Genomic DNA, 144179 nt, shown 5'->3' with positions numbered 1-144179 from the left:
ATTTTGAGAATAGACTACATCTAGTTTGGTTTATCTGAAACTCTACTAAGGTAACTATATTTTGTTCAATTTGATTAATGTACTTGGATCAATATAGTTAACATATTTCAGAGAAAGATTAAAATTTGCTTTCAATGGCTCCCTAACCATTACAACCTCTGCTGGCTTGTAAAGATTCTCCATAAACCTGATATGCTCTGGCTATTATCAACCCATTCTCTACTCCTCCACTAGGCTCTCTCCACATTGCCCTCCAAACCAGCAAGGTTTATTGCTGAACCCTTCATTTTCTCCTTCTTTCAGACCCAGCTCAAATCTTGCCTTCTCAGAAAGTCTTCTCTGTTTATTACAGATTCTGATTATGATTGTTTTTCTCTGAATGGACACTACAAACTTAGTTTGATTTTCAACAGGATGCTCAAAAATTCACAGCTCCTCTTGTGTGTCCTGCGTTGCCCCAAGGACAATGTCTCATTCACAGCACTCACAGCAGACCTCCACAGATACCTTATAACCCTGGAATGGGTTAGTCAACACAGAGTGTCCTTACAAGAGGGTGGACTCCTGGCAGCCCTTAGAGTAAAATTCTCCACAGAGTAAATAACTTTTTCCTAGCTCTGTAACCACTAACACCAAACACTGAATGATTGCCACTCAAAATAAATTATATTTCTGCATATACAGTCCTCTCTTATCCTATCTGTATCAGCCTTCCAAGCTGATATCTCTATTTATCTCTGCCCCCAAACTCCATCCTTTATCTCAGCCATTCAGCTGTACTCAGAGGGTGCCTATTATTCCCTTTAAAATGAGTTAGCTACTCAAATAAAGCCATTAGAAAGAGTTCAACAAAAGAAACAAACCTAATAAAATCTGAAGGAAGGAAATAATAAAAATAAAAGCAAATATAAGCAAATTAGTAAATAAAATCATATTAAAATTATAAATGACATCCAAGAGCTGGTTCTTTGAAAATAAATCATAACAAATATCTAAAAATATTTAATACATATGTAAGTAGATATAAGGAGAGAGACACTATATTAACAGATAAGGAAATTTTTATAATTATTTTAAAGTATTATGTATAATTTGATTCTAGGCTTTTCAACCAGTTGCAGGAGAGAATTAGGCTGAAGTCATTCATTGCATATAACAAATAAATTCTCCTATGCATCTGGAATGGTAGTAATATGCATCATCTTAGGAGAATTGAAAATACAGTCACCTAAACCATTCTTTGGAAGACCAGTTCATTGAGATCTCAGTGAGAGGACACTTTTGTGGAAAAATATAATTTACCAAAAATGACTTCAGTAGAAAAACCCTGATTAGAAGAAATCATAAAATAAATTGAATAACATAAAAATAATGACCTCCAAGTATAAGAACAAAAGAAAACTGGAGGAACAAAACAGCAGCAGAAGCACAGAACCCAAGAATGGACTAACAGTTACCAAAGGGAAAGGGACTGGGGAGGACGGGTGGGAAGGGAGGGATAAGGGCAGGAAAAAAGAAAGGGGGCATTACGATTAACATGTATAGTGTTGGGGGGCACGGGGAGGGCTGTGCAACACAGAGAAGACAAGTAGCGATTTTACAGCATCTTACTATGTTGAGGGACAGTGACTGTGAACGGGTATGTGGGGGGGACTTGGTGAAGGGGGAAGCCTAGTAAACATGATGTCCATGTAACTGTATATTAATGATACCAAAATAAAATTAATTTTAAATACATAAATAAGTAAAATAATGACCTCCAAAATGGTCCAAAGCGGCTAACATTATGGGTAAGTTCTTTCAAATCCCCAAGGAAAATATACTTCAGGAAGTAGAAAAAAATGTAAGGTATCAAAAATATTTTAGGAAACTATGTACTGCCCAAATGCCAAAATCTGATAGGGAAAGGAAATATTAAAACTACTACCTTGTCTCAAGTGTAAACATAGATTCAATAATACTAATAAACATTCTGGCCAATTACATTCTATAGCATATTGCAAAGAATGTCCCATAAGCAAAACAGAATGTTCCCTAGAAACATAATTTGAGTTTATTATTCAGAAAACAATTCATCTAATGTATTAGTCTCATAGATCCAGTTATAATAATGAAAACTCAAATAACTTTAACCCAAGTTTAAATCTAGGAAGAGAATACATCCTTAACATGAAAAATAAGGCTATTCTTAAACTAATAACTAAAGCCACACAAAATGTAAATTACTTAAGACATTAATGTCTAAAGTATGAATAAAATGAAGACACAATTTGAATGTTACTGTTAATATTCAACATGGTTCTGGAAGGTCTGGTCAATACTTCAAATTTTGAAATGAAAAAAAGGAAACTTTTAGAATATAGGAGATAAAATCACATTTGCATATAATGTAATTATATGCTTAAAAAAACAGAGTCAGCTGAAAAACTCATCAGTAGTTAAGTTCAGTAAAACAGAAGACATATATACAAAAACAGAGAGATCTCCAATACATCAGCTAAAATTAGTAAATACCATGGAAAAACATTCCAATTCCCCTAGTGATTAAACATACAAAATGTCTAAAATGAATGTTGTTGAAAAACATCTGAGATTACATTGATAAATCTACAATACTTTGTAGAAATATTCTTTTAATGTTTGTAAATAGAAAAAACATACCATGTTCTTCTCTGATAAGAGCAGATATTAAAAAGATGCCATTCTTTCCAAATTCATTTACAGATTTATTGCAAATTGCAAATTCAAATACCCATGAAATTTTTTAACTTGTCTAAATGATTCTAAGATTCATCTGGAAAAATAAAATGTTGAGACTGGCTTTAAAAAACAGTGTTAACAAAAAGAGTAATGAATGAGGATTTGGCCTACTAGATATAAAAACTTTTATGGGACTACAATAATTTAGATGGTGTAGTAATAGCACAAGACTTGACAGGTTAATGGGACAGACAAGATAGCCCTGAAATCGGACTAAAAATATATAAAAACTTAATGAAGAATGATAAACGAAAAATCACATACCATAAAAATGCTGGAAGTAACATTGGTGCATATAAAACTGATTTAAAAGCAATAGAATATATCACCAAGGAAAAGATACATACATTTGACTGCATAATTTTTTTAACTTGTATACCACTGAAATAAAGCTTATCTAATGTAGTACCAATAGTATTTTTAAAGTTAAGAACAAATCTCTGTATCAGAAAACACTGAAACCTGGGGGAAATATATGTAGCATATACAAGTTAATAACTTTATTGTATAAAAGATAATTTGCATATCAATAACAAAACTAGGAGCACACTATGTGTTCGTTTCCTGCTGTTGTACCAGATTACCACAAATTTATGACTTAAAATGATCTCAATTAATTTTTTTTACATTTTTGGACGTCAGAAGTCCAAAGTCAGTTTCACTGTGCCTAAGTCAAGATGTTGTAAGGGCTGGTTCTATCTAGAGACTCTAGAATATTTCCCTGCCTTTTCCATCTTCTAGAGGCCACCTGCATTCTTCACCCAGTGGCCCCTTCCTCTGTCTACAAGGCCTGCAGTGTCATATCTTCAGGACTGCCTCTACTCTGACCTCTGCTTCCATCATCACATCTGCTTTGACTCCAACCCTGTCTCCCCCATGTAAGGACCCCAATTGAATAAGCTGAAATAGTCTCCTCATCTAAAGGTCCTTAATTTAATAAGATCTGCAAAATCCCTGGCATGTAAGGTAACATATTCACATGTTTTTAAGGGTAATTTATAAACATCTTTGGGAAGCCCATTATGCAGTATTCAATAGAAAAGTAGATAAAGAAGCAGAGACAATACACAGAATTTAAAAAATGGCCAACAAATAAATAAATATGAAACATATATTCAATCTTAGAAGCAACTGGAAAATGAAACAATAATGAGATATTTCTTTTGCCTAACAAATTGGCATAGATTTTGCCAAAATCTGAATATATGATTGTACTAAGAGCATAGTTTCTGAGCCATTCTAGGCAAGAATTAGGTGATATGTGTCAAGAGCCTTAGAACATTCACATCATTAAATTGAATGATTTTTTTATTTTTTGAAGATTTTCTTAAGGAACTACGTAGGTAGGTATTTGAAATATACAACAAGGCTATTACACACAGTATTTTAAAAGAGTAATATATTAGAAACTGTGTCCAACATTAAGGCATTGGTTAAATAAATTGTGATAAAGCTATATGATTGAATATTATGCATCCATTAAGATTAGATGTTTAAAGATTTTTAATAGCATCAGAGAGTCTCACAATATACTGCTGTGGATAAAAATTAACAGAATACAAAACTGCATTTATTGTAATAGACATACAAACAGGATGCTACTAATTTTTTACTCAGCATCATGGGATTATGGATTATTTTTATTTTCGTTATTATACTTCAATTTCTAAATTTTGAATCATAAATATTATTACTGTTAGAATCATGAAAAAGGGTGATTTTAAAGTTTCAGAGTGAAGGACAACAGATGTTGGACATTGAGCCTTAGAATTGTAAGCAGGATAGAAAATAGAGCATTATATAATCCCAAATGGCAGCTTCTCGACATCAATCGGATTCCAGCCAGGCACATTATTCCTTTCAGAAGCAAAGCCAGCCAGCACTGTGTGCAAATCAGTACCTCACAGCTGCAAGCATTGCCAGCAGAAGAGCGACACAGAACAAGTTCAAGCACAGAACCCCAGACTCCAAGTAGAAACAGGTTTTCATCCCTCATTTGGGCCTAGAAAGGATTATGGGCATATTGCCGAGCAGAGTCAGAATGGAAGAATTAAGCAATATGAGTTTTAATTAAATTTTAACATAGGAAGAAGAAACTAATTTGAATGGTGAAAGAATATGCCAGATAAACACATGAGACATAGCGCAGTTCACAGGACAACTTTTTCTCACTTGGCTAAAAAATAAAAATAAAAAATTTTGATACAGATTCCCAGAAGGAATACTCATTTCAAAGTGTGAGTTAGGCCCACCTGATACCAACTGTGTCAATAAGCTAATAGAAATTTAGCTTTATGACAGCAAGGACGCTCCATTCATTGATATGGGTCCAGTGCCTAAAACAGTACTGGCGCCCAGGAGGCATTCAGTAGATAGTTGTTAAATTAAGGTTGAATCAGTAGAATGATATTCTATGTTTAGGTTAACTGGCTTATCCTTTTTACAGGATTTGAACACACAACCAACCAGAGCTGGTATTGGGGAATTAATGAACACATCTTGTACACTGGAGGGGATGTTATTTGGAAATTATATCTTAGAAACTGGAAAAAAACTTAAACCCCCTCACATTCATGCCCATCCATTTAACGAATATCTCAGTCTAAATAAACACACTCCAAGTCTAAAGTGACCCACTTTAGACTCTAGAGTCTAGAGGACATACCTGTAATCGATCACAGAACCACTTTCCCATCTCTTGCCCACACTGAACACAAACATCAGCTACTGCCATGTGGATGACTTGGCAGGTTGGAGGCATGTTCCATGGGGCCAGCTGTATGACTCCTACCTCTCTCTTCCCACAGTGACCACCCACCATATTACCCCACACCATTTACACACAGCATCTGCCATCTTCATATTACTAATGTTAAAACTTAATCTGGGTGGCTTTACTTCTCTCAAGACTAATGACAGAGATCCATTTTCAAATCAGTTGCCAAGTGATTTTGAAACCAGCTCCAGGAACATCATTTCTGAAGACACTGAATATTGCAAGCCCAATAGACTTCCTGCTCCTTGTAATTGTGTCGTTCATCCTTGAAGTCTCTGTATTTGACATTTTTGCCATTGTCGGCTCATTAAATAAATTACTTATTAAAATAAAAGAGCATCCCTGCAGTAAGTGCCTGGCCTGCTGACATCCAGCTGAGAAATGACATAAACGGGTTTGCAGCTTTGTCTAATTCTACCAAGTCAGCTTGGCTGGAGCTGCAAGCCCCCAAAGAGCTCCTACAGAGGCTGGGGGTGCAAGGAACAAAGGTTTGGGGTGCATGGCAACCCATCGATGCTCACAGCGAAGGGAGACTTTCACAGATTGGAGGCCAGAAACATACTATAACGCCATTGCAGGCCACTTACTGTTCTTAGTGAAAAATCTGTGATTTACAGATTACCTTTTTCACATTCAAGCAGAGCTCGGCAGACAGATCACTACTGTTGACAGTAGCCCACCAGAGGCAGCCACCGGGACACCCTGATAAGGAACAAATCTCAAGGCAAAAGAAAGTCTTGAATCCCCTCACCTCTCATCTCAAATATTTTTTCCAAAACTAAAATTTGAAGAGTAAACATAATATATGAAAGATGAGATGGCCCCACCTCTCTCCAGCCTTGCACCTGCCCCCTGGAATGTAAGGGAGCAAATACAGATTTCTGTGATTCTGTGTAAGGAAAATTGGAGGAGATAAGGTCTTAGCCGAGCTGGGAAAAGGAGAAATATTTTCATGGACAGCTGAGTCTCACCAATTGGATACTTTAATGAAACTTGAGCTCTCCCTTCCTAACTCCTGACACCCCTTTCACCCTTAATCTGTGTATGGGCAATTTTTTAAACAAAGGAATGTGTGGTCCTAGAGAATCTTTTCTTTTTTCTTTTCAAACAGGTGACTCGGTAGTAAATCCATAATTGCTCCTAACAGAGAAAGGACCATGGTTTTTCCTGCTGCCTTCATAACTATTAATAAAAAGAATGTCTTGGCAGTATTCACTCAAACTGAAATTAACATTAACTGGACATTAAGTATGAAGGAAACGCCCACTAGAACTTTCTTACTTCTCTCCCCACACCTTCATCCTACCAATTCCTCTGCTAACATACTAGGTGGAAAGCTGTCTCTTCCTATTGTCCCTAAACAATTCAGTATACAGGGAAGTGATTTATCATTCACGAAAAGCAATCAGATTGCTTGGGGCTGACAGCTGTTCCCAAATGCAGCTGAGAAGCAGACCTTTGGCAAAGTGTAAAATTTGGAACAAAATCATATTACTGTACTTCAGCTGGCAACAAGAGAAGCTGAGAGCGAGCTTAACAAGCAAAATACCACGCAACCCGAAATGTGTTAGCTGGTCTACATTTATTAACAAAAGTGGTCATTTTCCCCATTTTTCCTAAGTTACTTTGAATCAAACAAGACACCCAGTAAAAGCAAAATACCCTCTTCAGGATTCTTTTTTAAGATTTAGACAAATTTTTGGTAAAGAATTTTTTTTCACACAATTCATTATGGGAAATGGACCAGAAAAAAAGTGCTGAAACATGTGCAGAGGTTAGAGAGGGACACAGCTTTTACTAGAAAAGGAAGCATTCCAGTATATTCTGGCCTCTGAGCCATAATTCATTTCATTTCCAGTGTCGAGAATGCTTTCCCATATCTCTCCACCTGTCTAAGATCTAACTGTCCTTTAAAACAAAATATAGATCCTCATCTCACCTCCAAAATGGCACAGTTCTGAGACAACTTTCCTGACTGTTCTGACCCCACGGTGACCTCACCTTCCTTTGAACCCTTGGAACACTTCTTCCAGCAGCCCTCACTCTGTTCTCCTCCCCGTGTGCCCGCTCATCATCTCAAACCTCCGTCTTTCTCCACTTATTCCCCCCCATTCAGTCACACTGAACCTCTTGCCCTATCCAAGGCAAAATATCTTTTTTTCATACTTTCATGTTTCTTTAAGGACTGATTTCTTGAAAATGTCCTTCACTCCTTCTTCCCGGTCTATTAGATTCAATTTTTGAATGTACATTTTTTTCCTTCATTTAATAAACATTTAATGAGCTTGTATGATGACTTTTGCCCTAAATTAGTAGCTAGGGGTAAAGATATGAGGAAGACACAACCTCCATCCTAAATACACACACATGTTCTTAGTATTAAAGACCTAAGTCCTTAACCTTTTACAAGTCACTGTACTGTGCGGCCCCTGACCCTCACGAGCCTCACCATCTGTCACTCTGACCTTATATGCTTGGGCTCCAGCCATATCTGGTCTCTCTTCGGTTCTCAAACTCTCCATGCTTCCTCCAACCTCAGGATTTTACATATCCTATTTCCTCCTGACATGCCCTCATCTTTGACTGGCTAATTCCTGCTCTGCTTTGCTTCTCAGCCCCCACAACCCCTTCTCAGGGATAGCTTCTTCAAGTCTTTCAAAAGTTCCAATTCTCTTATTAAATACTCTTACAGCACCATATAAGTGTTCTTCAAAACCATCCTGACAATTTTAAGTTTACAATTGTTTATTTGCTTCTTTGTTTAATGTCTGCTTCATCCGTAAGGCTATGGCAGTGTCTATACATGTTAACTTTTAGTAGGTATATGTGGAATAAATGACCAGAAAAGGCTGTATGTAAGACAAAAAGTCCAGTGGGTCAGACAACAACTAAGCCCTTTATCATGCAACAGAATACATGATGGAGGGAGTCATGTATGATACAGGACACCTGAGGAGGGTTTGATCTAATAGGAGGTCACTGATTGTTTTCATGGAAACAGCTTCTTCTGACATCAGCCAGTGATGGCAGATTGAAATTAAGGGGTGAACAGGAAATGAAGCAGTAGGTACAGTAAGTGAAAACTCTCCATTCAATAAGTTTATTTTTAGGATGGTTAGAGGGAAGATCTAGAATGGTGACGATGGTTATTTTGTGTGTGTGTGAGCTGAAAAATATATATGTGCTGGTGGAGGAGTTAGGCAGCTGAAGAGACTGGATAATTAGTGATTCTAGATTCCTGACAATCTGAAGGAGATAGGAAGTAGAACACAGTTAAGAAGAACTAACCATAGCAGGAAGAGGGACCACTCTTCCATTAGGCAGGAGAGAGGGATGTTAAAATGTGTTGGAGTGCAACACACATTCAGCAAATGTTTTTGAAGCGCATACCTGTAAGGTGAAGAGAGTATGTCTGTAGGGGGAGTGGAATGGGATTCTACACAAGGTAAGCCTTATTGAGAAGGTGACAACAAAGCAAAGATAAAAAAGAAAAGAAAAGTGGGTTAGCCATGCAGATATCTGGGAGATGAGTGATAAAAGTAAGGAGTTCAGGTGGTGCAAAAGCTCTGAGGTGGGAGCAAACCTCACATTTAGAAAGAACACCAGAAATTGATGGTTTGGCATACTAATGGTTTCTAAATTTTCTTTGTGATGCGAAGAAAGTGACCTGATATGAGAGGAGCTGAGGCCAGGTTGAGGAGAGTAATAAGAAGTTTGTACCAGCTGCTTTTGAGAATAGAAGAGGGAACTTACGTGGGATGTGCAACAGGACTTCTGGCAGCACTGAAGTTTGGAGAACAAAGTCCAAAGTCCATGTATCATCAGTGGCACTATTCCCATTCCATAGCACAGTCCCGAGAGCTAAGGAGGCAAAAGGTAAGCTGATCCAAAGAGATGAGAAAAATCTCAAGAAATTGCTGAGAGTACGATTCCCATGATGGACTGTGGAGTTGGAAAATAAGTGATGCCAAAAATAGAGCAGATGCACCCAGTAAATCGGAGACACCTTGTTGCTTTCACAAAATCCCCCAAAGGGCTAGTCATTCCCTCTTGTGCTTTCTTAGCAGGTTCCACATATGTCGATTGCCATATTAATTACATTGCACTAGATTGCATTCATGTGTCAGAGCATTTTAGTCTCCTTTGGATCTCCCCCACGGCATTACCTGAGGCCTGATCAAAAGTAGGCACTAAGTATACATTCATTGACTTAACTAATTAAGTGATACCGTATTTGTGTTTTCCTACCTTTTGCATTTATTTCTCTTTCTATGTAGATGATCAGTTTTCTCTATTGTTTAGAGCAGGCATCATGCCTGTACTTCTTTGTTTCCCTAGGAGTGTGTCCTAGAAATAGAAGAAACTCAATAATTTTTTGTTATTGCTGTTGAAGGGGAAAAAATGATTAAGACAGTAAAGCAAGGTCAATTTCTGGAGTTCTCTCTCCCTGAAGCAGTCATAAGCTTGTAGCTGAGTAATTGTAGAGTTTCAAGACGAGAGCAGAAAAAAAATAATGCAGTCAGAAAACTGCACTGACAAGTGTTGGATAAGATGACTTTGCATCTCCAATGTCACCACATACTTCTAGAAAATTATTTTCCTGGATAGAAACATCCCTGGGGTTAAGAAGGGCATTTTATAAAATCATCACAACTTGAGGGAACTACCCTTCTGGACAATGATCCCCCAACAAGGATGAGTGTCCTCAGGTGAACTGGAGGTGTTTCTGGAGATATGGGGATCCCCAGAGTCAGCATGGTGCATTTCTGAAATATGACTAGATGTCAAATTAAAACACAGTATTGACATTCAAAGAACTGCAGATATATTATGAGATAGAATATGAATTTTGAGTGAATTTTAATGATAAATATGAAACTTTGTACATAGGTCAGCTAATTTGGTCTCTCCTCCTAGACCAAGTACAGCATGATACCAGGATCAGTGCTAGAAGGGCAGAAGATAGTGTTCACACTTCTTAGTTATTCTAGTACTTGATGAGGTGAGCTTGAGAAGTATTGCATTAACATTACCAACTCCTTGCTGATTTAATTAAACATCAAGCAACTTCATAAGTCAATTGAATTTTTAAGTGAGCCTTGACCACCGGAGAGAAAGTGCCCTCTGAGGATAATTTTCTCAGTCCCAAACCGAGTTCATCCCTTTCAATAAATACTGTCCTCCAGGTACAATACAATCCTATGTGAGTACAGGCAGTACAAATCAAATAAATGCAGTACAGTTCATTTGCCCTTTTTAAAAAAATGTTATTTTCATTTACTTGGATCCCCCCAAATGCTTTAACTAAAATGTTTGTTTTTGTTGACCACCTATAGATCCAGTCCTATATTCACAAACTCACTGTACTGGAAAAGTATGGCTACATTTCATGATTCAGAATGAACACACTGCATGGTTTTAACCCAAGTTTTTAGTAGGCATTTTCTCTCCTTCACACCCTGATTTTTTACTTCTGTGTTCATGGCCAGAAGGTAAATATATATCCTCTATTGTAATCTGAAGTTGTACATGGCAGTAGGTATGTGTATAAATTGTAAATTAAAATATGAATAGAAGAGTTGAATCTTTAAGAAAGAGAAAAAAGGGAACATGGACAGTTGTCTTCCTCCTTCACAAATTCATGCTCCTCAAACCGTCTGTGGCTACCTTTCAAAACTCTGCCACTCACAAGCCCCAGAAGAGGATCCATTCAGGTAGACGTACAATTCTAAAGTGGTTTTACCTTCTCTGAGGAAGAAAGAGCATATAAAGAAAACAAAAAGAAAGAGAGATTTAGAATGTTATTTTTTATGCAAAGCTCTGCCAAAAGCCAAGAAAAAAGAATAAAGGATACCTGGGGATAAGATCTTAGAAACTTAGAATTAATATATTAGGTTTATTCTCAAACTCCTGTTTTCTCCGTAAAATATTTACATTATTAAAATTCAATATTCAGACATATATGTGGATTTTTATTTTAAGTAAATTAAATTTATATGAGCTTGCATTTATGTTGCTTTAATCTACTTACATGTTTATTATTTGATCATCAGAACATTAGTTAATGATTTCCAAGGGTTGGACTGTACAGGCATCCTTTTTATGAAACTTATGAAGTTTTTCACTATCTTGATTATTTGAATGTTAGTCATTTTAATCAAATTACCTTATTCAATTGCCAAATGAGGCATTTATATGGAAAGAGCTGAAATGTGTTTAAAGGAAACCACAATAAACTTAAAAATTGTTCTCATTGGTCTGAATATGGAAACAGTTTAAAGCCAATTTGGTGTTGGTTTGGCTATTTTTTGATTAAGAGGATAAACTAAATTAGTCAACAATAAATACCCAGGAAGTTTTCCCTTTATACAATTATCCAGGTTAAGCAATCAACGTCCACAGTCCCAGAGATCTCCTATCCAATTTATACTAAGATTTGGTTTTGGAAAGGCTGCTTCCTTTCATACTTTTTCTCTCTCAAAAGCCCACAGCATATTTTTCAAGGATTTTCTCTGCCAACTGCCTTTCCATATTCTTGAAGTACGTGTCTTCATGGAGTACTTACTAGTATTTTTCCTCAATTATCTTTCTCTATTTCAGGCTTACCAAGAGGGGTTTACCACCAGATATCCTTCTTCCTAGACAAGCACAACATTATCCTAGCAGCTTCCCCAAGAGCCTAGCAAAAGCCCAAGGTGTCTGGAAAGTGCCTGTGTGTGTTCAGTGTAATTTGAGTTACAACCTTTGGCTTTGATTCTCCACTCTCCACACAGCACCAAATAAAAAGAGACAGGTAGAAAGTACCCATTTAAGCTAAATTTCTCTATGTAATTTCACTTGAATTATTTCAAATTGGGTTTCTGTTTTAGCATGCATTTATGTATTTATTATTGGGCCCAGAAGTCACCTATTGTAACTACCTTTGAACTCCCTTTACTCATAGTAAAGGAAAGAGTAAAAATAAAATTAGATTTTGACACAAATAAATTTATTTGTGTTTATTGAAGCATAATCTGAAATGGATGTAAAAGATTGCCCAAATTAGGAATTATATTTCAAGTATGAAGCCTAACTCCTACCTATAAGTAAGTAATATGTACAACATGTCATAGTTCAACTCTCAGCCTGTTCTGTCCCCAGCCTGACCCTAGCAGGCCCTGGTCAGTAGTGTCCTAAAATACCAGGACAGACAGGAAATGCAGTTGTCCCCACTCTTCCTCTGTTGTACTGATGGCAAAGATTGGACAAGGACACCTTCAAGGGGGTCAAAAGATGTGCATGGTGTCCAATACCAATGGAAAAACCAACTGAAACTGGCAAGGAAAAAGCAAGCATTCCTCATCTTTCCCTCATTCCTCCTTTCCTGTGCAATACACACATCTACTCTGTCTTGCACTTGGTTGGACTGCTCAATAAATGTCAAATTAGCAAAATAAGGAGGCAGATAAAAGGAGAACCACACTTAGATCCAGGTAAGAGAGACCCCAACTTTAAAGGAAGCCACACCTAAGAGAAGTCCTGGTAAGGCATTCCTCTAGCTGATCCCTCCACTTGGGGCCAGGGGACATGCCCACCAGGAACCTGCACCCATCCCCGACCCTGACCATGGTTTTGGAGTGGAAAACCTTAAAATTCCCCATCTAAATAATCCTGAGCCTCTTCCAGTGCCTGCCTAAGCCTCTCTTCAGGGCCTGTCCTCCCAATAGTTAACCATACCAGTAGCTAAGGGGAAGTTGATTGGCAGGGGTGAAGGAGTGGATTTGGAAAGAGCTTAGACCTGCAAGATCCATAACCAGCATGAATGTGAGGCCCCTCCAAGAGCAAGAAGAGCCAGAGATGGGAACAGAAAAGGAAGTTAGCTGGGTGCTTAGGAGACTCTCCCAGAATCACCATATTCTAGCTTAAAATTCTAAGGAACCTGAGAATTCTAAACTAGAATGCTTCTCCCTCAATACAAGGGTGTATTTGTCAATGTAGGAGGACAAAAAATACTTTAACAGTTTGTGAACCTGTTTTATAAGTTTTAAATAGATAGCCAGCATAGATAGCCTCCTGTTTGTACTCTTGCCCCAGGCTTCACGAATGCCAGAGGCGAGTGGAAGAGGAAAAGAAAGGTGGAAAGACAAGGGAGACAAAAGAAGAGAAAGAAGTCAACATGGGCTGCTTACCAGACAAGGATTAGTTTTAGGTATTTTACCTTGATGTATTATACTCAGAGCCCAGTAAAATGCCTGGAATATTTCAGGCATTTAATATAAATTTGCTGAATGAACAAATAATCAATCAATTAATCATAAGGAAATCAGGCTAACTGCTGCAGACATAGTTATGACCCAACTAGGGATCACAACCCTTTCCAATGTGACCTGCCAACTGCGTATTCAGGCACCTAAAGTTAGTACCTAATCTGTGGTGCATATTCACAGAACTCTCCTCCTCCTAAAGCCACTCACCAGGGAATGAACTGACCCCCAGGGAAACAAACTCACATCTCAATCAGGCAGACTGCATAATCAAAGCTTTGGGACTTCTGAAATGGTCCCCTTTTAAATTTGGCAAGGACAATGAAGCTGAAGAAGAAGGGTTCAAATGTGAGATTATTTCAAAGGAAAAGTCCCAAGTATAAAGCCTAACTCCTACCTACCCACACTGTGTGCAACATGCCATTGGTTAACTCTCACTCAGCCTGTTCTGCCACAAGCCTGACCCTAGCAGGTCCTGTTCAGTGGTGTCCTAAACTACCAGAACAGACAGGAAATGTAGTTGGCCCTTGCATTGTCCTCTATTGTATTCATGGCAAAGATTGGACAAGGACACTTCCAGGGAGGTCAAAGGATGTGTAGGGTGTCCAATATCAATGCAGAAACTAAGTGAGACTAGAAGAAGGCATGGGATGTGGTTAGTAACATTGTTAATTCAGATTACTTGCTTAAACATTTAAAAACTCTATTTTTGTACACAAGCATAATTGAGTAAGAAAGCATGTTGATTTTTCTCACCTCCCATATTCTCTATCCTTCTCCATTTATCTACAGTGGTTCTCAATCCTCGTTCTCAAATCTGGAATCACTTGGAGGTATTTTTTAAATACCAGTGCCTGGCCCCAACCTGTAAAAAATATAAACTGGGAACAAGGTCTGGGCATTGGTATCTTTAAAAATTGTTCTAGGATATTCTAATGTGTGACCTACGATGGGAACTACTCAGCCCCAGAGAATATAGCTATTTGGTATATTCAGTATTCTTTACCTAGAGCCGTATAACAGTATTCTTTACCTAGAGCCAAAAAAAAAATCTAGAAGGGAATGAAGGTCCTCTGAGGAGGTGACCTGAAGCACACTAATCCAAGGGGCTGACTGTTATTACACCATAAAGTTTGATTTCCAGATACATCTCCTTGCTTCCAGCATTGAAACTCATCAGGTGTTTGAATGACTCACTTTCGAATTTTTCAAAATCATTAATTTATATTTCAGTTTTCCAGAAGAGTGACTATTCTTTCATATTTAGACTCATCTAAGTACTAAATTATATTCTCAATTCTTTGAGCCATATTCATAGTAAGAATATGTATTAGATATTGAATAATACCATTCTTCTCTGCAGATCTCAAGCTTCAATGAGCCTAAAAATCTCCAAGGTATTTGATAAAATTCACATTCCAAGCTCTACCTAGAGTTCCCATTCAGAAAGTCTCCAAAGGAATTTAGAAGCTTGCATATTTAACAAGTTCTTCAGATGATTCACAGGCAAACCTTTGGAGAAATGCTGTTCAGGGGATCTACAGATATTCAGTAGGCATGGAGGATTTCTTCTCTTTCTGCCACACTTTGAGACTGTGAAGCAAGGACACAATCATTTCAATTCTATCCATCATAAGAAGTTGACTACAAATAGCTTGATTTCCTTTGTTCTTGATTGTGTTAGAGAATACTACCTGTTTCAGATTCTGTGGTGTACTCAAGTCAACTCTAAGGAAATCCTAGTAAATCAACTCAAGCTTATGTGAAATCCTTGAGCTGGTTGCTTACCCTATTATCATTCTTTATTACAGGTCATACAATACATATTACCAGTAAATTAATAATAATCATGTATGCCAAAAATACACGTGATATTGTGAGTTTTGAACAGCTCAACTTACATTGACATATTGACAATCACACAGGATTCTACTGTCTTTTCCTTATCTTTTGGGGCTGTTCCTCAATTACAGAGGGTAATAAAGTTGCTAAGCCTGCATTTCATCTTCTAAAAGCCTTATGGGTTGTTTCCCAACCTCTTGGTTCTTTCAAATTGTTGCTAATTAATTGCTTGATGATTTTTTTCCACTTGCTTCCCAGGTATTTGTACAAACTGATAGACTGTTTGCAATCTTGCAGAGAATTGTCCTTCATATCTCAACAGCAAAGGCTGGAAGCTGTATAGTGACACCTGTACTTGTTAAATATACCCTATGTCCAAATAGTACTTCATGATTTTTTTCATTTACTCTGTACAGTAATCCTACAAGTTAGTTAATATTATCTCAATTTTGCAGGTATGGAGGGCAAGGTTCAGAGGCCTTCTTTTCCCAAGGTCTCTCAATTAGCAAGGAAACAATTGAGAAAAGACCAGGGGTGTTCAGAATATTCATCTAATTCTCTTTCCACTGCATTACACTGCCAATCATCTGGTCCTGCTAGCTCAGCTGTGCCCAGACATTCCAGGTACTCTTTAATTACTATTTTCCCAGTCTTAGTTGGCCTTCCAATCTCCTCTCACAGCTGAGACTTGTGCTAGCCAAGTGTTCACATCTGACCATATTTATGACAGGCAGAAATGAAGACTATGTTAAAAGCGTCTGCCATTTCACTTTCCTCTATAATTCCCCTTCCCTTTCCTATCAACGAGTGATATTTTCCTGGTCATCTCCTTTGGTCTGTTATATTCATCATCTCTAAGTATTAGAATTGGCCACAACTGTGTGGGCGGCACCAAACTAGGTGCTGCTGGTTTCACACAACAAAATGACAGTCTTGGAGTGCCAAACTCACACTGGCAAAAGTGGATAAACAGGAGAAGGAGGAGACGTGGACAGGAAGAGGTGAACCAAAATTAACTCTAATAAGCATGTGCTTTGACAAGGACCAGGTGCAGATGGATGGGTAGGAGGTGGAGGTAAGGTATTCTGTTCTTCTATTCCCCAAAGCCTGGCTGCTACCCTGTACCACCCCGAGGAGACGGAGGCTCATAAATGTGATCATTACATATGCTGCCAATCAACAGACAGTAATGGCTCTGAGATGGGCACCCGCTCTAGGCTTCTCCAGCACACTCTCTCTGGCTAACCTTGGATACCTTGGAATCAGTCCTCCCCTGGCTTCATCAGCTGTGTTTCATCTATACCATCACACATATTAATTTTAACATTATTGAACTGTATTTTGTGTCCAGTTGTAAACTTCATTTGTAGCATGACCTCAACATTTGAAGACAATTACAATTTAAGCCAACAGAAATTATTTATTTACTCAATAAATAGTTACTGTGCATCAATAATATATGTGGAAGCCACTGTGCTCAGGGCTTGAAGGAACAGAGATGACAGGACACAGATGTGCCCTGTCCTCATGGGGCTAACATTCTAGCTGCCCTGGAATTCTAGCTATCATCTACAGAGAACCTTTCACATAATTGTGTAACCCATTTCCCATCAGTGTACAGTGTAGAATCATGTATCTATTAAAGTGGAACTTTTAGTTTAATATTCCAAAATCCAGGTCCCAGAGAGTAAATATTAATTGGTTTTGGGGAGATGCCTGAGCACTGACATTATTTGAAAACTCCCGCAGATATCGAATAGGTTGCAGGGGCTGAGAATCAGCTCTGTCCCAGTGTTTCCTGTCCATGTGAGGATTTGATTAAACCGAGTTCCCAGACCCACTGTATAAAAACAAGAGGGCAGAGAGTGTGTATTTTAACAAGAATTCTAGCAATGTTTACGATCAGACCAATTTGGGAAATACTGATTTTTGTCAAAAATAAAACTTTTTAGTTGAAATGTGAATCAATCTATCATAAATTCTAATTTTTAAGTTAAATTTTAAAAATTTATAATCAGTTTTTCATTATTAACAAGCCAGAATTTGCCTTTATAATAAATATCATGCCATTGTTTATGAAATGTCAGAATGAACTGGAATTAAAATAAATATGGCCCTATATATTGCTGGCATTTAAAGAACCAAATAAAAAAATGAACTTTGTCCTGATACCAACACAATTACACATTAGTTTGTTAAAATATGTTTGGATTCAGAACATCTGATTTCTTGTTCATAAACTAACCTATTCATTTCTTATTAAATGAAATTTAGTCATGTCTTAAAATATTTGAAAAAACGCAGTCATCCAGAAAATTAAGGTCAACCAAAAGCAGATGGCATCTGTGAAACAGGGTGATGAATTCTCTGTTATGCCAAGTAAAAAATTAAAACAGAATCTGTGTTAGAAGACAATCCTTTTGAAATATATGTCTTATCTGCTAATACATATATATTTTTTAATAACCCAGACTTTTCAAAGAGTAGTAGGCCTTTCATGTTTCCTTCCAAGACATTTGTTATTTGAAAATAAAGTTCCAGGAAGTGTGGTTTTTGTAGGAAATACATTTTCATGTCACATATCAGTTAGGTCTTCACAGGGCCCAGTGCATACTCTACATTTCCATTTATATCCATTAGAAAAAAAATATATTTGTGCTTTCTTAGTATCCTTTTAAAGGACTTTGTTTTCAGCTTAGTGCTGCTTTTGGAGAAAAACTTGTCCCAGTTATGATGTATAAGGGGGAAAAGTATGTTCTCAAGTCTCAAGTGACTAACCCATCTACACCCCCAGAAAAAAGTAGGGAGAATAGTGTCACTGGCAAGGGAACCAAATGGTTTTGGGAAAGACGAAATAACAGATACTATTCTAGGGCAGCAAACACAGTACAGCAAATGGTTTCTGTCATAGAGATTTTCCATCATTCATTTCCACTACATCTTTCTGTCTCTCAGATATAATGAGCAACCCAGCATTTTTCATTTACAAATGGAGAAAACCTCTTTCTAGGGCACTGAAATGTGAAAAGCATGAATAAAGATGAAGAAATGGGCATTTTCATTTTGATTGGAGCTAAGTAGTTTAGAAATGATAATAGGATTGAAATGCATTTAATAAAAAATTATGCTGTGAATAATAAATCAGGTATTGTAATTCTGACATTAAATCATTTTCTAGAATATCTCAGTTTTTCAGTATGAGTTCAAAACTAAGAACCAGAAAATACCTTAGACATTTTTCTATCCTGAAGGACAATCTTCCTTCTTTAGAAAAAAAAATCAAAGGTAAAAGCCATGCCCTATGTTGATATTTATGGATAATGTAGTGCATCTTTTTAAAATTGAATGTAGTGTGAAATACTTTACAAATATGAATTAATTAATCACTCCTAAATTCCTCTGTAGAATATAACAAAAAAATGCTATTAAAAGAAGCCATACCCTTATCCTGTCTTCAAAGTGCTTTTTCCTATACTGGGTTGAATGATGAAGAGCTGTATATTGCAGGATTATTCAAGTTCCTAGGAAGAATCTGGGTTTTTCCTGACTAATAATACCATTTGTTCCAAACATCTGATTTCCAAGTTACAGAACAAATGATTCATATTATGGATTTATTCCAATATTACTTGCTTTCAAACTACATTTGCTGGCATCTCACTGATATCTAATGATGTGGAAAGATATTCATGTTATGTTATTAAATAAAATAGAAATTTATCAAATAATTTACATGAGTCCAAAATGTATAAATATATACCTACAGCTATAACTATTGATATGTCTGAAAGGAATTATAGCTGATTTACACTTTTTTCCACAATAAATATCATTTCTTATTGTAATAGAATTTTTTTTATTTTATTTATAGTATATGGCTAGGAAAGACCTTAAGTGTGTAAGAGATAAGAAAGGTAATAGTCAAGATCATCACATTTAATTGCATGTAAATAAATTCTAAATAGACATAAAGTATCAAGACCACAAAACTAGACTTAGATTTACCAGAAATTCCAAGACCCTGTTTAAGTATGATGCTGATGAAGTATTTCCCCATCTGCTCACTCAGCACTGGTCTCCCTTACGTCCTTACAAACACTCCAGACCACCCAGTGCCTTTCTGGATGTGCACTGACTATATGGAAGCACCCACGGTTCCCACAACATGGGCAAACCAAACCTGGGTCCCACTTCTAAGGAGTTGAGAAGAAAAGAAAAGCCATGTTCACAAATAACAGCCATAAAAACAAATAGGATATGTTACTTAATGGAATAAAACCATGTGTTAAAAAATTTTAACACCTTCCTCCTATGTGTGTAATTCCCTTGTTCACCCTTTCCTCCTTGGATGTCTTCATCGTCTTTCCTTTTGCACCGTTGGTCTCTGCTGGCACTTCACCCCAGTTGTGATACCCTCTAGTTTTGTTGCACTCCCTCCCTTCTTTCATCAATGAATTTCTATCTTTCCTTTCTCAAAATAAACATGCATACGTGCTGCCCTGTTGTCTTACTCCTTTCCAGCACGGCTTGGAACTGCCCTCCCAAAGGCAGGCACCTACCTAGGACTGCATGCAGCAGTTTCCCTCTGAGTCACAGGAAGCCTTCTCCCTCTGGGGGGTCAGTCCCGACCTGCCTCCTGAACAGCCTCCAGCACTTACTGCTTTCCCAAAGGAGGCTCCACACGTCAAAGCACGCAAAACAGGGGCTGCTGAGGAAGAGTGGTAAGGGTCTCATAACAGGGTCTGAGTTCTAAATCTGTATTAGGATATGTCTGAGCATATTTGACAGAGCTGAAAATATTTATATATTCACCACCTTTCTTCCTCTTACAGTTTCAGGAGCCAGCTTGCTTGCTGCTCATTTCCAAGAAGTTCTATATGCTGGCACTGAGTAGTTGGGGAAGAGAAAACGCCCAGGGGGTAGAGAGCTGCAGACCAAGGAATGGAATAGATCTGGAAGGATGGAGGAGGGGGCAAGGAGGCCTGTCAAATCCAGGAGGAGCTGGGGTTCTGACTGTCTGGGAGAGCAACGAAGGGCGGGAGGAGAGGGCAGTGGGAGCGCCATAGCCATGCAGAGAACGGGAAAGTTGGCTGTGTCCCGTGCAGCATAACCCCAACTTGCTGTCTCTTCAAAATACTTCAGTAAAAACACACAGGAATTTTAAAGGCCTTTTATAATTTATTTGGGTTTCTTTTAAAAGCAGAGATACCTAGATCTATTCAGGTTTCAGCATGTGAAACATCAGGGTTGGTGAAGGATGTGAGGAGTGAAAGTAGGGAAAGAGAAAGATAAGCAGCAAATTCATGGTGTCAGCCCCTTAGTCTCCAGAGCTTTTGAGAACATTCTATTGTGTAGATATCCCCCTATTGTTGCTAGACTTCATTGCTGCCAATTTTTCATCACTAACAAGAAATATTCTACAGTGTCACACTAACCTATTTAAAAACCAGGGAACCACATAACCATGAAAATTCAGCACAAAATTCCCAAATCCATGACGAAATAAATAGAAATGTGTGTGTTGCTGTACCTAGGTCCTTTAAAAGCTGTCAGTGTTCATTATGAAATACTAAATGACTAAATAAATATTAGACCATATTCTTTTTCTTTTTTTCCAGTGGAAGTAGAGACTAAAGGAGCAGCAGGGACTCTTTGTCCCTGTTGTGAAGGACTCATTCTGTCCTAAGTAAACTCCTACATAATCAAGCTGCTTATTGTCTCACCCTGCATCATCTGTTTGGGGGAAAAAAACATCTGTCATAGGCCACTAATCTGAAGCCTCAAAATTAAGGTTGCATATAAAAAAAATTGTCATACTATAAAAAAATAACTTCATTCTAGGATTAAGGAATTATGGAAATAAGCCTAAAAGAGAGACTAAGAGGGAAATAATTTTTTAAATGGATACCACAAATCTTTTGGTTCCTCTTACTCACTAGAGGATTTTGTTCTCAGGTACGCAGGGCCACGCAATTTTCCAGAGCCAGATGGACGTAATATAACCTGCTAAGTTTCTTTCTTGCTTTGGTTGTCTGAAAGCTGAGACTTGTATATTTACTGCTTACTCACCATAAGTGTCTCTGATCCTCTCCCTCCCCAGGTGCATGAAGAAGTGGTGATGGTCACCCATAGAAACTGCTGGGGTCTGAGAGGTCTGTCCTGAGCACTGGGATATGAAACTTCCTGTTCATGACTGTAATTCAGGGAGCCAGTGGGTGAAGGCAGCATTATCTGGGTTGTGATCTGAGTGCCAGAAATTAAGATGTAAATATTAATGGAACCAAAGACCTCCTGTATGGAGCAGGATAAAGGAGGTAGAAGAGATATGAGTCCTCAAAAATTATACATGGTGCCAGTAATTACTGGTGTGAGCATTCTGGAAGCATACTAAGATACTAAAGATGCTAAGGTAGAAAGGCCCCAGTTTTGAGACATGAACTTCCCCCTGCCTCACGTGGAGTTTTGTTCATCCCTGACATGCTCTACCAGGAAACGGGGGACCTCTGTGCACACAGCTGGAAACTTGCAGCCCCAGGCAGCTCCTGATGGCTATCACATTATGCCCCTGCTCTTCCTTGTTCACATACTATTCACAAAGTTCTTCCTTTCTAGTGGCAAGCTTCCTAAGCATTCTGATAGCTCCATTTTTCCATAACTTTTCAAAACTATTTTCAACCTTACCAAAAAATATCTTCACATTAATAGTAGACTTAGCTCCTCAGATTAGTTTTGGCAATTTTCTTCTCCACTATTTGTTTATAGATATATATAGCAATGTATTTACAATTACCTTTAACCTAAATGTCACATGACTACTATGGGCCCTACAATAAATATTTACTGTTGATAAGTGTACAGGATGCTCTATACCCAGAATTCAGAGGATATGAAGTCATGATCTAGGTAGCATTATTTCAGACTACATTAGGTCATTGATGATGCAATGATAATAACAAATATCTGCATGATTTTTTATAGTCCATGAAATACTTTTATAACATTCATATGCCATTTGAACCACACAACTAACTAAAGGAGTCGAGCAGAAATTCTTATTTCCTGTTTACAAATAGGGAAATTGAGACTCTGGGAGGTTTCATAACTTGCTCAGGATCAACAAGTGTTGACTGTCAAAGCAGTGACTCAGAGCCAGGACATATGACTGACTCTAAGTCAAATATTCATTCCACCATTCTAGGATGATAACCTTTTCCTGTCTTGAGCCTACACTAAAATTAAAGTCCCAAACAAAAGGGCACTAACCATTTTCTGGCATAACTGAGCAGCTGAATGTCGCAATTGATGCTTCAGTCTTGCATCTGTTTAGTTGTTTCACAACTGCCTGGTCTTTACATCTCCTAAATGCTTCTTGTACATAATAAATGTCAAAGACAGTGGTTAGTCATTGTCATTTCACTTCTTAGTGATCTGGTGGAGCATACACAAGCAGCCTGGGTATACTCATTTCAGAGGTCAGCTTGAAGCAGTGAGCCACTATAAAGATAAGATATAGCCATTATATTCATTAATTTTGGGCAAGGATTCCACTTTATCATTTACCCTTTCTTCTTTGGAGCTGACAAAGAACTGGATAACTCTTTAGACTGCTAATTACCATGACAGAGGGAGATATGGTCACTTTTAACAGGAATTGGAGCTATGGTTGTGTTGGAGGGACCGAGAATAAACTACCTATCCTAGAAGCACCAAACAAGTCCCTGGGGCTGTCTCCCTTAGTTTAAGTTAAGAATGACATTGGGCCACTCTCTATAAAGGGCAGAATGAAGATGCTTTATTTTACATCAAATTTGTGCTCTCAGAGCTCACATGGACTCCAGCTTATTTCTTCCAGTGCAAAATAAAATGAAATAGACTATATGTACACTGAACAGATCCCAATTAATCACCCTCACTTGCATGTATATCCTTCACTCCTCTGAAGAAGCTTTTCTCCAGACTGAGAGGAAAGAAAGGATACATTTCTTTTAAATACAAAAACTTCTTTCTTCTCAATGTTAAAAAAAAGACACCCATGTGACAGTCATTGTTATTTTGTTATCTGCTGAACAAGAAAATACAAATAAAAGGGCTCCAGTGAATTCATTATGTTTAAGAAGAAAACTATTTTTCATTCACCATAGTATTATCAATACACTTTTGAAAAAAAAAGTAGTATGATATACAACGCAAGACACGAGCTTCCTCCCACCCATCCATCTTCCCACAACTCATGTAGAACTTCATAGCCCAACTTCTCCAGGTACAGAGATGGGCCATTACACACCCAGAGCAAGGAGCATCTCAGAGTCATTTATTCCTTCAGCAAACATTTCTTGAGCATCTATCTTTTCTCAAAGTGCCATGCTAAGTCTTAGCTAGTCTGATTCTGGGACGTCCTATCCACTGAAGTCTGAAATTGCGCTAGTCTTAACTGCATTCCTTTCCTTTTAAGGTTAGATTTCTCAAATAAATCTTAAGGTAATACTTTGAAGTGCATGTTGCTTCTTAATCCTAGCTACACAGTAAAATTATCTAGAGGATTTATAAAAAACTACAGATGTCTGGGTACTACCCCAAACCTATTAAATTAGACTATGTGCAGAAGGAGAACCTAAACACTATTTTTTTTTGTTTTCCTCTCCACAAGGACCTCTCCGCAGGGCTTCTTGCGTGTCCTCATGGCCTGGTGGTTGGATTCACCAAGAACCAGTGATCTAAGAGAATAAGGCAGAAGCTACAGTGCCTTTTATGACTTTGCATAAGAAATTAGATCATCACTTCTGCAGTATCCGCTGGTCACACAGGTGAGCCTGATTCAGTAAGGAAGGGCACTCAAAAAAGCTACCATAGCAGGAGGTGCGGATCATTGGGTATCATCTTGATGGCTGCTGTCACACCCCTATTTTCATAAACCATTCTCTGAAAACTCCCTTCACCCTTTTGCCCTCATCAAAACCTGACTTTCCCCTGAGAACACCCCATTAGCCTCCCAACTAGAGACTATTATTCCTTTTGTAGCCTCAAATCTTTGAGCCTAGAGATAGGCAGGTATCATACTTGCCCCTCATTGCCTTCAGATACTTCCCCTTCCTTCTTCCCTAAAACTGCCAGCTTGAATCTCACATCATCATATATGACATATAGTGATACCTCTACCATCCCTGTTATTTCTCTAGATTCTAGTTCATGGCTCATAGTCATACTTTCTAATACTACTCCTATTGCAATTCCTGGAATTATGGACACACAAATTCCTTGAATTTCTGTTTTCCATTATCATGTCAATGATTCTACCACAGCCTCTAACCTCATGTTCATAGCCCTAGACCATGCCATTAACAAATAAGTGAAATACCTCTTAGTGCATTCTACCCTTGGACCATCACCTCCAATATATCCAGTTCGTTTCTTCTGCTCTCCTATCCCTAGTCATCTTTCAAAGTCACTGGGACCTCATATCCATTCATCTGCCACCATTCCACTATCCTTCACCTCTGAATGTTATTATCCCCCTTTTCATCAAGCTTAAATACAATGACTACTCAGTACCATTGTTCCCTTATATATACCTTTGCCTCTTTGCCTCTTTGCAGACTTACCATCCTTACCTAAAGGACTAGAATATTTGTTAAAATCCAACTCTGTACCCTATTCCAAATATCTTCCATACAACTGAATGTGACCGGAGAAAAACATACAGTCATGCTATATGGTTTCACTTTAACAGATCCTCAGACATGCACTTAATGCTACCAGGATGTCACTACTTAATTCTCCAAGCTATTCAGTTTCCCACTTTACTGGACTCTTTTCACACCTTCACCCTTCTCAATTATCCCAAATTTCCTCTTGTCTTCACTATCCAATGTCACTGAGAAAATTAAAACAATTAGAAGAAAACTTGCACAAACTGCCACCAGCATATCTACCCACCTACCAACTCTGTATCCACATGCTCTGCCTCCACACCTGCACTATCCAAGATCCTACCCAAAACCAGCTCCAACCTTTATGCACTAAATCCTGGCCCCTATAGCCTACTCAAAGACATTATTCCGGCACTCTCTACTGGGTCATTTCCATTCAAACACAAATAACATGCTGATGTTAGTCCCATTTTTAAAAAACATTTTTGAGAAATAAAACAATAACTTAACTGATTCTACTTACACTACTGCCAAATGTGTCATTTCTCCCCTCTTTTAAATAAAAACTCTTCCAGGAAGTTATCTACAGCTGCTGTGTTTCCTTTCCTGCCCTCCTCCATTAAAACCAAGTTAGTCAGAGTTTTGCCCCCCTACCCCACTGAAACCACCCTTAGCACTGCGATCAATAGCCATCATAGTGCCAGATCTCGCAGCCCAGGCCTCCCTTTGCTGCCCTCCCACAGCTCTTGGCACAGGTGATCATCTTGGTAGACGTCCCCACTTCCCTTCTTTCGGCTCGTAGGAGCCACATTCTCCTGTTTTCCTCCTAGCTCACTGGCTGCTGCTTCTTAATCTCTTTAGTTGGTCCCTTCTGACCCTTTAATATCCCACTGCCCCAGGGCTCAGTCCTTGATCCTGCTCTTTTCTCTGACTATACTTGTTGATCACAGTGATATTATGGCTTTAAAATACGACCAATGTTGCTGTTGGTCTCCAATCGTGTATCCCCAACTCAGACCTCACAAGCTATAGATCTGTATATCCTTCTGTATAAAATAAACATCTTAAACACATGCCTAAATCTGAACTACAGATCTCATTGCCAAAACGTGCTCTCTCCTCAGCCTTCTCTATCGCGGTTGATAGCAGCCCCACCTTCACGTTCAGCAGATGAAAATCCCTGGAGTCCTCTTTGACGTTTCTCTCTCTTTCATCCACCACATCTAATCCAACCACAAATCTTGCTGGCTGTGCTTTCATAATATTCAAAATCTCAATACTTTTTACCACCTTCTCTGCTGCCACTTGGTCTAAGTCATTATCTCCCACCGGGTAACTGCAATAGCTTCTTAACAGTTCTGCCATTTCCCTCCTTGTTCCTTTACAAGCTACTCAGTGTGGCAGCCAGAGTGATCCTTTTAAAACTCTCTGATGCCACTCTTCTGCTCAGAATCCCCAATTGTCTCCATATTGGCACAGAGTAAAAGACAGCGGTTTACTAAGCCTTATAGGACTGACAGCACCGTCTCTCCTACATCTCTGACTTCATCTCCAACTACTCTCCCCGTTGACCACTTCACACCGGCCACGCCTGCCCCTCCCTCTTCCTACAACATGGGCCAGATAAATTCCCATCTCAGCACCTATAGTAGCTGTTCCTTCTGTGGATGTTATTTCCAGTTGATTAGCTCCCTCCCCTTTTCCATGTCTGTTCAAATGCCACCGCCTCATGGAGGTTTACCTTCACCACTTAAGTTAGTACTGCAGCAATGTAAGTGCATGAACGCACACATGCGCACGCACACCTTGCCGATCCCCACTTACCCTGTTCCATTTCTTTCTATGTACTATTTCACTTATCATATTCTAAGGCATTTGATAATTTAAGGTATTTGGTAATGTACTTATTCCTTTATTTTATATTCACTACTTTCCCTTTCTCCCTACTTCACACTCCTATAATGAAAAATGAAAGCTCTTGGAGGGCAGGGCTCTTTAAAATATTCACTGATCTGTACCAACTCTGGAACTTCACTTAACATATTCTAAAAAATCAATAAACAGTGTCCTCCTGGAATTTACAACCCAGAGATTATAGGTATATTAGAAGTATATTAGGAGAAAATTAATTAGTAGAAGAGCTAAAATTTGAACTCAAACATTATGAATACAACTTAATTGACCTTTCCACTACATTGCTCTCCCTTCCAGATAAAAAGAGCATTTTCTCAACCCTTGAAATATCAATATTATTTGCTAAATTTTTATAACTTAATGTGAATAAATATATTATTTTAATTAACTAGTTAATTATTAGGACAGATAAACATTTTTCACATTTCTCTGCTGAATTAACTGAATTGACAACACATTTGGTGCCTCCAAAATTTCTATTTTATGGCTAAAAACCCATGTTTCCTTAGATCTCCTTACTTTCTCCCTAGGACCATTACCAACAGTAGCAGATGATTTTCTTTTACAACCCATTTTACACAAAGAAACTAAGTTTTTATCACTTTAGGAGAGTTCGTGTGCATGCTGATGAGTATAGAATGACATGCCAAGTTGAAAATCATAGGCTGTGCTGGAACTTTCCTACTTCTATGAGTCATTCCAGCCCATCAGTATTGCAAAGCCTGCAACCAAACTTCATTCCTCAGCAAAACTGCAAATCATTACATGTTGAGTTGCTTGAAATTAGTCAAAAGCACAAATGTTTAAGCATCAAATCCTAGTAATGTACTGTATTTGGACTCAGTTATTATAACAAATACCATGAAATAGCACGTAGGACACAGATGAATTCTTAAAAAAGGATGGAAATTCAAATAGCTAGGAGCTCAGCATTTATAGAGTTAAAAGTCATTCTGTTTTGGGCAACCCTCTTCTTTTCCAGATAGTTCAAAAGCAACAAGAAACTGTCACAGTAAAAATGTTTTCATATTACAACTATGATTCTTACAAATATAAAGTGTACAAAATTCACATAATTTATGAATGATGGAACCAACAGGATAATAAAGCTGTTCCAAAGAGCATTTGAAGAACTGAGCAGTTACAGCAAATGAAAGAAGAATGCTTAAATAAGATTACTAAATTAGATACAAAACTAGCGGGTATTCTACAAAGCAATAAAACTGTAACCTTAGGCATTATATTTTCTACCAGACAGAAATCGTTTGCATTTCTATCAGACAAAACCCTGTTCACTCACAGGTAACTTCATAGAATGTGGGCTCTAATCAACAGCAAATAATGTGTCAAACAGGATATTCCCCAAAGGAATTAATTAATCCTCGGTGGGCCTGTTAGACAATGTTGCAGAATGATATAACACTGAAAGGATACACAAGCATCTCTTTGCCTTCTTTCTAATTTTTTGATAATTTTTAAAAACAGAACTGAAATAGAAGAGTCTTCTCTTGGACTGCTACCTTTGGAGAAACACTCTATTCCATTTCACTAGAAATGTGTCTGGTCTGTTTTGAAAGAGAAACCCCACCTGGTCCCAAACTAAAATGATCCCTTCAGACCAAAACCTATTTTAGTAATAGAGCATTTTGTTTGAATAGTGTATTTCTCTTATAAACAAGAACATAATAAATGATTGAATAAATACCTTGTTTCAGTCTGACTTAAATATTTTGTGTTCAAATAATTCATCAACTATATTCTAGAAATGGAAAGCACTTCAGTGAGGAGTCCTGGAGTCCAATAATGTCCAGAAGAGTTAAGCAATTTGTCCAAGGTCACACTGTGACTCTGAAACTGAGCTCATAAACTTAAAGTAAAAGCAGAAAAACATATGGGCCTATAACAGCTGAAGAAATCCCACTTCTGCGGCTAGTCTATTGATGACCATGATGTCTGAACTTCAAGTCATGCTGTTGTGCTAGAAAACAGGCTTTATAACTAGGAGTTCATGTTTAAACACTATGAGGACTTTTTGATATACTAGTAGTTTTCTACAATAAGATGTACAGCAAAAGAAATTGGTTAATTCAACAACAGAAAAAGAAAAGATTAAAGCTTAGCACCATTGGCTAGTCAAATTATTTCATCTTTATTAAGATGATTTTCTTCTTTTCTAATTTTTTTCTTCCAAGGCTTTTTCCAAAGAGAATCTGCATCCTTGATAAATACTTTCATTTTAGGGAATAAGACTGTAATGTTAAAATAATCAAATCTTAGACAAGACAGAGTATATTACAAAGCCAAAAAAAACCACAAGGGAATTGGACTACTGAATAACCTTGATAGCAGATTAGAATGCATACCATTTCTCATCTTCTTTTTAATTCTCCTTATCTACAAATAGAATTTTGAATACATGATGGGCTGACAGTATTGCGAGTTCTGTTACTTACTTTAAAATATTTATGTCAGTCCTGGTGATCATGCTTGAGCAATAGTAGTCTTGCATCAAGTGGAATAGTGATTCTTCCCCGTCAAAATTATCCACTTAAAATGAGCCATATGGTGTTGAAAGAGGAAAGCTCAGTGAGTATTCAAAATTGGTTGCTAGTTGCCACCTTGAGTCTGCAATCCCTCATGTTTCTCTGGACAATAGGCTTTGTACATATTTTAAGGAAATTCAAGTCTACATTAATTTAAAGTATTTGTGCATGCCACATGACACTTTTACATTGATGAAAACAGAAATATCTTTCAGAAAAATAGGATAACCAAACAGGAATATCAAAATTCTGAAAAGCTTAAGAGTAGTTAATATCAAAAATGTACCTTCCCAGTTATTTTCAAGTTTTAACTCTGTTGCCCTGTAATTATCCTCAATTGCAAGGGCAGGCTCAATTTATTCCCCACCCGGACTATTCAGAACATACTTTTTATTCAAATACTCTAAATATGCTATTCAAACTGACTGCACAGAAATCTTTTTAAATGGAAGCTGGTGGTTCTTATTCAGCTCTCTCAAGTTTGTTAATATAGACTCACCTTTTAAAATACACTAGTATATTCAAATACAGACCAGATGTTTCAATAAAATTTGGATAGCTTAAGCTGCCCTAAACAGTATTTCCTAATAGTTTTCTTGATATGTTCCAACTATTTCATATTCTCCTGCCCTGACTAAATGTGAACTAAAAAGGCAGTGTAAGTGAGTGAACAGAATGGGGGTCTTGGTGGTGCCAACCCCATGCTCTGACATGACTAATTGGACATTTCAAAAGGCGGAGACCCTTTATAATTGGGAAACCAGCCCCCTAGAAAAAACAAGGTTTTTCATTGTTCTTAAAAATATGTTGAAAGGATTATGATTCTGTCCTTTTCATTTCAGCATCTGAATTAAATGTGTGCATAGGGGTATGCCTGGGAGAGACAGACCTGAAAGTCCCCAGGATCCTAAAATCCCGAAGTCTGTTTTGTTAAGTATAAGTCACAGGTTCAAAAAAGTCCTTTGGCCATTGAATCACGTCTATGTTCCAGCCGACCTTTATTTTCCCCTTTAGACTTCCTTCAAGTCACAAGAAATTTATATCTTGAGCAATATGTACCGTTTTAAAAGATGAAATCCCTTCCTGGAACTCAGATACAAAGCCACTAATGTGACGCATGGACCTACTCTAGTGAGCTGATAGCCGGGGTTGCCATGGCTGCCCCTCCTTCAGGCTCTTCCAGTTCCTTACATCAGGTTGTATTCAGACAGATTAAATTGAGGAAGGGGTAGAAATTAGCTATGATTTTGTGTCTGAGGCGTGAAAGATGCTAACTAAATGCTATCTTAGAAGGGTTTTTTTGTGTGTGTGCACAGGCTTCCCAGGTAATGGGATAAAAAAGGTAAAAAAAAGCAGTTTTCTGTTACACAAAGAAAAAAGCACTTGATCTAGAAATGTCAAGGGTTATCTAAGCCAAAGAGGACATTCTAAAGTCAGTGGTGACATCATTGCCTTTCACCTTACTGTCAACTGGCACTGTACACTTTAAAATCAAATTCTATAAAAGTATGCTTATGTAGTTCTAAGAGAGTGAAATATTGTTATCTGAAGAGAAATACAATTTCCCAAAGTATACATACATCCCTTTAGGGATTTTAGATTAGGGCATGATATGTGCATTATATATCTAAGCAAGGTAAAAAATACTGTGGTTAATGATAAAATTGAGCAAATACACTGGGAACATGACATGCCCTAAAGTTACTGTTTTTAATGAAAACCAAAATAAACTGAGGATAAAAATTTTGAAGAAACAGGAGAAATAAATTCTCAATTATGAATTCAATGGTGAAACTACCAATTGAATTACTGACATAGACTGTGTCCCGTTAGAAAAGAGCTTCAGAAGCCCCTAGGTATGTTCAGTCTTTTGATGTTTTTATAAATTGTTGTCTAAATGAATGGAAACATTTTCTATGTAAAAGAAATGATAAATTAATGAGTATAACCTATTAGCATAATATTGGTAGCTGACGTTTAGGGTATAAAATAAAACATTCAAAACATGTATAAATCACTTAAAGTCTAGCTTTGAAAAAAATGGGCCATATCAGGAAAACAAATAATCTAGAGGAACCATGTGAAAGTGGTAAGTAGCCTTAGCCAGCCATGTAGATCTCATTTTTCACTCTGCTAACCTCCCAGGCCCAGTAGGTCTGTACTGTATTACTACTGGGAAAGGCTGGTGTTTTCCTTTTTATAACTCACATGTAGTAAGGTCAAACTTGAGTCTACTTGACTTTTTCTCTTTGTAAGAAGCAAATCTCCTGTAACCAAGGCAACCGATATGGGCTCTGTTTACCTATTCCACTTGGTGTGTTATCCCAGGTTATATTTGCGGCCGTAATGAACATATTTGATAATTTCAGAGCTCCAACCAATTTAGACAATCTTGGGAGGACCCTTCCTAATGAAGAGAGAAACTTGCATTCACCTTTTTGTTATTTTTAATTAAATAAACTTTTCATTTTGGAATAATTTTAGGTTTACAGTAAAGTTGAAAAGAAAATACAGAGATTCAGTATAACCTTCACCTATCATTGATAACTTGCATTACCATATAAGTTTGTCAAAGCTAAAATAAAATTAAATCTTAAAATTAAATAAATAAATCTTAAAAAACCACACACAATGACAATCTTACTGCATTATTATTAACTAATCTCTCGATTTATTTGGATTTCACAAGTTTTTTGTATTAATATCCTCTTTCTGTTCCACAATCCAATTCAAGGCACCACGTTTCATTAACTTGTCATGTCTCCTTAAGGCCTCCCTTGTCTATGACAGTTTTGCAGTATTTCCTGGGACAATTCCCAGTATTTGACAGGTTTCACCATTGAAGAGTTCTAATTCTCCCTTCCCATAATCTATTATTTAGAACTAAGTCACTAAGTCTAACCCACCCTCAAGGCAGGAAAGGTTCTACTTTCTGAAGGGAAGAATATCTATCTATGTATATATAGATAGATAGATAAATAGATATACATATACATATATATATATGTATATGCAAAATGGAATTCTTCTGTAAGGAAGATTTGTCTCTTCTCCATTTATTTACTTATTTAGTCATTTAATCATTTATTTCTATCAGCATAGACCCATACATGTCTGTTTTATACTTTGAGTTATAATCCAATACTGTATTATTTATTTTGTTGCCCAAATGATTCCACCTCTTTCAGGTTAGCTCCTGTGTTACTCTGACAAGACCCCATTCTTTTTGTTGTTGTTGTTCTCCTAGGTTTTTGGAGCTCTTTTCATTACAATTGTTTATTCCCTTGGGTTTTTCATCTAGTCTCTTGGCTTTAAATAACATCAGTATGCTGATGACTCCCAAATTTATAACTCCATCTCCAATTTTTCCTCCTAAACTCTACACCTTTATGCTCTTTTGCTTTTTCCTTCATCTCCACTTGGTTATAGGCTTCTCATCTCATCAGATCAAAATCAGACCTTCTGGTCTTCCTCTCCTGACCCACACAACCTTCCCAGGGCATCTCAGCCCATGGTAATTCCACACTGCTTACTGCTCAGGTCATACACATCCATCCACCCACCCAGATCACCACATCTTGTCAACCCCACCGCTATCATCCTGGTCCAATACGTAATCCTCTCTCCCCCGGATCATTGCAAGAGCCTCTGCATTGGTCTCCTTCCTTCTTCAACTCAAACCGTTCTCCAGCCCATTTTCACACTGTTGCTGGAGTGACCTTGTTAAACATGTGGTGGATCATGCTGTTCTCCAAATTCTTTGTTGGAATCCCATCTCACTCATAATAATGGTTAATTTTTCTTAGCCTAAATTCTTACAGTGGCCTACAGTTCTCTATGTATCTGCTGCATTCCCCCCAGCTTGTCACCTATACCACACAGGTGTACACACACACACACACACACACACACACACACACACACACTCCCAGTGTTACTCTCTGATCCCCTCATTCACTCCATGCCACCTACATAGGCTTCTGTGCTGTTTGTCAGCCCACCTCTTGAATGCTTTTTGCCCACTTACCCACATGGCTCATTCCTTCTTCTCCTTCAGGTCTTCACTCAAAAGTTATACCATTAGTGAGGAATTCCCTGATAATGCTATTTAAAATGTCAATCTCCCCTCCCAATCATTGCCTCTCACCTCCCTACTAAACACTGTTCCATTTTCCTGATTCAGTCTTTTCCGTAGCACATAGTAAACATGCTATATATTTTATTCATCTATCTTTTTATTGTCTAGGTTCTCCCTTGAGAATATAAGCTTCTAAAAGCAAGGTTTTTCTCTCCTGTGTTCATTCCTGTATCCACAATCCCTAAAACCATCTCTGCTCTTTGTAGGAATTCAGAAATGCATGGCGAATGAAATGCTTCTTTTCTTGATCTTTTTTTCAGAATCAATTTTTTTCAAGATTATAGTTCAGTCATTTCAAACTTCTTGGACTTCCCCACTTTTCCCTGGGGGCTTCCTTTGCTCTACTTGGGCATATGTAGAATCATGGCAGCAGGAGGAGAGGTACCTGACCCGCAGTTGTCAAGATGAGAGTAATAAGGCGAGCACAAGGAAGTGACAAGAAATACCTGTGTGCCACGAGTCCCAACCGACTGCTCCCTGAACTCTGCGTCCTCCTCACTCCCACACTGACATCCCTTCTCACCCTCCGGCCTCAACTCCTGACAGCTTCTCAGGGATCTGAGACGCGTGAAGCTGCCTGCAAGCTTGTTTGCCAGCTTGTCCGCCAGCACCAAGCAGGCCAGTGGATTCACAGAGACACTGATGGTCTCCTTGGGCTACATTTTCTAAACTTAATCACACATCTTTTCAGTAGCATCCCCTAAACTTCATGTGGGATTGTGATCATCTTCCCTATGAGGGAGAATGAGGCGTTAAGGATATAATCAACTCTTGAAAATTCGTCACTGTCAGCACGAAAATTCTCTGTGTGGGAGGGTGGGTAGAGGTGGACGGCAGTATTCTCTCACACTTACAGTTAATGGATAAACTTTGCATGCAAATATTTCATGGGGCCTTTGGCTCTTGATATTCAAACCTTATGAAATTAAAACAATATCTATTTTCTCTCTCAAAAAGCTCCTTCAATTCCAAAGTACCCAGGTTTTCAAGACTTGTTTCCACTGAGGACTTCCCAATGTATTTAGAAAAGCAAACGACTTTTTTTTCTTTCCTGAATTTTCTGTGTCCGGCCTTCCTAGGGGCAAGGTAATGCCTCCTGAGGCTGCAGAGAATGTTGGCCCAGTGAGGGAGTAGAGATTGGGAAGTGGAGCAAACCACGGGAAACAAAACCCACCCTAATAGTTCCCAAATTTATATTGCCACCCAGAATATTCTGCTCCAATTTAGTGAAAACTCAGAAATGCAGGCCACCTAACTAATTTCTGAACAAAGTAGTCAAAATTCCGTGTACCAAGCTTTGTGTCAAGAAATGGTCCAAATCTGTTGACTTGCCTAGGGCCTTGACAGCTAATGAATGACTTCATTGGTTTAGCTCAGAAAAAATGTAGTAAGGAAAATATGACCTTTGCAGTAACTAAGTGCTCTGCAGCAGTGGTCTCCAAAGAGGGAGCATACAGTCTAGGAGTCACAGAAAAAAATTAGAACTATTACACCAGCACCTGTTCATCTGCCTTCAGCATTGTCTAACATTTTACAGTTAGCCTTGCCTGGCACAGCAGTCAGTTCATAAAAAGTAAACTTGCTGATGTGGCTTTTCAATAAGGAAATCAGCCCCTGGATTAGTGCAGCACCACATACCAATTGTTAGAGAGGCAAAGTCTCCACAAACAGATAAACTCTAATGTTTTATTGGGCTAGCATTGTGGCCACTTTCAACTATGTCAGATCTCACTGCAGCTAAATTAATAGCAAGTGACTTAAAGGAGTTGCTGCAAAGCAAACATGAATGAAAGATGTTACTAATAAGATAAACAGAAGTAAATTTTATAATGGCAGTGGTGACACTTCTTACAAGAGAACTCCAAGCCACCTAAGACAAAAGCAAGGAGAGTTTAGTCTCACTATGTTTTGATACCTAAATAGTTTTTCTTGGTACTCCTAGATAAAAAACAAATTTTAAATATTTGATAGCTTCATTTATTAAGTATTTAGTTAAGAAGAACTTAAGTATCAATTTATTTTTACATAAAAAGGCATTTGCTTTTTATCCCAGCAACAACCAAAAACCTAGCAATACAAACACATAGGCCATCATCAAAAATAGTGCTACCTAAGGTTGAAAATGGAAACTACCTTGTGCTGGTAGTTCATGTCCTATCCAATAGATGTTGAATAAAATTCAAAATATCTTGCTGCTCTGCACAGGTCTTGGAAAAATGCCTGAGTCCAATTTGGGGCAGAACACAGACAAGGTAAGTATCACACATTTTTCCACACTCATGCGGGAGGAAAAAAATATATATTAAAAACTCCTTGAGTCATATCAGAAGGATTCTAGAACTAACTTAAAAAAGTTTTCATTGGCCAAAGATGAGACAGCTTAAGCATGATAAAAATAATAGCTTTAATGGATTCAAACACACTGGTATATTTAAATTCATGTGTTAATAATGACGCTTTAAAAAATCTAACTGATCATCTTGTTAGATACATTAAGTCATTATTTTGAAAACTGGTAAATAAAGAGAAACAATTTTTATTTGTCTTGTTTGTCCTCCCTTTCTTACATGAACTGGATCACTGGGCAACCAAATAATAGATGAGGGGTGTTTCTCTTTCTACTAGTATTTCAGTAAAAAGGGGTGATATGGTAATATAGTATTACCATTTTGCAACATCTAATGAGTTATAAAATCTAGACATCACTTATCAGTTGTCTGCTGCCATCATGAGAGAGACAGAGACCCAGACACCATTTCCCTGATGACAGGAGACTACACCACCACCTGTGAAGTAGTCTTGCCAAAAAAAAAATCAGATCATGAATTTAATCAACCTTAAGATCCAACCATCAATCTGCAGGAAAGACTGCGGACAGCGAAACATACTAACGGACACTTATGGGGTGTAATCAGCAAACGCAGACTTGGGGAGATTTTAAAACTCAGTTTCTTTAACAAATAAATTGCAAGTAAAAACGAGGCAGGGAAGAAATACCATGGGTTTTAGAGTGCAGTGAAGGTATTATATCAAATCTCTAGGGAAAAAAATAGATCATTTGATATATGAAATTAGAATTACTGGCAGGAATTTGAAAAAATAAAACTAAACCACTTATATGGAAAAAAGTCAAGAAAATAAAGGAATTAAATATTTTAAAATAGAATGTACTAGAAATATACATAAGTGATTTATTTGTCATAATATTGGCATAGAGAGGGACTTTCTAGGCAAGATGCCAAAGCAAAATACATAATAGAATATATTGGTAAATTTGACAACACTCAAAACTTAATCTTCTGTGGAGAAAAACACCACAAAAGATGTCAAATATAAACAACAAATTGGAATAGATAGATAGATATTATAACAAATTGTAATATATATATATTTGTAATATACATATCAGAAAAGGAGATCATTTCTTTAACATTTAAAGAACTCATAAAAATCAGTTTGAAATAAATACTCCAAAAAATATGGATGAAGACATGAAAGCATCAATTTTTATTCCCAGAAAAATAAATGCAAGGAGATTTATTACAGCTTTGTTTATAATAGTCAAATCTACGTAATACATGTTCATCCACGACAAAACTAAAATAAAAACAAAGAAGGGAACATAGAGATTAAAATAAAATTGAAAGACATCAATAAATCACAATGTGTGGACATTACTTGTGTAATGACTCAAATGAAACTCTTTTTTTAAAGGAGTGATTCTTACGAAATAATTGGAAATTTGAATATTGAGTACATATTTGATGGCATGAAGAAATTAATGTTAATTATTTTGGCCTGATAATGTTTATGTTTTAAAAAGTCCTTTCTTTCACAGTCATACTGAAATATTTATGGGTGAAATTATATGGTGTCTGAGATTTTGTTCAAAATAAATAGGGACAGAAAGGTGTAGATGGGACAGGTGTTGCCATAAAGTTGATAGCTGGTGGAGTTGGGTATTGAATACATGTTGGTTTATAGGATTATTGTCTACTTTATTGTACATTCAGAATTTTCATAATAAAAAGGTGTTTTATTTTGTAAATAAACCAAACCCAAAGAAGAGACAGTATAACTTGATTTTCAAAAGCATGGGCTTGACAATCACCTGCCTAAATTCAATGTTAGTTCCGTGGAGCAATTACCTGAACAGATTCTTTCTCAATTTTCTGATCTGCACATTGGAGATGATCATAATGCCCACTCCCTGGATTCTCATGAAGATAACTTTGAGATTAACACCCAAAAATTGGCAGAAAATATGCTACTGACTTTGATCTCAGAAAATCATGTCATAGATATAATTCTTTCTATTACATACAATATTATTGCTGAAATTTTCCCACACATCCCTATCAATGCCAGTAAGTGGTAAACTGTAAGAATCCCAGGAGAAGAGGTGATGTTTAGGAAATTCTACAGAGGGAGATGCTGGCATGCTTGCCTTAGGAAAATATGCTCTTGCCAGACCATTGCTCAAGCAGTTTCTCAGGGATGCTCCCATGGCAGGCAGTCAATAGCCTGCACCAACTTTCCAGCCACGTGAGTGAGCCACTTCGGAAGTGGACCATCCATCGCCAGTTAGGCCTTCACGTGGCCACTGTCCCAGTGGACAACTGACTCAATGTCATGAGAAACCTTAAGCCAGAACCACCCAGCCAAGATGCTCCTGCATCCCTAACCCATGAAAATAATAAATGCTTTCAGAGATAATTAATGTTATTTAAAGCCACTAAGGTTTGGAGTGATTTGTTACTCAGTAATGGATAACTAATAAACATATAAAGATATGTAAAGATATGTGAACATTAAAATACAGTGGTAAATGTAAATTCAGCTATAAAAATGCTACTATGGTTTGCATAATTCTCAGAAAAATGTTTTGGAATGAACTTCAGAGAAGTTCCTCTACAAAATCATTTCTGGTCATGGTTAATATATGGACCAATTAATACAAGAGGTTAAGGGTTGACTCCAAAAAAAGTGGATTTGCTTTCTTCGGAGACACTATGCACTTGCTTAAAAACAAAGTAGGTTCTTGAAAAATAAATATTTTAATTAAAAATTATCTAATGTAAAGCATAAGATGTAATATAGATTGTTAACAAACTGCTTTTCATGGCATGTATGATTTCGGTTTGCGGTCAGTTTTTTTTCTCAAGTGATCTTAGTATTTTTGTTGGAACCATCTGGCAGTACTATTTCCAAACATGCATGGGAATTTTAGTATGGAATGTTGCATGAAGCTATGCAAATAAGGTCAGGGATAGTTAGAGCTATAAACTATAATTGACAAAGATTTCAGCTGAACAGAAGGTCCTTTATTTGCCAAGCACTGTGCTAGATTCTTGAAACAGAAAACTTCGTCAAGTGTAGATCTTAAAAACTCTGAGCCTGAGAACTCTTTTAGGTAGTAAATGCAGTGATACAAGGGACTGATCAATTCAAAAAGGATGGGAGGAGGACTGAATAAGACAAGGGCTGGCCAAGAGCCACATGACTTCCCTGCCCAAGAGAGATAACAGGTTCAGTTAACCCTATCACAAAGCCTGTTTTAGATTTTCTCTAATATAATTATTGCATTTATTGTTGAGTAATCCTCAATTATCAATTTACTCTCATTCTGTGCAGTGGGTTCTCTCTCAGCATTGTTGATTACCATATAAATTGCACTTAGAAAACATTTATACAGAAATATCTATGTCACACTGTAGCTGTTTTAAACCTTTAGACTTTAAAAAAAATTTAAAGAACTGTTTAGTTGATATGCATACCCTAAACCCACTAATTCCCCTTCTCAGGAGATACCTTAAAGAAAAATATTGCAATATATGCTCAAGAATACCTGTAAATAATGCTAGACTGTATTGTTTATAACAGGTAACAATGAAAACTTTAATGGGGGAATAAAGTATGGTTTCTTTCATTGCCTTTTATTTTAGGGTTTGCCGAGTTGTTCTTAGTTGTTTATTTTTCAAATTATCTTTAGATTCAATCTGTCTAGCTCTAGGGGAAAGTTCATTGGTCTTTTTTATTGGGCTTGCCTCAGATTTGTATATTAACTTGAGAGAATTGACATTTCTATGAAGTTAAGCCATTCTATAAAAGAACAAAAACATCTTTCCACTTGTTTGTTTGCTTTTTTTTTCTTTTATATCGTTCACAGAACCATCCCACCCTCACTCTCAGATCATTGATGTGGGTAGGGTTGACACTAATCTAACTGAAGGGCAGGAGTGGTCACATAATTGAGGTTCTATCCATCACAGTAAATGTTGGGTTTGGGAATGGATTTATGACCTGGTCTGGACCAATAAAACAGCCTGAGAACTGTTTCTGGATTTATTAGGAAAGAGAAACACTCTGCTGGTGTTGCTAAGTGGTGAAATATAAGTCTTCTGTTGTTTAGGAAGAGTCTAGGAACAAAGCCAACACCAAGAAAAAGACAAGCCAAGTGCTAAAGTGAGTCAGGTGCCTGACATCAATCCTTGCACACCAGGATCCAGCCATGCCTGATCAAGTACCCTGGAGCCAATATATGACTCTCTTTAAAGCAGTTCAAGCTCAATTTTTATTACTTGCAACTGAAAGAGACAACAAAACTAATTAATACTTTTTTATTATTTTGGAATTCCATGTGAGCATTAGCCCATTGTTATCAAATCATTTCTCTCTTCTATGTTGATCATGCTCATCTCACTTCATCTAGATCAAGGTCATGAGATAGGGAAGGGCATAGTGGGAGATGTCCAAGTCCCTTCCTCCCCAGAGAGAGCTCAAACAGGCAGTTACACACACTTTCTCTGCAAACTCTTTTGTCTCTATAGTTGGACAAGAGGGCTTTTGCTTAGGGGTATACAATTAAAGTTACAGTAAAGATTTCAGCTCAGGAAGAAATACCTTTTCTGGACCAAGTCCTTTCCAGTCACTAGGCTCTTAATAACAGTGAATCTCATATGTCCCTTTTTTCTGAACATAAAGAACAGCCTTCTGGTTACTGCTTTACAAAGCAGAGATATGCTGTATAACTCAATAAACACATATGAAGGACAGAAGGTATGAACCTGGACCTACTGTTTCTAAGCAATTTAAATATGTACAACCAAGAGCTACAAGATCTCTTTAATATACCTGTCCTCATTTCACATATTCTGCTGCTGATGGCTTGCACCATGGAACACAAAGAGCCCAGCAATACAAGAAACCAAGCAAATGTGCAGACAGCATTTCCCAGCAGGGGCCTCAGCCTCTCGCAGCACGGGGCTCTGCCTCTCAGTGATGTGAAAAGACTGTCACAGGCTGACTTTCCAGCTGATGCTGCAGCCTTCTTACATTCCAGATCAGCAATTTCTATACTGTTATTTTCTCACATGGATTTCACAAATGGTTCATATGAATTTGGCACAACCTAGTCATCTGAAATTTCTGAAGAAGTGACATTTCTATCACTGGAAATATAAAGTAAATTTATAAATGTATTTAAGGATTTTGCTTTAAATATTATGTTACATATTCTAATTACATTGCATCTCTTGGCAATCATAGCCTGATTTCTCTTTATCCATTCTAGATTATATAACATACACACAGAAAACTAAAGTTTTTTTACAGGAAACTATAGATCAATTATTACTTACTTCCATCTAGTCCTCCTATCTTAAATTATTAAGAAGTTATTATGTACTCAATGTCTTGAATTCTGCACTAGAATTCATTCTCTGTTCTATTCTTCCTCCTTCATTTTCCTCCCTCCTCATTCTCTCCTTCTTGCCCTTCCTTCTTATTGTGAAAGGTTCTTTGCTAGGCCGTGGATTAATGCTCTGTACATATGCATATGTGTATTTGATGATAGAGTGTAATTTCTCTCTTACAGGTACACTGACCTGACCCTAAGACTTGTTTACTGAGGGATTTAGGATGTCTTCCTATGTCTGGAGGGATGGTGAGGCAGGCAAGCCAGGAATCTATCCATATGCAGCAGGAAAAAAAAAAGAATTTCTTGAGAAAGAGTTCATTCTAAGGGAAGAGAGAATCAAAATGCACATTTTAGTTATAGGGCTGAAGTAGTAAGTCCTAGACAAACAGGCTGCAATAAAAGAGTGACAAAGCCAGGCAATGTCACCATCATGCCTGAGTGGGAGACCCCAGCCTAGGTCCCCCCACAGAGATCAACAATTAGACAGCTATTCATGAACAAAATTGGCTCTGGGAGGGTTTAGGAGTCCACTTAAGAAACTTCAGCACCACAGTAGAACAAAAAATCTTGTGCAAATAACCAGACAAAAAAGGAAGAACAGTTTCATTTTCCATGCATCATCTCAGCCTCCAGGCTGACATTGCCAGAAGCCAGGAGGGAAATACTGGCTCAGAAGAGATTCCCTCACTTGAAAGGGAGAATGGGGTGACTAACCAGCTTCCCCAGCCTGTTGTGACACTTCATGAAGGACCCTATTTAGCTTTACCCCATCCAGAGACCTACAGAGCCGAGACATCTGGACACAGCTCGAAACAGGGAGGAGGGGCAGGGACCCAGCGTAAGCCATGCTGTAGGAGTGACAGCAGGTCCCAGTGACCCACTCGGCCAAGGAGCCTGCTGAGGAAAAAAGGGCCAGCACAGATACCACAGACCCCCCACAGATCTCACCACTGAGGTTTTCCCTCTACAGATTTTCCCATGTGCAGACACCAGCTTCCTCCCTGTTCCCCCTCCTACCCTCACCAGAGCTGGGATTGACTGGCAGCCAGCTCTAGCCTCTGCTGCAAGATACCAGCCTAGACCCCGGTAGCTAACCCCACCGCCATATGTGCATTCAGGGCTAACCCTCCAGCTGTGTACCTGTAAGATGCCATTGCCACCCCCATCAGCTGCCTCCACTGCCTAAAGGGAGACCCTGAAGCCACAGGAGTGCATGCTGACAGTCAGGGCCCTCAAAGCAGACTGTGGGCCCAGATGCAACCCCATCTCCTATCCCTAGCCTGCAGCAAGCTCCTCCAGCAGTGCCCCTGAGTACCCCTTGCCCAGGTTCTATCACTGGCCTTCACTGCTGTGGACACACCCACGGAGAGACCCTGAAGCCTGGGAGTGCATGGCCAGGGTCCCCACAGCAACTAGTATGCCCACAGCTGCTAGTTGGCCCTGGTACTTGCTGATGGCCCCCACCACCATGTGTGTGTCTGCGTCTAGCCTGTGCAACCAGAAGGCACCTACAGCCAGTCCCTATAGCCAAGTGTATGCTCACCAGTGCTGGCCACCAGTGCTGCCCTGTCTCAGCACCTGGAGGTGCAACAGGGGACCCCAGAACCTCTTGCAGCCACCGTGGACCCCTCACAGTGCTCACCAGGGCACAGCTGTTGAGATCATGGATCCCAGAAGCCTAAACCAGGAAGATATCATGCCTCACTGTCACCACTGGCAGTCTCTAGAACTAGGCAGTACTAGGTGCAACAACAGTAGTGTCACCGACAAGGACAACTAACCATCACTGATGGACATCCGTGGATACTCCCAGCGCACTGACATGTTAGGCTCCAGCAGCAACAGGAATTCTCACCATATTCAGGGTCTAGAGGGAACTCTTTCCCAGTACTCATTATCACAAGCTGAGAAGGGTTGAACTGTGCCTGTATTACATCATTAATCACGATTATCCTAGCATCCAACACAATACCTGACACATAGTAGGCATATACTGAATATTTATGGTACGAATAAGGGTATAAATGGGGGAAGGAAGGAAGGAAGGAAGGAAGGAAGGAAGGAAGGAAGGAAGGAAGGAAGGAGGGAGGGAGGGAGGAAGGAAGGAAGGAAGGAAGGAAGGAGGGAAGGAAGGAAGGAACTAGAAAATATCTACATCATTGAATATATATTTTCAACTATGAGAATAAATGCCAATTGTTGTCTTTAAAAATGTATGAAGGGAATGTTTGTGAACACTTAAAACTCCAGTCAAGGTGAATGAGAGCAATGTCAAGGAGGTGGAACTGGTACTTGCATAAGTAGGATCCTAATCAGGTATATCAGATTCATGTTTGGAAGAAAACCACATAAATAGAAGATGATCAGCCACATAAGCAGAGGAAAAAACAGGATCCAGAGGAAGAAAATGTTTACAAATAACTACACAAGTGTTATCTAAAGGAAAAGAAATTCTGACAACACCAATGTTTTTAATTTCTTGGCAACATCGTCCCTAATGTACCTCAATCCGTGCCAACTGGGGGACATTTCTTGAATCAAATCACTCCTCATGTTTGCATTCTTTGCTCACCAATCTTCTGCCAATCCAGGCATTTCTCATTTCTTGATGGTTGTAATGCTCACTAAAATTTGACGGATTTATCCATAGGTGACGCCTCTGAGAGCCTGATTAATGCTAGGCCACCCAAAGGGATGCTTCTAAGTATGCTTTCAAAGTAGGATTTCCAAGGACTGCTTACTCCCCAATGGCGGTAAAGCTCCCAGCGTAAACGTGACAACCTTTGGAAAGTGGCTGGTGGTTGGCCAGACTCCTCCACCTTGCCCTGTGCCTGTGCCAGGCCAGAGGAGGGGAGGAGGGAGGTGATGGACACCACTTAGCAACCAGTGGTTTGTAATGAACACAAGAAACACCCTGGAGCCCCACCCACCCTCCAGAAATGTGTAAAGAATTTTAAAATCTCTGGATTTTTCTTCAGAGAATATAGAAGCAGAACCAGAGGAAATGCATTTTGGTGACTTTCACTATGACTCTCTCCTTTGTTAGGCCAGTGTCTTAGAAACTTTCCATTTTTTCTTTGTTCTTATACTCCACATATAAGTTAGATCATTTGGTCCTTGTCTTTCTCTGCCTGGCTTGTTTCACTGAGCATAATACCCTCTAGCTCCATCTATGTTGCTGCAAATGGTAGGATTTGTTTTCTTCTTATGACTGAATAATATTCCATTGTGTATATATACCACATCTTCTTTATCCATTCATCTACTGATGCACACTTAGGTTGCTTCCATTTCTTGGCTGTTGTAAATAGTGCTGCGATTAACATAGGGGTGCATATGTCTTTTTCAAACTGGGCTGCTACATTCTTAGGGTAAATTCCTAGGAGTGGAATTCCTGGCTGAAATGCATTTTTATTTTGAGTTTTTTGAGGAACCTCCATACTGCTTTCCACAATGGTTAAACTAGCTTGCATTCCCACCAGCATTGTAGGTGGGTTCCCCTTTCTCCACATCCTCGCCAACATTTCTTTGTCTTTTGGATGTTAGCTATCCTAACTGGTGTGAGGTCATATCTCGTTGTGGTTCTAATTTGCATTTCTCTGATGATTAGCGATGTGGAGCATCTTTTCATGTGCCTGTTGGCCATCTGAATTTCTTCTTTGGAGAAGTGTCTGTTCAGCTCCTCTGTCCATTTTTTAATTGGCTTATTTGCTTTTTGTTGGTTGAGGTGCATGAGCTCTTTATATAATTTAGATGTCAACCCCTATTGGATATGTCACTTATGAATACATTCCCCCATACTGTAGGATGTCTTTTTATTGTACTGGTGGTGTCCTTTGGTGTACAGAAGCTTTTTAGTTTTGCTTTTGTTTCCCTTGCCTGGGGAGATATGTTTATGAAGAAGTTGCTCATGTTTATGTCCAAGAGATTTTTGCCTACGTTTTTTTCTAAGAGTTTTATGTATATCTCTAACTTTTAACTGAAGTATATAAAACATAATTTAACCATTTAATGATGATATCAGGTCAGTTTATTATTATACCAATTACAACACAGTGACTGACCCCAGGAGTTATTGAGCTTACATGACTGGAGCCCATTAAATAACTCCAGAGAGCTACACACTTAAAAAAATTTCATCTACTTTTTATTACTTCTTTTTCTTACTTTTCTCTAAGTTGCAATTTCTTATCTATTGTGGAATTGGGAACCACATAATGAAGCTTTTCAAATTGTGTATAAATTAAAAGTAAAAATGAAATTGCCTAGGAGGAAATAAGCTGAAATGCAAACTGGTTTTCTCTGAAAAGGTACATTAAATTGTTTTTATTTTTGTTTCCACATTATTTTTTTCTATAATGATTAAGAGTAACTTTTGTTATCTCATACATACACTTTTATGCCACACACACATCAATCTAAATAAAGTAAATAGGATTTGAGGGGTGCCTTGGATTTCCCCAAGTGGAAAAATGTCCCAGCTTATTTCTTGCAGCCTGTGACAGTTCTAGGAGCTTGGAGCCTTGCTGTTTCCCATTGCCTTGTATGTTCTGAGCTAGGGAGCGTACATGCTTAGGAGAAGAGATCATGGGAAAGTCGGAACATACCAGGTGGAAAGTCAGCTGCCTGCCTACATGAGGTCTTGACCTGGTAGGTCACCCCCAGGCAGAGACTGGCCCTCAGCCTTACAGACAGGAAAAACCAATTTTGCTTATGCCCCAGGGTTGGACAAATCATGAGGATGATGATTCAACACCATTGGAAACTCATAAGTGACATGTGAGCTTCTTACCCAGAATGTGCCGGTTTAACAGCAGACCATGAAAAGGGAACCGCCACTCACAAGGAATTTTTCTTATGACACAGAAACCACAAGGGAGCCAAATTATAATTAGAAGGTTGATTTGGTAAGCATAAAATTAGAACAAACAATAAAGTGGCATAAGGTTAAAACAGCCTAGTACATGAATTCATCCATCAACAAACTGGGTCATATCTGCCAATCATACCAGACTGCCTATGGCCTCAGGCCACTCCAAACACTGACTGTGGGCACTTCCAAACTTTGTCTCCACAGCTCACCATTCACTCTCTTACCAAACAACCCCTTTCTAATGAGCCATTCTTTCCTTAGGTAAGTTAATATAATTACAGGCAATGGATAAAGATTATTGCTCTCAAAATTTCTTTCCATACTTCTCTTTATAATTCTGACAGAACAGTTTTCAAGTTTCAAGGCCATCTCACGGTTGCCTCTCATCCTATCTACTATATTCAATTTCCAAGAGAGCTGAAATCCAAATAGATAAGGGTTCAAGTATAAAACCAAACTCAGCATCTTCCCACAGCTGTTCCACCAAGCCAAAATAGCTCTCCAAACTAACTTACCTTTTTAAAAAATTAATTATATGCTCACCTTTAACTTCTTTCTCTGCTTCCCCTAATTCTTGAGATGGCTAAGTCTTGTTAATAACTCCTTCTCAATGTCTCCCATCCATCATTTCCTTTCCATTCCCTTTACCCCACTTTTTCTTTGTATCTCAACCTCAATTTCTACAATAGTCCAGTAGTTCTCTCCCCTGCCTCCAGTCTCTTCCCTTCTACCCTTATATGCATATTATTGCCCTATTGATCTTCTAGAGACTTTCTCATTTAAAATATTTAAAGGTTCCTCATTACACAAAGAATGAAGTACAAATACCTTGGGTCAGTGCTCAGAGTCCTCCCAGATGTGGTCCTTACATTCTGTTTGGTCTTCACTTTCTGTGACCATACCACATGGACCTTTGCGTATTCACCGTGGACAAATAAAAAAGTCAAATAATACAATGCTGTTGTTTTGTAATACAGACCTACAGGGAATAAGTCTTAGAAATTAAGACCAACAGATATAGTTTGCAGATTTTCATTTCACAGCTCATTCAGCTTTTTTTGTTTGTTTGGTAAATTTCCTGTGTTTCCTTTCACAGACACATTCACAGAACCATAGCTAGTTACTACGCAATCAACAGGTTTCAGTCACACCTTTGAAGGAAACCTAAACCTATGCGGTGTAGGCCTTCATCCAATGACAACATCAGACAGGCATCTGATAACTTGTATTGACTTGTGACCTACCATAATTCAGAAGTAACCTGGAATGTAAGTGTCTCTGGCAATTAATGTCATAGAAACCCTTCTCATTTCTCATGCAGGAAATGACTTTGAGGAACATAATATGATATGTCAGGTCTAACCACCTTTCAAAAGAACCCAACACAAGTGACTTGAACAATAAAGGGACAATACTGACTCATGTAACTCAAAAGTCCAGACATGGCTACATCCAAGCGTTCAAACACTGCCACTGGGACCCATCTCCATATCTCAGCTCTGCATTTCTCCATGCTTCATTCCCAAGATTTTTTTCTACACAGGAGAAAAGATAGTCACCAGCAGTTCCAGGGTTAGGAACACCATCAGAAGGAGAGTGTCACTTTCCCAAAATATCAATAAACTTCCTAGAGTGGGTTCTTATTGGTCAAGCTCAAGTCATATGCCCATTACTGAACCAATCACTGTGGCAGGGGGATACTTGTCTTGATTACCCAGGACTGTCTCATATACTCCTGGGACCTGCTGAGTGAGGCCAGAGGATGGGGTCAGTTGGATTGAACTACATGGATTGAGAATGGAGCAAATGCGGTTCTCCAAAGAAAAATCAAGGTACTGTTATCAGAAGAAAGGAGAATAACTATGAAACAAACAGGTAACCGCTAGGGCAGATTTTTACACTAATGGACACAAGTAATGTCTCCTATATGCTCATTAATGAGTCCCACAAGTTTATAATAAAAATTTAAGATAAACTTTGGCAATTTGTATCAGTATTTGTAATATGTATGCCTTTAACCTAGCAATTCTATTTTTAGGAGCAATAATAACTATGCTAGTAAGTGCTTTCCCATGTGTCCACCACTGGCCTAAGCCCCTGCACATATTATTTCATTTAATACAAAACTCTAGGATGAAGTGGTATTATCTCCATTTCTGAGCTCAAGTAATTGAAGTCAAGTGACTTAAACAAGGTTGCACAGATAATAAGAAGCAAAGCCAGAATTCAGCCTTCAAAGTCTTTCCAACTATTAGTTACTGTGCTCAGAAGTGTCTTGTAGTCTCATGAATTTATTCTAAGAAAAAAACATGACAGGCAAGAAAAGATGTACATCCCAGGATGTTTTTTACAAATATTTGTCCACAGAAACTCAAGTATGAAATGAAGTATCAATAAATTATATCAACTTTCATATGTCCCTTGATTATCAGTAAATATATACTAAGTTCCTACTTTATAAAATGATGAAAGATTAATAACTTTTTCGGTAAAGCTCTGAAATTACAAGTTTGTTCAAACCAGCTGCCTGAGCTACAAAAGCACCTACAGTCAAGGTTAATCAAACACAATAAAGCCTTGTGCACTGTTTTATCACCATGTCACTTTATCATTTAGGAAAAAATTGAATACATAATTTGTACAACCACTCAAAATATATCTTTATATGTTGTAACTGCCTCCTAGCAGGCAAAGGGAGCTTTAAGCTAAATTATTTAACCTTGATGATGCTCAACACTAGAACATTCCATCAGATGGAAAAGTGAGTGGCCTGGGAGCCCATAGAGCTGCTGGTTTTAACCACTGCACCCATGACTTAAGAAGCTTCTGTTAACAGTCAGAAACCTTCGCTCTGCCCTAGTTCCCAAATCAGTGTAAAAGAGGGGGCAAGATAGCAAATGCTCAGAAGCTAAAAAGAGCTCAGGCCACTCTTAAGGACAGCTGGAAAAGTCACCACATTGGTCTAGGTTTCTGACATGCCTGGACTGGTTGGAAGGAGAGGTACAACTCAAACTGCGTATGCCACTAATTCATTATTATTACTTTCTTTAAAGATGGGTAGTAGTGTAAATAAGTTCAGGTTTCTACTGGACTTCAGATTTTTTTATTTTTTCTTTTTGTTAACCCCTATACTACATAGAAAGGTCAATTCGTTTATAATCAGTCTTTTTTTTTATCATGCTTCCATTTCTCATTATTCTCAGGAGTGTATCCTCAGCAAATGTAGCCCTAAAACATCCCTGAAATGCATATGAAGAAGCTCATTTGCACCAGAGTAATGATTTGGTCCTGTGAACTTTCAATTTCCATAATCCCCCTTCATTTCCCCACTTTGTAAAGGTCTTTGATATTTTTTTCTCCAAATGACGTGGGTTGGCAGAATTAAGCAAGCATCAAAGTTCTAGCTCTTGTGTTCTCAGCTATTACATTAATCTTTAAGGTTTTCTCTCTCATTTATTAAAAAATCAGTGACTCATCCAACTTTACACATAAATCCACATCAAAGTTAATTAGAATCTTGGTAGTCTAATGTTTGTCTCTTCCTTTATTAATTCCTACAAGCATGAAGCCAGGCTCTGCATATGATTGTAGAAGAAAAAGAGAAGCCAGTAGACATGACCCATCAGTGATGAATGGGTACTGTTTGCATGGCAGCATTCAGGATGGAGCCATAGCCCACTTGGTGCAAAGAAGGACCAGGCATCTAAGCAGCGCAGCTGATGGTCAGGTCAATGTTTTCTAGAACTGAGGTGAGCCCTGACCCTAATCCAGAGGAGGAAGGATGGAGGTAAGAGTTAGACAGTGGAGAATGGGGCCCTGCTTTTGACTTCTTTTTTTCTCTCTTCTCTGTATTATAATCAGGAAAAGCAGCCAGTTATTCTTCCAAATTGACTTTCTCTCCTTCCTTCCTGGAAAAAAAAAACGCCCCATGCAGTTTTACAAAACTTCTACAGGAAGCAGGGGAAAAAATGCAGGAGGTAAGAAGGGAGTAAGATGGAAATTATCATGAAGCAAGACATTTTTCCTTTTGGTTTTTTCAAGTGTACCCAGATGCAAAATGTAAGGAAAGTATATGAGTAGGACAGGGGGGATTTGCTCTAATAAATTTATTAGTGAGAAACTGACAGCAACAGCCCCAGGATTTTATTGCATATTGATTTAGTTTTAGGGGGGTGTGTGGACATCACATAAAACAAATAGATAGCAAATTTTTCTTCCCAAACTGTTCTTGAAAAGTGTTGAAAAATCTTCGAATATATTTTCTTATTTAAATAAAAATAGTTGCATTATTAACCTTCTAAAGTCTAAAAAAAATACGACGGGAAAGCCAAGAAACTCATGCTTCTGTCCCCCAAGAGTCTTGAACCACCCACAGATGGGACAGGTTAAAGTTTTAAAGCATAATAAATTTATTTCACATTAATACTTTGAAACTACTTTTTATAAAGTTGCATAAGTCCACATTATATGTAAGGAGATCCTCTGAAGTACTAGAAGAACTTAAAACCAAGAAGGTTGATGAGCTTAGTGCTCACTGGAGGCTGATGGAGGCTCTCCAGCTCCCTGAGGAGCATCACTCCAACGCGACAACCCGAGGAGCCCCCACAATCCAGGTGCCACCACTTCACTGCCTGTACCCCCATTCCCCCACTATCCCGTGAGCTCAGCAGTGAACACTCTTCCAGCTGGCAACCCCCAAAACTGAAACCTCAGGTGAGTCCTAAAGTGTATGTGGATAAAGAACCTCTCCCTGTCCTCTGGCAGGGATGGTGTTTGACCTGGGCTGGAGGACTCTCGGGGCCACGCACTGGGCCTCCCCTATGGTGCGCAGTCAGTGCATCAGCACTTTCCCTCTATCTCTGTAGCACTCTCCTTCCTGGGGAACCAGCCAGCTCCGGGGACCAAGGATACATTCTGGGAACAGTTGCTGCATTGTATTCACAGCTTCCTCCCACCCTGATGACTAAGGCTTTGTTCTGGGTCTGGATGCACATTCTCAGATCCTTTCCTCCCAGGACTGTTTCTCACCCTTTCCCACCACCTTCCTCACCCCCGCAGAACACAATTACCTGGCCGTCTTACAGACTGCAAGGGGCAGCCGGTGATCCAGAGCCAGTGCTGGGCCAGCTTGAGTTCACTTCTCAGGGGCCTTGTGTGCCTCCAATCAACGAGAAATGCAGGCAGGCTGACAGCCCAGTAATATTGATAATTCCTAGGAAGGGTCCAAAAAAACAACAGGGAAGGGAGTGGGCAAATCAAGAGCACTTTCAGTCCTCCTGAGCAGTGACCACGAGACTGCTTTGGATGAGGGGATGCTTCATGCTGTACACAGCATGGCTGAAGTGTAGGGGCCGGGTTGGGCATGGACGGCTCAAATGTGAATTTATAGTATTCACATTGTCAGGTAAGAACAGATAAGACCAAGCTTATGCTTTGAAACCGACATAGCCAAATTCATGTCCTCATGGCAGGTTTATCATATTTCTATCTGCTATTGTCTGGTCCCTTTGAGATATAAGGAGGATTGTTTTCCAGCATCCCTTGACCTTCCCAAGATACTACTTTTAAACTTCATCTTCACTTTCAATTTCATCTTCAACTCACCCTGCTTTTAAGGGGCTATTGTTGTTTTGTATGAAAAGAATGGATAAACACTGAATTTTTGCACACCCTTTGTGCAACACTGATTTAACACATTCAAATGGGATCATTGTTTTGATTCAGTATGTATGATGGACGCCAAACAGAGGAGTCATGTTTTATGCAGGAACAGGGTCTAAAGTCACCATACAAAATAAAATTATACAGCACCTAAGAATCTATTGAAATTCCCTTAGACCAATTTGAAATGCATAGTTTTGTGTGTACAGCCCCATACAGTAATATTCCACTTAATATACCAATGATTTTACTTAATCTAACAAACATGAAAAATGTAATTTTCAAAATTTTTAACTTTATAAGAGAGTGAGAAGTTGGTATTCTTGAGTTCTGGATGAGATATTTGGTTTGCATTTAGGGTGCATGTTCTACAAATAAGTATTTTAAAAAAAAGAACAAACTATATCTTTAGCAGTTAGAATCCCACCGACAGCAACAAGATGTTCTACTCTGAGAGTCACACAAGAACTGGGATGACACAGAGAAGGCCCAGTTGTTGTCATAGTTAATGCTCTATTAAAATGAATATTTTTGTCTTTCTCTAACTTCTGTCTTGTTTTTATTGTTTTGTATACTGTTTACTCAGCCAAGCACTTTAAGGTGAATTCCCATAAACTTAATGTATATGAAATGCAACTCCACTATAAAGGGAAAAATATTTATCAGGTTGATTACCCAGCATTGTTCACTTGCTATTCAATCTACATATGAAGTTTGACTCATTTTTACTGGGATATTAAATCCTCCTGTTACCACTGCTGCATACAAACATGTTTATACACACATGAACATACATATGTCACACGAATACATGTGCACACACAAACACACTGCCATCACCCAGGGGCAATAAATAAAACAACTCCCTCCAAAATCTCCAGTCAAGGTTCCATCAGCTTCCTCCCACCATTTGTTAAAATCCTTGGGGTCTACAGTCTACAACCTCCACCTCACCTTCCATAAAGCAAGACATCTCAGCTACATTCCTGTGCTCCTGTAGGTGCCTACATGGGCCCCACAGTGCTGTGAGGGCCCTGATCTCCTTTGGGGCCCCACCTGCAGCCTACCCGCACTCAGGGCCCCGCTGTGCACAGCAGATTCTGCTGCCTGCTCTCTTGCCAGCTCTTAGGGAGCCACCACCTTATTGCTACCTGCCCCACACACTCTGGCAGAGTGTGCGGGCAGACCCTGTCTTGTGGCTGCAGTGCTCCTGCTGACTGTCCCCTAGAAAAACAAACAGCAAAGGAAACAGGGGGACTCTGAGGTGCTCTCCTATGACAGTCCAAGGTCTGATTCTTGGGTCTTACAGAGTCTCAGCACTGCATCAGCAGGGTAGCAGGGGGCCTTGCCAGCAGTAAGGATTGTTTCATGTTGGCTGAGGATGGGGAAATCACTAACATAAAATAATAAGAAACACTTTCACAGCACTTAGAATATTCTAAGCGCTATTTTAAGCCCGTGATACACATTAACTCACTTAAGGCAATTATTTTGGCCCTTTAAACATTAAAACATGTTTTTACCTATATTGGCCACCTAGCCCCAGCTCCAAAATTTCCATAGGATGGAAAGCCCTTTCTCTCCCACAGGCAGCTAGAGTAGCAGTTCCGCCTTCCAGTCAGGGCATATTTAGATTACATAAGGTTGAGACCTGGCTTCCCCCAGACTCTGAACAGTCCTAGATTGCTAGACTATAATATACAGCTTTAGCTTCCTAGGGACAGGTAACATATCAGTTCACATTTTTAAGCTTTTTTAAGTACTAAAAGTAAGGAATGTTTATACATACATATATGTGTACATGTATATATGCATATATATGCTTATTTCAAATATAGAACATGTATCTCATCTATATCTCATTACCATATATATCTCAGGTATCCCTCTCATACATATTTGAACATATTTATATATCTCATGTATATTAAAAGTAGAATATAATGAACTGTTATATAATTAGTCCCATCTTCAACAATTATCAACATGTGAATAATCTTGCTTCATCTTATACCCCCATGCAAAGGATTGTCTTGAAGAAAATCACAGACATCCTCTTTCATCTATAAATACTTCAGTATGTGTGCCAATTATCAATTTAATACTCTTTCCACTTCAAACCCATCCTTCCTTGCTCCAATGTTCAACACTGGAGCTGGAACCTATAAACATTTCTCTTTTGCCAACTGGCAAGGTGTTAAGCTTTGCCAGAAGAGGGCACCAGAGGGACACCGAAAGAGGAAGGGGCATTTCTTCCAAGTTCCCCAGGGCTCTCCCAGCTCGTCCTGGTAGTTAAAAGCAGCTGCAGGTCAGGAGAGGCACAGCAGTACTCCGTGAGTTCTGCGGGCATCTCAGCCAGCTTCCCAGCTCTCACAGGGGGGCCTCACAGGTGCTCAGCTGGTGTCTTCACCCCTAGCCTGTGCCATCCCATTGAGCTTCTCTGCCATCCAATGTGCTACAAACTCAGCCTCTCCAAGATCTGGATTTCATTACACTTTACATACTATTCTTTTTTTTTTTTTACACTTAACAATATATCTTAAAAATGACTTCATCCAAGTATGTAGAGAGATACAGCTGCTTAGTATTCCACTGAGTGAAAGCAAGGCCGTGTATTCAGCCATTCCTGAACTGGTAGATGTCTAAGTTGTTTCAGTCTTTTCCTATTATAGGCAATGCTTCAATGAACATGTCTTTTCCTATTTTTGCCAGTGTATCTTTACTGCTGTATATATAGCTCTTGGTATATATAGCACGCTACCTCAAAACTAAGTAGCAAAAAGCAACATCAATTATTAGCAGAAAGAGTCTGTAAGTCAGCAATTTTGGCAGGGCTCAGCCCTGTCCTTCCTCCTGCTGTTCTCAGTCACGTGACTGAAGTCAGCCGTCAGCTCAGCTGTATCTGGATAGTCCAAGATAGAGTCATTATTCACACATCAAAAGGCTGGCAGCTATGGTGCCTCAAGTGGCCTCTCACCCTCCAACAGGCTAGCTAGCACTCAGTTATACATGTTTTTGTGGCACTCTCGGTGTTCCAAGCACCCCAAAAAAGAGCAAGCCCCAGTGCACAAGTACTTCTCAATTTTCTGCTTGCATTAAGTTTGCTACTGTCCTAGGGCAAAACAGGCAAGCCTCCTGCCACCAGGAAGAGGGAAGCTACCCAAATACAAAGGTATTTGCCATACAGGCAAAGGTATTCTAGCAGCCATTTGCAAACACTCTGCCACAGGGATAGATGTCCAGACAGGATTGTTGAGTCACACGGCATATTCAAATGTAAAATTGCCAAATCCTCTGACCCCCTTCCAAACCCCTTGGGGTTACACGGTGTGCATTTCCTCCAGTTCCGAATGAAAGCACCTGTTTCTCAGAGTGTGACCAAAAGAATGTGTTCAAGCTTTATATTTTTTGCCAATCTAAAAGTGATGGTATCTCAATGGCATTTAATTTGCATTTCTCATTATGAGATTGAGCTTTCCTTTCATATGCTTAGGAGCCATTTGAATTTTTCCTGTGAAATGCCTGTATTTCTTGTCCGTGTCTCCATAGGCATTGGTCTTCTCTACTTTTTACAATTTTCTGATGTATTAGAAATATTAGCCTTTTGTCAGTGATAGAAATTTCGAATATTTTTCCCAATTTATCATTCTTCTTTATACTTTTTTAAACCAAGCAAATGCAGTCAGATTTATCGTATTTCAGGATTTTGACCTCTTAGAAAAGTTTTCTCTATTCCCAAATTATGGGGTAATTCAAATTTTTCTTAAATCTGTGTTGGGAAGGGTAGGGTGGGGTACCCAATGATCCCACTTTCCTTATTGAGACACCTTTATGACAAAGTTTAACAACTTGGGCCTGTATTCACTTGACAGTAAAGTATGCAGATCCTAACAAACGTGAGTTAGTCAAGTTGTCTTTCTGCTCACCTTCCCCAGTGCCCATAGCTGAATCTACCCTCCCTTTTAAAACCAACTTGAGCTCCACCTCCTGTCCAGCACTGTCCAGTGAATCAGCAGGAGCCTCTGAGTTTCAAGCAAATTACTCAATCCTCCTCATCTTAATATGTTTATCTTTTATCATAATGCGAAAAGTATGTCTCCCTCACAGGTTCATTAATAAATGAGATAGTGTAGGCAACTCACTAGCTTAGTACTGGCATACAGTAAGTGCTCAATGAGTGATGGGTAGACCATTAAAGAAGCAGAGAGAATCCTTAAGCACCAAGTGATGAAAAAACACAGACTGGGAAATGTAGAGATTAAACACAGAGATGGCTTTGTTGGCAATGATCAGCATGTGCCATGTGTGTGCACAAACTGGGAAAGACTATTCAGTGGTGTCTTCTTTAGCATGTTTCATTTAGGGATGCTCCCCTGTAGACTGAAAGTGCTGGGGTCTTTGCTTGGCAAGGAATCTATACCCTCTTGAATATGCTAACTCCGAAGCCCTAAGGAGCAGAAGGCACTTGTGATCAGCTCGTTAACTTAAGAAAGACAGTTTTAGAATCAGAATTTGAATAGCTGAGCACCTGATCTGAAAACACTAAGTTCTGGTGTATCCCTTGAGCTTCTGGCATCTCTTCTACTCCTGGCACTCCAACCCAGGGGATTTCATATCATGTCCTGCCACAGGCTCCACCTTCAGCTAGAGCTTTCTGGGGCAGAGCAGTGTGCCCTAGGTAGCCACCTCCCTCCAGCAGCAGGCCTAGCAAGCAATCCTCCTGCTCAGCTTCATGCCAGCAGTTTTGCCCCAAGAGTCTAGGGTGCCATATATACATCTTGAGCAAAGAAAGATGAAGGGCAGAACTGGAACTAAATTGAAACAACTCTAAAGAATGAAAAAATCAAGGTTTTGAGATGACATTTCTGAGATCGTGAGGGGGTTGGGTTTGGCAGTCCTCTGGCATGCTTGGAGTTGGTGTTAATTCAGTGAGGAAATATAGAGCTGAACTTGACACAAGAAAATTCTCCCTTTAACTAAGAATGGCTTTTAAAGTATCAGAAGAGTGGCTAACATTGAGTCAAGGCAAGGCGGCTGACTTGGGAAGGTACGTGATGGGTGTTTAAATTTATGGTGATGGCTATGTTCTATCTTGACAAGGGTTTGAGTTATATAGGCAGGGGCAGAGTTACAAGGACATGGCATTCATTAGAACATGCAAATGTGTATCTAATATATGCATCTCTTTGTATGTAAATTTTACACTAAATACTGTAAAATATTTGTCTAGTGAATAAGCATGCTGAAATAGAGAAATATTTAGTGTACTGATGTCTGCAATTCACTGAAATGTAAAAATGGATGATGAATGGAATAGATAGATGGGTGTGATAAAACTAGTGAGATATTAATGGTTAAATCTAGGTGGTTAATACACAGGTGTTTACACGTAAACAGTTGCCTCAAAATTGTTTTATGTTTGAAATTTATAATGAAATGTCAGGAGATTACCCAATGCTTTATCAAAATCAGACTGTTCCACTCTCTGGGTGCATACCTAATCTGAGGTGTATCACTGGGAATTTCTGCCAGCATACCTTCTGCCTTCTCCTTGGCCACTGACCTCCTCTCTGGCCCACATGTCCCCCCTTTTCCTCTGCAATTTCATAACCATAACTTCACTTTCTGCACAAAGGTGAATGGAAAACACAAGGTACTCAGCTCTTCAGCAGATGTTTATGATAAAAACTCAACCCTACAAGCTGCCTGCCATGTGAAGTCATCAGCACAGGTGCTTTTCTGCACCCTTTTAAGACTGTAAAAGCTTCACTGCTAAAAAACAAAAAACACCTAATTACAATATAAGTAACTTAATATTTAAAGTTTAAAATTATAGAAAATACTGCCTTCTAATAATGGCATGAAGAAATGACCAGTATTTGCATCTTATTTCTATTGTTCATGGGGAAAAAGTTAACATTTGTTGAGCCCTAGATACAGAACATTTTGCATACACTGGCTCACATAGTCCTCACAGCTAGGCAAATATTCTAAGGAGGCTCAGAGTCATAGAGTCAGTAATTAATAGACCCAGGATTCAAACTAAGATCTCCTCAGCTCAAAATCATGTTCTTTTCAACAAAGCACATTGTTGCTGACATTTAAAATAGGTTATGTTCTGCAAAGCTACGTAACTACAAGAACAGTAGCAGTCATTTGGCCAGGATTTTACAGAATACCACTGGTAAGGGAATACATCTACAAGGGCAGTTTCATGTTCTACTACCATGTTTTTTACAAATACACCACCCACCAAAAGGCAGTTTTAACAGTTCACACTTCCCACAAGTATTATTGAGAAATGTAGTAAGAACACAAAATTTGGCCTTTCCTATATATTCTGTAGCTTTGGGGGCAGTTCAGGGCTTAGCAAACCTGTTTAATTGAGGTGAATTCACTTTTGGTGTCAAGTGTTGCTTATTCCTAAATTAAATAGATGACCCAAACTATCCCTTAATGATCTTTCATATCATGCTTAAACTGTCAGACAAAAATACTTACCCAATGAAATAATGGAACCTTTAGCCCACATAATCCAAATTCCTGAACTACAGCAACTGTAACCAACCAGTAGATGGCACTAGTTGTGCTGACTATTCTTGTTTTTATTCATTTTCAATCTTTAGTCCAGCCTCTTAGGTCAGATGCCTTAGTCTCCTACTAAGGTCATAAACACTGGAAAGACTGGCTCCATACTGCAGCCAAACCGTGCCTTGCAAATTACTTGTGAAAAATACTAGGTGCAGCTGCACCTCTATACAGCACAGGATTGAGATCTCTAAGTGGTAAGTTCAGTAGGCATTCCCAGAAAATGTTTATCTTGTCTCCAACTCCACTACTTTTAAATAGAGCCAGCCTCTCTCCACATAGAAAAACAGGGAATTGAAGAATGCTCTGGGGGATAGGAGGAAGGTAGAAGGTGCTGCAAACTAACCTGCAGAGATAAGCAACAAGAAAACCTATTTTTAAAAAATTTAAGAGAAACCTAGGATGGAAACACCTTTTACTTTGATCTATACAAGCCTAGATGAAGCTAGGTGACTCCACTATCGACAATGTGATTTTAACATTAATATAACTTTGAGCAATCCTATTTGAACTTAATTCAACACAAATCACTATCCAGAGGCCATATTCAACCTCTATTCTGCTTGGGACTATGCATGCTGCTTGTGTCCATCAATTCCACTCTTCAGAGGCATATGCTTCTGAATACTATTTTCCCATGTATTACAATCCAGAACTTTGATTCTCGCCTTAAAAAGGCAAAAGAAACTGAGGTTACATGGATATGTTTCAAAGTTATTTCTGTTAGGGGGAGATATCAAGGGTATGGAACAAAAGTCTTCAGGATCTGTTTCAAGCGATGCTCTCCCAGACCTACTTATAAATTCTTCTGGCAGAGATGCAATCCATATTTCTAACAAGTTCCTTGGGATACTCTCATGTAGGTGGTTTATAAATCATTCTTTTTTATTTAACATGTATTCAATATATGGACCAAGAAACTGGACTATCCCTTCTACATGCAAAACAAAATTTACTTGAATTTCTGGTTAGAAATGGTTGAAGAACTGGTTTTTAAAGACATGTAGTCTTCCAGCTGAGGTTTAGACAACAGTGTGATGGTGAGGACTGTGGTATGTCAACAGTCTCAGGACACCTGGGCTCTATTTCAGTTCAGCAGCTAGTCACCAAGCCTTATGTTGGTACGTTCTTAAAACTTAGGACACACAATAAAATTGTGGGTTACCTATCAAGACCTTACAAAAGGCTTAAATGAAATGTCTATTATCAAACTTGTTTTAAACACACTTTGATCTCATAGTGGTAAACAGCCTTGGTACATCTCTGGGTCAAAAGTTTAAAGGGAAAAATGCTAAATAATGGCTTGTCACATAATCTAGACTTGATTTTCTCTAGTCTGTAATCTGTCCTTTCAGAAATATCATTAGATTCTTTCAGCCCAGAAACCTGGAGTAATTTGGTAACAATACCTGAACACAACTCTAAGAAAGCAAACTTCAGGGAATGTAAAGAAAAGTTGATAGCTGTAAAATAGAATGTTTTTCTACCTTTTCCCCCAGGGCAACAACATACCATTCATGACAGTTCTATTTTCCAAAGGTCACAATTAGATTTCCTCAGAAACATACCTTGTTAATCATTGTAACTACTCTGTGAAATGTGGGAGTGTTTAATTATGCCAACATTTAATGATTGGCTAGAACCTCAGTGACACAGCTTTTCACCACAGACAGGCACATCTGCCTTTATCTGTCATATAACTCATACTAGATAAGAGGTGGTCTCATTAGATAAGGATTAAGCAAAGTTAAGAAAAATAAAAATAGATCTAAGAAAAAAAAAGAAGCCATCTGTAGGGCAAGTAATCCCAGTAAGCCTAGAAGAACAGCCCTACATTTGGAAAAGTGTCCGGTATTGACACTGCTTTCACATGGTTTTCATGTTTGTTGTCTCCATAATCTTTCCAAATACATGAGAGAAAAGGATCAGGAGCCAGGGAAGCCCAACATTGCTCAGAACAGTATCACCTTTACGGTATCAGAAAAGGGAAGTCATTAAAGAAAGTAAACTGGAATTCCAGACCTAAATAAACTGGTAACTGCTACTGTCTTCAGACTAATGTTAACACTCCCAACTTACACCTTCTACAAAAACTTTATAGGGCCAGCTCACTGTACTTTACACCTTCTCATATCATGAATTATAACTTTTCTACTAACCTCTCATCTATTTGTTTTCAGCATCATTCCTTTGGCATTATTACCCAACCCAGAAAATTATTCTTTTAAAATGTTAAATGATAGCATACAAGTGACAAATAGTACTATAAATATTCAAGGCATCCCCAAATTTAAAATATAATTGTTAAAAAAACTATAGGAATAGAGGATTAAAGATGATGGCATGAGAGGTGAGACAGAGGCTTCCTCCTAAAACCATATATAATACAACTAATCCTGAAAGAGCAACAAGAGGACTGCATACACCTGGAGAAAAGAGCAGACCTCACTGAATGGGAACATACCAAAGCTGTGAGCCAGGGGGACGTAAGCCCTTCCCCCACCCCAGCTCACCAGCAGGAGGAAGAGAAATGGAGCAGGGAGTGGAGGCCTGGGGCTGCTGAATACCTAACTCCAGAGATCTGCTCTGGGAGCACAAACCTACATTTCATGGTGCTTGCATGGTACTCTCATGATTAGGGGGTTGAAAAGCTAAGACAGGCAGAATTCCTGGGGACACAGAGATTCCAGCTGCTTGTGGAAAGCAGGGATCCATATCCAGCTGCTCTGAGACAAAAGAAAAGCGGGCAGTCTGAGAGACGTCCTAACAAGGAAGCTGTTAGCAAGAGGGCTGCTAAAGGGGCAAGGATGGCACAGAGCTTACTGCTCAGGAGAAAGGAAAGGTAGACAAAATTGTCCAGGGGCACTCTGCCCAGCACGTTGGGAGCTTTCATGATCTTTGGATGTTCCAGTTCCCTGGCTGGCTACACAGCTCCAAGGATCCCCTCGGTGATGTGACCCCCAGCCTACTGCGCCTTTCTCCCAGCCAGCCCCACCTGGAGGAATACAAAGAAGCTGAGGCACAGAGGGAAGATGTGTCTACAGCAACTACAAACGCAAAGCACAGAGGCTTATACCCGTGTGCTTGGCCCACTGGTTCAGGCAGTGGAGGGAGGCATAGCAGCCAGGAAGCAGCAAACAGCTCTTTCCTCCCCACAGGCACCAATACCACTCCCCTGAAACCCCTGACACTGCTTCAGGGGCTGAGCAGCTCCAGAGAGTAGAGCTTCTGGACACTAAAGGGTGCCACATACAAATATGAAACACCAAAGGAACCTGGTTCAAAGTAAAATTATGAATACAACTTCCGAGAAAGATTTAAATGACACTGACCTCATGAATCTTCCTGAAAGGGAGTTCAAAATAAAAATAACTAACATGCTCATGGAGGTATGGAAAGATAGTCAAGAACTCAGGAATGAATTCCGGTCAGAGATCCAATCATTGAAGAGCACAATGGAGAGTATTAAAGGCAGATTAGATATAGGGGAGGAGACGACAAATGAAATAGAAACTAGAGAAGAGGAATACAAAGAAGCTGAGGCACAGAGAGAAAAAAGAATGAAAGAATATTGAGAACTGTGTGACCAATCTAAATGGAACAATATTCGCATTATAGGGGTACCAGAAGAAGAGGGGGAAAAAAGGGATAGAAAGTGTCTTTGAGGAGGTAATTGTTGAAAACTTCCCCAATGTGGGGAAGGAGATAGTCTCTCAGGCCATGGAGGCCAACAGATCTCCCAACACAAGGGAGCCAAGGAAGACAAGACTATGACATATAGTAATTAAAATAGGATAGATCAAAGATAAAGACAGACTATTAATAGCAGCCAGAGACAGAAATAAGATCATATACAAAGGAAAGCCCTTCAGGCTATCATCAGACTTCTCAGAAGAAACCTTACAGGCCAGAGGGGAGTGGCAAAATGTATTTAATGCAATGAAGCAGAAGGGCCTCAAACCAAGAATACTTTACCCGGCAAGATTATAAGTTAAATTTGAAGGAGGGATTAAACAATTTCCAGATAAGCAAAAGCTAAGAGAATTTACCTCCCATTAACCATCTCTACAGTATATTTTGGAGGGACTGCTATAGATAGAAGTGTTCCTAAGGTTTAATAGCTGTCACCAGAGGTAATAAAACCACGGTAAAGAAAGTAGAACAGCTGATTACTAAGCAAATAAAAATTAAATTAACTATCCCCAAAGTCAATCAAGGGATAGACAAAGAGTACAGAATGATACCTAATATATAAAGAAGGGAGGAGGAAAAAAAGGAAAAGAAAAAAAAGAACCTTTAGATTGTGTTTGTAATAGCATATTAAGTGAGTTAAGTTAGACTCTTAGTAAGGAAGTGAACATTGAACCTTTGGTAACCACGAATTCAAAGCCTGCAATGGCAATAAGTACATACCTATCGATAATCACCCTAAATGTAAATGGACTGAATGCACCAATCAAAAGACATAGAGTCACTGAATGGATTAAAAAACAAGACCCATCTATATGCTGCTTATAAAAGACTCACTTTAAACCCAAAGGCATATACAGACTCAAAGTGAAGGGATGGAAAAAGGTATTTCATGCAAATAATAGGGAGAAAAAAGCAGGAGTTGAAGTACTTGTATCAGACAAAATAGACTTCAAAACAAAGAAAGTCACAAGAGACAAAGGAGGACATTACATAATGAAAAAAAGGGTCAATCCAACAAGAAGACATAACTGTTATAAATATCTATGTGCCCAACACAAGAGCACCTACATATGTGAAACAAATACTAACAGAATTAAAAGGAGAAACAGAATGCAATGCATTCATTCTAGGAGACTTCAACAGTCCACTAACTCTGAAGGACTGATCAACCAGACAGATAATAAATAAGGAGACAGAGGCACTGAACAACACATTAGAACAGATGGACCTAACAGACGTCTACAGAACTCTACACCCAAAAGCAGCAGAATACACATTCTTCTCAAGTGCACATGGAACATTATCAAGCATAGATCATATACTAGGCCATAAAGAGCCTCAGTAAATTCAAAAAGACTGAAATTGTACAACCCGTTTCTCAGAAGACAAAGGTATGATACTAGAAATTACGCAAAGAAAATGAAAAATCCCACAAACACATGGAGGCTTTACAACATGCTCCTAAATAACCAATGGATCAATGACCAAATAAAAACAGAGATCAAGCAATATATGGAGACAAATGACAAGAATTCTTCAACACTGCAAAATCTGTGGGACACAGCGAAGGCCGTGCTATAAGGACAGTATATTGCAATACAGGACTACCTCAGGAAAGAACAATCCCATATGAGCAGTCTAAATTCACAATTAATGAAACTAGAAGAAGAACAAATGAGAACAAAGTCAGTAGAAGGAGGTACATAATAAAGATTAGAGTGTGAATAAATAAAATCGAGAAGAATAAAACAATAGAATCAATCAAAGTAAGACCTGGTTCTTTGAGAAAATAAACAAAATAGATAAACCCCTAGCCAGACTTACTAAGAAAAAAAGAGAATCTACTCAGATAAACAGAATCAGAAATGAGAAAGAAAAAATCACTGCAAACACTATAGAAATACAAAGAATTATTAAAGAATACTATGAAAAATTACATGCTGACAAACTGGATAACCTAGAAGAAATGACAACTTTCTAGAAAAATACACCTTCCAAGGCTGACCCAGAAAGAAACAGAAAAACTGAGCAGACCAATTACAAGCAACAAAATTGAACTGGTAATCAAAAACCTACCTAAGAACAAAAACACCTGGACCAGATGGGTTCACCACTGAATTTTATCATTTAGTGAAGACCTAATACCCATCCTCCTTAAAATTTTCTGAAGAGTAGAAGAGGGAATACTTCCAAATTCATTCTATGAGGCCAGCATCACTCTAATACCAAAACCAGGCAAAGACACCCCAAAAAAAGAAAATTACAGACCAATATCCCTGATGAACATAGATGCAAAAATACTCAACAATATATTAGCAAACCAAATTCAAAAGTACATCAAAAAGATCATCCATCATGATCAACCAGGATTTATTTCAGGGATGCAAGGATGGCACAACATTCAAATATTTATCAACATCATCCACCACATCAACAAAAAGGACAAAAACCACATGATCATCTCCATAGATGCTGAAAAAGCATTTGACAAAATTCAATATCCATTCACGATAAAAACTCTCAAAAAAATGGGCATGGAGGGCAAGTACCTCAACATAATAAAGGCAATATATGACAAACCCACAGCCAACATTATACTTAACAGCGAGAAGCTGAAAGCCTTTCCTTTAAGATCAGGAACAAGGACACCCACTCTCCCCACTTCTATTCAACATAGTACTGGAGGTCCTAGCCACAGCAATCAGACAACACAAAGAAATAAAAGGCATCAAGATTGGCAAGGAAGAAGTTAAACTGTCCCTGTTTGCGGACAACATGATATTGTACATAAAAAAACCCTAAAGAATCCACTCCAAAACTACTAGATCGAATACCTGAATTCAGCATAGTTGCAGGATACAAAATTAATATGCAGAAATCTCTGGCATTCCTATATACTAACAATGAACTAGCAGAGAGAGAAATCAGGAAAACAATTCCATTCACAGTTGCATCAAAAAGAATAAAATACCTAGGAATAAACCTAACCAAGGAAGTGAAAGACCTATACTCTGAAAACTACAATACACTTGAGAGAAATTAAAGAAACCAATATATGGAAACACATCCCATGCTCATGGATAGGAAGAATTAATATTGTCAAAATGGGCATCCTAAAGCAATCTACAGATTCAATGCAATTCCTATCAAAATACTAACAGCATTCTTCAACAAACTAGAGAAAATCGTTCTAAAATTCATATGGAACCATAAAAGACCCCGAATAGCCAATGCAATCCTGAGAAGAGAAAAGTTGGGGGGATTATGCTCCCTGACTTCAAGCTCTACTACAAAGCCACAGTAATCAAGACAATTTGGTACTGGCACAAGAACAGACCCACAGAACAATGGAACAGACTAGAGAGCCCTGATATAAACCCAACCATATATAGTCAATTAATATATGATAAAGGAGCCATGGATATAAATGGGGAAATAATAGCCTCTTCAACAGCTGGTGTTGACAAAACTGGACAGCTACATGCAAGAGAATGAAACTGGATTATTGTTTAACCCCATACACAAAAGTAAACTCAAAATGGACCAAAGACCTGAATGTAAGTAATGAAACCATAAAACTCTTAGAAGACAACATAGGCAAAAATCTCCTGAATATAAGCATGAGCAACTTCTTCCTGAACACATCTCCTTGAGCAAGGGAAACAAAAGCAAAAATGAACTCATGGGACTATATCAAACTAAAAAGTTTCTGTATGGCAAAGGACACCATCAACAGAACAAAAAGGCAACCTACAATATGGGAAAATATATTTGTAAATGACATATCTGACGAGGGGTTAACATCCAAAATATATAAAGAATTCACACCTCAACACCCAAAAAGCAAATAACCTGATTAACAAATGGGCAGAGGATATGAAGAGACAGTTCTCCAAAGAAATTCAGATGGCCAATAGACACATGAAAAGATGCTCCACATCACTAATCAGGGAAATGCAAATTAAAACCTCACACCAGTAAGGATGGCCAGCATGGAAAAGACTAAGAACAACTGTTGGTGAGGACGCAGAGAAAGGGGAACCCTCCTATTCTGCTGGTGGGAATGTAAGCTAGTTCAGCCATTGTGGAAAGCAATATGGAGGTTCCTCAAAAAACTCAAAATGGAAATACCATTTGATCCGGGAATCCCGCTCCTTGGAATTTACCCAAATACTTCTCAGATTCAAAGACATATGCACCACTATGTTTATCACAGCACTTTTACAATAGCCAAGATATGGAAGCAACCTAAGTGTCCATCAGTAGACAGATAAAGCAGAGGTGGTACATATACACAATGGAATACTATTCAGCCATAAGAAACAAACAAATCCTACCATTTGCAACAATATGGATGGAGCTGGAGGATACTATTATGCTCAGTGAAATGAGCCAGGCAGAGAAAGACAAGGGACAAATGATTTCCCTCATTTGTGGAGTATAAGAACAAAGCTAAACTGAAGGAACAAAACAGCAGCAGACTCACAGACTCCAAGGAACTAGTGGTTACCAAAGGGAAAGGGACTGGAGAGGGTGGTTGGGGAGGAAGGGAGGAGATTGAAGGGTATTATGTTTAGCACACATGGTGTGGGGGATCACGGGGAAAACAGTGTAGCACAGAGAAGGCAAACAGTGAATCTGTGGCATCTCACTACACTGATGAACAGTTACTGCATTGGGGTATGGGTGGGGACTTGATAATATGAGTGAATGTAGTAACCACATTGTTTTTTCATGTGAAACCTTCATAAGAGTGCATATCAATAATACCGTAATAAAAAAAAATTTTTTTAACTGTAGAAATAAAGCAAAAAGAGTGTTGATATACTACAGAAAAAACCTAAGTGCCTGTGGGGAAGTCACTGCACCCTTCACTCTTCCGTATCTTCTGGCCTTACGGGTTCCATCTTTCTCTCTGTACTGTGGCAAACCCCCCACGGAACCTGCCCAGACAGGAGCGCAGCTGGCGGCTGAGACCTCAGTTGACGCCAGAACTGTGTTGTGGAAATGAAATGGGACACAATCCTAGGTGTGTGTATTTTTAACCTAGATGCTTTTTGTTTTAGGTAGGTGTTTAAACTTATTTAAAATTTGACAGCTGGAAGCACCGTGATGGAAAAAGGTAGGCATCTTCCTTCCTGTTAACTTCTTGATGAGTGCTGTCCGAGAAGACTGGTAAGGCAAATGTTCACTATGGATTGTAACTCACTTTGCTTTGGTTTTGGAGGCTTCCCTTAAGAAAAAAGAAATTGGTTAATAAAAAAGAACACAGAACAAGGTTAAATTATTGAGGCAAATATCAGTCACAAAAGTAAAAGCTTAGGTCTCTCTTTAATCTCAACATAGTAAGAGGTATCCATACTTCCTAACCTTGTGTTTTTTTTTTCTCTTGAGGTATGATTAGACAACCACGTGACTGATCATGTGCCAGAAATCATTCTAACCACTCCCATTGAAAACCTTAAATAACTTTACAAAGGGTTATGTGTTACTTACTTGTTTTTATAGTTGTGGAACCTGAGGCTTACAGAGGTTTCAGGTGTAATAGCAGGTCCAACATCACAGGTAACGAGATAACGCGGCCAAGATTGGGAGCTCGGCAATCCTTACCTGATTATTTCAATTTTCCAAACTCCAAAATTCTTTCTTTTAAAATCACCTTTAACACTATATTCTCCTACAAATATCTTATATTGTTCCTACCTCATAGATTTAAAAGAAAAAATTACACACTACTTTGTACCTTTTTTCTTTAAGCATCTGTAATTTTGTGAACATCTTAGCCACAAAGCCAAATTAACTATAATCATTAGTATATGAAGAAAGGGAAAACTTTTATCAGTAATATATAAATCCCTATTACTGAAGTACTATATAGATCATAAACAAACTCAAGAATATCCATTATTTCATCTACCACTAATACCCTTCACATGGTACCTAATGTAGTGGGCACTGAAATATTAATTAGATACGCTGAATTAGACAAATAATCTGGCACAAGTTTTTATATTTAAATGCTAAGGTCAGAAAGCAAAGTCTACCTAAATTACTTTGAGATTTGAGGTGGGAGAAAAAAAGACAAAGCGGCAAATACAGAGCTAAGTAGTTGCCATGCTGAAGCCAAAATTAAACTACCATAATATGTACATCCTGGCTCTCCTTAGACATCACTAAAAGAACAAAACTAAGGTAGGTCTTTTAACATTAATGCAAGTTTTATTCAAGAGATAATATTAAAGAAAAGTTGAATTAACAAAGGAAAAATTTACCAGTGATCCACCGTAAAGTAAAAAGTGGAACTGGGGACCATTTACAACACAAATAAATTCTACTGGTACATTTCTAAATAAAGCTGTATTTGCTTTTTTAAGAGAGCCATTTCTTAACTTCTACTGATAAGGCTTTGTGACTGTGTTCTGAAACCTGAAACACACACACACACACACACACACACACACCTTTAAATAGAGTACCTCAGATTTTTTGTGACTGTGTTCTGAAACCTGAAACACACACACACACACACACACACACACACACACACACACACACAAACCTGAAACACACACACACACACACACACACACACACACACACACACACACACACACACACACACACACACCTTTAAATAGAGTACCTCAGATTTTTACTCCAGGCTGAGTTTCGCCAAGTGCCTAGGACCCTATAACTTCAAAAAGATGGTGTATTTCTACATGAACTGGGACTCTGTAAAATAAACTGTGTATTTCTACATGAACTCAATTTGAACTGCCTTAACTATAATGTGTTATTTACCACAATTTTTAAATTAGATCAGTATTTATTATGACTTTGTAACTCCTTCAAATTATACTTTAACATTTGACATAGTACTTCAAAAAATAAATATTCAAGGCCTCAGTTTTTGATAGTAAGTATTAATAGGAATATCCTAAAATAAAAGTAGCTTTCTTATAAAAATGACTTGTTATAATACAGATCATATTCTATTCCATAATTCTGATAAAGAATGTGTTTTTTGGTAATCAAACAAGTTTAGGATGATTCACTCCTTGGAAAAATCTTAATGACAGTCATTCAATGAAGCAATCATTCCTGGATTCACAAACACTCAGAAACTTCTGCTAGCATTGACTAAATTTTGGGGATTTTTTAGTGGTTATTGCTTTAGTTGGCAATACACGAATTTAAGGAAAAAGAACATCTCCCGGTAAGCCTTATTTTAAATATTACAAAATTTACACAGAAGATAGACTCACAGAGGCTATAATGTTGGTATCTTATGTAACTGCACCAATGGGTGCAGGTTTTTTTAGAGAATATTCAAAGTTTTTTTGCTCTAAAAATAAATGCCCCTACTTTTCAGAGTGTTCCCATTCTTCAGTAGGAGACTTGAACAGCCGTACAGTTTTGCTATCAAAACAAACCACTCTTGTTAACAAACCAAAAACATGGAACGAAACCGATAAAGAACAGTTTTCACAGTTAACAATAAATAAAAGTGCAGTAAGTGTTCAAGTAGGGAATATAGTTTAAAAACTACATGAGTATTTGGCATAGGTTATCTCTTAAACGCTCTCCGAGGGTCCCTGCCATTACTTATTGTGGTCATGACTGTTTGATTATTAGCTGTTCTTGGTGGATTTATAGGTCCCCGACCATTGCTTCTACCAGCATATGAAACTTGGCATCCCCTTGATTCTGGGCCAGTTTCAAACCCGTTTCCTAAAAAAAGAATATAGAAATTCATCACCATTTTCAGATACTGACCTATAGAAGTACAATCATTTGAAGTTCTAATACATGCTATTAACACCTACAGGTAACATTAGGGAAAACAATTGCCTGTATTTTTAAACTATGGAAAAACTTGATGTAGATTCTAAGTTTTTCCAAACATGATTACTGTGAATATATTAACTTCATGCTTCATTAATAGAGAGAAAAAAGAATAACTGGGGTAACAGAATGAGAAATTAGTAGAGTATGAAAAAAGCACAGATAACACACTTCCTACATTATAAGGGTAAAAAAAAGAAAAAGGACAAAGTAGTGTATGAGTACTGGCATTTGGTTCAAATAGGGTAATGTTTCAAAAGAGACAAGTAACTCTAATATTTAAAGGAAAAGAAAGAAAGTTTCCCACAAGGTGATGACCATCAGCTGTGCTACAGCACAGCATGTAGCCATCAGGTCAAATAAAAACTTCAGCCACCCCAATGAAATCCAGTCACAAAAGACTTTTCCTCAGTTATTCAAGGATAAAGACTTCAAAAGACTTTTAACATGTTTGCAAGAACCATTAACATGACATCTAAGGGTACTTGAGGAGTAAAGGTCTGTTTTTAAAGAGGTAGCTAGCAGTATATGAAAAATTAAGGTGAGCTATTATTATTCTGAAGATAAAAGGCTTTCAGCTCATGAAAACAACCAGTAATTCTGCATCTATATTTTATAAAATCAATGGAAATTTTATAAAAATCAATGGGAAATAACATGATGCATCACCGAAAGTTAGATTTGTTATTATTAGCCAGTGTTCACCACTGTATTTTCAGTAACTGGCCCAAATGTTTAAATATAGAATGTGCTCAATAAATTAACTTGAGAGAATATCTGCTTTCTAGAAAATCAGTTATTTGGGAATTCCCTATTTTCTAGCAGTTGTCTTTTAGTACTAATGCCTAAAGACAATTTTTTCCTCTAAATATTTCATAATATATAGTCCCTTAATTATTTCACCTGATCACAAATATACAAGAAAAATAAAAAAAATCTTACCCACTGATCCAAATGTACCTGTACCCATATTACCATTCATGGAATTATTCTTCTGTTCATTGTGAGCCTAAAAAAAATTTTTTTATTTATCCAAATGAAGATTTAGAAAAAACATTTATAATAACATATTGTACATACTCTTTATTTCAATTTTTGAACAAATTTTTAAAAGATTTATCCAAGTTTATTCAATGTTAATATTCAGGAATGTTTCCCAAACCTTCACAGCTTCTGGCTACATCTTTTTGCATTTCCTGGTATTACTCCCACTCCACCAAGTGCTAACTGGCACATATGTTTAATTAATATGATACTGAACATACACAGACTCACCAAACATATGGAATGCATGACTTAAAAGATTCCTTTTAAAATTCTTGCTGGCAATGTAGCCATAGAATTACAGTCAGATTTTGGCCTAATCACAAAAATAGACTATACATTTGGATTAATTACCCCTTTGTTCTGTTGGCCTCGATAATCTGGGTTGGGTTCACTGAAATTTGGCACTTCTGAATAAACCATACAAAATCTGAAAGAAAATGAAGGACAAATTAAATGACTTCGGAAATAAAGGAATCAACCTTTCTTTACATAGCATACCCAATTTACAGGAATGAAGAATTTAGGTGTCAAATGAATTGACTAAAAAGCAACATGCTAACTAACTCTATTCGATTGTAACAATTTTCTAAATGCTTATGTTCCATAAGAAACCAAACATTTTGATAGCCTGTATAAAACACTCCATTTTGTATTTAATTATTCTTCTTTACTATTAAAAAAAAAACATGTCAAAGAGCAAAGACACAGAAACACTCCTTTGTTCTGTTTTTCCACAGACTATGCCACTGAACCATGTGTAGGGTTCCTGAGTGGTTTTTCCAGCAGTGGTGATGGATATGCCTTGATCCATTCACACACTCTCATCCAGTCCCTCTTTTGACCAATCACTGTGAATCTGCAAAGATAATCATTCAAGGTTAAGAGTGGATTCTTCAGATATGAATACAGATAACTGGCTATCAAGACAACAGTTTATCCCAATGCTTCTCATAAACTGACTATGGTGTATATAACATTACACATGAGCATTTTCTTAGCTCCTCACCCCACAAATAAGAAATCAGAACCAGTTTTGGCAAATCCTAGACTGACCCTGACAAAGTCACTAAGAATTGAGTGGTTTTTCACATACCGATCTCCATTATTATAAATACTTCTTTATATATTAAAGTCAGGGCAGGATCCTAAATCTTCTGGTAATACTGATGCTATAACCTTTCATAAACACTGCTCGAATACTACTCAAAATACAAACAGAAGGAAATCCCAATTTTCCTCCTAGTGAAGGCAAAATTTTACCAGTTTCTGATCTTTTAAAGGCTAACGTGATTGCTTATTTTTACCAAACAAAGTATCTTAACCTTACAGGATGGAAAACATTTTCCTTTTTTCTTTTTTTGTGCCACTTGTGACTTCTCCCTTTAAATATCCTCCAATTTGAAGGACATTAGGTAAATCTCTAGGCATTAATGAAACGAATGAACTAATGATTTGGCTCACTTGCCTAACACCATATTTTATGAGTACATCCCAAATGTGTAGGCTAGCATGGAGGCTAAATTACCTTAACACCCCTAAAAAGGATGGTTCCTTAAAGTCAGGGTAAAGAGTACCAGGTAGCAGTATATGGAAGCTTGCATTGCAGCTGCCTGTATGGTACCTAGACTGTAGACACATATAGGACCACACTGTCATTGCTGCAAGTCCTTTTACCACAAGTACATATTCACCCATTAACAGAGAAAAAACAAAATGTAAACTTAGGGCATGAAACCTATACCTAGCTTATTTGGCAATTCACTAGAAGACAGAATCTAATTCAAATGGCATTTATGACACCTGAAAGACGCGTGCTCCCACAGACTACAAAATGTTCCCACTGGGGCTTGTCTCAAATGCAGCTTCTTAATGCTTTTTGCCAGGAAAAACTGACACAATTAACCATAGGAGACAGTATTGATAGCTATAGCTCTTAAACTACATACATGTGAAGTTATTTTTACAATTAAATTACTGAAGGCAATCAGTTTAATCCTCAAAAAAAAAAGCCAAGGAAGAAGTTTATAGATTATACCTACCAGTTATTATGTAGATACTATCTGTAATTTATTAAATTTAAATGAAATGCATTTTAATACTTACTCTCCAATTTTTTGAAGTTCTCCACCCCTTCCAGTATAAAGTGTCAGACATCCTTTCCACATGGATGCATAGCTAGAAAGAAACATCAGTTTATGTATATAAGCTTCTAGTTAAATCAAATATATTTTTATACTGTATTTTTTGTATCGGGATGCAGTGAGGATCAAAAACCATGTAAATAAAATACACTGTATTTACCCATAGACTTACCCACAGTAAGTACTAAAATCCATAGATTTACCCACAGTAAATCAATTACAATTAACCCAATTTTGGTTAACGTGTTACTAAGGAAAAATACAAAGAAAACTCTGTTGCAAATTGTGACAGAATCATCGAAACTACAACCCTGGAAAATAGTCTTTTCACAAACCAAGCATTGTTATACCCCAAAGATCACATCTTTACTTAAATAACAAAGGGAGGACCTTCAATTGCAAAGTGAAAATTATATTTCAATAACAGGATACATATACTGAACATCCTGTGTTTATTTTTGCAGTCATTCACTTGGTCTAGTCAGATACTGATATAATGGTTTTTCCTTTACCTCCATAAAACAGAGGGTTCCCAAACTACTGAAAATTTGGTAAAATTTAATGAAGGGCTGAAAAAAACTAAGATCACAAATCTTTCACCTATCTGCCTTTCTAAATTTGCAATTTTTAACACCAACTTGACCGAACAATTTTAAATGCAGACAGCATCATTAGATAAAAATAATCCTACACACAAATCTAAGAAAAAATGTAAATTAATCAATACTGAAAAATCAGTCCAAGGTTTGGTTTTTAGTGGGGTTTTTTAATACAACTACTGTGGTAATTTCATGGCTTATAATAATAAATTATAACTAAGTATAATGATTAACTTATCTTTTAAGGTAAGTAAATGCAAATTTGCTAATTCTCTTCATTTAGAAAGGGTTACTAATTAAAGACTCCATTCACCATTCTACTGTACAGTAACTTGGAAAACAGTGCACTAGAATGTCCCCTACATAAAAATTAATGCATATTTTGAGAAAAAATTTGAAGTTATGTAATTAAACATTTAATTTCACTTGTATCAGTAATAAGATCAATGTTTGCAGGGTTTTCTGATAAACATGTCAATTACGATTATTTAGATGTATGTCTTCCTTAAAGCCACTTTTTTTAGATTCAGCTAGAATTTAATGGTCTTACAATGGGCCAGACTCTGCTGGATGTGTTTAGTGAGTATAATTATTCCCATTTACACAAGAGGAAGTGGAAGTGTAATAACTTCATCAAATTGAAATTAGGAAATAAGTTTCTTTAGTTTTGAATTTTAGGTTAAATTGTACTCCTTGAAATCCCGGATATTATATGGCTACTGAACTTAGTTTTTTCCACAGTTTTTTTGATGGTCCCATCTAAGTATTTTCTATGACTGCAGAATATGAAATACTTGGAAAGAGATGCTGCTTACAGTGTATAAAACACTTCTGGTCACTACATGAGATACTTTGGCAGCCAAAAAACTTTATGCTAATCCTAACCATACCCTCCCATGCAGGAATTTTTTTGTGTATTAAGTTAGAGATGTGGAAACTTAAAAGACACAATTAGTGTCATAATGAGTCAGTGTATGAGAATAAAATGTCTAAGTCCTGACTCTCACTTCCTTCTTTGATGCTGCCTCACTTCCTGAAGATGTTGTAAGGCCTGTAAGATATTATTCAAGGGCTGTAAGCTCTGCATTCTAGATGATCCAAAGCTTCCTTGAGGTTCTACGTACTAACACCAAAAATCAATCTCCACCCACTTTTTCTATAGTTATGAACAATAAATTACTACAATTCTGTTGACCACAAAAATTCCAAAATCTATTTTTCAAGACCCTTTCCTGACCTTTTACCTTCCTAAGATAAAGACTTGGTAAGTTTTTAAAGGTAGTCTAACTACCAAGCAAAAAAATAGTTGTGCTAAATTATTTTTAAAACGCAATCTACCAACTGACTCTTATGGATGGAAGTATTACAGACATCTTTCTACCAAACATTTTCTGCATATCATTCTGGTATTTCTACAACACTGACCTTATAGCAATAGGCACAGGAAATCATTTTTGAGAATGTGCCTTCCAAATATTGTGACCTTCCCCTCTTAACTTTTACATCAGAGTTCAAATTTGACATATCACAAAAACTGCTAAATTCTGCACTACAGTCTTAATTCCCACACTGTCTAAATAAAGTTGAGTACATGTAAAATACTGGTAGGATTTCAAGTCATTAAAAAGAGGAAAAGGTTCGAAAAGAACTAAGTGACAAATTAAATAACTTATGAAAAAGATTAAGTATTGACTCTGCTAACATTATTTACCAAAAAGACTCAATAACCCCGTATCAGTATTTAAAGATCTACGTAACCTACAGACTGAGGTTAGGGTATGGGGGAGGTTAGATTCCCGGCTGAGACTGACCGGTTTTAAAGGCACGGACCTTATATCCCAACGCTCTCCACCATCAAAGTGAACGTGTAAGGGTCTCTTAACTCCTCGGAGTGGCCCAGAGAAAAGGCATGAAATTCTGGAACTTGCCAAGGTCCCCGACCTCAGGCAATTCCTATTCCGCAGACGGCCACTTAAGCAGCACTCTGCCCCGCGCACCCCTCTGCGTTATGCACACCTACCCTCTGGTCAATCGTATAATATCCCCTGGCTGTATAAGACCTCCGATTTCATCCCACACGGATATAGTGATGCTGCCCGTTTTATCTGCTACTTTGCATGATCTCACTTCATGGCCGTCTTTGGTTTTGGTCACGCGTCCTGTGAGGATTTAAAAATCAACAAGGGGAAGGGGTGTATTAGATAACGAGGACTTCCAGAAGGCACACTCCACCTCCGGGGTCACAAGGGGTCTGAGCAGCGGGAGAGCCGCAGTCCCAGGACCTCGCCGCAGGAGCACCCGAGCCCTGCCGGCCACTGGACCACGTGGACGGGGAGGTGGGGGAGGAGAACTCCCGGCTCGCGGCAGCGGCGGCGCGCTTCCCTCCTGCCCGGAACGCGGCGGGTGGCTGCCGGGCTGCGGACCCCACTTACCTATCTCCAGGACAATAAAGACGACATTTAAGTTTTTCAGTCCGGGCTTAATATCTTTTATAAAAAGAGGTGGGTCGTTGACCCCATTCATAGTTAGGCAGGTGCGGCTACAGCTGCGGAGACGCGGGTGGGCAGGGAGCGGGACTAAGCTTCCCACCCTCCCGGGCCAGGGTCGAGGGCGGAGGGGCGACCTTGGGTGGGAATGGCAACTGAAGGGGCAGAAAGCAGTTAGCCAGAGATCGAGTAACAAGCCCCGACAGCACGGAGCCTTAAATAAAAAAAGCGCTCACAAAAAAAAACACAAAAAAACACTCCCAACCGGGCAACGAGGCAAGAGTGCAAACTGCCCTCTCTTAGGAGGAAAAAAAAAAGGCAGTGAGGGGACGCCTCAGCCCTGAATCCTGCGCGCGTGACACGCAGACACACACACACACACAAACAAGGACGCGCGCCCTGTCTGCCCTGGACTCCGGCGAGGGACCAGCTGTGACAGCAAACCGGGAGGGGACAACGAGCAACCGCACACCCAGCGTCCCAAACAGCGACTGCGGAATGCGCCCGCGCGTCCGCAGGACCCCAAGGACACCCCGCCCCTGTGACGTCACAAGGCGTCGGCTCGCCCGCCGCCCCGCCCTCCGGCACGGAGGAGGGGAAGCGAAGGGACGCGAGCGGGCGGGTGACGCTCGCACAGCCTCCTCTCCCAGCAGGCCCCTCCCCGCCCCGCCCCGCCCCGCCCTCTGCCGCTGTTCCTGCGGTCAAACCTGCGCGTGTACCGTAGCTCGTGTCTTGCGGTCTGTCCACTGTGGGGTTTTCTTTGCCCTTTTTCATCGGAAATTCAGTCCTCCATCCCTGCGCTTTAGCCCTGTGTCACAGGGAATGGCTGCTGTGTTTAGGACCCTCTGGGTATGTTAAAGAAGGTACAGTCCAGTAATTACACGGTTCAGGCAACGGCGGCTGCTCAGGGTGGAAGGAAAAAAGCAAGCAGGTAAGTTCTTAGCTGCAAGGCTGGAATTCTAGTACCAGAAGAGAATTGGAGGTCAGTTCAACAGCCTCATTTTAAACATTTAAGTTGAGATCCGGAAAAGAGGTAGTTGACTGAAGGTTACCCAGCAACTTGAGAGCCAGCAGGACTTAAAACACAAATCCTCTGTTCCGTTCTTGCACTTTTGACTCTTACAGTAAGAGGCAGGCAGACAGACAAGATAGACAAGTTTTCTTCGCAAACTTAATTTTTCCTTCCCCTTCCCCATTTTGCTTTTCTTCTCTGCACTTGTTTGTTTAAACAAACTTTTTTGGAGCAGTTTTAAGTTCACAAAAAATTTAGAGAAGGGTCCAGAGATTCCCCACCCCTGCCCCCACACACTGAGAGCCTTAACTCATTTTCAGCTTCTTCCACCAAAGTGATACATTTTGAAGAACCTACCTTAACACATTATCATTATCACCTAAAGTTCATAGACTACGTTAGGTTCACTTTTGATGGTGTACATTTTATGGGTTTGGACAGATGTGTAATGCCATATATCCACCATTCCAGTATAATACAAAGTAGTTTCACTGCCCTAAAAGTCTGTGTGCCACATGTTCGTCCTTCCCTCTTCCAAAACCCCTGGCAACCACTGATCTTTTTATAGTCTCCATAGTTTTGCCTTCTCCAGAATATCACATAGTTGGAATCGTGCTATATATATAATATTTTCAGATTGGCTTCTTTCATTCATTTCAGTAATGTGCATTAAAATTTCTTCCAGATCTTTTCATGAGTTATCAAGTGCACTTGTTTTTATACAGCCAAAGAAGTCATACACCAGCAGTTGGAAACCCTGAAACGTTATAACCTGGAAGAAAAAAAAAAAGATGAATAAAGTTTCCTTATGTCCTACAGTGAAAAGGGCATGTACTTTAGAAATAAACCTGGGCTCTAACTATTTACCAGCTGTGTGACCTTTAAGAAAATTGATTAGGCTTTATAGTTATGATTTAATCATCTGAAAAATTAAAGGTTGCCTGCCTCACAGAGGATTACATGGGATCATAAACTGTCCAACCATTGCCTAGTAAAGACTAGATAATATTTTTACCTTGCCTATGTTCTACTGGTAAAGAAAAAAAAACTGTAATGGCTTACACTATGGTTGCTTAACCCTTTCATTGATCTTACAAGGTGACTGCTACTGTTTATCCCCATTTCACAGATGATGAAACTTGATAGAGACCAGATAGCTAGAGAATGGCCAAATGGTTTTGAATCTAAGCAATTTTGACCCCAGAGCCTTCCAGCTTAAAGGTAATTTTTAGATTTGATGGTGGAATTTTAAGAGGAAAAGCAGACTTAAGAAATAATTTACTGGCAGTAAGATACATCTGAGAGCTTTAAAGAGGCATCTGGTTAGTTATTTGTGATGGTAGCAGAAATGTTTGGAAGAGTATCAGAATTTGCATGGCAGAAGCCTTAAGTTTTCCTTGATTCTTTGTGAATATTTTTAGATGAGCCACCGCTTCCCTAACATCTACAAACAAGCAACATAGATAAGATATATTAGAGCCTGAGAAGAGTTTCAAAGATAATCACAGCATAAGCAGGAGAGTCAAGACATTCTTAAGGAGCTAGAAGCTTCCATTTTCATAAACAAATAAGGTCCATACTGCCAGAGACACTGATGCAATGCTGGAAAGTGGTATAAAATAATATCAGTAGGATTTCAACATCAAATAAAACTAACGATGAGATATGTCAGTCATAGAACCACATCCAACCTCAGGGCTCCCAAAGATTCGTAATCTGGATCAGAAGCTCTGATTATCTGACAAGACTTGATGCTTCAAAGGGTTTTCCTCAAAGTTGTGTTTCAACACAGGCAAAAAACATTCTCACAGAAACAATATTTAAATCAGACCTTTTTAAAAAAAAGCTTGACAAGACCTTTAAAAGATTAACAATAGACAGAAAACCGAGTGGGTATATTGAGCAAAATTGTGGACAAGAGTTTGGGCAAAGAAAATTAGCCACACCCTGAACCCTCAGTCATTTGTTCCCAGAAAGGGGATTTCATAGGCCTGCTCAGACTAAATTTACTGTCATTTATAAAAAGGAACCAGGCATTTAAGAAACCAAGCCCACAAAAGCAGAAGCTGGTGCTCAGAAGGCTAGCCCTGCCCTTCCCCCACAGGACAAAACTCAGCCAAACATCTACTTCCACCCCCACTAACTCAGCAGTTCTCAGAAAGGAAATGGCATTCACCAAAACTAAAGACAGCCTTGAGAAACAAGATGGTGTGGGCAAGGCAGGAACTTTTCAGTCCAGGCCAGTTCGGTTACAACTACACCCAAATCACTCCTCAAAAGTGGTGGTTAATGAAAAGAGAAAGGGGATGTTCGAAAGAGTGACTATTGACACTCAGATCTTTCCTAATATTACAATTCAGTGAAATAAACAAAGAAACTCCGTCACTCAGCCTACACACTTAGGTCATACTGATTCTTGACTGTTTTCACAAGATTACTTCGTGGTCTTTGTCCTTTTAAGACCTTGTTCTTGAGGCCTTCCTCAGCCCAAACATAGATTTGTTCTGAGATGGTAAGAGGTTTATGTCCAGAACCTCAATGCCACTGTTCTTTGTAAAGAAGATACTGCTTAGTGAGATCCAGTGTAATACAGAAGGCCACCCATTAGAGTCCTATTACATATGGTTGCAGTTATCTGGGTCCTCATTGCTAAAGGTTTTCCTGTAAATTTTGCCTACCAACTGCTACCCATGCTCAGTACCAGTTCTGGTTTCTTGGGTCACAAAGGTCATTTTCACTTTAGACTATCCATCTATTTAAAACTATCACAACATACTTAAAGCAGCTGGCCAAGTATTATTTGACACTAGACACTTTGTGTGGCGAAACCAACAAAAAAATTAACAAAAACTACAGTGCTCTCACATTAGACATAATCCACTTTGTGGCATAATTGGCAAGGTGAAAAAAATAGACCTTAATTTTCTTAAAAAGGATTTAACCAAAAGCCACCAAGTAATGTTTAGTAGTATTTCTGACAATAACCACACAAATCATCCCTATGATGATAAGTGCTAATACACATTGAACATTTGCTCTGTGTCAGGCATTCTATACATATAAACACTCCATACTTACATTACTTAATAATATATGTGAAGTGAACTTTTTCACTTTTTTCTAAGTATGGAGCTGGAATATAAAACTGTTACATGCATTAACTTTTTCTACGAAACAGGTTATTTGCCCTAAGCAGTGCATTTCTTTGGTTATCTAAGTGAATTTGGCATTTTTTGAAGGCTTTGTGGTTCACAGTGGTAAGTGCAATAACATTTTATCTGATCCCTAACATCTAATTGTGGTGGGGGCAATGATATTGGTTTGTGAGGAATAACTTTATAGTTTTTCTTGGGAAAAAAATGAATCCCTCAATGGGTTCATTCAACTCAGTTACATTATGTTTTTAATGGTAAGAGTGAACAGCTTTGGTTTGTGTGTTCTAATAAGTTTCCTTCAAGTGTGCCATACACCTAAATAGTTGCCTAAATGTATTGGTTATTCAGCTGAGAAAACAAGACAATTGGCAACGAAACTAGTTAGAAATTAATGGAAAAAAAATGTTAATGGTAGAAAATTGATCTAATGGGAGTATATATCATCCTCATATTTAAAGGAATATCATAGAAAATGCTAGATAATACACATATAAAGAGAACATGAGGCTTCTGTAGGATCAGAAGTCCTTTTCATACTGTATTTTCAGATGCTTCAAAATGAGTTATTCAGTACTATTTGCTGATGCTTCCCAGTGTTCTATGTCACTATTGACTAAAAGTTCTCCTCTCCCTCAGACTTCATATATTGAAATCTAATACTCAATGTGATGGTATTTGGAGGTGGGGCATTTGAGAGATAATTAGGGAAGAAGGTAGAGCCCTCATGAAAGGAATTAGTGCCCTAATAAAAGAAACCCCAGGGAGCTCCCTCATCCCTTACACCAACTGAGGGCACAGCAAAAAGATGGAAGTCTATGAACCAGGAAGAAGGCCCTCACCAGACACCAAATCTGCTGGTGCATTGATCTTAGACTTTCCAGCCTCCAGAACTGTGAGAAATAAATTTCTGTTGTTTGTAAACCACCAAGTCTACAGCAGTCTATTAAAGCAGCCCAAACAGACTAAATAAGTCACTGATAATGTTTTAAACCAGCTCTCCTGGTTTCAGAATCCTGTTCCTGCCATGCTGTAGTTAGCCCTCCAAGAAGCATTTGAGTTTCCCCTAAAATCATACCTGATACACGTCTGAATAGAAAGCTTGATGACACCTTCAGAATTTTGATTTATTCTCTTGGGTTTTTCTAGAATAAAATGAAATACCTTTTCTTACATCACAGCATTATAAAGTTCACACAAATGCTCTCCTTTTACACACATACACTCACATACATATATCCAATAAATCACCAGGAAGAAATGGCAAATGCTTCCAGACAAACCCCTAATTAAAGAGCATTTCCTATATGAACATGGAGTATCCTAGTTGGAAGGATGCTTGCAAATAATGTACTCTAAGCCCTTCATTTTGTATATGAAAAACTTTGGGCCCAGAAATGTGAACGAGATTATTACCACCTACAGCCCCTAGTGAGTTAATGGATCTCAGTAATAATCAACATAGGCTGCTAATATGACAAGAGGGACAACCAGTCCAAACCTATTCAGTCAGAATCTCTGAAGGTGGGACTCAGGCATCAATATATTTTAAAATCCCGCAAATAATTACAACTGCAGCTGCGTCTGACCAGGTTACAAGACATTTTTTTTTCCAGAATATTTTCTTTGTTTTCAATATACCTATTAGTACAGTATTTCATTTATACTAACTTGGGAAATCCTACATTAAGATACATTTCTAGAGGTGAAATTTACTGAGTATATGGATAAGACTTCTATTAGGTTTTCTCAAATTACATTTTAGGTCATTGGAAAAGATTTACACTCCCACATTGCCCTTCGCATATATTTGTTAATTACATTAAACATAATTCATTAACTTATTCAACAAATCTTTATTGAACAGCTACTATGTGCCAGCACTAGGACTGCATGAGTTAAAAAATATATATATATATATGCATCCCTGACTTCATGGAGCTTACATTCTAATGAGAATAGACAGAAAATGGGCAAAATGAATAAAATTACAAAGCATATTAGAGGGTAATGAGTACTGAGGTGAAAAATGCAGCAAGGGAGGGGGTGGGGACTTAGCAGGAATGGCTGCAGAGAGTGGGCAGGGAAGATGGTATTTGAGTAAAGATAAAAAGAAGGAGATGGAGCCATTTGAAAGGCCCAGGGTGCCTGGCTTTTTCGAGGAACAGTAAGCAGGTTCTTGTGACCACACAGAATGAGCAAGGAGGATGTGCAGAAGATGAGCACCTGGAGAGGGGACTTTGGCGTTTACTCTCACATAGGATCTTTTGGAATGTTTTGACCAAAGACCAGACAGCTCATTTAATAGAATCACTACTGCTGAGTGAAGAACAGAAAGAGCAAGGGTGGAAGCAGGAAAATCTGTTGGGAGGTTATTGAATTAATCCAATTAATCCACTTGACTTGAGTGGTGGCTTGCACCAGGGTGGCAGCAGTGATGATGGTGAGATGTTAAAAGCTTTGTATCTATTTTGAAGATAGAGCCAACAGGTTCGCTGTCTGGTTGGAAGTGGAACTTGAAAAAATGAGATGAGTCAAATAAGACTTCTCGATTTTTGGACTGAGCATCTGGAAAGAGGGAGTTGTCATCCACTGAAATGGGGAAGACTACAAGTGGAACAGTTTTGGGGGCTATGGAAAGATCAGGAGGGCCATTTTAGGCATGAAAAACAGCAAAGCAGGAAGAATACAGTAAGGAGAGTTACTGGATGTCAGGTTAATTCATTGTTTCTGGGAAAGAGGGTGACTGTTGTGCCAAATGCTGACAGAGCAGGCGAGATAAAACTGAGAGTTGACCACTGGGCTTAGCGAAAATGAAGGTCATCTGTGACCTTGACTACAGCCAGTTGCACTGGGGCTGGTGGGGTAAAAGCCTGAACGGATTGAGTTCAAGGAGGACTGGAAGCAGAGGAACTGGAAATATTAAGCAAGCATATGTATTTCCTTCTAGGGAGATTACTGCAAAGGAAAAGAGAGAAATGGAGCAATAACTTGAGGAGAAAGTGGGATAGAAGAGTTTATTTTTGAGATGTGAAAAACAATATAACGACTGCAAGATAAAGAGAATGGTTCAGTAGAGGGGGAGGACTGGAAATTTCTGAAGACACATCCTTGTCTTTGAGTAGGTGAGGAGAGGGAGTGGGGCTGAGTGACCCTGTGAAGGGGTTGATGAGAGCGTGGGAGTCTTCTAGAACAGGAAGGGGGATCCTAGGGGGTGGGATGATACAGCGGTGTGATTGTGTGGAAATTGTCCTCAGGTTGCTAATATTTTCTTAAAGAAATAAGCAAAATAATCAGTGTACTGTGAAGATGAGAAGATGATACTGGAAGTTTGAAGCCTGAGAAGAGGGTATGAGATGGTTGTCAGGGAACTGTGAGAGAGTGAATGATTTAGGGAAATGTATTACAATTTTAGAACGGGACAAAAGTCTCACTGGAAGGCAGTTAACAGTAAATTTAAAGTTAGACCAGTACACATGGTTTTGTATGTTTCTTCAGCCACATTGGGCACACACTAGGCTGAGAATTGGAATTAACTGATATTGGAGTTTTGACAAGTGATAGTTGAAGGCAAATTCTGGTGCGCTAAGACTGCCACCCCTTAAGATCCAGTCACCCACGCAGAACACACCCTACCCCTACTCCTTAAAAATGCGCTTCCTCACCCACGAGCTGCTGCTCCCTCTCTCTGGGGGCAGCCGTTTTCTCCTCCACATAATAAAATCTCTTGCATGGGCCTGTGTCTCCTGAGTAGTTCTGGGGTAAGGAGGGTCACGGTGAGATACCCTTTCAGTAGTAACCCTGTTTTTGCAACATATGTTGTACAAATCTTTCCCAGTTTGTGATTTCCCTTTTCCTTTTATATGTATTTTTTTTAACTACAGAAACTGTATATTTTTATGGTCAAATCTATTACCTTTTTCTATGGTTTCTTCCATTGCATGTTGCTTGAGGGAGTCCTTTTCTATAAAGGGATGATATAAACTTTTCCCTATACCTTCTCGAATTTTTTGGTTGAATTTTTAACTGTTTAATCTATTTTTATGCTTTGATGCAAAGTTCACAAAATAGTCATCAAAAAATTCCTTTTCCACCCACATTAATTATTAAAGAAACAATTTCTTGCACTTAAATTTGTAATTTCTTTAAAACATATTGTTTTATTATCTTCCTGTATTTTATAAGCTCTGAATCTGAGTTAGCACTTCTGGGTCACTGATTTATATATGTCTATTTTTAGGACTTAACATGATTTAACTATTACATATTTATAATTCATAAGCATCTGGTAAGGCAAATACCAACCTCCAGCCCCTTTTTAAATAAACATTCTTTAACCATTCTTGCTTACTTATTTTTCTAGAACATTTTGTCATGATTCAAAACAGACCCCTCTCAGGGTTTGTTTGGAATTGAAAGAAGCCTAAACATTAATTTGGGAATAGTGATTCTTTTATAATATTCAAATACTCTGTTCAAGAACCATGCTTTGATTCTTTATTCTGGTCTCTTAAATTTCACTAGATTGATTACTCATTCACATTTTTATACATTTAAAATCCCCCTGAGAAACAGTTTTGCTTTGCTTTTTATTTTGCTGGAGTGTTCTCAAGTAAATTCCCCAGAAAGAAAAGCAGAAGGTAGCTTTCTGATACTTTATATATCCAAAAATGTCTGATTTTTTTCTCACATACATATGTTATTTGGTGCAGGTATAGGATTTATAGACTGTAATCATTTTCTCTGAATATTTATCACTAAGTCCAATGGCTAGACTGTTGCTTGAAACACTGCTATTAGAAGAAAAAATGGAAAACAATCTAAATGTCAAAAAAAAAGAGATTTGTTAAATAAGTTGATGTATCATTAGTAAAAAACATATCTATAAACTATTTTTTAAATGAGGTAAATATACATGTGTGGTAAGGAAATAAGCCCATGTGGAAAAAAAAAGAGGCTGCATAACAATATGTACACAATGATTAGGTTTTTGAGAAATAGAACTTTACATGGATATATATTGATATAGTCATTTTCATATCTATATATCTGGGAAACAGGTGCCAATATTAACAAATCACTATGGGTATTAAATTAATGTATGTGGGAGAAAGAACTTTCACTTTTTATTTGATATGCTCTAAATTATTTGAAGTTTTAAAATTCTGTCTTACTATTAACAAGTGTACAGCCAGTATACACATTTACTTCACCTTTTTCCACACCTTTTTTCACTTGACACTGCTGACCACACTGGGTTAGGTGCCTCTTTTAAGTATTCCTACCACACACTGTAAGTATTCCAATTATAGAACTTTTCACTTTAATTTATAATCACCTATTTATCTATTTATTTCCAAGTAGATTGAAAAGTGAGGTACTTTCCCTATTTCATCATTTTTCTGTGTTATACCTTACAAAGTACCAATTTAATAACTACTTGTTCAAAGTGTCTCTGATTTGAAAGGGAATGTTTATTATCTAGGTCTCTGGGGAATAATAGAGGCAATGTACAGAAGGTAGGAAAGGGAAGTGATAAAGGCGTAGTGGAAAGTCCTGAGAGTGAGCCGTGGTCCATGGCTGGGTCCTTAACTGCAGTCCAAGGAGATCCACGGGACAAGGCAGATACTTGTGGGGAAAACCATGCAAAAGCAGTAAGAAGCTAACTGGACCTGCTCTACTGGGGCAATTCCACATTTAGGTAGGAGGATATTATGTAAATGTCTCTCTCTAGTGACTGAGTGGCTCACATGGCCCTCCTGGGAGGGATACATAGGAGTAGCGGGGAACTACTGAAGAGGTTGGAAGGCAAATATCACTATAAAAGCAAGAGAAAGTGGGACTTGCTTATTAGGGAACAGACTAAGCTGCCCCCCACCAAAAACACCAAAAAGTGTATACATCTATAAGCAGAGACTTAAATGACATGGAAGTTCATTTCTTTCTTACATTACATGAGGTGAATGTCCAACTAGACAGGGAGTCTCTACTCCACAAAGTCAATTCAGGACCCAGATTCCTTCCATTTATTGCTTCACTATTTCCTAAGCTGGTATCTTCATCCTCATAGTCACAGTTAGGTTGTGGGTGCATTTAGTGTTCCAACCTATAAAGGAAAAAGAAAGAAACTCCAAGGCTAATGGCTTATCTTTTCAGGTAGAAATGACCCAAAAATTACATACACTGTAGTTGCTATTTTAAGCCACTAACTTTCCATAAGGCTTGTTACGCAGCAATAGATACCTGAGATTAATCTGTGCAAATATCTGTTTCTTGCTCCAGAAAGATCCTAAAACAAGGGCAAACATAAGTGAAAAGCACTCAAATTAATTACATTTGGGAACAAGCAAATGCTTCCCTTAGGAGACTGAGAATCCAGATAATTAATTTCATAAATACTTATTTCATAAACAACTTAAGTATTTATTTGAAAATATTATTACTTTACAGATGTTAAATAGCCACTTTAGCTTTGATTCTAATAATTTCCTTAGGGAGGAAGCAAATTCTTTTTTGTTTTTTAATTATTGGGGGACTTAAATATTTCCCAACCAAAAAGTTTGTGCTAAATATATTCAATTTTGTAGTATCCACCTATGCTTATTTAAGTAAACACACCATAATTGCTCTGCTATGAAAATACTTCCTATCACTAGTGCCTCGTGTATGTATGCATATTTTTTAAAGTTTAAATGAAACTTTTCAAAGGGGAATCATTTCAAATAGTGTTGTGAAACCAATACTCTACATACAGCACTGAAAGTGAATTCCCTAAGAAATTTTACAATAAACCTATTCTAAAAAGCCTAGTCATGGTCATAGCAAACATCAAATAGAATCTAAATTTGTTACTCTTTCCATAAAATTTCTTTTTCTCAGTGGCCTTTAAAATCTGATCGTATATTTTATAGCTCTCCTTTACTTCCTTGAGTGTTAAAAGAACAATTGAGTTAAATACTTTGATGACATGCTGTGTTTGGCTGGCTGTTGTTAACATGCAAGAGGTTGCAAGAACTAAATAAAACTGATTCCCAGAAAGTGAGGACAGACTTTTAAAAATAGCGTCCCCTGAAATTGAAGCTAACTAGAAATAATTTTTAATTTCCAAGATTAGCTATTGCAGAAGGGGTTTGCAAATGTGTGTGGATGAGATTGTGGTGTTGTCCAATTCTCACATGTATGGAGAGGGGAGGATATTGTGAGGTTAGAGAAGGAAACTAATATCTTTTAAGCATCTTCTCTGTGTCAGTCACTTAACATACTCTTTCATTTAATCATTGCAACAGTCCTCTAGAGTGACTTTATCCACATTCCACAAATAGGGAAATGTAGGTAAGAAGGGAGGCTCCAGGCTGTACAACTACTGCAGTGTAGAACTGAAATTCCAACCAAGTTCCTCTGACTCCAAAGTTTGTGTCTCTGCCACCGAATACAGGAGGCCAGGTTATCATGTACAAGATATAAAGAGCTCTAAAATGTAACCTCTTCTGTATATCATCCCCAAAATGGAGTGATTTGCTTGGAAATTGAATTGAAAAATAATAATAATTGAACAGGGATCAGTAAATTATGGTCTCAAACCTGTTTGTAAATAAAAATTTATTGCCACAGTGCCACACCAGTGTGTTTGGCATGTTGCAAGGACAGAGTAGAGTAGTTGTGACAGAGACCACATGGTCTACAGAGCCCAAAATATTTACTATCTGACTCTATATAGAAGAACTGTGCCAACCTCTGGAATAGAACCCATGTCATCAATATCCTGTACCAGGGAAAGGGGTTCAGTGACAGGGAGACATTGGAGAGCTGTACTAGAATGACATGCTGGGGGAATCTGCCAGCTCTGCTGCTGCTCAGAGGAGCTATTTTATAAAATGCATCAATTCCTCTTGTCCTGACCTACACAGTCCATTGGGAAATGTCATTAAAAATACCATTCTGTAAGTACCACGGTAACTGAAAACATGTATGAAGGAAATCATTGATAATATAGCTACTATGAAATCATAACCTAACTATAATTAGTAGAATATAAATAGAAAACCAATACAGCAAAACTTCTCTAGACCAGTTTAGGCTGCCCATCCCTGAACCAGTTAAACATGGGTAAAGGAAATGGGGTTATAGTAATTGGGTTAAACTGATCTATGCCAGCTACTGACAACTCAACAATATAGCTAATGTCAAAGGTGGAATTGAAAGGATGTTGACAGGTCAGTTGCCATATTCACTATGATTTTCTGATGAAAACATATTAAAACATTGTCTGAAAAAATCTGAAACTAATTAAACAGTACAGCTTTCCTTGTTATTTTCCCAGTTGCCACCCACAGATTCAACTGATCATAAATGGCCAAAGTGTTCATCACACAGTAATTTATATGGCATTTCTAAAGGATAGTTCTAGAAACTTTTGAAATTTCCATAAGTGAGAAAAACAGAAAAATTTTATATAGTTTCTTGGTTTCTCATTTCATTGTCATTTCCTATGCATAAACCCACACCCTACAAATTACTGCCTTTTTTATTTCCCTCTTTTAAATAAAGATGTAACTTCATTTATTTTTGAGAAGATAACACAGTCACATGATTAATACTGAAGAGGAACAAACATATTTCTAGTGAAATGTCTCTTTCTTCTTTTTCCCAGTCACCTAGTTTCTCACTCCCCTCTACTGCCAGTTACCATTTTCTTGTATATCATTTCGAAGATAGTCTGTGACCTTCTAAGCAAATACGTATGTATATTCTTTCCCTGCACCTCTTTTTACAGTATTCTGAACCTTGCTTTTTTTTCTTTCAAATACGTCTTAGTGATCTTTCCATAGTGATACATAGCTTGTTCACTTTTTATAAGTCTTCATAATATTCCATTGATGGACATCCTGTAGTTATTTGATTAATTCCCTGCTGATGCACACTTGAGTCATTTCCAGCCTTTTGATACTACAAACAATGCTGCAATATATAAACAGATGTATGTCATTTCACACATGTGAGAGGCTATCTTTAGAATAAATTACTGCCTTTTCATCTTTTACCAAAATTTCATTTTCACTTGATGAACAATTTTTGCACAAGGTGGGAATACTCACTAAAACACTTTAATAAACTTTTGTTTAATATAAAAGACTCATTCATGTCATAGACTGAAACCACCTCCAAATTCCATATTCCACACACTAATTTAAGCCAGGACTCTAGTGTCTCACTAAGAAAAATCACTTTCTTAGAGTTTCACTTGTATTGCCAGAACTAGCAATTGGGAGACACACAAAAAATAATACCATCAAATGCCTACAAAACAAGTGGAGTACAATACCAGGAAGATGAGACACACAGGCCACACCATTTTCTGGCTTTCGTCATTGGCACTGCAACTTACTGGCCTAGGAAGCCTTTCAATTCAAGTGACATCTCAGCCAAGTCTCCTCTAGGTTTGTGGTCCTTCTGGGAAAGCTTGTATATGTCTAAACTTTGTAAACATTTCCTGTCAGAGTTCTTAAGACTGTAATCCCCAGGATATTTCACAGGCTCCCATTTGCAAGGGTCAGGAAAGCTAAATGCATTATTTTCCAGTTACCAGTCCAGAACAGAAGCCAATATACTCTGAGCAGTTCCAAACAGTTAATTTCATGTAGATTATACCACTCCCCGGACCTTATCAATGAATGTGCAGTCAAGTCCTCAGGAGCTGAGTGATGGGGTCCCTACCACTTAATTTCCATTATATTGCCTTCTCCAATGAAAACCCTGATCCCAGACTCTCTCTTTTGTCCTAAGAGCTACTAAAATGCAAATGTCTCTACAAGAGGGAACACTGTAAACTGAACCGGTCTTACACACCATTTTGACTGATTCTGTCATATTCTCTACAGGATACCATTTTAATAGGGAGGGAGAGAGAGCTGTGTAGATATTGTAGGGCCAGGACAGTGCTGCTGAGAAGGAAGGACACTAGAAGGTGAGACTGATAACCAGTAAAAGCCTAGTTTGCCTCAGAGTAGTCCCTGGAGTGTAATCACCACCATCACCCCTCCCGATTTTAAATCCCCTTTAAGAATGTGTGGGAAAACAAAGGGGAGGCTGGTTTTGTTTAGACAGTCTTCAGAAGTTGCTTATGGATACTTACGAAGGGTATTTGGAATTATGTCTTATTTTTAATACAGTCACCTCTAGGGACAGTTTCATAGCAATTTGTTTTTCCAAAGAATTTTCTCAGGAGTTGATCCTGGGTCTTTAAGCATAGACTAAAGGCCATCCCTCACAGAGGCATAATTTATGAAGGCCTCAAATAACTCAGACTGAAGAAGACATCTGACTAATTGCAGTGAGGGGTCAGCAAGTGGAGAAGAATGCCTGAAAAAGTGGATCACACAGTTAATTACCCACAGTTTAGCCAAGAGCTAAGCAAAAGGCAATCTCACTCTATCTCTTTGATCTGTCTCCAGTTTGAAACTCTGCAACTGGCAGCAACTTGGTTTTTATATCTTCTGATCTCCTTAAGGGTACTGGGCCAGGCTATATCATCCATAGCTTGTCATGGCTGGCTCAGTGCAGCTTGCTGAATGACTGTGTGGGACAGAAGGAGAAGAAAATCTTGTGGGTGTCCACTGGATACAAGCCCTAACTGGGAACATATAACTGGGTTGTAATTACCCTCTCCATTATTTCCAGAGAATTACCTGGGAACATTACTGGAAATGATCTGTCTTGTCCAGTCAGCTCCCATTCTCAGAAAGGTTGAGCCCTGTGAATTTCACAACCTTTGCAACTTCTTGGGAAATGCATTATGAGTTTCCAAATCTTCTGCTCAGCCTTGATAAGATTCCTAAGTGATTGCAAAAGTGAAAATAAAACCCAAAGCTATTTTGTGCCATGGTATTTATGAATAAAACAAGGAGAGAAAATTGCATGCAGTAGCCTAGACTTATAATCATATGGATTTTGGGGAACTTTCTGCAATCCACAATCCTTATATGGAAGAAATAAATATTGTTAATAACACAGGCTTACTCTGGTCGTATACCTCAGTAATTAATGCAGTGTTAGGGCTGGTAGGAATTCAGAGTTCACCTATTCCACACCTTCATATCCTGAATTTGAGACCAGAAGATCAAGTCACTTAGTAACAGGCACTCAGTTCATATGGTAGAAAGAACACTGAGCTTAGAAGGAATAATCTTGAACTTGAGTCTTAACCTTGCCCCTTTCTGGGGTGGCTTTCAAACAAGCCAGTGAGCCTCAATTTCTGTACTGGCACAGACCCAAGCAGACTGAAAACGTTGCTTAGGAACAGTGACGTGCCACCAGGAACTTGGAAATACCTTGGTTCTTAAAGACAAATTAATAAAATTCACACATAACAGATGAGAAAGTTACCTTTAGAAATAAATCATGAAATTGTAAGTTTATTACAGAAGAGTTATTTTTAAAACATCTATTTTTCTGAGTTTTAGAGTACTACATGTCCATTGTACTAAAAAAGAATCCAGGCAATAAACAAGAAAGTGAGGATTACTCATAATTCCTGGTGAATATATTTCCAAACACGTTCAGGAAGAATTCCTCATATCCTTGCAGATGAGATCATGCTATTCCTACTTCTGACACTTAACAAAATATTATTGGTATATCCTTTCAATGTACAGTAGTCACCCCCTTATCTGATATTTTGCTTTCCAGTTTCAGTTACCTGCTCACAGTCAACTATGGTCTGAAAGCAGAGAACCCTCCTCTGACACAGTCAGAAGGTCCATAATAGGCTACATCATGCCTACGCATCATTCACCTCACTTCATCGAATCAGGTAGGCAGTTTATCATCTCACATCATCACAAGAATAGTGAGTACAGTACAATAAGATTTTACAGAACGAGAAACTACATTCACATTACTTTTTTTACTGTATTGTTGTAATTGTGCTATTTTATTATTATTGTTCTTAATCTCTTCCTGTCCCTAATTTGTAAATTAAACTTTATCATAGGTATGTATTTATAGGAAAAAACATAGTATATATAAGGTTTGGTACTATCTGTGGTTTCAGCCATTCACTGCGGGTCTTGGATTGTGTCCCCCATAGATAAGGAGGAACTACTTTATTTGAGAACACTCAGAATTCCAATAAAAATGAATTGGACATAATATCTGAGGAGCTGATCTGATCTGAAATGCAATTGTCATTTGATAATCCTGGGGAAAAACTGAGGGAATAAAATAGGGATGGCAAGAAGCAAAGCAAATGGAAGCCCCAAAATGCCAGAATGTAGGCCAGCCATGGTGCTGAGGCTTTACATGCTTTGTTTGCTTAATTTACTCTTCTTAACTACCCTACAAATAGGCACCATTACTGTTTGCATTTTTCAGATGAAGATACTGATGCTCAAAGAAATTAACATGGTGCAATTAGTAAATATTAGGAATTAGGTCTGTACCAAGTGATACATTCCCAGAGCATGTTTTTTTAATCTATATTTTATTTTTACTGACGTATACATACACATATTAAAGAATCAAATAATTCAAGGTTTATTTTGAAAACAACAGTCCATAGCCCCTACATCCCTACCCTATTTCTTAGAACCTAGAGGCAACTACTTTTTTTCTCACCTTCCCCTCCAACAGCTCATTCTTAAAGTATCTACCTCCCCTATTGCTAAATAATGTGCTAGAACTGTTCTCCTGCGGGTTTTCCATTTTAGGCATTCTCTATTGTCACCTCACCCTAGAAAGTGAGGATTTAGCCCTCTCTCTCTCCCTCGTTCCCCACTCCCACCATGAGCTCTTGTCCCCTCTGCCCATTCTCTCAATGTAGTCTGCTGTAGTCTGAATGATTATACCTCTCAAAATTCAAATGCTGAAACCTAATCCCCATTGTGATGATATTTGAAGGTGGGGCCTTTAAGAGATAGGTCATGTGGGTGGAGCCCTCATTAGTGGGATCAATGCCCTTATAAGGAGACCCCAGAGAGCTCCCTCCCCCTGCTGCCAAATGAGGTTACAAGGAGAAGGCAGCGGCTGTGAACCCCGAGGTGGGCTCTCACTGGGCATCAAATCCTCCAGTGCTTTGATGTCACTCTTCACAACCTCCAGAACTGTGATGAATGCACTTCTGTTTATAAGCCACCCAGTCTGTGGTGGCTTGTTAGAGCAGCCCAAACAGACTAAGACAGTTATACTGTGATTTCCATTATACCTACTCTCAGTATTCACATTATTATGAACAAGCAAATGCTACTCACAGCTAATACTTGTAGACCACCGTGTTAACTTTTCCTTTACATACAACCTCCCTTTTTCCCTGGAATTATTATCATGACTATTTTATTGTTGTTCACTTAGTTTTCTTTGTTCTTAATACAAATTCAAACTCCCCTTCAATTGTGTAAATCTCCTTTCAATATATTCACCTGCATTGGGAGCTCTAACCATTTCATCTTCTGGAGGAAATCTAACATGTTCCAATTTAGGTCAGATGCTCTCCCTAGCATTAGCTCCCCTTAGGAGACTGAGACCCCTTCATCCTTACTTGGAGATTTTCTTCACCTCTCTCTAGTCTTGGATCCTATTTCCTGATTCTGATGTCTTCCTCTTTTGGTTTGCTCCCTTGTTTTAGTGAAGGATGCAACCCAGAAGCTTCCTAAGAGAGTACAAAGGAAGTAAGATTTTTGAGATCTTACAAATCTGAAAATAACTTCATTCTACACTTAATACTTTTTCACATCATAGACATCTATTTTTCCTGTATTTTTGAAAGCATTTCTCCATTGCCTTATAGATTCAGTTGTTGCTATTAAGAAAACGGGTAACATTCTCAATCTTGTTTTGTTATATTAAACAAATTTGTTTTTCTGGAAGTTCATTGTCTTATCTCTTTGTTCCTCTTGTTTTAGGTTTTTTATTTTTTAACACAAATTTTTTGAGTGTCTACTATATGCCAGGATATGTCAATGAATGTTTTATTATGACATTCTCAGGTGGGCTGCTATTTTTACAGAGCAGTTGATTGGCCCTTCAGTCTGGAAACTAAGATTGTAGGGTATTTTCATTAACTTTTTTCTTTGCTGATTTCCTGTGCTCCGTTCTCTGTTTTTCAGTCACCCTATTATTGGATGTTGGGCCTCCTGGACTGGTCCTCTAATTTTCATATCTTTTCTGTCCTGTATCCAAATGTTAGTCTTTTTACTCTGCTTCCTGGGAGATTGCCTTAACTTTTTCTTTTAGTCCCTATATTGAATTTCTCATTTCTAATGTCATATTTGTAATATCTAAGTTTCTTTTGAACATGCTGAATATTCCTTGTATAGGTAACCCTGTTATTGTTTCATATCTTCACTTCTCTCTCTGAGGACAAGAAAGTTTGTTTTCTAAGTTTTCAGTTGGCAAAGTTCGTTTCCTTCAAGTTGCTTTCTCTGTTTGCTTTGTTCTCTTTCACTGATGAGTGTTCTTCAGATATCTGGTGATCAGTGGCTGTGTCTTTTTTATTTTTAAGAATGAGACATTGAAGAGAGGATGTTCTGTGTGCATAAGGAGACTCTCCATTGGGTTTGCTACTGAGTGTTGTGATATAGGCCCACATATGGGGCACATGTCAGAATATTTTCTCTTAGGCTGATTAGTTTACCCAGAGAATTCTTCCAGCCTGGCTAACAGTATTCTGGAAGCCAAGTGGAGGAAGACGATGAAGGAGGTTTCAACACACATTTTTTTTTATTAGGGTATCATTGATATATACTCTTAAGAATATTTCACATGAAAAACAATGTGCTCACTACATTCACCCATATTATCGAGTCCCCCTCCCATACCCCATTGCAGTCCCTGTCCATCAGTGTAGTAAGATGCCACAGAGTCACTCCTTGTCCTCTCTGTGCTACACTGTCTTGCCCATGATCACCCCACACCATGTCAACATACAATTTATAAACATAAATTTAATCCTTAGTCTTCAGTGTTGTGGCCTGCATTCCTTCTCCATTACCCCAATCCAGAGTCCCTCTGTCTGCTCGTCACCTCAGTAAGCCTCCAGATCGCTACTGAATGAGGGAGAGACCGTCCTCTACCTGTGAGGAACTGGGTGAGGAGTTAGGGAACTACCAGTTTCTCACAAAAACTTTCCACCAAATCCCCTATGTAATCCCCCATCCTCATTCCCACTTCCTAACGTAACTGTTGCTCCAGTTTTGGGGGTTCTATATTGTAAATTGGGTTGGTTATCATCGAGTTTAAGATTCAGGCTTCTTGAGTATCCTAGTTCAGTTCTTACTTGTCTGTTTCCTAGTTTCTAAAACTGTATTGCTATTATCTCCTATCCCATTCCCTTTGTCCTTGTGCATTTAGATTTTCTTAAAATCATTTTATTTTCCTTTGGGTAAAGAGGGAAGGGAATTGAATGCTTATTGTGTTCAATCTGACATCTTTAACTGGACTGCCCCACACCCTAAGCTATTCTCAGCATGTTATAGAGAAGTTTGCAGTTTACTGTAACTGTTCTAGAAAGACAGACACAAAGCCTAGCAAATACAAATGAAATCACTAAAGATACATGATCACCATAGATAGATGAAATATCCATCAGGACTCTCCATCTTTTTTTGTTTTGATTCCCTCCTGACCAGAAATCTTCTAATTATATGGCCTAACATATCCAAGGTAAAATTCATATTCTAACACCCAAACTAGGTTCTTTTACAGTGTTCACCATCTTAGTGAGTGGTACCTCATCCTTTAATTTACTCATATCAGAAATTTAGGAGTCATTCTAAAGCTTTTCTTTCCTCAGCCCCACATCTACCCATCACCAAATCTTGCCCATAAATATTTGTGACATGAGCCCATTTCTTTCCATCTCTACTGTGAAGATCCCAGTTCAAGTTACTAACACATCTCCCCTATATGTCTACAGTTGTCTCCAAGCTGGTCTCCCTGACACCACTGCAGCCCCTTACCTGTCCATGTCCCACACAGCATAGTCACCTTTGCAAAATGCAAGTCAGGTCTTGTTCTCCACAATCTGCTTAAAATCTTCAGTGATTTCCCACATTCTTGAGATAAGAATGACAATCCTTAGCAAGGTCTGTAGGGGCCTCCCAGGACTGGCCTGTCTCCCTCCGCAGCCCTTTCTACTGGCACTCCTCCCCTTGCTATAAACTCGCCAGCCATGCTGCACTTCTTTCTGATCCTCCTTCCAAAGCTCTTTTCCCCCACAAGACCCTTCAGAATAGCTCCCTCCTACAGCTGCTTCCAACAGCCTCACTGCCCCCTCATTGACCCAGGATACCGCCTGCTCATCCTTAGATCTCTGTTCTAGCATCACTTCCTCAGGGAAACTGAGTAAGGTCAGGCTTCTTTGTACCTACACAGAAGCATGCTTCATTTCCTTATAGTACTTATCTCATTTATTAATGAGGCTTTTATTTTCTGATTAGTTTATTAACATCAGCCTCCCCCACCAGACTGGAATCACCACAGGAGCAAAGAGCATGCTTTACTTTTCACCACTCTATTCTCAGGACCTGGCTAATTGTTCCTTTAGGAATTGATTTAAAAACAAAAAGTAATATATATCTTGTCTTGCACCTCCCTAAAATTCAGAAGAACTTTGGTATACTGAATATCACAAAATCTTCCCCTTAAAGAGTCAAGGTCATCATAATGGAAAACATGGTGTAATGCAGTCAATCTCTAGTCTTCTGAGCATATAGGCATATCAACCACTATGGCAAATAGCCTCAGACTAATTGTCCAGGAAAAAAAAGTGAGACAATTTTGAAGATTTCAAAAAGGAATTTGAATTTTTTTAAGGCTCAGCAGAAGACTGAGAGATTGGTTTTATTACCACTTTCAAATGTAGGAAGCATTTGCTATTTTATAATTGTTATATATTATCACATTATTAGCAATTATTATTTTTATTATTATTATCATTATGGAATACTTATCATGTTCCAGTAGTAAGCAAGAACTTTAAATACATGATCCCATTTAATCTTCACAACACCCCTCTGAGATAGCTAATTGGTGGTATTTTGATGTCACGAATGAGAAAACTCAGGCAGGTTAAGAAAGAACTTAAGAACTGTGGGTACAAGTGGTTGAGATGGTTTCAAACCCTAGGCAATCTGACTTCAGAGTCTTTCTGTTTAATCCTGTAATGAGAAAGGTGATGAGCAATCCTAAGAAGCCAGAAATTTGGCCAAGGAAAACGGATCTTAAATTTGGGAGACCCTTCATTTAGACTCAAGGAAGAGCCATTTAGAAATACACTAGCTTAAGCTGCTTTAAAAAATAAGTGCCATGTCTATTCTAATTAAATTTGAAAACCAGAATGGATAGGCATATAGCAGAGGAAGGTCAATTCATTGTAGGTAAGAGCAGGGAGGGCTTGTATGTTGAGGTTCCTTCCAGCTCTCCAACTCTGAAAGGTTGGTTAATGCTGAGTTATCTTTTGACCTCTACCTTTTCCCTAGTTGAAAGTTTGCCTAATGTAGTCAACTTCATATTATCCCAGGGTAGCTTATCCTGAGAAAATCTTGCTTTATTGAGTTTAGTTGTCACTCTGCTTAATGACTCGCTGTGTTAACAACTTGGCATACACTTTATCCACAGTCAGCACCTACTCAGTTTAAAGACTTGCTTTGTTGACATTACACTGTCTTCATGGAAACACTTTAAAATCGAATCCTAACCAACTCCTAGAGCCACATCCCCACACCCCTGTTCAAAAAAATGTATGAGATCATACATAAAACTAAAGAAGAATTTAAAGAAATTTACATGATTTTCATGAGGATTTTGATGAACTCAAACAACATGAAAAAGATGAAGACTGTGTGACTTGGTAAATTAGATGCAAGAATATATAAGAATAGTGTTAGTAAGACTAAATCATTCTTTAGAATTATCTTGGGGCTTGCTATAAATATTTTAAGGATACTTTGAATTAATAGATTATATTTTTAAACACAAAGATATCCCAGCTTTATGGAACAAATGGTGTATATGCTGGCAGCTGCTGTGTAGAGGAAAGCACACTGGAATTGGGGGCCCTGCATCCCTTCCCTGGACTCTCCATGGAACTGCCCTATTCCAGGGACACTGATGCCCTCTAAGCCCCATGGCAAGGGCAAGTCCCAGTGCCCTCACCATGTGCTAGCTCACACTTGCTTTGAGAGAACACTTGACAGGAGGCCTTAAAACTTTAAAATTATAGTCTGCCTGCATTATCCCTAAAAATAAATAACTTCCCCCGGTCTTCTACTGAATCATTAGAAGAAGATGGAAATAAAGGTTGAATTGTATATCTGTTTGAACTGTAGGCAACTTCTCGCAGGATTGTCTTTGTCTTAGACAACTATAAAAGAAGTTTCACATTAGGGAGTTTAATCTGGTTTGTGGAATTTGAGATTTTCAAAACCTCTTTGCAGCAACCGACCCATGGGTTATGTAATGTTTTAATAAAAGAGAGCACTTGATATATACAACAAGTTGGCAGTTTTGATTGAGTTTGTAAGATAGTGCCAGTGGCTCAAAATGGCTAGTGACTCTCCTGTATCTGGAGATGACTGATAGGACTTCCAGCTCTAGTTTTATAAGGTTTATCACATTTGGAATGATTAGTTCAATGTCTGTCTCATTCCCAAATTCACTGCAGGCTTTGTCTGCCCAACAAGAGAGAATGGTGCCCTAGGAACTGCGTGACGCAAAACTCTGCTCCTCCTTTTCCTCTATTCCCTTCCCCAGACCATAGTCTTTTATGAAACCAAGGGGATTATGATTGTCTTTTCTCTGTTATATTTCCAATATTTAGCAGAATCCTTGTTACAAAGTAAATGCTCAATAAATAAATGAGTGGATAAATTTAAAAAATTAAGTTGTGGTCTGGGTGTGTTTCCTTCTTTCCTGAAGACCCTGGGAAGATCACTTAATCCCTGTGTTCCCAAATCTGACTGTACTTCAGGATCACCTTGGGAGCTTTTAAAAAACAGGGATTGTTCCCCACCCCCAGGCACAGCAAACAGTACTTTACAAAATGCCCATAAATGGTTATGAGGGACTGTAAGGTTTGAAAAGCAAGGATTTAACCTATCTGGCCTCACTTTCCTCATCTGGAAAACAACTGGCAGGCCCTGCCACCTCACAGGATGTCACTAAGGACAAATCTAATGAACTGCAAAGTACTCAAAGGAGGGATGTATTATGACTGTGCCAGGCAGAACAAGAACTGAGAGTGACCAAACAGACCTGCCAGAGAGAACAAACACCATTTTACAACCCGGTGTTTATGGCTCATACATGACTCATCAAATGTCTTAGATTTGAGTAAGACTGTTTTCTGAACAAATCAATTCCTCACTTTTTGCCTATAAATCTACTATATCTCCCTTTTGCTAAACTTGGCTACAAAGTACCTATTTTATATAAAAGGTGTGGGAGGTTATCAGAAAGACAGAGTGGTTTGGGGAAAGACTATTCATTCGTTCCTGGCTTTTTTTTATCCACTCAACTGTTCAGAATTGGTCATTTCTGTCTCATGCAACATGATGCCTCAGACTAATGCTCTGACCCAGCATCAACACAATTGTTGCAGACACCATTAGTGCTCCAGCTTTATTGTTTCTGTGTGCCTATCCCCCAGCTTCTGCACACATAGGTCTAACATAACTCACTGGCATCTTTCTTCAGAGAAAGACCCTAGGGCTACAGGAGCCCCTTAGGCAGGTTGCACTGAAAGCCAGAAAGGGGATGGAGGCACTGATGTCCCACCCCGTTCCCCCAGGGCAGCAGGTGGCCAGCCCCTGACCGATAGAGGAGTATGAAAGCCCAGATCATTTGCCTTGATGCAGAATAAACTATGCAGTGTCATTTATACTCCGGGGCACCAATGGGATTAGTCTGAGAATGAGACCTCACCAGTAATGATACCTTTGCTCAGCTTCTTCCTCTTCCCTATTCTACTTCCCCTACTCCCTTAGCGTTTCTTACTTAAGAACTTCCTTGATAATCATCTGTCCATAAATCTTCAACTCAGGGTCTTTCTCATAATGTCCTCATTGTGCTCAACTACAGGTATAATAATGTAAAAACAACTTTTTATTTGCATTTATCTGATTTCTGATATGGAGTGTGCATCTGTGTATCCGTAATAGTTTAGTCAGTTGATTTCTTCTTTTGTTATCTCAAGTTCTTTGCCCATGCTATTAATTTTGATTATGTGGGGTTTTTTTTTGAGGTGCATACAGGAAGATAAATCTTAAATGGACAGCTCAACAAATCCTTACATATGTACACACCCATGTGACCACCACCTAGATCAAGATACAGAACATTTTCAGCATCCAGAGGCTCCCCAGTATCTCCTCCCTGTCAGCAGTCAACACTCCCAAATAGTCACCATTCTACTTCTAACTTCATAGATAAGTTTAACCTGTTAAATACTTTTTATAAATACAAACATCCTGTATATACTCTTTTGTGTTGGTCTTCTTTTATTTAACATCATGTTTGGAACATTCATCCATATTGCATATATCATTTATTCTTTTTCATTACTGTGTTGTTTTCCATTTATGGATATGTCATTTTATTTACTCATTCTATAGTTGATGGAAATTTGGGTTGTATGCAATTTGGAGCTATTATGAATATAACTTCTATGAAAATTCTTTACATATCTTTTGGCAGACATAAGCACTTATTTCTAAGTGTATATCCAGGACTGGACTTGCCGGGTCATGGGTTATATAATTGACTAACCTTGACTGCTGCAATAGCAAACATTAACTCTGTCATACTCAGGTAAAATTCCCCCCTACTTGGTTGCTTGCCTTTTAAATTTTAGTTATCTTCTTTCTTTCCCCCAAGTTTTATTGTAGGATAATTTTCATACATAAAATTCCCCACTTTAAGTGTAAATTTTTAAGAATTTTGGCTAGGATTATAGTCATGTAACCACCACTGCAATCAAAATAGAGAACATTTCCATCACCTTAATTATCTTCTATTCTAATATAGAAATGTTTACATTTTGATGCAATCATATATGACTTATCTCCCATTATTTCTTGATTTTTAAAATACCTAACCTGTTAATTCTTCTAGATGAACTCTAGAATTACAAAGTGTCAGAACAAGTGCTATTGCCTTCTTACCTAGAAATACAAACATGTAATAAATTTAGTCTTAGCTCTTGAGAGCAGCATAGGAATCCCAGTCACTTATTTGGCTGGGTGACGTGAAGGAAGCCACTAGCCTCTCTGATACCAGTTTGTTCTACTGTAACATGATTATGATCGTGGTGCCTGTGCAGTGAGATTGTTGTAAGAAGTGGTGAGAATAACTAATATATAGCAAGGACTTGCTTCTTGCCAGTGAGGATTTCCAGCATTTTATTCATTGTGACTCAGTTAAATCTTACAACAATCCCCTGAGGTATGAATTGCCCTGTGCTGATTTTATAGGTAGAGAAACTGAAACAGAGAGAAGTAAACTGAGTCAGGCTCAAGAGCTGTGTGCTGGCTATTGCAATGTTTATCTGCCTTATAGATAAGGAGGCAAACAGGGAGAGGCAAGGCACAGTACCTAGCAGAAAGAACACAGAAGTGCTGACTTTCATTATTATTATTCATCATTTTTATACACTCAATGAAGTCATATAATTGTCTTCATATAGGTCATGCACATTTCTTGTTCAGGTTGCTCATAAATATTTTATGCCCTTTCATACTACTGTGCCTGAGATGCCTCTTTTTCCATTACGTTTTCTCACTGGTTATTGTGGAATGTAGTGGAAGCTATTGACTCCTTTATACTGTGCAGCTGAAAGAACCTTGTGCCATCTAAAATACCCCTCCAAAAAGTAACTTTAATTATATACAGTGCTCTTTTAATATCAAGTGAAGTTAGTAGATAGGTAATGAGGAAAAAATGGAGATTAGAAATAAAAATTTAGATTCTTTCTCCCTTAGTTAAAGACAAAAAGGAGGGAAAAGTAGAAAGAAATATTACATTTCTCTGAGAATAGTACACAAAAGCACATTAATCCCCTCCCCAAAAGAGCCACTTTAGTCTCAAGCTCCTTTTTTTTTTAATTTTTTTATTTTGGTATCATTCATCTACAATTACATGAAGAACATTATGTTTACTAGGCTCTCCCCTTCACCAAGTCCCCCCCATATACCCCTTCACTCAAGCTCCTTTTTAATATGATACTTTAAAATGATATTTACGATTTAAATTGACTAAGTATCTTTTCCATTTTTATTGAGATATAACTAACATAGAGCACTGTGTAAGTTTAAGGTATACAGCATAATGATAGTAAAATTGTTTAATGTCTTCTCACCACTTGGAGAATTCTGAAATGAGAAAACACTTCTTCCTACCTAGATGTTGCTATCTTTTATTGTTCTTGTTAATCTGATCAGGAAAAAAAAATCGACTTTTGAAAAATTGATTTCTCTTAACATGTATAACCAAACATTGTACTTGGGGTTGGGTAAAAATTTCTTCTTGGCCAAAATATTCAAAGATCTTGACCTTTGTATAGTAGAAATATTTAAAAGTGACTTTGTCAGCTCTCTTGAGAACATTTTAGTGCCAGTGGAGGTATGCCTGTGTCGAAGTAACATAGTGACTGATCTGCTGTCATTAGGAAGCCAATGGGAAAAGGCGCTGTAGTCAAAGAACAAGTAGAATAACTCAAGGAGAGTCTACTAAAGGGCTGTTTGCCAAAGGTGTGGTCAGATAGTGGGGCTACAAGGGATGGTGCAGTATGCTAGGGCCAATAATAGTGAAACTGTTGCCACTCCAGACCAGACGGGAAAGGGGAAAGGAGCTGTGATGGAAAGGTAGAGAGCCTGTAGCTAAGCCACATTATGAGGATTCCAAAAGAGCAGGCCTACCTCAGTCCAATAATAAGCCAAATGTGCACTGAAAAAGGCCCATTTACAGCACTAGAAAAGATGGGCGTTCCCTATAGCCACTCAATACATGTTTCTTGAAATTAATTTTACTAAAAATAACAAAATTAGCTAATATATTAGTCAGAAATTTGGGTTTATGAATGACAAAGACCTATGTCAAATTGGCTTGTACAAAGAAAGAGAGTTTATTTGATCACAGTTGGGAAAGTCGAAGTCAGGAGTGCAAGTAGCTTCATATGTAGCCAGGGGCTCAAATAATTATAAATCTCTCAGTATGAACAAGCATGAGAACCCCAGCACCGTCAGGCTCCTTATTTATTTCTCCCAAGAGGAGCTGTGATCTGGGTCTGCAGGTACACTGGTGCAGAGGGGACAAGTGAAGGCTAAAATCCAGCAGAAAACTCAGGTCATCAAACCATGAGCCATGGCCTGGGGAACTGAGAAAAGGATCTGGTGTGTGGACAGAGTTCAGCTCTTCCAGTGCCCTTTATTTTGCCTGATCAGCTCATCTGTCTTCCATTCTGCACTCCCTCCTTGTGCTAAGCAGTCTGCCAGGGAGAACAAAGTCTAAAGATACCAGCCATGCCAGCACCTGGCTGTAAATTAAACTAACTAATGAGTAGAGTGTTAGAGAGTGTTTTGGGCAGCAATCCAAAGCCATGAGCTCAGTCAGCTTCACAGTAATAAAACCATTTCATCTCCATTCACCCAACCTCTCCATTTACCTCTTAATTTCTTCTGGATTTAGGCAAAAAGGAGTATTATGTTTTGGACCCTAAAGACCCCAACAACAGTGTTACCTGGGTATTTTCTCTTTCCATCTCAACAATGCTTCCCCCTCTATGCTTCATTCTCAGGCAGATTTTCCTCATTTTTGAGCAAAGACAACAAAACAAGCTCAAGGTGAACATTGATCTTGCTGGTCACAATTCCTGTGAAAAGAGAAATAATAACTCTAGCAGATAGCATGAGGGAAGTTTTCATTGGCTCAGCATGGGTCAACTGTCTATCCCTGAACAGGACAGAAGCACCCAGACTGGCCAGAGCTAGATAATTTGACTACTCCAGTTGCTGGGGAATGGGTCAGTCTCGCCTGGGCTACATGGGGTAAGAATGGAGGGAGGGACGACCCTCACATGCAGATTGAGCAGAGAGTAACCGGTTTAGTCTCAGTAGATTGCTAAGGACTTTAAAATGCTTAACATTTTTTTTTTATTATTACTGGTTGATAACTTTAGCTATACGCTGAAACCACCTAAGGAGCACACACAACCCCAGACCAATTAAATTAGTCTCTGGGGGCTGGGACCCTGGTTTAACCTTTTTACAGAAACCAAGGTGCTGCTGAAATGCAGTCAGGATTGACAAACATATATGTAGAGCATTATTTCTTAGTCTGGGGCCAATTAAGGATGGCATTGATCTTGTTCTATAGCTACCTTTAACTCGTTATTCAGAATAGAGAGACTCTGGGTAGCGGGAGATTCTGGAAAGACGGGATGAACAGTGACATGGCTTTTAAAGCTTTCTACAGGAAAGCAGACAGAGCGACCAAATAGGAACACCAAAAACCCAGGAGGAATGTATACAACTAAACTAGGCCACAGACCACAAAATTAAAGCAAGTGACAGCAAAAGGATGTCTATGCATCTGGATGCACAGGAGAAGCACCTGGATGTCTGAAGGAGGTGAGACAAGGAGCTCTGCAGACAGTGCTCCCTGCCGGGGCGGCGCCCCACCCAGGGCAGACACTCCTGGGACTGCAATCAAACTGAGCAGAACAGGGCCAATAGAAAAGGAAGGAAAGAGAGAGTCCCAAGGCAGGGGAGAACAACAGAGCTGGAAATTTTCACAAAATAGGCAACTGCAGAATATGGAAGGTGAAACACTAAACTAAAAAAATTATGAACTTAGGCAGCAAAATTTATGAAATTTTACACTTCCACTCCATATGTTTGTTATTATTTAACACTTTTTTCAGTAAGTATATATTGCTGGAACAGCAAGCATGTATTTTTAAACATATGTATGTTTTAATACAACATATATATAATATATATAAATAATTCAAATATATATTATGAAATGCATAATATATAAATTAAATATTAATTTATATATATATATTACATATGAAGTAATATTTGAAAACTGGTACTCTAAAATATGGGTGCCTGAACTAGCTAGTATATCCCAAAGGCAGTGCAGGTAAGACTCACTTTGACATCACCAAAGTGAAACGCTATAGATCTGGTTAACCCAAACCAGGAAATCAAGAAGGAAAGAGGGACCTTCCAAAAAGACTATGAAAACAGGCCATTGGTCTCATAACCTTCCACTACCGATTGGTATTGTTTAAACGTAATGAAGACAGTAATAGTAACTATATGAATGAATGAGTATAAAACATGAATGATTATAGAGTGCAAAAAAACTTTTAATTAGTTTTTTGAACGAACCTTAAAAGTCAAGAAAGCATTTCAAGAAAATGAAAAAAAACTAGAATGCAAATTATTTAGAACCTGGAAGTGGAGAGCACAGTAGTGTTGGACTAAACTCAGTTTCATTAATTAGAGTTGCTTGAATAGTACTTCTACAATAAAGGCTCATTCTTTCCTCTGTTGTGACAAACATATGAGGTACTTCATAAGCATATAAAATTTCTCGCCATTTTCCACGTAGTAGCCAATATTCTAGCTTCTTCTCACCTCAAAACAACATATTTGAATGTGAGAGATTCTTAACTCCCCTTTATTTATAAAACTAGGGAAAATCTTGGAAAACTTCAGTACAACTATTTTCAATAACTACATAGTGTTTAGTGGAATAGACCTGTTTGACTGGTTATCCAACCATTTCCTCAGTCCATATCCCCAGGCAAGTTACTTTACATCTCCAAACCTCATGTTCTCCATCTGTAAAATGGGTGTAATCATTGTGTACATGCTGCTGATAATGAAATGAAATAATGAATGTAGAGCATTTAGCACAATGCCAAAATGTTGACTAATAATAATAATAACTTACCAATAACAATCTCAGTGTGGATAGCAATACACTAGTATGAAGAGGAAAAATTAATCTAGTCTACATTTCATCCTTAATTTAACTCTTTAAATGTTTCTCTCATTCAGTACTCAGGTAAATAAATCATTTATTATTCATTTAAAAAAATTGTGAGTACCTATTGTGTATAAGGCACACACACATTTAATAGTCATTAGATAGGAACGGTAGTATTAGGTTTTCTACCATTTTATTTAGGTTTTATTTCCTTCAGGGCACTCCTCAAATGAAAGGCTGTTTAAAACCAACTGGAGGGGTGGGGGCCTGTACAGAGAGCTCTTCTTCTGCCTCTGAGCCTCGGCAGGACAGGGGCAGGCTTCTGGAGGACTGGGCAGAGAGACGACAGGTGTGGGGCTTGGAGCAGCTCTCTGAACCCAAGGAAAGAGGTGTGTGGAATCACAGACACCAGCCGATTGCAGAAAAGCCCTGAGTTCTTCTTAACACTTGAGTTCTGAGTTGTCAGGTCCCAGGAACTTGGGCAACAAGCCACCCTCAGTTTCAGTCCCTGGCATCAGAGCAGTACAACAACCAGCTGGCTTCCTGTACGTGATTGCAAATGACTTGTTGTGAGTGATTTCTCACCGAGGTGATTAAATCAACTAGTGGACTTAGTGTCTGTGTAGACAAAGACTTAGAACCTGTTTTATGTGGTGGAATTTTCATGTCTACTCTCTTTCCAGTCATTTTTGTCTACAAGCTGTTGGCCATGAGAATTATTTACATTTTAATTATGAGTGCTCAACCCCCAGTGAGAGGGAAGTCAAGCAGCTTATTTACTTCCTACTGGCAGGCTTCTGAGGAAACAGCTTAGCCAAGCTTGCTGAGGCATTGAACCAAAATAAAGTCACTTGCAGAAGAGCAGCACCACGTCCTTGTTGGCCAGTTCTGCTTCTCCTCCTCTGAGGCTTCTCATGAGGACCAAAGCAGAAATGAACTGGTCTGTGTGGCAGTCAAAATATGGCACCATTTTTTCCCCTCCCATTTCTCTGGATGATGCTAACTTCTAACATGCCTATTTGCATGTATATACAGAATTCATTTGTTCAGCATAGCTAGGGAATGAGTTTGTTCTGTGTGCCTTTTCAAATAAGGTTATCCCTTTAATCATTTAACCTTTTCCTTGTTTATGAAGAAATATTTTTAAATATTAATCAGCCTCATCCCCCTACTAAAACAGAAAGCAAACTTCCCTTCATGACACATGGCCATCATTACGGATTAGTCATTGAGATGCACTCTGATACTCACAAGAGCTATGGAGGAGAGAGAACTTGCTTTCCCCAACATTAAATAATCCCGCGTGCTACATCCTGAGTTTCTGCTTCTGCCTTTGTCTCTTCCTTCGTGTTCAGCTGCCTGTCTCTAACAGCCCCTTTCATCACTTGTAATGTGTGATTTTTAATCTGCCATGAATTGGGAAATCAGATAAGCCTGTTTCCTAGAACTACATGCCTGACATAATGTTCCAGCATCAGAGTGCATAAATTTCAGTGCATACTTGGCTATTAGTTAGGATGTTTTGGGCTGAAAATAATTTAAAATCATGAACAAGGCAATTTATTGTCTCATAGAGCAAAGAGGCTCCAAGGAGGATGGAGTCCAGGCATGATATTTCCAGCCTTGTTTTACTCCTGGGTAAGTCTACCGGCTTTGCCTTCTTCCACACTTGGCTTTATCCTCCAGCTGGTGGCAATATGGCCGCAGTGGTTCCATAGGTACATCCTAACACAATAATGTTCCAAGGAAGGAAAGAGAACATCTCCTTCTGTGTCTCTTTTGGGAGAAGGAAACTTTTGCCCAGGCCCCTGAGCAGACTTCCTCCTCAGAGCCCAGAATTGCCATTTTTAAACCAACCACTGACTAGGGGGGATATAATCCTCATGACTGACTTGGACTGATTAGCATTTCCAAATTCAATTCTCTTAGGGGGAAAAAAGGCAAAAGTAGATATTAGGAAGGAAACTGACACTGTACTCTAGAAACAGAAATTATTTACTTTTGATTTTTTTTACACAATTTTTTGTAGATTTGTGACTGTGTCTATAATTAGTTCAGATTTGGAACAGATCACTTTTAGAAAAGTGAGGTATTATTTCAAAATGAAATGGTAAACAGAAATATTTAGTGAAAAACTAACATTGGGACAATGTAGGTGGAGAGTACTCACCAGTACAGACAAAGCTTGGTGGTTGCTTCTCTGTAAATATTATTGTGCTTGAATGATTCTACCTCAAGTAAAATGACTACACTGTTTATTACAAGGAAATGTTCAGAAGAAGGTGCTGTTGAGAGGGAGGAGCTGCAGAGGTGCCCATGGCCTTTCATAAAGGCCAGATACCCTCCAAATGACCACAGGTAAATGCATTGACAGGAAGACCCCAGAAACCAGTATTTTCTTCTTGGAGCACATTAGGAAGGAATCTTAAGACCTAGACCACTCTTTAGGGTATAAGCAGTCACAGATAAATTAGGCAGCTTTTGCTTTTTTCTTGCAGCTCTGGATAGCATTATGTGGGGAGCACAAATGATATTTCTTCAGTTAGCATAAGAATATAGATGCAGGACTATTCTTCTACATCATGTAATGGATCTCTCATTTCATGGAGTTTAGCTCCCCTTGGAATTGGTCCCCAACTCTTCTCCTCACCCCCAAGTGTGATTGATGTTCCTTCTCTTTGCTTCCTTAGCACTCTGTTCACGTTTCCAACATCATACCACACTGGATTATAATCTTGGGTTTTTGTTTACCTTTTCTCCTAAATTCCAGGTATCTTGACAAAGGAACCAGGTTCTACTACTTTTATATCCACAGAGTCCCAGCACTTAATGAGTATCTGTCCGAAGGATGGCCGAATACATGAAGAGAGAAACTACGGAGCAAAGCAATCAGTGATTTGTTCCAACCCACTCAGTAAGTTAGTTGCAGAGTTAGGATGGAGCCCTGGAATCTGGGGCTATTTTTTAATCCATAAATCTGCTATGTCTACATAGATGGGGTTTTGTTGGGGATTTTGATTTTCAATAAATGCTCTAAAATTATTCTAGGTCAGGTAGAATGTGGTTATTCTAGAGGCAGAGGGACACTGAAATCACAGCATAATAATGTACAGGATTTTAGGAACAGTGAATTTTAGGAATAGTTCAGAAAGACTTCTTATGATAAAGAAAAAGACTCCAAGTTCTTTTATCCAAAGCACCTTGGACTACTAACCATTTAGGAGACCGAGCCCTAAGCCTGTTCTAACCTCACCACCTTCCCAGGGTGTACAAAAGACAAGATGCTGTGAAGGTGGCAATAACACCCAATAGAAGCTTCCATCATTCATTTTCTCTTTGTAACAATTTCCCTGGAAATTTTATCTTGAAGGATAAAGGTTTTTTTAATTAAAAAATTTCAGTGTGAGAGGTCCTAGCCACAGCAATTAGACAAAACAAAGAAATATAAGGAATCCAGACTGCTAAAGAATAAGTTAAACTGTCATTATTTGCAGATGACATTATACTGTACATAAAAATCTCTAAAGACTCCACTCCAAACTACTAGAACTAATATTGGAATTCAGCAAAGTATGCAGGATACAAAATTAATACACATAAATCTGTGGCTTTCCTATACACTAACAATGAACTAATAGAAAGAGAAATCAGGAAAACAATTCCATTCACAGTTGCATCAGAAAGAATAAAATATCTAGGAATAAACCTAACCAAGGAAGTGAAAGACCTATACCCTGAAAACTATAAGACACTCTTAAGAGAAATTAAAGAAGATACTAACAAATGGAAACTCATCCCATGCTCCTGGCTAGGAAGAATTAATATTGTCAAAATGGCCATCCTGCCCAAAGCAATATACAGATTCAATGCAATCCCTATCAAATTACCAACAGCATTCTTCAATGAACTGGAACAAATAGTTCAAAAATTCATATGGAAACACCAAAGACCCTGAATAGCCAAAGCAAACCTGAAAAGGAAGAATAAAGTGGGGAGGATCTCACTCCCCAACTTCAAGCTCTACTACAAAGCCACAGTAATCAAGACAATTTGGTACTGGCACAAGAACAGAGCCACAGACCAGTGGAACAGAATAGAGACTCCAGTCATTAACCCAAACATATACGGTCAATTAATATATGATAAAGGAGCCATGGACATACAATGGGGAAATGAAAGTCTCTTCAACAGTTGGTGCTGGCAAAACTGGACAGCTGCATGTAAGAGAATGAAACTGGATCCCTCTCTAACCCCATACAAAAAAGTAAATTCGAAATGGATCAAAGACCTGAATGTAAGTCATGAAACCATAAAACTCTTAGAAAAAAACATAGGCAAAAATCTCTTGGACATAAACATAAGCAACTTTTTCATGAACATATCTCCCCAGGCAAGAGAAACAAAAGCAAAAATGAACAAGTGGGACTACATCAAGCTGAAAAGTTTCTGTACAGCAAAGGATACCATCAATAGAACAAAAAGGTATCCTACAGTATGGGAGAATATATTCATAAATGACAAATCCGATAAAGGACTGACATCCAAAATATATAAAGAGCTCACATGCCTCACCAAACAAAAAGCAAATAAGCCAATTAAAAAATGGGCAGAGGAGCTGAACAGACAGTTCTCCAAAGAAGAAATTCAGATGGCCAACAGACACATGAAAAGATGCTCCATATTGCTAGTCATCAAAGAAATGCAAATCAAAACCACAATGAGATATCACCTCACACCAGTAAGGATTGCCACCATCCAAAAGACAAACAACAACAAATGTTGGCGAGGTTGTGGAGAAAGGGGAACCCTCCTACACTGCGGGTGGGAATGTAAATTAGTTCAACCATTGTGAAAAGCAGTATGGAGGTTCCTCAAAATGCTCAAAATAGACATACCATTGACCCAGGAATTCCACTTCTAGGAATTTACCCTAAGAATGCAGCGCCCCAGTTTGAAAAAGACAAATGTACCCCTATGTTTATCGCAGCACTGTTTACAATAGCCAAGAAATGGAAGCAACCTAAGTGTCCATCAGTAGATGAATGGATAAAGAAGATGTGGTACATATACACGATGGAAATTATTCAGACATAAGAAGAAAACAAATCCTACCATTTGCAACAACGTGGTTGGAGCTAGAGGGTATTATGCTCAGTGAAATAATCCAGGCGGAGAAAGACAAGTACCAAATGATTTCACTCATACGTGGAGTATAAGAAACAAAGAAAACTGAAGGAACAAAACAGCAGCAGAATCACAGAACCCAAGAATGGACTAACAGTTACCAAAGGTAAAGGGACTGGGGAGGATGGGTGGGAAGGGAGGGATGAGGGTGGGGAAGAAGAAAGGGGGCATTACAATTAGCATGTATAATATGGGGTGTGGGCACGGGGAGGGCTGTCCATCTTACTATGCTGATGGACAGTGACTGTAAGGGGGTTTGTGGAGGGGACTTGGTGAAGGGGGGAGTCTAGTAAACATAATGTTCTTCATGTTATTGTAGATTAAGGATACCAAAAAAAAAAAAACATTGGCAGGCACAGGCTCAACACAGGCACTCTGCAGGACAATAATACCTAGAGGGTATTATGTTAAGTGAAATAAATCAGACAGAGAAAGACAAATACCATATGATTTAAGTTACATGTGGAATCTAAAAAATAAAACAAATGAGCAACAAACAAAAAAAAAATTTCAGTGTCACTTCAGGTTTAGTGAGATCATAGCACACTCTTTTCTTGCAGTAGAACCAGGCAGCAAGGCATAGTCTCTGCAGCCAGAGCAGCCCCCAAAGCTCGTGGGCTACCTGGTCACCTAGAATAATGAGAGGGGAGAAGGGCTGATTCTTGTTGCAGTTGCCATTTAACCAGAATTCTACCTATCTGTTAGAGCACTTATTCTCTACCAGAGTGCAGAGTTATAACTCTTGCTTGTCCCCCCACCTCAAATTAGAGTGACCCATTATATCGAATGGTCAGCATATTCCAGAAGGTAGACTGAACTGGCTCCAGGACTGAGGAAAGCATCCTTTTTACTGCATCTTTCAGGACCCTGGTGAATTATCAGCCCATCAAGCCCCAACTGGAAATGCCAGAATGTTTGAAATTTCACAAACTGTAGGAGATAATTTGACCGAAAACAATTTGGCTAAATGAAATTTCATTAAATATAATTTGAACAAATATAAAGTACTCATAGGTATTTAGTTTAAAAGTAATTTGGTCAGTATAGAAATTCATAAAATAATACTTTCATGAATATGAGTAACACAATGACTGCTTCTTTCAGCGTTGGTAATTTTGGTATATATACCATGAGGTGACTTTGTAGCTATCTGTGCAACTTACACATTTTTTTCCGATTGTTATAATTTGTGCCCTTTTTTTAACCAATTATTTATGTTCTTTGGTTCTTAAAATATTGAAAAGTTGGAACAAAGGGTTCAACAATGGAACAGTGTAAATGGCCAACAAAATAGGTTGTTTAAAATGACTAAATACCCATTAATAGGGTAATTCATTAAAACAGAATTTTCATATATTTTCTTGCATGCTTTAATTTATTCTTTAAGTTCTTTTGTTAGTTTTTCTTGGTATGAAAGCGATGTTACTCAACACACACACAAAAATTAGAAAATACAGTCTTGCAGAAAGATACCTTATGAATCCTTATAAATAAACCTGTCGAGTTGAAACTTTGAAACATCTAGTTAATTCCTTTCAGGAAACATACAGCCTCACACACCTAGCCCTTAAAAATAGGATCATGCTATAATAAAAATGTTTAATGACCTTTAATGTAATATGGATAAGCAGGCCACAAACTGTTGAACCTCTAGGTAATTTTAACTAATATTCTATTGTCCAAAAACAAACCAGGAGTTATTTTAAGTTCCAATAGTAGGGAAAATATACATGTGGGCACAAATGCTTAAAGCTACCTAAAGGGTTTTGAAACCACCCTATGATTAATACTAATTATTAATATTTTAAAAATTCAGTTTCTACAAGTTCAGAATTTTAACCAGATTGTCCTTCTGGCCAATTTTCTTTGGATCATATTCTTTAGTTCCCATTTGCTGGCCAAATCACTTTTGAGCAAATTATTAGAAGGCACAGTTCATCTTTAAACCAGGCATCCCTCCCATATGTCAAAGCTGCCAAAGATGTCTGCATCAGTCATTTCCAAGCCATTTGTTCTGAGGCACACAACCTTTGGGGGGGCCAAATTAGTGATACATGCGTGGGTGGGCTTTGTTCCAAAAAGAGGTGTTTTAGGTGACTTTCACAAACAGATTCAACAGAACAAAATTGAAAGTAAAAAGAGATGGGTAAAGGGTACATAGGAACTCTTTGTTCTATGTTTGTAACTTTTCTGCAAGCCTAAAATTCATTCAAAATAAAACATTAAATAAGTAGCCTAAATATAAATGGATTAGAGAGAAATTGTTCGCAATCAACCGTCCACCATTAACACACACACAAAGATAGGTAGTGATAAAATGAGACCAGTCTGAAAATTAGTACACAGGAGACTTGTGTAGGGTTTATGTAATTACTATAGCTGAGCATGCCAAAATGAAAATGAAACATGATTGTTCTAAGAATCACATTATCATCTGTGAAAACATACTGGTTAAATATGAGAAGCAAAAGGTTTCCTGCACTTAGGCCTAAGAGAAATTTTTTGCTTTTTTCCAAAGAGAGCATAAAGTGGTATTAACATTCTCAACAACACCCTGACAAAATAAAATAATGTCCTCTAGAAGCAGGAGTAACTTCTTGATTGATTGGCAGAGTAAAGCAGTTAGATTTCTTTAATCGTCATTTGAGATATTAGAAATTACTTTAAACAATTTCCTCTTTAAGAGAAAAAAGTCTAACTGTGGGGAGGAGTGGAGTAAAGAATGTTTCAAGAAATATTTGCATACCTGCCTTGTCAGGAAGGTTTAAAAATAAATTAAGTACTAGACAAGGCAAGCAGACATGACATACAGGTCAAGAATGCACAGCTATTAGCCAAGCTGAAAAGCAAGACTCAAGGCAGATGAGTTTTAAGAAGAAATGGAACAGCACAGTGTTCCCTTAAAGTCCGTGGCAGGCTCTGTGCCCCAAATGTCACCTGCACTGTTTATTTGTTGGCTTCTTCTTTTAGTCTGCTAGAAAGTGAGGCCGAGGTCCTGTCCATCCCCAGCAAAGTCAGAGGTAACATAAGCTCTGTCTCTTGTTTACTTCATCCTTGTAACTCTCTCCTCCCCCAACTTAAAACAATGTTGCGATGGACCTGAAAGAAAAGAATGGAAGCATTTCACCCTGCATTCCTGAGGTCCAGCCTCCACTGGAGAAAGGACTCAGGATACAATCCTGAAGGAGAATGAGGGCATTGGGAAGTGTGGAGCCCAGAAGCAGAGGTAAACCCTCAGGCGGGCAGCATGCAGTGGAGCATGCAGTGGAACTCCAGCTGGGAAGAAGGAAGATGGCATAGGCTTCCTTTATTCACAAGACCTTCCCCTGAAGAGCAGAGGGTGGAGACTCACAATGTTCTCATGCCCTTTTACCCCAAAAGCTCGAAACCTCCTTGGTATTTATTTAGCCTATAGTCTGAAGGAGCGTTTAAACCAGAACTGGTCCTCAATGAGGCCACTGGAAGTGTTTCCTGGAGTTTGCGGGGATTGGGAGAGAGGAGGTGTTGTCTAAGTACCCAAGCTCCCTAGTTGATAACCCTAGGACTCAGAGCCTGGCCAACCTGAACACAGGTGTCCTATTGCAGCTAGTTCCCTCGGTCCTCACCCCCTTGTCTTCTCTTCCCTCTGCCCCAAGATGCTGGGCATGCAGGATCTATCCTCACTGCAGCTTCTCCAGCCTTTGCCCCTGCCCATGCTGAAGTCTCTTCACCTCATGCCCCCTCTCTATGTACCCAACTCAAGCATGGCAACATAGCCTTCCTGTCCTGGACAGGTCATCACGCAGCCCCCAGACCCTTGGTCCTGGTTCTTTTGAGAATGGTTGGGTGCAGCTGCACGGTGGGGGGCGTGTGTAGAGGAAGTGAACCAAACAGTCTCAGTTGTGGGCTTTGGCAGTTGAGGAGGGGATAGGAAATACTATGAGCTGCTGATGACAGATATGATGTCCACTCCCCTCATAATTCAGATTCAGATAAGAAAGTTGAGGTCCCAAGTGACTGGTTCCAGATCACTCATTTATTTATTGCCAAAGTCAAGACTAAAATCTAACTCACACAAATATCACGCAATTGATGTGGCTGCTTCTAGCATGCCACATAGAGACTAGAAGGAAAACCATGACCTTTCCAGAAATGCTCATGCTAATAGGAGTTTGGTAAAAATATTGAGAAAGCTTTACATTGAAGCTATTTACAGGTATTGTGAAAGTAGAAAAGAAAAATCCAAACTTTTTTTAACAAAATAAAAAATCTTGTTGTCCATATAAAATATTAATTAGGGCCATAATCCTCACAGGGAAAAAATGTTTTAAATATAATTAACTAGTGTGAAATATTGACTACTTATCTTGATAGCAAGAATCAAGTAAAGAGATGGAGTTTCACCCCTAGTTCTGCCTTCCTTCCTGAAATGAGGCATTGTTTTGATAAACTTAGTCAACCGAAAATATTCTCTATTTCCATCAAGTTGGTAAAGGTTTTTTAGGAAAAAAGTATAGCTTTTCTATTTTAAAATTGAATCAGACCACCTATGTATAGACATCAATTCTAGAAGAGCAACTATTTTTAAGTACTGCATGGGGTCTATATGCATTTCATCAGAGTTGTCTCCCTTGCCTAAGAAAGTAATGATACAAATCATCAAACTATTTGATTAATCAGTCCAATTAAACAAAGGTTTAGTACCTAAGTGTTAGTTTCTGTAAGGGACACAGAGACATGCTGCTGTTGCAGAGCCTGCCATGGAGAGGGGAGAATGAGATAAGGGCAGGGAGCTGTCATAGGAGACGAAGGTAGAGCAGGCATGAGGGGGCAAGAGGAATACAAATAGCTCTGGGGATTCAGAGGGAGAAGGCCCACAAATATTTGTTGAAAAAAAAATGTGTGCTAGAATAGATGGATTAGGAAAAGCAGCTATGGAGGTAGCTGCTTGAGATGAGCCTTAAAAGATGGGGAAGATTGGGGAAAAAAGCATGTCTGGGCTTTGCTCCAGCACACAAACATTCAGAAAATGCAAATATTTAAGAGAATGATTTTTAAAAGATTGTGCAAAATATTTTAATTCCAATTCTTCTAAAAACCTTTACCTCTTTCCTCTGTAGTGTACTTACCCAAGTCCCCAGGTTCCGGCCATTTTTGGCAGCCTTCTAATGTGAAACCAGAGGGAATCTCATCTGCTCTGGAAGCCTTTGCTTTTATGTCAATGGACACTGCTGCCTCCCTCCCCATCTCCATAGCTCACACTGAATCTTCATTTCCACTCACACTGAGGATGGTGTTATGTAAAACTTGGTTCACTCATTCATCAAATACTTACTGAACGTCTGTTGTGTTCCAGGCATTGCCAGGCACTAGTGATAGAAGGGTAAATACAAATCACCAGGGAAATGCAAATCAAAACCACAATGAGCTACACCTGACACCTGTTAGGATGGTTATTACCAAGAAAACAAAAGATAACTGTCGGTGAGGATATGGAGAAAAAAGAACCCTTGTGCACTGCTGGTTGGAACATAAAATGATGCAGCTGCTATAGAAAATAGTACAAAGTTTCCTCCAAGAATTAAAAATAGAAATACCATATGATCCAACAGTTGCACACCTAGGTATTATCCAAAATAATTGAAATCAGAATCTCAAAGAGATATCTGCCCTCCTAGGTTCCTTGAAGCATTATTCACAATAGCCAAGATATGGAAACAACCTAAATGTCCATGACAGGTGAATGGATAAAGAAAATGTGGTATATACATACAATGAAATATTATTCAGCCTTAAAAAAGACGACAATTCTGCCTTATGCAGTAACATGGGTAAACCTGGAGGACATTATGCTAAGTAATAATCTAGACACAGACAGACAAATACTGCTTGATTCCACTTATATGATGTATCAAATCGAATTCATAGAAACAGAGAACAGTGATTGCCTGCATCCTGGGGGTGGCGGAAATGGGGAGTTGCTGTTCAATGGGTATAAAGTTTCAGCTATGTAAGATGTAAAGTTCTAGAGATCTGTTTACAACATCATGCCGATGGTTCATAGCACTGTATTTTATGCTTAAAAGTTTATCAGGAGGGTAGATCTGTGTGAATTGTTCTTACCATAACAAAAGAAAATTAAAGCTAAAAAAGAAGAAGGTGAAACACAGTTCAAAAACTCTGGTGCACACAAAAGAATCAAAGGGTATGAAACAAAAAGGTGGCCAGGGACCACAGGCAGAGGAATGAGAGCACCAAGTCACAGCGTTCTTAGCGGGATTGCTGGGGGCAAGTGAAGCCACCCAGACCACACTCTCAGGCCCATTATTTTCTAAGTACTCCAGATTAGAACAGTATACTTTCTATTTTCTAGTTGGCCAGTTTGATAGGCAAAAATTCACATACTGCCTTCCCCCTGGAGCTGGATGAGTATCCCAGAGTCCCTGCCAGAATTCCTGCTCTCCCATCTCATGGCTGGTCCCTTCTTCAAAAGCTCAAGTTAAAACTGGAAGGTTCCCTGTGGGATTCCTATTGTTTTGTGTCCTTAAGAGAGGACATTAAGTAAGAAAGAGATTAGTGTCAAAGAAATATCTTATCTTTTAAGGTAAAACTAGCTCCAGTTTAACTAAAGGTGTCTTTGTCTCCTGTGATCACGTAGTGTAACCCACTATATCCAAGGTGGCTCCCCCAGCACGTAGACAGCGTGGGGGCATGCACTCCTCCACAGGAAGGTCATTCCCTCCCAGGCTCAGCGACACGAAAGGTCACTCAATGAATAAGCCATGTCCTTCTGCGAAGACTACATGACTTGTATGCTCACAGCTAAAGAAAAATCAACGCATCCATGGATTTGTTGGGCCTGATCTAACTCCTGCCTCCTCCAGCAACGTATTTAGCCACTCTCCTCATCTACTAATAAGAAGAAAAGATGTGACTGGGTGACACATAGCCATGTTGGGATTCGTCATCAGACAAGGAAAAGGCAACAGCTAAGTAGAATTAACAAAGGCCTTTATTTATTGTGTCATTTTTTAAAGCTTTATTGAGGTATAATTTACATACCATAAAGTTTACCCATATTTAAGCATACAATTTAAAGACTTTTAGTAAATTTACAGTTGTGCAAGATGTACATACTATCACCCCAGAAAAAACACTTGTGTCCATTTGTAGTCAATCCCTATTCCTATCCCCTACCCCAAAACACCGTTGTGTTTCTGTCTCATAGGTTTGCCCTTCCCAGAAACTTCACGTAACTGGAATCACACAACACATAGTTGGTTGTGTCTGGCCTCTTTCACTTAGCGTTATCAAGGCTTCAACGTTTTGCATGTATCAGTACTTCTTTATGTTTTATTGCTGCAGAATATTTTATTGTATGGATATACCATATTTTGTTTTGTCATTCACCAGTTGAGAGACATTTTTTTTTCCAGTTTGGGGCTTTTATGAATAAACCTGCTATAAACATTCCCATATATGCCTTTGTGTGGACATATATTTTATTTCTCTCTATACCTAGGAGTAGGATTGCTGGATCATATAACAGAGTTTATGTTTAACTTTTTAGAAACTGCCAAACTATTTTCCAAAGTGGTTGTACCACTTCACATTCCCACTCACAGTTTACGAGGCATCCAGTTTCCCTACATCCTCACTAATAGTTGGTACTGCCTGTCTTTTGGATACTATGATCTTTTTGGTGGGTTTATTTGTTTTTAAGACTGAGATTTTTCTCATCCCTCAAGTCCCAGAAACCAGTATAGCTAAAGTAAGCATAAGCTCTGGGTCATAACTGGCTAAACTTTTGAGACTGTTTTAGGGAAGAGTTTCGTTGTGGGAAATGACAACTACATGCTTATTATCATAACAAAGAAGGGGTAAAGCAACACCAGACATCTCCTTTGTCCAACCTCTATTGTCTAGACAGGAAAACTAACTCTTCTAAGGACAAAAACCATCCTTTACATTAGATTTCAACCTGTTCATGCAAGAGTTAATGAACATTTATGAGTACCCATAGTGAGGGAAAAAGGTATTTCTCATGTAATACTTGAAATGAGAGTTAATTTAACTTAGTAAACACTCTTTGTTAAAAACAAGACATCACATTGGGAGATGATAGAAGACTAGACCAAAATTTCTGAGGAAAGATATTTAACATCTCACCCTGGTGTCAAAGTAGGGAAAGAGCTGGGATGGTGTAACTCCAGAGGGAAATATGTTCTCAGCCCAGGACAAATAAACCTTTGAAGCCCAAATCAGTCAAAGGAAAGAATATAGTGGGAGAAACCTGTTTATTGCTTACAAGCAGTCATCTACTCCTGCTCGCCAGTGTCTCTCATGTCTGGCTACACAAAAGGTCCCACCAAACCTCTCCAATCCCAGTGCACCCTCGCTGCCTACCCCTTCTTGTAATCACCTATTGATATGGAGATGCCCTAAGGTCCGACAAGAGATTCTAGAAATACTAAAATTTTACCCACAGGTGGGGAGGAGGCTATACCCTTGCTTCTCATTGATACATTTGCTAAGTCAAGAATACCTTACCATATGTCTATAATGTGTATGTGTGTGTGTGTGTGTGTGTGTTTGCACACGTGTGTAAAGTGGTAGGGAGTTGAGCAAATGCTTCAAAAAAAATCTAGAGGATTAAGAGCTATAACACCAAAGTCAGTCAGTACATACACATGACTAATTCTAAGAGTTTTGAGCCGCCTTCACATTAGTGACCCTTAAGAAACTTCTGAGTGGATCCATTTTATGACTCATTGCCTATGACTTTAAAACTATTTTAGGGCTTGTCAAGATCTCATGCAGTTTATTTGGGGAGACTGAGGAGACAAACCTGGAAAATGAGGCAGTCTTATGAATATGTACTACAGGCTTGTTTTGTGCCAGTGGAGAAGGGATTCAGTGGGTTTCTCCATTCCTTAGAGAAGAGCATTTCCTACTAACCTGAGCTGTGAGCCAGAGATGTACTGGAACCTTCTGAGTCTGATCAGCCAGCAAAAGCCAATTGTGTGCATCTCCCAGGTCCACATTCAGTGAGGTCTAGACCCGGCATAAAGTAGCAATCAGGCCTTCCCCATCACCACCCACCCTAGAACTGGTTGTTAAACATTGACTAGCACACCACTGTGGTGAGCTGTACAAGCTGTCTAGCCAAGCATTCTGGGTGACCTTCCTTGGAGCATAAGGAAGAGTTCTGAGGATAACCTTGGGAGGTACCTGCAATGAACACCGCAGAGGACTCACATGGTTTGGGAAGAAAGCAGACTAGATACATTCACTGTGGGGGGATAGCCTTTGGTAATTAGGCTCCCAATCTTATAAGACAGATAAAACAGTTTCATAAATAACTATGGTAGGAGATAGAAGGTGGTCAGAAGCATAAAGTGCAAACTGGAGGAGATAATTCAGAGGAGGGTAAGGCTGAGCACACAGCATATTCTGGGGCAGCACTCTAAGAGCTGAGAATTGCCCAGGTCACTCCCAGTTTTGAGGCTCCTGGTGTACTAAAACATGAAGAAATGCCAAAACAAGGTTATAAATATTGTATTTTAAATGTTTCCACTAAACATAGTACTATGTTTAACACATGTACACATAAAGCATAATGCCATATAATTGCACTATTCATAAAAACATTATACAATTTATTAAAATATCAATTCACTGCCTACTACTGGGGGTATGGCTTAAATTAGAAGTTGCCTGAGAAACATCTTTGAAAACTATTAGTGAATCTCAGTGACTGCTTATTAAGCTACCCTGGGAGGTTAAGTGTAAACCTTAGGAGCATCAGGACAGGAAAGCCCTGGCTTCTAGAGCCCTCTTTGACATCCTCATGTTCAGAATTATAGCAAAACCTTCATGAACTCCAAGTAGGACCTTGTCTGTCATCTATAGGACAAAGCATTTATCCAGTAGAACTGGGAAATTTTAATTTTACATAGCTGAATTACTCTAATAGTGAAATTTATCTCCTTCAAATGGCCAAACAATTTTCGCTATATTTAGTGGGAATATTTATTTCCACAGCCTTCCACTATCGGGTTTTGAAAATGACATCCCCTCCGCCTGGCAATTCAGTCGTGTTGCTCTCTGCTCCCACCGCCCTCTGTGGTGATCAACAATGCAGTTTTTCCCTTTTAAGGTTTTTCTGCCCTGTTGGTGCTGGAGTCACTTCCTGCTGTGCTTGGCACATCGGCCCCCAACAGTGTGGCTTTGGCCCCCCACAGTGTGGTTTCTTCCCCGCTGGTGGTTACTCTGCACTGGTGCTGCTGTTGGGACAATCAGATAAGCAGCTTGTTGACGTTTATTCTAAAGAGTCTGTGAAGTAAGAAAGGAGCCTATGATAATTTAACCTAAAGGGCTCCATAAAACAAGGTTTTGCACAGACTTCAAGGGTTTGGGCTATGTTTTGGAGCTAATGGTTGTTGATGGAACCCTGAAATCTGTATGAGAAGTTGGTAATATCCTGTTATGGGCTGAAATGCATCCTCCCACCCCCACCCTGCCTCTCAGCAAATTTGTATATTGAAATTAGGATTTCAAATAATAATGTGAAGGAATTTCTTTCAAAATTAATTTTCTCCAGTACCTCCGAATGTGACTATATTTGAGATAGGGTCTTTAAAGAGAGAATTCAATTAAAATGAATCATTACAGTGAGTTCTAATGCAATGACTAGTGTCTTTATAGAAAGAGATGAGGACACAGACACACACAGAGAGGAGACCATGTGAAGACATGGGGAAAAGACCATTTACAAACTGAGGGAAGAGGCCTCAAAACAAACAATCCTGCTGAGACCTTGACCTTGGACCTCTAGCCTCCAGAAGTGTTAGAAAATAAATTTCCTTTATTTCAGCCAGCCAGTCAGTAGTATTGGGTACCTTTCCGTCTAGCACACTAAGACACTAACCATGCAGCTTTACCCCTTTAGTGCAGTGTCCTGATACAGACCTGCAGCAGAGAACAGCTAAGAGCTATGCTGAAGGCTCCCCTCACCTAGCCCATGCCTTGGGACAACTCTTTTATTTAAGCTGTTGGTGAGTTATTGCTAACATTGGTTTTTCAGGTAGTGGAGTGTCAACTCATGGAGGAGAAAGGAAGAGATGACTGGACTCAAAGAGAAACGAGCTTCTAGGCATTCAAGCAAGAAGAATGAAGAATTTAAGGGAAAATAGTGTTTCACCTATAGGAAGATAAATTCTGAGCTATCTGTTAAAATCTAAAAGAGCACCAAGAGTCATTGTCAGCCCTTTCCTAAGTAAATACATTAGTCTGGTTAGCTACTGAGACCCAACAAAGTCATAAATTTGGAATTTTTATACAAATAACATTTTTAAAAAGCATTAAAGTGAATCATTACGGTATTCTCGAACAACAATCACAGTGAAAGATGGATGTGTATGTGAGATCCCGATTTCAATAGTTTAAGAAAGACCTCAAAGAAAAAACAAAGTCCCAGAGAAAGACAATGAAAATTCAAAGAGAAAGAAGGAACTTCGAAATGAGGACAAATGGGACCAGGAAAACGGAGTAAGGAAGATAATCGGTTTTTGAGGTTATAAACCAGAAGCAAGTCTGGGTAGAGGGGCTGGTTCTCCAGTCCCCAGATGGCCAGACCTAATGAAAGCCATTGAAGATTGAGAAGTGTTGTTTTAGTGTAAATAAACAGCAATTATTTATTGCCTAGTAAGTAAAAGACAATATTGTCTCTGCTTCCAATTGCTGGTGCCAAAAAACTACATCGATTTGAAAGAGATTTGAATCAACATATGAGTGGTTGGATAACACTAATGGAAACTATGGATGTTCAGGAAACTCCTTATCAGCCAAGGTGAACCCAGAGCCCCGGCCTGAGACTGAACTGTTCTATCTTCACAGACACAAAACAAAGACATCCTAGAAGTCTGCGTGGGGTAGGGGACACCCAGGACAGGGAAATTCCAAGTCTTCACATATCTTCAAGGGAACTTTATTTTTTTATTTCTTTACTAGTCCCAAAATATTCCTGTCTTCTTGGAAGTGATGGCAGTTTCTAAGAATACATAAATAGAAAAATAGGATTTTTCACTGTTCCTGGATATTAGAGAAAATTGAAATCAGCTGGGAGCCATTTGCAGTCAATTATGTTTGCACATCGTGCCTGGCAATTGCTCAGATATAAACTATCTGCCTTTAGGATTGTTATCCTTGGACTTAGAGCTGTCCCTTGTAGATTTCCTCCAAAAAAAGCAAACAGGTCCAGACTTGTTGTGGCCAAGCCCTGGGGCAACGAGCTGCCAGCACTAGGACATCAGCTCCAGCCCTGAGCACCTGCGAGCAACGGCACAAGGCCTAGCAGAGCTGTTACCAAGTTCAATTCCAGAAAACTGACAGACTGGAAAAGCAGCCACAGATGGGCATGACCAGGTGCCCATAAACTGGCCACTTAGCCTCACCTGATTTTACTTCTCTGGTGATCAGAATGGCAGGAACTTCAGCTATGTAACTCACCTACCTCTGAGCTCTAATTAAAGATTGCTAAGAGCTTTATGATCTGTCCTGACAAGTACCCTGGGAATGTAAAATTGTTCAGTCATCGTGCTGCTGTTATTATTTTGTTGTTAGTATTATTCCTGTTCTATAACAATGATTCAGAGCATAATTGACTCTGAGGGTTGTGTTTTTGTTTTTGTCCATCTGAGGCAGGATTGGGAGTCTTTATTTGCAATGTGCCCTCCATCGCTCCTGACTATGATGCAAACAGTGTATGCAGCAAGGATGATGGACACACCCTAAAACCCCCCACCTTCCCTTCCCTTCTCAAGCCTCCTCTCACCAGTGGAATGGAGTGTGAGGAGATCAATAGGGGTGGAAGATGGAAGTATCTCTGGGTCAGCCCTGACCTGTTCTCCAGGGACACACATTGCTTAGCATGGCTGTCAAACCCAGGCTTTGATTCTGAAGACTTTTTCAACTCATATTCTACAGTTTGAGATTTGAGAGGTAGAACAAAACAATTGGCTAGGGTTAAAAATAGATACTGAACTTACAGATTCATTTAATTCAGAACGTAAAAGATACACACCCACATCCATGCCCACCCACTCAGTCCCAAACACCACACCATTGTTTGGCTATCAGACAATTTGTCCTATACACCAGTTTGGGATGAAGATTCCAAAGAGTCAAACTTTGACCCATTCAATTCTCAAACTTAAGCCAAGTTGACACAAAATCTCTACATCTGGAGGAAACATAGAGATCACTCAAGTCCAGATTTCTACACAATATCTGAACTCTCTTGACAGCATTAACAATAAATGGTCCGGCACCTTTTGTCTGAATACCACAAGGCAGGAGGTAGACTTCTTTAGCCTGAAACTAATGAAGCATCAGCATCAGGGTCTCTCAATTGCAAGGGCCTCTTCTAAGCTCTGTATTTTGTACCCATCATTTGGAGTTTTCTTAAAGAAGGCCCCCATCATGTATAAGCTTCAGGCCCCACAAAACCTGAGGGGACAGTAACACTCCAAAGGGCAATTCAAAGTACTTCCTTACATTGAAATAAAATTGGTCTTCCTACACGTATGCCCAAAATGTCAGCAATGTGTTTTCAGTAATGTAGAGATCTCTCTGAGGTTGGGTGTATTCATGAGTGAGCAGAGTACGTAAGAGGGTTACCTGAAAGTACTACGTTTAGATTTAACCCTCGTTGCTCTTTTTTGCCCCAGCACCTTTACCCAGGCTGTTCCTCTTCCTGGAAGCTTTCACCCCTTTTCTCTGATTAGCTCCTACTTTGCTTTGGATCTCAACTCACACCTCCTCAAGAATGCCCTCCTAGCGCCCCTGATCAGGTCAGATCCTCCTCTGTATTGTTTCATTGCACTGTGCTGCTTCATGGTATATATCACACTGTAATTTCACTCATATTTGCACACTTATTTACTTCATTACTCTCCAACTCCTCCCACCAAATTGAAAGATGTATGAGGCCAGGACATTACCTTCTTCCCTCACCCTGCAAGCCCAGCCTCAGCACAGAGCCTAGCACAATTTATATTTGTAGACTAAAATCAGTAATGCACAATGAAGGTTCAAAGAAGTTGGCAAGAAAAGGTTCTCTGGATTAGGTTAAACACAAGTTCAATATGAAGTAAAAAGTTAATGTTACCAGGAATCACATTTTTAGCTCATTGTAACATACATTCTCTGACAGTTATTTGCTCTCCAACAATGAAATAGGCTCTCTTAAAAAATACAGTATGCCCCTCAAAAGTATGTTTACTACTAAGGATGTTGAAGCTGGAAATTCTATAAAGGGTTAGAGTTGGACTAACTAAAATCAGCTGGACTATTTACAATTCATCTCACCTACAACTGCTGTAACCTGCAGTCACTGACATAGAGCTTTTATTGACATTTGTGATGATCTGCATGTGTGTGGATATGGTACTATGTTTAACAAGGAAGATATTAAATAGAACTAAACAGTTCCTATTAGAGTTGTGTATTTAATATAGATAAAAACCAACATACAAGAGTAGGGATATATAAGCAAATAGAAACATGACCACTGATAACTAATTCAAGAATGAATAAAGATTCTTTCCAAGATGGAGTAACAGGGGCTGAATTTAACCTCCCAATTGAAACAACTAGAAAATAAAACAACACATATGAAACAATGGTTTTCAAAAAAAAATTGGAAACTAAGCAGCACAGGCCTGTGGTCGCTGAGAGGAGGGAAGTAAAGAAGGTGACTCCTGCGATAGAACAGCCTCTTTCCTAGAGGCTGTGACACAGGAAGGAGGAGCCACCCGAGCCTGTAGTCTTGCTGAGCGGAAAAGGGAGAGGCCACAGTGGCTAGGATTTGTGGAGCAGAGTGCCAGACAGGAGGGGGCTGCACAGAGAAATTTAAAGAGAGGTCCCTTCTAATCTTTGGCTGAAAGCTAATCTGCACCCACAGGAGAGGAAACCACCAGGGCTGGGAAAGAACCGTGAGGATGAACAGGCAGCAACCTTTTGGAACTCCTCATACAGGGCTGGGAATGATTCATGTTCCCGTCAGCCAGAGGGGGAAGGCCTCTTAATGCAAAGGATATCAGGGAAGGTGTCTTGCCAATGGGTTTCAGCCCCCGGCAAGTTCCTATGGATTCAGTGTGACAAAGAAATGACAGTAGAATGTGCTTGGGGTGAAAAGGTTTATTATCAGCTTTTTCTGCCGATGGTAGGTCGAACACTAGCATCTCTGCCTCCGCCCAGCGCACTGGGCCGAGCTCTCTATATAGTGCAAATAATAACTTATGACCTATGGGTGTGGAAGCAGGAGCCTAGCAACAGGCCAGTTACATCATCAAGTGGTTAAAGTTCAGTGAGAATCCTGGCCATAGGAACTCCAACTTCCCCACAGCAGGCATTGCCAAACTGCAGCCCACCGACCAAATCCAGCCCACAGACTTGTTATGAACAGCTTACAAACTAAGGATGATTTTTATATTCTTAAAGGATTATAAAAACACACAAAGAAAAATATGCAACAGAGACTATATAGGTCCTGCAGAGGCTAAACTATTTACTATATGGCCCACCAAAAAGAGTTTGCCAATTCCTGAAATAGTATTGAGAAAGTTATCAGCTTAGTAGTGGAGATAAATTAGCCCCAAGCTAAAGACTGCTCTCAGCTCACCCTAACAAACTTAAAAGCAGTCCTCGAAAGGATCCTACTAATTCCTAGTAACTTAGCTAGCAATAATCAAAATCTAACACTATTTGATGAAATAGAACATAATCCATCACTCCAAAACGTAAAATTCAAGTTGGGTAAAAAATTGCCAGACTTGTAAAGAAACAAAAAAATAATAATCATCTTGTATTATTTATCTCTTGCTTTATAACAAATACCCCCAAAACTTCAAATAATAATCATTTATTATTTCTTATGGTTTCTGTGAATCAGGAATTCTGACAGAACATAGTGGGAAATTCTTGTTTCTTCTTCACAATGTTTGGGGCCAAAGGTGGAAGACTTGAAGTCTGGGGGCTAGAATTTTCTGAAGGTTCACTCATCTATGTAGCTGGCAGTTAACGCTGTTGGCCACCTTTTGTGGGGAAAGAGTTAACCATACAGGTCTGGTTGCTTATTCCCTGCATGTCTCCAAGAGAAGCTGGAACCATGAATGACCATTGGCCAACCCCTGGTAATGCATCCATGGGGTGTCAGGGACTGACGATTTTGTTCTGTACACCTGGAGCAATGGGCTGTGCTATCCCTGCTTATCAAGTTGCTTTGCTCAAGTATCAAGATTAATGATGTGCACCTGGTTTCATTGTCAGGCTCCTGAGTCTCAGTTGCCATGGCTGGTTGCATAGCAAGATATTCTTATGAGACCAGCACTCCAAAACAGGCTTGGACCTGAGATTCAACAGGATTCCCTGGTAGAGACACTGCACACACACTCCTATAGTTCACTGCTGGAGAGAGAGCACATCCCGTGTGGCCTCTGTGTGGAACCTTTCTGGACTCTGCCCAGTGAAAATACCTTTTCTGCTTTACTCTGTGTCTTTTGCCCTAATAAACTTTAGCGGTGAATATAATATTCTCTTGAGTCTTGTGAGTCCTTCTGGCTAATCACCAAAGTTGAGGTGGTCATGAGACCCTCAAACAGCATGAAAACCTAATCAAAAGAAAGCTAGATGTGTAAGGTATCCCTTGCAAATTACCCCCAAATATTGAAGTTTAAAACAACAAACATTTATTACTCACTGTTCCTGTGTGTCAGGAATCTGAGGTGGTTTAGTTGGGGGTTCTTGTTCATGGTATGTGGATAAAATAAAGGTTCCTGTGGCCAGGATTCTCACCAGGCCCTGGTTGGCTAGCTCACTGCACAGGTGTGGGCAGTATGTTGCTATTGACTTTATATATAACAGCCCAGCCAGTGCTCTAGGCGACATGGTGGCACAGCTGCAAGGCTGCAGGAGAGCAGAGCAGAGGCTGGGCTGGTGGCACCACCGAGGACAGAGGCCCAGAGGACGGTTGTGTGGGCAGAGAGGCCCAGAGGCAGAGACCAGCTTGTTGCATGCAGACTCGCTCTGAGTGAAGAGGATTTTAGTAACTGACCTGCCACTGTGGGAATAAAATTGGGTATAACCCTTTCACCCCAAGAATGTTTTACTGTCATTTCTTTGGTCACACTGAATCCATAGTGAACTTGCCTGGGGCTGAAACCCATCGGCAAGACACAGTCTTCACAGTCTAGGTGACAGGCTTAGTTGGGTCTTGGAGGATCGGCATCCCAGCCCACTTACCTGGCAGTTGGCGGGAGGCTCCAGCTCTTTGCCGCGTGGATTCTCCATAGAGCTGCTCATGGCATAACTTCCCCTAGAGGAAGTGGTCCAAGAAAGAGAGATTGAGTAAAAGGGAGGGCCTATGTCAGAAGTCACAGTTTTCTATAATCTAATCTCAGAAGTAAAATAACTTCATTTTACCATATTTTATTTGTTACACAGACCAAATCTGGTACAGTGTGAGGGAGGACCACACAGGAGTGTGTGTACCAGAAAGTGGGGGTCATCAGGGACCACCTTGGAGGCCACTAAAATAGCCATACTAACATCAGACGAGGTAGATTCCAGACACAGGACTATTATTCAGGGATAAAGAGGGACATTTCATAACAGTAAAGGGGTCAATTCCTCAAGAAGATGAAAAATCCTAAATGTAGATACTGAGCTCCATGCCTAACTCATAGACCCAAACAGAGGTTTTCTCCATTTGTGTTTATTGTTACAAACGTTTTCTGGAGGCGATATTTGGCATATTTCTAAGTCCACCTATGCTTTATCATCATCTTCATCCTAGTTGTCCTCATCAGCTTCAAAGGAATCCAAAATCCAATATATTTTTTTCTTTTAGGAAATAATTATGGAGATACTATTTTTAAAAAGTTCATTTGTAAATACTTCTGCTTTAAATAAAGCTCAGTGGGAAAAAATTACCTAACTGTTAAGAAAGGGCATGGGGATTTCAAGAAATCAGAGTTCAGCAAGGCAAGCAGGAAGTCGTAACCACAAATGAGAAACAAGGCCAAAGCGGCAAAAGGTGAGGCAATGGATGGATGCTTTTAATGGTTGAGAGGCCAGCAAAGCTCAAGACTGAGGATGTCTGGAAAGTGGGGAGGAGGCCATGAGTGTGTGAGGCTCAGACTTCACAACCACGGACATCTTGGTACCAAGTACAGTGCTGGGCAAATCAGCAAATTAATATGAAATGTTTACTGTTTTATGGAAAAAGTCAGTCTGTAATGGGAGGGCCTGCCAAAATGGACCAACAGCTTTAAAGATACCACTTGAATAAGGAATCCAGAATGTAGACTCTTACGTTTCAAGACGAGTTTATCCTGTCTCTTCCTAAATTCTAACAATTTGTGATAAGAAGAAAATTAAGATCTGGAAGAGATTTCTATACAAGAATCAAAATGGGCAAATTTCAGATTTCCCCTGGCATTTGAGACTCTCCATGATCTGCCTTCTATTTACTTTTCTTGATTTTTCTATCAGTTCTACCCAGTGGACATCTGCCACTCCAGTCACATTGACCAAAAACTACATTTTCTTGATTTAATTTGTACATTTCTCCCCACTTTTTATTACCCCTAAATTAAGAAGTGTTTTACAACCAGTGCATTTGGGTTATGGCCCTCCTTTAAACATGTCCTATATTATTTTCTATCTGAGATTTGGCTAAAAGTATTTTTTCTTCTTTCATCATTGTAAATACAATGAATCTTTCCAGACCCAATTTACTTCCAAAGTCTCCTAAAAAAAAAAAAAACCAAAAAGCTTCCTGATCAGCCCTTCCAAGAGTTAATTTACTTTCTTCTGACCAACAAAGGTACCAAAATTTAAGTTTACACATTCTATACTACTTAACATTGTAGTTATATGTGTCCCTGTCTTATTTCTCTTTCCAGATTATATCAAGTATTCAGGGATAAAAACTATGTCTCTTACAACCTTACATTTTTCATAGCAACATGCACATATTTTCCTTATCTTGACTGATAAATATTACCTCAGTGAATGAAGGAATGAATTAATAACTGTATACAATTATGCTTAAAGAATACAATTTCTTGGGGGGTAGGAGGGTGGGAAAAATAGGTGAAGGGGATAAAGAGGCATAAACCACCAATTGTAAAATAAGTCACAGGGATGAAAAGTACAGCACAGGGAATATAATCAACAATACTGTAATATCTTTGTATGGTGACAGATGGTAACTACACTTATCAAGGTGAGCATTTTGTCATGTATATTTGTAATGTATAATTGTCAAATCACCATGTTGTATGTCTGAAACCAAATAATATTTCTTATCAACAATACTTCAATTTAAAAAATACAACTTAATACAAAAGAATGGGAACAATAACAATATGAGAAGATGTCTACAGCACATGATTAAATAGGGGAAAAAGCAAGCTGTAGCACAGCACATATAGAATGACTTTATTTTTGCTAAATAACCAAAGTCCTCCCTAATGTATACGATATGAATGTCCATGTATACATAGAACGTGATTTGGGAGAACTCAAACCTAATGGTTAACATTTATTATCTCTGGAAAGTGGGAAGAAGGCAATGAAATCATGAAAGTTAACAACAGACTTTCCCTTTTTAGTTGTTTACTTCACACACACACACATTTGTTATTGGCTTTGGATTTTTAAAAATCCACTAAGTATGTGAATTAGTTTTGCAGTTAATATTAAAGTGAAAGAAAGGAAAGAGCTGCCTATCTTTCAGGTATGTGGCTTTATGGTAAACGGGAAAGAGAAAGCTAAAAATTCAATACATTTAAAGTTGTGAGTTATGATATATGACAACCAAGAAATAAGATAGATTCAGATAACTATAGAAAAAATAGCTTTCAGAACCCAGATGTGGCAGAATTCTGGGCCTAGTACCTTGGTGGATTTAAAACCCACTACCACACAAAGCAAAGTGGAAAGTTAGGTCAGTGGGCCAGAGTGTGGAAGTAAGTTATTTTAACAAAAGAGCCCCTTGCTTATGTTGAGGTATAACTGAAACAAGATTCCTGTTCAACAGACATCTTCCAAATATGTTTTTCCTCATAAGAGTGGCCACATTATAGGCATGCTGCAAGTAGGGAAAATGGTGTATTTATATTTACTCCCAGGGACACCATTGATGTTAACTAAACTCACTATATGAGTAAGGTATTTGTATCTTTATATTTAGTTACAACAGTTACTTTTTTTTTTTTTTTTTGAGAGGGCATCTCTCATATTTATTGATCAAATGGTTGTTAACAACAATAAAATTCAGTATAGGGGGGTCAATGCTCAATGTACAATCATTAATCCATCTCAAGCCTAATTCTCGTCAGTCTCCAATCTTCTGAAGCATAACGAACAAGTTCTTACATGGTGAACGAATTCTTACATAGTGAATAAATTCTTACATGGTGAACAGTACAAGGGCATTCATCACAGAAACTTTCGGTTTTGATCACACATTATGACCCATAAACAATCAGTCAAATATGAATATTCATTTGATTTTTGTACTTGATTTATATGTTGATCCCACATTTCTCCCTCTATTATTATTATTATTTTTATTTTTAATAAAATGCTGAAGTGGTAGGTAGATGCAAGATAAAGATAGAAAACATAGTTTAGTGCTGTAAGAGGGCAAATGTAGATGATCAGATGATCAGGTGTGTGCCTATGGACTAAGTATTAATCCAGGCTAGACAAGGGCAGCAAAACATCCACGGATGCATAAGATTTCTCTGAAAGCAGCGGGGGTGAGGTTCTGAGCCACACCTCTGTTGATCCCCAAATTCTCACATGATGGCCCCCATGCGACTGTGCCTGTCTTAGGTTGTTCCTCCCTTGAGGAATCTTACCCGTCTCTGGCTAACCAGCCATCTTCCAGGGCCATAGAGGGAAATGTAAAGTTGGTAAGTGAGAGAGAAGCCATATTGTTTGAAAAGGTTAGCTTTTTACTTCTTTGCAGATTTATGCCCTGTGGCTTCTATGCCCAGCACTTGTCTCGAGGTATCTTTACCACCTGGAGGAATTATGATACTCGGTAAATTCGATATGAGGCACGAATTCTATTTAAGGGTTGTAATTAGGAAGGAAGAAGAAAAGCTATAGAGGTAGCATATGGAAGGAAACATGGGAGGATTGATTATTTCTTTGACATATCTTCTTGTAGAGTACCTTAAGTATGTATAGGTTTTAAACTACTAACTAATTTGCACACACATATTAACATAATAGGAATACGGTGACATAAACAAAGCAAATCTATAATTACCATCCATCTCCAGTGAAGCCGAGAAAACCATTTAGGCACCCTAGGCATTTGCGAAAATTTATCTATGCTATGATGGATATTGTCCAACTGTACTTGAACAATCAGACAAATTAAAGCAGCCCATTTCTGTGATCTGTTCACATCCCATATGTTCTTTTAACTGTAGATAGTCTATAGTCATGAGATTTTGGACTGCTACAACTTGCACCCCTCCCAACTCCTGGTTGAGTTCCAACAGTACAGATCCGGTCAAATTCGTTGTCTCACTGTATGCACATGCCAGCCTAGACATCTCCCTCCTCATTCCTATGGCAAGTCCAGGAGACGGTGGACTGGATGCAGCCACAACAGCAGCATCGCCCGGATCCCTGTGGAGGCTTTTTGATGATCATCCCCCTGGCACAAGTCCTCCAGAGAGTGCCAATGCCGGAAGCTGCTCCTCATATCGTATCTTAGTTCATTTTCTGGGTATCCAAGCTAGGCCTTGATCTTCTGCATAGAAACAAACAGACCCTTTGCCCACAGTTTGACATGCCCTCTATACCACTGTGCAGAACTCATTGGAGGTCAGCACACAGTAACTGCTTTTTTTTTTTTTTTTTTTTTATTAAGAGAAAGGAATATTATCAGAAAACAGTACCTCCATAGCTGATCATCTGACACCCTTTAAGTGATCAACATTAAGGATATTTAAAGCATGCGTTGATCTTTGATTAACCAATAGTTTTATCCTATCAGGGAGTAATCCCCCTTTTCTTTCTTTCTTTCTTTCTTTTTTTTTTTTTAATTTTTAATCTACACTTACATGAAGAATACTATGTTTACTATGCTCTCCACTATATCAGGTCCCCCCTAACAACCACATTACGGTTACTGTCCATCAGCTTAGCAAAATGTTATAGAGTCACTACTTGTCCTCTCTGTGTTGTACAGCCCACCCTCCCCTTTCTCCCTCCCCCCCATGCATGCTAATCTTAATACCCACCTTCTTCTTCCCCCCCCCTTATCCCTCTCTGCCCACCAATCCTCCCCAGTTCCTTTCCCTTTGGTACCTGTTAGTCCATTTTTGGGTTCTGTAATTCTGTTGCTGTTTTGTTCCTTCAGTTTTTCCTTTGTTCCTATACTCCTCAGATGAGTGAAATCATTTGGTATTTCTCTTTCTCTGCTTGGCTTATTTCACTGAGCATAATACTCTCCAGCTCCATCCATGTTGCTGCAAATGGTTGGATTTTTCCACTTTTTATGGCTGAGTAGTATTCCATTGTGTATATGTACCACATCTTCTTTATCCATTCATCTACCGATGGACATTTAGGTTGCTTCCAATTCTTGGCGATTGTAAATAGTGCTGCAATAAACATAGGGGTGCATCTGTCTTTCTCAAACTTGATTGCTGTGTTCTTAGGGTAAATTCCTAGGAGTGGAATTCCTGGGTTATATGGTAGGTCTGTTTTGAGCATTTTGATGAACCTCCATACTGCTTTCCACAATGGTTGAACTAATTTACATTCCCACCAGAAGTGTAGAAGGGTTCCCCTTTCTCCACAGCCTCGCCAACATTTGTTGTTGTTTGTCTTTTGGATGGCAGCTATCCTTACTGGTGTGAGGTGATGCCTCATTGTAGTTTTAATTTGCATTTCTCTGATAATTAGTGATGTGGAGCATGTTTTCATGTGTCTGTTGGCCATCTGTATTTCTTTTTTAGAGAACTGTCTGTTCAGTTCCTCTGCCCATTTTTTAATTGGGTTATTTGTTTTTTGTTTGTTGAGGCATGTGAGCTCTTTATATATTCTGGACGTCAAGCCTTTATGGGATCTGTCATTTTCAAATATATTCTCCCATACTGTAGGGTTCCTTTTTGTTCTATTGATGGTGTCTTTTCGCTGTACAGAAGCTTTTCAGTTTAATGTAGTCCCACTTGCTCATTTTTGCTGTTGTTTTCCTTGCCCGGGGTGATATGTTCAAGAAGAGGTCACTCATGTTTATGTCTAAGAGGTTTTTGCCTATGTTTTTTTCCAAGAGTTTAATGGTTTCATGACTTACATTCAGGTCTTTGACCCATTTTGAGTTTACCTTTGTATATGGGGTTAGACAATGGTCCAGTTTCATTCTCCTACATGTAGCTGTCCAGTTTTGCCAACACCATCTGTTGAAGAGACTGTCATTTTGCCATTGTATGTCCATGGCTCCTTTATCAAATATTAATTGACCATATATGTTTGGGTTAATGTCTGGAGTCTCTAATCTGTTCCACTGGTCTGTGGCTCTGTTCTTGTGCCAGTACCAAATTATCTTGATTACTATGGCTTTGTAGTAGAGCTTGAAGTTGGGGAGTGAGATCCCCCCTACTTTATTCTTCTTTTTCAGGATTGCTTTGGCTATTCGGGGTCTTTGGTGTTTCCATATGAATTTTTGAATTATTTGTTCCAATTCATTGAAGAATATTGCTGGTAATTTGAGAGGGATTGCATCAAATCTGTATATTGCTTTGGGCAGGATGGCCATTTTGATGATATTAATTCTTCCTAGCCATGAGCATGGGATGAGTTTCCATTTATTAGTGTCCCCTTTAATTTCTCTTAAGAGTGACTTGTAGTTTTCAGAGTATAAGTCTTTCACTTCTTTGGTTAGGTTTATTCCTAGGTATTTTATTCTTTTTGATGCAATGGTGAATGGAATTGTTTTCCTGATTTCTCTTTCTATTGTTTCATTGTTAGTGTATAGGAAAGCTACAGATTTCTGTGTGTTAATTTTGTATCCTGTAACTTTGCTGTATTCCGATATCAGTTCTAGTAGTTTTGGAGTGGAGTCTTTAGGGTTTTTTATGTACAGTATCATATCATCTGCAAATAGTGACAGTTTAACTTCTTCTTTACCAATCTGGATTCCTTGTATTTCTTTGTTTTGTCTGATTGCCGTGGCTAGGACCTCCAGTTCTATGTTAAATAACAGTGGGGAGAGTGGGCATCCCTGTCTTGTTCCTGATCTCAGAGGAAATGCTTTCAGCTTCTCGCTGTTCAGTATAATGCTGGCTGCGGGTTTATCATATATGGCCTTTATTATGTTGAGGTACTTGCCCTCTATTCCCATTTTGCTGAGAGTTTTTATCATGAATGGATGTTGAATTTTGTCAAATGCTTTTTCAGCATCTATGGAGATGATCAAGTGGTTTTTGTCTTTCTTTTTGTTGATGTGGTGGATGATGTTGATGGATTTTCGAATGTTATACCATCCTTGCATCCCTGGGATGAACCCCACTTGGTCATGGTGTATGATCCTTTTGATATACTGTTGAATTCTGTTTGCTAATATTTTATTGTGTATTTTTGCATCTACATTCATCGCATATTGGTCTGTAATTTTCTTTTTTGGTGGGGTCTTTGCCTGGTTTTGGTATTAGGGTAATGTTGGCTTCATAGAATGAGTTTGGGAGTGAGTATTCCCTCTTCTTTTATTTTGTGGAACACTTTAAGGAGAATGGGTATTATGTCTTCTCTGTGTGTCTGATAAAATTCCGAGGTAAATCCGTCCGGCCTTGGGGTTTTGTTCTTGGGTAGTTTTTTGATTACCGTTTCAATTTCTTTGTTCGTAATTGGTATGTTTAACTTTTGTGTTTCTTCCTTGGTCAGTCTTGGGAGGTTGTATTTTTCTAGAAAGTTGTCCATTTCTTCTAGGTTTTCCAGCTTGTTGGCATATAGGTTTTCATAGTAGTCTTTAACAATTCTTTGTATTTCTGTGGAGTCTGTCGTGATTTTTCCATTCTCATTTCTGATTATGTTGATTTGTGTTGATTCTCTTTTTCTCTTAATAAGTTGGGCTAGAGGCTTATCTATTTTGTTTATTTTCTCGAAGAACCAGCTCTTGGTTTTGTTGATTTTTGCTATTGTTTTATTCTTCTCAATTTTGTTTATTTCTTCTCTGATCTTTATTATATCCCTCCTTCTGCTGACTTTAGGCCTCATTTGTTCTTCTTTTTCCAGTTTTGATAATTGTGATGTTAGACTATTCATTTGGGATTGTTCTTCCTTCTTCAAGTGTGCCTGGATTGCTATATATATACTTTCCTCTTAAGACTGCTTTCACTGTGTCCCACAGAAGTTGGGTCTTAGTGTTGTTGTTGTCATTTGTTTCTATATATTCCTTGATCTTTATTTTGATTTGTTCATTGATCCATTGATTATTTAGTAGCATGTTGTTAAGCCTCCATGTGTTTGTGAGCCTTTTTGTTTTCTTTGTAGAATTTATTTCTACTTTCATACCTTTGTGGTCTGAAAAATTGGTTGGTAAAATTTCAATATTTTGGAATTTACTGAGGCTCTTTTTGTGAGCTAGTATGTGGTCTATTCTGGAGAATGTTCCATGTGCACTTGAGAAGAATGTATATCCTGTTGCTTTTGGATGTAGAGTTCTATAGATGTCTATTAGGTCCATCTGTTCTAGTGTGTTGTTCAGTGCCTGTGTGTCCTTACTTATTTTCTGACCGGTGGATCTATCCTTTGGGGTGAATGGTGTGTTGAAGTCTCCTACAAAGAATGCATTGCAGTCTATTTCCCTCTTTAGTTCTGTTAGTATTTGCTTCACATATGCTGGTGCTCCTGTATTGGGTGCATATATATTTAGAATGGTTATATCCTCTTGTTGGCCTGAGCCCTTTATCATTATGTAGTATCCTTCTTTATCTCTTGCTACTTTCTGTGTTTTGAAGTCTATTTTGTCTGATATTAGTACTGCAACCCCTGCTTTCTTCTCACTGTTGTTTGCCTGAAATATGTTTTTCCATCCCTTGACTTTTAGTCTATGCTTATCTTTGGTTTAAGGTGAGTTTCTTGTAAGTAGCATATAGAAGGGTCTTGCTTTTTTATCCATTCTATTACTCTATGTCTTTTGATTGGTGCATTAAGTCCATTTACATTTAGGGTGACTATTGAGAGATATGTAGTTATTGCCATTGCAGGCTTTAGATTCGTGGTTACCAAAGGTTCAAGGTTAGCTTCTTTAGTATCTTACTGCCTAACTCAGCTCGCTTATTGAGCTGTTATATACACTGTCTGGAGATTCTTTTCTTCTCTCCCTTCTTATTCCTCCTCCTCCCTTCTTCATATGTTGGGTGTTTTGTTCTGTGCTCTTTTTAGGGGTGCTCCCATCTAGAGCAGTCCCTGTAGGATGCCCTGTAGAGGTGGTTTGTGGGAAGCAAATTCCCTCAGCTTTTGCTTGTCTGGGAACTGTTTAATCCTGCCATCATATTTAAATGATAGTTGTGCTGGATACAGTATCCTTGGTTCAAGGCCCTTCTGTTTCATTGCATTAAGTATATCATGCCATTCTCTTCTGGCCTGTAGGGTTTCTGTCGAGAAGTCTGATGTTAGCCTGATGGGTTTTCCTTTATAGGTGACTTTTTTCTCTCTAGCTGCCTTTAAAACTCTTTCCTTGTCCTTGATCCTTGCCATTTTAATTACTATGTGTCTTGGTGTTGTCCTCCTTGGATCCTTTCTGTTGGGGGTTCTGTGTAATTCCATGGTCTGTTCGATTATTTCCTCCCCCAATTTGGGGACGTTTTCAGCGATTATTTCTTCAAAGAGACTTTCTATCCCTTTTCCTCTTTCCTCTTCTTCTGTTATCCCTATAATACGAATATTATTCCTTTTGGCTTGGTCACATAGTTCTCTTAGTGTTGTTTCATTCCTGGAGATCCTTTTATCTCTCTCTATGTCAGCTTCTATACGTTCCTGTTCTCTGGCTTCTATTCCTTCAATGGCCTCTTGCATCTTATCCATTCTGCTTATAAATTCTTCCAGGGATTGTTTCACTTCTGTGATCTCCTTCCTGACATCTGTGATCTCCTTCCGGACTTCATCCCACTGCTCTTGCATTTTTCTCTGCATCTCATCCCATTGCTCTTGCATTTTTCTCTGCATCTCTGTCAGCATGTTCATGATTTTTATTTTGAATTCTTTTTCAGGAGGACTGGTTAGGTCTGTCTCCTTCTCAGGTGTTGTCTCTGTGATCTTTGTCTGCCTGTAGTTTTGCCTTTTCATGGTGATAGAGATAGTTTGCAGAGCTGGTACAAGTGACCGCTGGAAGAGCTTCCCTTCTTGTTGGTTTGTGGCCTTCCTCTCCTGGGAGAATAGCGACCTCTAGTGGCTTGTGCTGGGCAGCTGTGTGCAGACAGGGCTTCTGCTTCCTGCCCGGTTGCTAGGGGGTTTACCTCCGCTGTTGCTGTGGGTGTGGCCTGGCTGGGGCTGCTCCTCCAAAATGGTGGAGCCCCGTTGGAGGAGGAGCGGCCGGGAGGCTATTTTTCTCCATAAGGGGCCTCTGTGCTCCCTGCTGCCCAGGGGGTTAGAGTGCCCAGAGATCCCCAGATTCCCTGCCTCTGGTCTAAGTGACCTGTCCTGCCCCTTAAAGACTTCCAAAAAGCACTCTCCAAACCAAAACAACAACAGCAACAATGAGAGAGGGAACAGAAAAAAAAAATAGGAAAAAACATGTGATTTTTTTTTTTTTGTCCTCAGGCACCGGTCCCAGGCACCCACTCACTGGTCCTGCTGCCCTGTCTCCCTAGCACCAGGGTCCCTGTCCCTTCAAGGCTTCCAAAAAGCACCCACCCACCGGTCCGGCAGGGAGAAACGCGCGATATTCTTTGTCCTCAGGCGCTGTTCCCAGGCACCCGCTCACCAGTCCCACCGCCCTGCCTCCCTAGCACCGGGGTCCCTGTCCCTTTAAGGCTTCCAAAAAGCACTCGCCAAAAAGAGAAAAAAAAAGGGGAAAAACGCGCGATTTCCTCCGTCCTCAGGTGCCGGTCTCAGGCACCCGCCCACCAGTCCCGCAGGGAAAGACACGGGATATTCTTTGTCCTCAGGCGCCGGTCCCAGGCACCCGCTCACCGGTCCCGCCACCCTGCCTCCCTAGCAACGGGGGCCCTGTCTCTTTAAGGCTTCCAAAAAGCACTCACCAAAAAAAAAAACCCGCTGCGGTTTCTTTCCACCCGCCGGGAGCCGGGGGGAGGGGCGCTCGGGTCCCACCGGGCCGGGGCTTGTATCTTACCCCCTTCGCAAGGTGCTGGGTTCTTGCAGGTGTGAATGTGGTCTGGATGTTGTCCTGTGTCCTGTGGTCTCTATTTTAGGAAGATTTTTCTTTGTTATATTTTCATAGCTCTATGTGTTTTTGGGAGGAGATTTCTACTGCTCTACTCACGCCGCCATCCTGGCTCCGCCCTCCTACATTTTTATTTAAAAAAAAATTTTTTTTACTGCTAACCATGTACCAGGCACTGTACTGTTTCACAGGTTTTATTTTATTGGTGCCTCCTAACAACCCTATAATATTCTCTCCATTTCACAGATGAAGAAACTGAGGCTTAGATGAGTTAAACAAGTAATGAAGACAGGTTTGAACGCAGGAAGTCTGTTAATCAATGCTAAATCCCTTACTCCTGCCCTCTCCGTAAAGGTGTCTTTCACATAATCATATCTATTATTGTTAGACTTCCCACTATTCCTTATTTCACTTTCCTGCCCCACTATTATATGAAGGTATGTCCTAACTACTTATTTCTCTGCCAACATAACACAAGAATCACCATCACACATCTCAGATTAGTTCTTCCATCCACTCAGCCTCCTTTTTCATTAAAAACGTAAAGCATGTTCTGCTGGAGGCTTATGTATCCAAATATTACTATTTCCTCTTACTACATGTTGTAGCTCCACCATTCCTTAATTCACCTATTTTTGGATAGTACATACATTCAGCTTTATTTAGTGTGGAGAGAGAGAAGTATGTTAATCTTGGCATGAAGCAATATAGGTTCACAATTCCTAATCCATGACTGGCTTCTAAATTATTATTAGAAGCCAGATCATGGAGAGTCTGGAATGCCCAGCGAAATCTCAGTTACTCGTTTTGATTCTTTGAAGACCAAGGAGGTTTGATAAATGGAAGACTTTTCAGAACTCACTTTGTGGAAGGAAGCCGAGGAGACAGTTTCTGTTGAGGCTTCAGAAATGTAAAGGAATCACAAGGTCCTTGAGTGCTTGAGATTAAAACAATGTAACAATGTAGTCCACCCCTACGGTGGACTCAGTGGTATGGAACAGTTTATTGATCATAGTCATGGAAGCCCACTAGTTTATACTAGGGTATCCGGGTAACCTTTACAGAGATAGATTAAAATATAACTAGCATCTTGGATACACCTATAAGTGACCTAATAGCTCCCCCTGCAACACTCTCAGAGGCTCAGCCTTTGAATAGGAATCTGCTGAGCCAGTGCCGGCACTAATAAACTGTGCTTCTCACCAACTATTGGTGTCGCAATGCAACTTGTTCTTAGTTCGCGCCGTTTCTGCAACATTTCCTGGGGGCTCGTTCAGGATTCAAGGACGATGTATTGACCTCCTTTGTCACCTGGGCACTGTCCCGGGGACATAGGGAGAAGTGAGTTCATCTGGCACGGAAAGACAGTTGTTCTTCAGGGTACACGCCCCTCCCGACGGATGGGGGACATAACCCGAACGCACAACGGAACCCGGTAAAATGTGAGAACTAGTGGGGAGCCTCCACCCGACTGACTGGTAAGAACGCGGGTTCAAGGTAGACCTGTCTTAAGAGACAGAATGGGAGCCTGGTCACCTCGCCGGGACAGCAAAGTAGCCCCATCTGGGTGGTGAAAACGCGACCCAAGGAAAAAGGGCAAGGGTGGAAGTGTGGTGAAACTCTGGTAAATGGTGAACGTGTGAGACGTGGCCTGGCTACGGAGCAAGTGTGAGTCCCAATCCGCAGTTCCGTGGCAATCCTCATACGGTTAAGGGTGGCCCTCCTCAGAGGGACCCTGACTGGGAATTACACCGCCCTGCCAGTGCCAAGAGGTGCCTGAAATATCTCTGAGAGGAGAGCACCGGGAGATGGATGACGTCTTCCTTCTTAAGCACGTCTTCCTACCTCATTCTTTCTACCTCATTTCCCCAACCCGAATAACCCTTTATGTAAGTGTGTGTGTATACAGGCAAAGGGAGGTATAGGTGGTCGGCAGAGTAAGCACACCCCCTTAGAGTGCATGCTTAGGAACTTCAGGAAGGGTTTCAGAAATGATTATGGTGTCAAGCTTAGTCCTGAGAAAACTCCGGACATGCTGTGCAGCAGACTGGGTCTCCTTTGAGGTCAGATGGCCATCTGAGGGATCTCTAGATAGATGGTTAATTGGCAAAATCTTTCGGGTAGTCACAGGGGGCCCCAGCCTCCCAGACCAGTTTTCTTACATTGCCTGTTGGCAAGATGCTGTCCTGTTCAAGCCGTCCTGGCTGAAAGCGTGCTTAGAAGAGAAGTGTAAAATCATGATGGCCTGAGTAGCGATGTCTTCCAAGTGCCCTCCCAATCCAAAGAAGCTATCCTCACCAGTGAACCGGAGGAGACGCCTCCACCCTACATTCCTCCACCCATTTACCCACTTTTGCCAACCACCCCACCATCTGTCAAGTCCACTGAGGGGTCCCAGGTGGAGAGTGACCTAGATGAAGCTATGGAGGGTGCTGCCATTTGGGCACCATCCCCTCTGCCACTAACCCCAGAGCCTCCAGTACTGACCCCACAGCTTCCCTACCTCGGGGAAGTAGGGGAAGAGGGGCCAATCTACCTCGGGCGGAGACTCCCCAGGGAACCACAAGCCAGGAGCTCTGCAGATGCCCCTGCGTGAGACACGTGGCCCTGTCTACTAGGACCAGGACGGGAATGTTCAAGGGGGACAGTGAGTCTTTGTTTACCAGCCATTCACTACTCCTGACCTTTTAAATTGGAAGAATCAAACTCCACCTTATTCTGAAAAACCTCAGGCCATAATTGACTTGTTATAATCTATAATCCAAACTCATAAACTCACCTGGACTAATGTCTGCCAACTCCTCCTAATGTTACTCAATACAGAGGAAAGGCACTGAGTAACCCAGGCGGCCACGAAGTGGCTGTAAGACCCTGCCCCGGGTGGAACTCTCAACACCCAGTGTACGCCCAGAATCAGTTCCCAGGGAAGACCCCCACTGGGACCCAAATGATGACTGGGACTACCAAAACTTAAAATGGTATCAGGAAGATCTTATAAGTGGAATGAAAGAAGGAAGGAAAAGGGCCATAAATATAGCCAAAATCTCTGACATCCTCCAGGGACCCAAAGAGAGTCCAGCTACAAGAGGCTGTGTGAGGCCTTCAGGCTCTGCACCCCGTTTGACCAAAGCACCAGTAAGCCAGCAGATGGTTAATGCTGCCTTTGTCAGTCAAGCCCAGGGAGACATTAGGCGAAAGTTACAGAAGCTTGAGGGCTTCACTGGGAAGAAAGCAAGTGAGCTGATGGAGGTGGCAACTAAAGTTTTTGTTAACAGAGACCAAGAGGCCCGACTGGAGGCTGATAGATAAAGAAAAAGGCAGATCTCCTCACAGCAGCTCTAGCAGAACATTCAAAAGGGCCTCGTAAGTCTGCTCCATCAGGCAGGGGCTGAGGGGGTGGGGATAGACCTGAGAAACAGCGGTTCTGGGGAAAACATGCACCCACTGCCGCCCAGAAGGACTTCATAAAAACGCATGTTCCCAAAAAAGAGGGAAGCCCAGGCCAGATTCTGAAGCTCGAGGAAGGGAGCAAGCAGTGCAGGGGCAGTATCAGCCCCAGAGACCAGCCTTCAAGAGCCCAGAAGAGGACTTTACTGGCCTTGCAGAAATGAAAGGCTATGAAAAGAAACAGGACCGACCGGGCTCCAACCCCCTTGGTCCCGAGGAGCCTATGGTCCGAATGAAGGTAGGGGGCCAAATAATGGACTTCATGGTGCACACTGGGGCTGAACACTCAGTGGTTACTCAGCAGGTGGCCCCTCTCTCCCAATGGCAGGCGACCATCGTAGGCGCCCTGGAAGCAGGTCGTACTGGCCCTTCTTGACGCCTGGGCGGTGTGCCTCAGGGTGTCATGAGGTTGTTCATGAGTTTCTATACCTACCAGACTGCCCTGTGGTTCCTATGGGACATGATCTCTTGGGAAAACTT

General features: G+C 39.1%; 1 protein-coding gene and 1 long non-coding RNA gene across 10 annotated transcripts; one reads left to right on the top strand and one right to left on the bottom strand.

Moving 5' to 3' along the window:
- Positions 1-49961: 49961 nt before the first annotated feature.
- NABP1 (nucleic acid binding protein 1) lies at positions 49962-77419 on the bottom strand. Of its 8 annotated transcripts, XM_073218404.1 has the most exons (9): positions 76903-76975; positions 76442-76495; positions 76030-76168; positions 73373-73444; positions 71621-71696; positions 71165-71231; positions 69006-70108; positions 51505-68936; positions 49962-50343 (listed from the first exon to the last, which is right to left on the bottom strand). In XM_073218404.1, the coding sequence occupies exons 4-7, from the start codon at positions 73432-73434 to the stop codon at positions 69945-69947; spliced, it is 369 nt and encodes a 122-aa protein (XP_073074505.1). In that variant the 5' UTR covers positions 73435-73444; positions 76030-76168; positions 76442-76495; positions 76903-76975; the 3' UTR covers positions 49962-50343; positions 51505-68936; positions 69006-69944. The 8 variants fall into 8 exon arrangements, with proteins under 8 accessions (XP_073074505.1, XP_073074503.1, XP_073074506.1 ...); XM_073218402.1 differs by lacking the exons at positions 76442-76495; positions 76903-76975 and adding an exon at positions 77215-77419; XM_073218405.1 differs by lacking the exon at positions 76442-76495 and having other exon boundaries at positions 76903-77035.
- On the top strand, positions 77291-128388 carry LOC140844997 (uncharacterized). Of its 2 annotated transcripts, XR_012123619.1 has the most exons (4): positions 77291-77426; positions 92345-92468; positions 109419-109562; positions 128144-128388. It is a non-coding gene; the product is annotated as an uncharacterized lncRNA (long non-coding RNA). The 2 variants fall into 2 exon arrangements; XR_012123618.1 differs by lacking the exon at positions 128144-128388 and having other exon boundaries at positions 109419-111932.
- Positions 128389-144179: the final 15791 nt, after the last annotated feature.

Source organism: Manis javanica, chromosome 12 (assembly GCF_040802235.1).
Source record: "Manis javanica isolate MJ-LG chromosome 12, MJ_LKY, whole genome shotgun sequence".
In the NCBI taxonomy this organism is placed as follows: domain Eukaryota; kingdom Metazoa; phylum Chordata; class Mammalia; order Pholidota; family Manidae; genus Manis; species Manis javanica.
The sequence above is the reverse complement of the archived record's forward strand: the minus strand, read 5'-3'. Positions and strand labels throughout refer to the sequence as shown.

Bases quoted from the DNA above. Each gene is read 5' to 3' on its own strand.
- NABP1 (XM_073218399.1), bottom strand. From the start codon at position 76,532: ATGAATGGGGTCAACGACCCACCTCTTTTTATAAAAGATATTAAGCCC. The intron at 71,697-73,372 runs GTAAGTATTAAA...ATTTTCTTTCAG, and splicing joins GAACTTCAAAAAATTGGAGA to ATTTTGTATGGTTTATTCAG. The intron at 70,109-71,164 runs GTAAGATTTTTT...TTCTTTTTTTAG, and splicing joins AGGTACATTTGGATCAGTGG to GAAACGGGTTTGAAACTGGC.